Below are 126,555 nucleotides of genomic sequence, written 5' to 3'. Positions count from 1 at the left end.
CCGCCCGTCCCTCCCAGGCCGCCGAGGGCTGCTCTACCCCTGCGTTCTGGCCGCCGAGAGCAGTGGAGCTCCGGGCGGGCAAAGCTCGAGGGGATGAGGGGCGAGCCCAGCCCCACCCGGCCCGCAGTCCGGCCGGGTGCCCTCCCCACCACACCGACCTACACTCACCTCTCAATTCAGCAAGACTGAGGCCGGTGCGCGTGTGCTGCGCCGAGAAAATGCAAGCGGGGCGGGGCGGGGCGCGAGCAGGGCATCCGGGGCGGGACGGTCGGGGGTAGGGGCGGTCCGGGCAGCCAATCCCGGGAATTATCCGGACCTGGGCGGTGCGGGCCTGGCCATGCGGTCTCTGGCTAGACCGGATGCTGCAGGTCTTTCTGTGGCAGGAGGACTAGGCAAACCTACGCAGAGCGTTCTACTCAGATGCTCTAGGAGCCTTGCCGCCTTCCTAGGCCTTGGTACTCGTGAATCTGGTTCTCTCGGCCAAGTGTCTTCCTCTGGACTGCCCTTAGAAGGCTCTGGCCAACCCAGAGATTCCCCTTCCCGTAGCTACGCTTGTTCTGTTTGTGTCCTGCAAAACTAAACTTAGAGGCCAGAGCCACGTCTTCTTGAACAAGCTCACTCCATGGTCCCTCCTAAACCTGGAGGACCAGCCTTTCTTCATGCTCTCTGTTCACTCATTCACAGTGTTTAATAAGTAAATTGGGGTGGGGGGTGGGTGTGATGGGGGAGGGTGTTGGTGGTGAGTGGGGGCGGGGGGGGGGGGCAAAGAGGCGCTATAAACCTTTCCTAGGTGACAGGTATCAAACTTGGCAAACAATCAACTGGATTAAAATTGGAGTATATAAAATGATAACTTACATTACTGTTCTAAGAGTTTATCATTTGTTAAATTTAATTCTCAAAATATTTTTAATCATCGTCACATTATAGGTGGGGAAACCCAGACAAGTCCAGAGCAGCAAACAAGTGGTGGATCTGGGATTTGAATGCATTTTGAAGGCTGCTGCTGCTGCTGCTAAGTCGCTTCACTCGTGTCCAACTCTGTGCGACCCCATAGACAGCAGCCCATCAGGCTCCCCTGTCCCTGGGCTTCTCCAGGCAAGAACACTGGAGTGGGTTGCCATTTCCTTCTCCAATGCATGAAAGTGAAAAGGGAAAGTGAAGTCGCTCAGTCGTGTCCGACTCTTAGCGACCCCATGGACTGCAACCTACCAGGCTCCTCCGTCCATGGGATTTTCCAGGCAAGAGTACTGGAGTGGGATGCCATTGCCTTCTCCAATTTTGAAGGCAGAGCCCCTCAAAACACCACACTACATTGCTTTCCCCAGGTGGGTGGGAAGGAAAACAAGTGGCCTAGGTTTGAATGGCTGACCAAGGTAGGCATCTCCAGTGGAGTTGGGGGTCTGCAGGCACAGAGAACAGCTTGTGATAGAGCCCTGAGATAGAATGGAAAGGGCTTGACCTGTTAATTGGAAGGACTGATGTTGAAGCTGAAACTCCAATATTTTGGCCACCTGATGCTAAGAACTGACTCTTTGAAAAGACCCTGATGTTGGGAAAGATTGAAGGCAGGAGGAGAAGGGGACAACAGAGGATGAGACGGTTGGATGGCATCACTGACTCAATGGACATGAGTTTGGGTAAGCTTCGGGAGTTGGTGATGGACAGGGAGGCCTGGCGTGCTGCAGTTCATGGGGTTGCAAAGAGTTGGACACGACTGAGCGACTGAACTGACCTGTTAAGGGCTCCAAAGTGCAAACAGAACTTAGGGATGTAGGAGTAGAGTGGCCTGAGAAAAGCGTGGGGCCACACCATGCAGGAGCCCCTGGCAGACTTTGTGTTTTATGCTGAGAACAAATGAAAAACTGTTCAAGCCTTTTGTTTTTTATCAATTTTTTTATTGGAGTATAGTCGATTTACAGTGTTAGTTTCTGTTGTATACCAAAGTGAATCAGTTGTACATATATTGACTCTATTTTTAGATTCTTTTCCCATATAGGTCCATAGAGAATATTGAGTGGAGTTCCCTGTGCTATACAGTAGGCTATTGTGTGACTGCATGTGTGCTAAGTCGCTTCAGTCATGTCCATCCCTTTGACCCTGTGGACTGTAGCCCACCAGCCTCCTCTGTCCTTGGAATCCTCCAAGCAAGAATACTGACTTAAGTAGATTGCTGTGCTCTCCTCCAGGGGATCTTCCTGACCCAGGAATTGAACCTATGTCTCTTATGTCTCCTGCATTGGCCAATTGCACTTTCTAAAAATGGCCAATTGCCTGCACTTTCTAAGCAGCCCTCAAGTCCTCTGGACAAAAAAAACTGCTGGGAAAGTGATCTGGGAACAGTTTAACTCTGCTTTCTCCACTCTCCTTGGGATGGAATAGATAGCACATGCTCTTCTTTTATACTGTCTTGCACATAAAAAGATAAATCACAGTATCTTCCTCAGACCTTTTTAAATCTACTTTTCCCCCTTCAATGTTGAAAAGTCATAATAAACCTGAAACCTTCTTAGTCCCTTCATTATATTTGTGTGGTAAAGCTCACAGTTGATGTCAGAAAAGAGACATCCATGTATAAAGAAAGATGTGGAACATGTTAAAAATAAGATGGATTTAACCAGCAACTTGAAAATGACCTGCAATGTATTTCTTTGTAATTTTTTGTGCTTATATTGATATTTATTTGTAATTTTTAAAATAATTTATTGTTGTTCATTCATTTATTCACTGTTTTACATCTCATTTTAGCCCAAGAAGAATGTAGTTTACAAGAATATATTACAATTCTATTTTTAAAACACAGTGAGAAAATTGGATTGCAGGGGAAATAAGATAAAGCTGGGGCTGGTACAGAAAATATAACCCATGAAGCTCTGTTGACTTGCTGGAAAAGGGCCAAAAATTTTACTCTGAGCTGCCTAACAGTCAATTCAAAAACCAGAAAATGGAAACAAATCAGACACTCAAGAGAAGCACAAAGATTCCTGAAGAAAATTTCCTCCATGGGTCTTCATAAAGAGGGCACTGCAACCAACTTCCTCAATATCAAAAACCTAGAAAAATATAATTCACATGTTCAAGATTTTTGACCCCCGGGCAGACAGTTTCCTAGTCAAGGTGATTTCACATGCTTAAACTTACTTAAAATAATTATTTTCTTCCAAGTCCTAATTATCATGTGATAGGAGGGTTATCAGGCCACATGCATCTGAGAACAAAATTGCACCTGATTTTGAAGCAGATAGGCCACATTCTATAACACTGAAATCAGTGATCAAAAACAGGTAGTATGATCCCAAAGAAAGACGTGGTAATTTGGGTTAATTCCCTGATCAAAGATTCATCATCAAATTGTATATGTGTGTGTACAGTAGTAGATTTTTAAGACAACTAAATCTCTAACAACATTATAGAATTAGGAAGTTCTCAACAATAAAATCTTTTTTTAATTAAAAATTATTTATTTATTTTAATTGGAGGCTAAATACGTTACAATATTGTGGTGGTTTTTGCCATACATTGACATGAATCAACCATGGGTGTACATGTGTCCCCCTCATCCTGAACTCCCCTCCCTGCTCCCTCCCCACCCCATCCCTCTAGGTTGTCCCAGAGCACCAGCTTTGAGTGCCCTGCTTCATGCATCAAACTTACACTGGTCATCTATTTTATATTGATAATATACCTGTTTGAATGCTATTCTCTCAAATCGTCCCACTCTTGCCTTCTCCCACAGAGTTTAAAAGTCTGCTCTTTACATCTGTGTCTCTTTTGCTGTCTTGCATATAGGGTCATTGTTACCATCTTTCTATATTCCATATATATGCATTAATATATTGAATTGGTGTTTCTCTTTCTGACTTACTTCACTCTGTATAATAGGTTCCAGTTTCATCCACCTCATTAGAACTGACTCAAATGCATTCTTTATAGCTGAGTAACATTCTGTTGTGTATATGTACCACAAATTCCTTATCCATTTGTCTGCCGATGGACATCTAGGTTGCTTCTATATCCTAGCTATTGTAAACAGTGCTGCAATGAACCTGGGGTACACGTGTCTCTTGCAGTTCTGGTTTCCTCTGTGTGTATGCCCAGCAGTGGGATTGCTGGGTCATATGGCAGTTCTATTTCCAGTTTTTTAAGGAATCTCTACACTCTTCTCCATAGTGGCTGTACTAGTTTGCATTCCCACCAACAGTATAAGAGGGTTCCCTTTTCTCCACACCCTCTCCAGCATTTATCAACAATGAAATCTTAAGTCCAGAACAGCACATCAAAGTACAAATTTATTTTGATGTGAAGTCAATTCATTGTACATCCCCTGAGAACTTAAAGTGACTTTTGAGGAAAGAATTAGACTGGCTTTTCTCTTTTAAAAAAAATAGCCAAAGAACTTTGAGCTCAGTTCCTTTTCAGTGTGTCCATTAATTTTTCTGAGTATATGGAATTATTCTCAATTCTCCCTCTGATCTTTTCCTGTTGAAAAGCTAAAAAGTTAAGAACCTGCCTCTAGCTTGGGGCTAGTGCACTGGGACAACCCAGAGGGATGGTATGGGGAGGGAGGAGGGAGGAGGGTTCAGGATGGGGAGCACATGTATACCTGTGATGGATTCATTTTGATATTTGGCAAAACTAATACAATTATGTAAAGTTTAAAAATAAAATAAAATTTAAAAAAAAAAAAAAAAGCTGAAGGAAAAAAAAAGAAAAAGAAAAAAAAAAAAAAAAAACCTGCCTCTAATATTTGCCCTTCAGTCTCACTCTAACACTGCAGGTACAATTGAAATTTTTGGAATCAAAACAAAATCATCAAGAAGCCCTGAGTTCCTTCATTCTTAAATCTTATCATAAAAATTTCCAAATATAAAAGGGAGAGAATTCAACAAGTCCCTGTATATTTATCTTCCAGGCAACAACTGTCAACCAAAACTATCATTTATTTTGCATACTTCTTCCATTTATCTCCCTTTTTGCTTGAAGTATTTCAAAGAAAACTCCAGATACTATGTTATTTCAGGCCTCAGTATTTCAGTATGAATCTCAAAAGACATAATTGTACCTGAAAACAATACCAACGTGGTTGCTAAGAAAATAAACAATAATTCCAAATTCATATTCAACATCTCCGCTTGTCTAAAAATGTCTGTTTTACAGTTTATTTGAATCGAGATTCAAGCAGGTTTACTTATATTTAGTACGTCTTCAAAGTTTAATCCTCTTTTAGTCTGGCTTCTTTTAGCATAATGTTATTCAAGGTGGAACAAACAAGAGCAGTGCTATGCATTGGTGGACTTTATTCCTTTATGGCTGAGTCATATTCCACTGATTGGACTTACTAAATTTTGTTCACCTGTTTATTAGCTGGTGGACAGGTCAGTTGTGTTGTGGTATGTTCCACATGTTGGCTGATTGCTTCCTTCTGCTGCTATTTAACTTGGGTGTCTTTATCCTGTTTTTCTTAAAACCCTGAGAGAAACTCACATTCTTGGAAACTTGTTTGTCAAACTTTAATGTATGAAAGAACTACCCGACATCCTTGCTAAAGGTGCAGAATTCCAGGCCCATCAGCAGAGAGTCTGATGCAGTCTGGTGAGAAGGCCCAGGAAACTGTATTTTTTAACCCACCAGTTGATTGTTATGCAAGTATTCCCAGAATATGCTTTGAGAAGCTCTACTACTGCTGCTGCTGCTGCTAAGTCACTTCAGTTGTGTCCGATTCTGTGCGACCCCATAGACGGCAGCCCACCAGGCCCCTCCGTCCATGGGATTTTCCAGGCAAGAGTACTGGAGTGGGTTGCCATAGCCTTGTCCAGAAGCACTATTAGGTGTCCCTAAATTTTGATTTTAATAGCACTTGACGTAAAAAAAAAGTCATAACAGCAACTGGGAGATTATTGACTAAGACTTTTAAAAAATAAAGTTGGAAATATTACTACAGAGTTACTAGAAGAGGCTAAGTGAATACCCTGGATGATGTCTTCTGGGTTGGATTTAGATATTTGCAGGAGTGATGGCCAGTAGAAATGAGTTGTGGATGTTAATTAGCCACCCTGGAGTAAGTGAAGTAGCCAAATTTAGTTTTAAACACAGTGGAAGTCAAATAGCCTCTAAGAATTAAATTACTGTATGGATCTTTACATTATTGACCTCAACATTTACAAATGCACTCAGCCTGATTAATTAGAGTACTTCTGATGCAGGAAATTTTAATTCTTAATCTGAAGCCATTTTCTCTTAGGTGACCAAAGCCAAAGTAGGTCGTAAGTATTCTAAGAGAGCTCCCCTTTTCCTCTAGAAATAGGCTATAACCATATACAACTGCATGTGCTTCAACACTTTTTCATGATCTTTTTCACTATGTAAATATTGCATTTTAAACACCCCAAACTCCTGAGTATGAAGAGTGGTTTTCCCTTAATTCAATGACAAGGATTTTCTTTCACTTATTAGATGAGTGATGTTAACAGGGTCTTAATGGTTCTCAAGCAGCCAAAGGAGCAAATGGAGTTCCATTTACTCTGCACATTCCATTATTACAGAAGAGATCAATGTGGGAGAAAAACCACCGTGCTTTTCTGGGCTGTGAGAGAGAGAGATTAAAAAAAAAAAAAAAAGGATATCAGGATATGAAAACTTAGTTTTGGGCATTTATAGGGGAGTTACCAGTAAAAGGGAAAGTTGAATTTGTGACTAATGATAATCTCAATGTCTTGACTCATTACCATGGCTTGTAAGGAATATATACCTACAGCAAAAGTATATTTTAAAAACTTTTTATTATGGACAATTTCAAGCATACCCCCATATAAGGAAAAGCTTCACATACTCAGCACCAATCTTCAGGAATTGGTAACATTTTGCCAATCTCATTTCATCTGCCCACCCACCTTTATTTTTATTCATTTTCAAGGAAATTCCAGACTTTGTCATTTCACTCATTGAAATTGTAGTAAGCATTTCTAGATTGATAAGAAAACATTTTAAAACATAACTATTTGCCATTATCATACTTAATAATTTTTTTTTTAAATCATCTAATACCAGGTCCATGTTCAGACTTCCCCTATTGTCTCAAAACTCTCTATTTACAGTTGGTTTTTTCCCATCAGAATCCAAATAAGATCCACACATAACATTTGGCTGCATCTTTAAGTCTCTCTTATTTAATGATCCTCCTTCTTTACCTGGTCACTGATTTGTTGTAGAATTGGGTAACTTTTTCTATTAAAATGACCCACATTCTGGATTTGTCTTTTTGTTTTCCCTTCTGTCATTTAGTGTGTTTATCTTTGTTTAGCTTGTTTTCTTTATTTAACTTATTTTCTACAAACTAGCTGGATAAGTATCAAGTTGAATTTTGGGGTGAGAAAACTTTCAGCACTTCTGGTGCATCATACCAAAAGGCCCATAATGGCACACTTGCCCCTTTTTACACTTTATTAGTGGGTTGAGGTTGGAGAAGCGAATGCCAACCCATTCCAGTGGTGTCAGGACACCATCCTTAGTCATCACCCTATCACTGACTAGTCTCTTGTTAATCCCAGGTGGCTTAGTGGTAAAGAATCTACCTGCCAATGCAGGAGATGCTGCTGCTGCTAAGTCGCTTCAGTCATGTCCGACTCTGTGCGATCCCGTAGACGGCAGCCCACCAGGCTCCCCCGTCCCTGGGATTCTCCAGGCAAGAACACTGGAGTGGGTTGCCATTTCCGTCTCCAATGCATGAAAGTGAAAAGTGAAACTGAAGTCACTCAGTTGTGTCTGCCTCTGTGTCTGCTCCTCTGTCCCTGGGATTTTCCAGGCAAGAGTACTGGAGTGGAGTGCCATTGCCTTCTCTGGAGATGCAGGAGACGTGGCTTCAATCCCTGGGTTGGAAAGATCCCCTGGAGGAGGAAATGGCAACCCACTCCAGTATTCTTGGTGGGAAATCCCATACCCATAGGGTTGCAAAGAGTCGGATGCGACTGAGCACACAGGCACCCTTTCACTAAATGGCTTTGGCTTCCACTAGTGCTCATTCCTTAAGCTCTTTATTCATAGCTGTAAAATATCAGAATTATTAGAAATTTTAAAAAAATCATTCCTTCTGCTTTTATTAGCTGGACTTCTAGAAAGAACAAGTTTTCTTCAAATACTGCTTGATTACTCCCCAAAACAGGTCACATGGGTAAGGCAGGATAAACCTTTTTTCTCCCCCCCCACCTCAAATTTCAGAATAATATTATACAACCTCAAGAATTACAGGAAGGTTTCATATTTTCATGAATTCAGGATTTTTATATGTTTTACATTCATCAAAAGTAAGTTTCTAAAACTGATGCTGGAAATGGAATAATGAAATACTGGCATCAGTCTTTTGAGCCAGAGTTTCTCAAAGTATGGCCACAGACCATATACATCAGAATCCCCTGGGGCACTGGCTAATTTGTAAATTCCTGGTCCCCCCCCAAGACCTCCTCTCCAAGGAGGAAAACCCCGGAATCTGCATTTCTAACAAGCTTCTCTAAAGATTTCTAAAGCAGCTATGGAATGGGTAGCTTTACGGAACAACCTCATCAGAGCGCGGGGACAAAGCCCCAGGTGGGTACACAGCTGAGCAATTCAAAATAAGGTCACAAGATCAATGACCACTGATCATTCAAGAAAAGAGAAGGTGGATACACTAACCCCTTCAAAAAGGGCCCAACAGGAACTTCCCTGGTGGTCCAATGCCTAAGACTCTGTGCTCCCAATGCAGGGGGCCCAGGTTCGACCCCAGGGAACTAGATCCCACATACCACAGCTAAGGATTCACATGCCAAGGCTAAAAGATCCCACATACTGCAACGAAAGCCCGCACAGCCAAATAAATGAAATATATATATATATTTTTTTTATTAAAAAGGGCCCAACAGACAAGAGTAGTACTGTACAGTGACCTTAGCTCTTTCAAGTTTTCTATCAGATGTCACCGTCTCAATGAGGCCAATCTTCTAACCTCGTAACATGGCAACCTGCCAAATTACTCTGTTCTACTACCTTTTTTTACATAGCAATTATCAACTTATTTATTATGCCCCTTGTCTGACTCCACCTGCTAGAATGCAGGCCATATTAGAGCAGTGAACTTCGTTTTTCCAACTATTTCAAGGGCCTAGAAAAGTGGTTGGCATATACTGCTGCTGCTAAGTCACTCCAGTTGTGTCTGACTCTGTGCGACCCCATAGATGGCAGCCTATCAGGCTTCCCCATCCCTGGGGTGTTCAATAAATGTTTGCAGAGAGTTGAATAAATAAAAGTGGGATGCCTGTGTAATGAAAGAAAATAATAGTTCTACCTTATATTTCAATACTTGGTAGATATTTTGTAAACATAATGTTTATGCATGTGGATCATTTCATATTAGAGGAAGCATTGAACATTTTGGACTGAAAAGCACTAGAATCCTTGCCTGGTCTTTGATGCAAATGGTCCTGGACCCCTTACAGTGCTCTACCTGGATTGAGACAATCTAGGTTCTGACTATACATTGTTCTTAGAACTCTGGAAAACTTCCACAACAATAAATTCTGTACAGCATGGCTCGACATGACATTGAACTAACCTCTCCTGTGGATTTTCTTGGACCAGTGTGTTGTTCACATCCAAAGCCTCAGATCCTGCGTAGCTGCTGTCCAGTAGGCCCCAGAGACTATCACTGCATGATGTGTCGTCGCATCAGGTAACATGGCTCTGCATCCGTTAAGACATGGAGTGTCACTGGTATTTGGAGGATCATGTAGCATCGTTCTCACACGTCCTACTTTCAAATTGCTCATCTCCTCAAGGGGATATACTTTCAACATTTTATTAAAGTCCCCAGGTGCTTGGCATTTTGAGCGAAACATTTATTTAGTTGGTTTTCCATAGAAGTGATGATCCATTTCTGTAATTTCACTTGCCTTTATTTATTGAATTTTAAATATCATTGTTGAATGCACTGACTCATAGGGGATAAAATACAGATGCATAGAAGAAAAGCCAAACTTGCAAATCTTGGCAACTGAATTTTCTGCAGATTGGAGAATGCTAAACTACATCACTCAGCATTTTTTCTGCCCAAGTACTTGAAGGGGGAAAAAAAAAACAAATGAGAATTAGGTAGCTGGGGCATAGCGGAAGTCCTAGCTCTCCCTGAATGAATGCAGACTCATTGTGTGCCAGTGAAGCTCTGTGTTATGCCAGTACCCAGCCCAGAGAAGGGCATGGCAAAGGACAGCACTGGGCGATCCAGAAGTCCCTACAGGGGACTGGAATTATATGCAACTTTTATTGAGATTCTTCAAGTTGCTGCCAATGAATGCCCTGGCATTGAATTCCAGGCAGAAACCTGGCCTTGATGTTATTTGATTAGGGCAGGAGTCAGTTCAAGTGCCTATGAAAGGAAGGCAGCATAAAGGAGTGAAGAGGCCTGGATAGGAGGCTGGTAAATTAGGGAGATATGTCCCCATTGAACAAAGCCACCCCAGTCAACAAGATCTCTGAATGGCTCGAGCTTTTGGTATTTCAAGAGAGGCTTATCATCTAAATTTTTATGTGAACTCTTTAGATTTCAAAGGTTGTCATTAATTCAAATAGCTTCTAAACACTGCACTGGTTAAACTAAACACATCTGTGGGCTATTGTTTGGGGGCTTTTGATTTAAGGGACTGTTGTTGTTCAGTCACTAAGTCATGTCCAACTCTTTGTGATCACATGGACTGCAGCATGCCAGGCTCCCTTGTTCTCCACTGTCTCCCAGAGTCTGCTCAAATTAATCTCCATTGAGTCGATGATGCCATCCAACCATCTCATCCTCTGCTACCCACTTCTCCTTTTGCCTTCAATCTTTCCCAGCATCAGAGTCTTCTTCAGTGTGCTGGTGCTTTGCATCAGGTAACCAAACTATTGGAGCTTCAGCTTCAACGTCAGTCCTTCCAACAAAGACTCAGGGTTGATTTCATTTGGGATTGATTTAAGAGATACAGTACCTTAAGTTAATACCACAGTGATATAGAGGAGAACTTATATTTCCCAGACCAAGATGGTGAAAGTTAGCCTATAGATGGTTTGCTGATGCTACTAGTGAAGTTAAAGTCACTCAGTTGTGTCCGACTCTTTGCAACCTCATGGACTATAGAGTCCATGGAATTCTCCAGGCCAGAATACTGAAGTGGGTAGCCTTTCCCTTCTCCAGGGGATCTTCCCAACCCAGAGATCAAACACAGGTCTCCCGCCTTGCAGGCAGATTCTTTACCAGCTGAGCCACAAGGGAAGCAGAAACTCAAACCATGAACATCGTAGGGATAAATTAGCTATATTTTGGTCAGTAGAGAAAGGCTAGACATTTGCAATTGTGTGCCATTTTTAATCTAGAAGTTCTGGATGAATGTACAAGGATCAGTGTGGAGCTATAACTTGAGGTTCACAATCTACTGATTGTGGGTCAGTAGTGAAATCTTCCTACAAGAAAGTCACCACATTATGGAGCTAGCCCTCAACCCCCCTTGAGTCCTCAAAGGAAGACAGCACAGTATTTGCATGAATTGCTCTATAAAACTCTTAGTCTTGACTTGCTGGTGAAGACAGTAGTGAGAATTTAGACAGACTGCTTTTGTCTTTCTGAAGAGTGATAGCCAGATGGCATGTTCTGTTGGGATTGGATTTCAGTGTTGTTGTCTTCTAATTAGTCAGAGAAAGCATGGCTATATAATTACAACATGTGGACAGAGTGTTCTTTCATGGTTAACTAAGTGCACTTACAAAATTAATCTGAACTCTAAGAAATTGAGTTCAAAGCGAAATTTTAGACTTAAGAAAGTACATTGAATAAAAATTTAGGTACCCTATAAAAGACCAGGGATGTAGGGACTAGAATTCTAGTTCTGGCTCTGTCCGCAACTGATATGGGTCTTAATCATTTAATCTCTCCCGGCTCCAAGGCAGTTGAATTAGATTAACGTAACTGTAATATTCAATTATTCTACAACTCACACTTTACTTTTTAAAAAGCTGGTTATTTTCTGTTACTGCTTATAGGCACTGACTATTCATTCCTCTGTCTTATTTTGAGGAGAGAGTGGATGGATCCTTTTCTTGCTAGATGATTCACATGTACTTGTCACATGTCTATGTTATTGCTTTTATACTAGTTGGGACATGGACCTTACTGAGATGGGCTTACAATGAAACAGGGTGATGTGGATTCAGTACCAAAAATATTTAATAAGCGTTATTAAGTTATATGGAGAAGGAAATGGCAACTCACTCCAGTACTCTTGCCTGGAAAAAACCCAAGGACGGAGGAGCCTGATAGGCTACAGTCCATGGGGTCACAAAGAGTCAGACATGACTGAGCAACTTCACTTTCTTTCACTTTATTAAGTTATATATGGCATACTTACCAAAAGGCGAACGTTAAAAAGCTTGATGTACTAAGCCACTTCAGTCGGGTTCGGCTCTTTGTGACCCCCATGGGCTGTAACCAGCCAGGCTCCTCTGACTATGGGATTCTCCAGGCAAGAATACTGGAGTGGGTTGCCATTTCCTTCTCCATGGGATCTTCCCAACCCAGGGATTGAAACTGCGTCTCCTATGTCTCCTTCACTGCAGGTGGATTCTTTACCACTGAGCCATGTGAAGCAACAGGTGAGTGTAAGTTAGTATGACCCCTTTACAAACCAGTTTAGCATTATCACCCCAAGTTGAAAACATGCCTACCCTATGATCCAGCAACTTATACCTAGATGTATATCCAACAGAAATGTGTGTGCATGTTCACCAAAGGACACATACAAGAACATTCATAGAAGCATTTTTTGGTAATACATTTAAGATGAAAGCCAACCAAATATCCATCAGTGTTGAATTTTTATATAAACCGTGATATCTTCATAATACTGTATAGCAACAAAAGCTAACAAACTACAGATTTTCTGAGCAACATGGCTGAATCTTATAATACTGAGCAAAAGAAGCCACACAAAAAAGAGTTACACACTGCATGGTTTTATTTAGATAAACACAAACAGAAAACCCAGGCAAAAATAAGCTATTGATTTAGAAGTCAGTGTAGGGGTTTGAGGGGGGAGAGGGGTTGGGAGGAGCATGGGCGAGGACTTCAGGAATGCTGATTATGTCCTATTTCTTCACTTGGGTGGTGGTTGTACAGGTGTGCCTGTTTTGTGACAATTCACTTAAGGTTTATGCCTGTATGTATGTTTTAATTAAAAATTAGAAGTTCTGAATGTGTGCTTTAATTTAAAATATTAAAAACATAGAAAAGTCTCATGCTCTGTTCTTAGACATAATATCAACAGCTCTTTTAAAAAGTTGTTATAACCTATAGGAATCATAATAGCTGAAACTTATTATAAGTGACTTCAACTAAATGGCTGAAGAAGTAAGCTATCTTAAATTGTCCTTTTTATTTAAAAATAAAGTTCAAACAGCAACAAATATAGTGTGCTTAAAATGGAAACATCCACAGTATCATTGTTTCAGTTGAATCAGAATTCCATCAAAAACAGCAGAAATCACTTGTAATCATTTGAATCAATTTGTACTCTTGAAACATTTGAATTCACTTACTGAGCTTCCCTCATAGCTCAGTTGGTTAAAAAAAATCTGTCTACAATGCAGGAGACCCAGGTTCAATCCCTGTGTCAGGAAGGTGCCCTGGAGAAGGATATGGCAACACATTCCAGTATTCTTGCCTGGGAAATCCCATGGACAGAGGAGCCTGGCAGGCTACAGTCCATGCAGTCACAAGTCAGACATGACTTAGCGACTAAACCACCACCACCATCTAGCTCATGGAGATCTTGAAAGGCTTATCGAATGGGTACGTAGAGCATCCCAAGCTGTCAGCTCCTCACAGCCTCTCTCGGACCACTGGCGATGGTAGGTGATGACTGGCGTGTGTACAGTACTTTTCAGGGCACACAGCACCACAGCCACCAGTAGGAGGATCTGCTCACGTGGCCTTATTACTATCACCCTTAATTTGGCTGTCTGACCCTATTTTATTTTTTAAAATTTATTTTTAAATTGCTGACCCTTTTTTCTGAGAAGAAATGCAAGAGTAGAACCCTAAACATTCACTGGAGACAAAACTATACAGTGAGAGAGTTCACGTCAATCTTGCTTTCAACGAACCACATGGTTGCCAGTTTTCTGGAAGAGCAGCACCACAAAGGAGACTTAAAAGCGCCTCTGCCTGAGGGAAGTCTCATTCCAGGCATCACTTGTGAATCCCTGCCCTTCCACCAGGTGGCAGCGGTTGTCGGGAGGTTGTTAAAGCTATGCAAGCGATCAGACATGGGCTGGGAGCACCCCTTTGGGTATGATCTGGTGAGGAGGCATACATCTTTCCTCTACTGTAAACAGTGTTTATGGACATGGAAGGAATGCAAGTGCCCCCAAAGAAAGCCTGTTCTAAATCTGATTAGGCTATTGGAACAACGATTCGCTTACACGAGAGTTTATACTTGGAGTTCTTCTAATCTTATCCTTTCAGTCAACCTTTCAACAAATATTGAGCCTTCTAAGAGCCTTACTGTTCTGAGGGCCATGGCAATAAAGAAAGCAGTCAAAACCCCTTGGGGGCAATGGAGCTTCTATTCCTGTCTACTAAGACAGTGGAGGCCATCTCCTGTTAATTTCTTCAATCTAATGGATGGATGACTTCCTCCTTTCCAAAGCTCTTGGGCCCTCAACCTGAACGAGTGCTGTGCTCCGGCACACCTGACTCTTTGCGACCCTATGGACTGCAGCCTGCCAGGCTCCCCTGTCCATTGGGTTCTCCAGGCAAGAATACTGGAAGGGGTTGCCATGCCCTGCTCCAAGGGATGTTTCTGACTCAGGGATCAAACCCGCGTCTCCTGCATTGGCAGGTGGATTCTTCCCCACTGAGCCACCTGGGAAGCCGCTCAACCTGACTCCTATTCTTCTAATAACCGTCACTTGCAGGTTCACTGGCTCCTCACATCTTGATGACAAATGTACTAATACTTGTGGTAAAAGAAAAAAATAAGATGACTAAACCCTTCCATTGATTCCCTTGCCTTCCTTAGGCTGCTGAGATCTCTCATTTTATGATCAAATCTCTTTAGAAGTCTCATTTCTAAATGAAGGAAGCTCATTTGCTTCAACTTCCTCATCATGCACTTACCTTCTAAATCCTGCCTTCCCCATACGCATGATGGCTAAATTCTGTATAATTCAGATCAGAACTTGAAGGAAAGAGAAAACCACCAGGAAAGCAGGATGGTGAGCAAAATGGTTCTGATCAAGGAAGCCAAGTGTTGTAGGTAAAAAATTAATTACCTGTTAATTATCTGAGAGCTTCCTGTGTGCACACAGCATTGTGCCAGGCATTTCAGGTTTCTAAAGAAATGTCAAAAGTGACCTCTGATAAAAGCCTACCAAGAAAGGTGAGACTGAGAAGACTTCCTCTGGAAGCAAGCTTTGAATTGAGTTTTGAGGAGTGAGTGGACTTGAAATGGAAGGCAGAATAATCAGCTGAGGGTGGGGGGAGCTGTGAGGCTGCAGGCACAGAGGCAGAGTGATGTGATTTAAAGGAGGTCCTTGCAAACCAAGCAGAGGCCCACTTCAGGAAGGTAACTTTGAGCTCTTTAATTATCTATTTATCTCTTCTTCCCTTGAAAGCCAAACACGTTTAGTCTGTTTTCTCATATCACTCTTATTAATCTAATACGAATAATCCAATATCCTAACTGTTCCATGCAAACTGCCTTTGATATAATTCAAAGAACTTTTCAGCAGTAGGTTCTGGTGCTTAATTGAATCTGAACAAGTTACTTAAACCCTTTCAGTCTTGGTTTTCTCTTCTCTAAAATGGGAACTTTAACAGTGCTTTCCTCCACAGGATTGTCAGAGGGTTAAATGCATCTTAAAGTTTTGCTCAAGAATTGAACATTGTTATTAATCACCTTTGATATCTAAGCTGTATTTGATACTTTTGACTACCCCCTCCCATCTTGAAGTACTCTGGCATTTGCCACGCTGCATGTTTGTTTCTCGTCTACCACTTTAGAAGCACTGTATTCATTTCCTTTGGCTTCTCCTTCCTCCACCTGATCGGTTGCATGGTGGGGCTCTTCCCAGCTATTCCTTTGTCTACTCTAAGTCAACACTCCTTGGCAAAACTCTTTCTATGCAATTTCATCCATAACCACATGCCTTCTGTTATTTTCTCTATGTTAATTAGACTTACCTCCAGCCCAGACATCTCTTCTGAGCCCCAGATTGGTATCTGACATAATCTTTACAGGTTGTTCCATGGTTATTTCTAACTCAGCTTCTGAAATCAAGTTCATTTCTTCTCAACCACCTATACCTGCACTTTCTCCTTCAGCATTCTCTATCGTAAGAAAAATGACATTCCTTTTCATTCTAGTCAGAAACCTGGGTTTTATCTTTGACTCATCCTTGTCCCTCATCCCAGACAACCTCCAAAAACGTCTGCAGTCTGTCTGCTTCTCCCCTTTCCATTGCTGTTCCTTACCTAAACCCAGGCTCCCAGGAGCTCTGGGACTCTCTCTCCACAGATTTCTAACTGGCCTCCCATAGAGCACTTTTGCTTTCTGTCAACCCGCTTTCCCCACACAGTAGCCAGCTATAGTCATCTCTTCTTTCAGTTAATCAAAATGTATTAGCAAATTGAAATCAAATTATGTTCTAGCCCAGTTTAAAAGTCCTTCAATGGCATTTCAATTGGCACTTCAAAATAAGTCAATTGTTCCAAAGACTTAGGGAATCTTAACCACCCATAAACACATTCATGGCTTTAGAGGTAGTTTTCTCATTGTAGAAATTCACTCCAAAGTTTGCTTATCCTAATTTATATTAACTGCATGCAAAAAGTAGTGAAGACATCCACAGTGATGCCAATGACCACCACACTAGAAACACAGAGCACAGCAGAATGCTGTGACTGCCTCCTCTTATTTTAGGACCATTGGTACCTCACACAGCATCTGGTGCAAAGCATGTTTTTAGTATTTGCTGTATACATGATGTAAAAGGGAAAAGACTGTCATAAAGTTCCTCACAGAATTGAAATATAACCCTCAGAAGCCAGTCTGGTTTTAAACTGAAGTCTACAACTAGGAAAATGTTTTCCCCCTGACAGCCAAATGTTTACTAGTCTTTGCATTTCAAATGAGGTGCAATAACCTATTCAGCAATGAGGGGAAAGGGAGAGAGATGAATGTGCCAGGCACAGTGCCTGAGACCAGATGAGATCTTTTTTAATACAAAAGACAAGGTACCTTCCCTCTAGGAGCTTCCAGGCCACTTGGAAAGAGGCAATTGCCCAAATATTTAATATCTGATTTCTTGGCTGCTCTTTTGGACAAAGCACTGTGTCTTAGGTGTAAAATGGTAAGCAAAAACAGACCTCTCACTTCACATCTAATGTGAGATGAGAAACAGATACTAAACACTCACATGCACAAAAATAATAGCAGCAATCACTTATAATGCACATCAGCCATAGTTTTGTACTCTATATAAACACAATCACACTCTATGAAGGGCCTCTTCTTTTTATGGATCCAGGAATTTTGGCATAGAAAAGTTAAGACATTTGCCCAAGTCCAGAGAGTCTGGATCCAGGACTCCCCTTTTTAACCACCCACTCTACTGTCTCCACGCTGTGTGCTGGATGGCATAAGCAATTCACAAATATAAGGTCCATGAAGGGAAGAGGGATGGCACTGTGAGAACATATGACAAAGGCATCCCATCTTGTCTCAGGTCATCTGGAGGCTGCATAACGGTAACTAAGCCAAGAGGGGAAGCAGGAGGGCAATGACACAAAACTGGTAACAACAGAAGGGCATGAACCATCTGGATGTACTTCATTGGTGGTGGTGGGAAGCAATCTTGGACGGCATCATGGAGAAGAAAGACTGGAAAAATCCACGTAGTAGGAAGAGAACAGAGGAAAAGGGAACATCATGAATTCAGAATGAACCTAATGAATTTTGCGAACAGGGAAACAATGATGTTTTAGAATTGTTTCAGTCATGAGCAGCAGTCACTCAATTTGAACGACCAAAGAAAACAAGGACATTACCAACTTGAGTTGCTGAAAAGGCCTTGGCAGCAGGACAAAAGATGTTGTTTTACATTTCTCAGCTTTATTTTTCTTCACTCAAGCAGTGGAAAGACAGAAGCTCTAGATATTATCGTACCAGCTCAGCAAACTAAAGAAGGGGAGCACTTCTTTCCCCAAAGACCCAGGGCCAACTCTAATTGGCTCAGCGTATATCACATCCTCCTAGCTGAACCAATCACTGTGGCTGGGCCATGTGGTGCTTTCATTGGCCTGGCCTGAATCAGGTTCCTTCATCTGTTTAGTGCTAGCCTATGTCCCAACTTTCCACTTGTGTACTTTGCCCAGATTTTACTCTATATCTTCGAATCAGCTGGCCCCTATGTGTGAAACACTTCTCCTAAAAATTCTCATTAGCTTGTCAACATTTTCATTACTTTGCATCTTATCACCGCCAATGTTTCCCGCTGAAAAAGACTGAGGTTACAATTCTTCAACTAATGCCCTTTCCGATTTAAGGCCTGTGAATACCAACCTCGTACTAGTGTAAAAATATATTTAATTATTCATGAGTCTGACAAGATCTGCTGTGTTCAGTTGATTTGTTGTTTGTAATTCACTGAGTTTCAATCTGAATGTTTGTCTATATTGAACACTTAGGTTTTAGCCTATAGGCTGTTCATGCAAAGGATGCCTTGCTGACATAGCACTCAGCAATCCAACGATGTTCAATTTTCATTGTGTCAATGGCATTTTCAATCCTGTGGACTTTGCCATCCATTATGCTATAATAATGGCAGAAATTCTGAACTCTATTATGGCATAAAATTTCTATATTATTTAAGATTTTGTATTAATGCTTTTATAGTGGAATGTCTGTGAAATTTGAGTCCTAAGGCTTGAGTTCTAGCCTTGAGGTTGCTCCTGAACTTGTTCTATGACTTTCCTCAAGTATAATATTTTAAACCTTTACAGGTGTCAGTTGTGGGCTTCCCAGGTGGCACAGTGGTAAAGAATCTGCCTGCCAATGCAGGAATGCAAAAGACGGGCGTTCAATCCCTGGGTGGGGAAGATCCTTTGGAGGAGGAAATGGCAACCCACTCCAGTATTCTTACCTGGAGAATCCCATGGACAGAGGAGCTTGGAGGGCTACAGTTCATGGGGTAGTGGGATGTGACTGAGCCACTGAGCAGGCACATACACTCAGGTGTCAGTTACCCTAACTGGCCATAGGTTGGGTGTTTTGTTGTCTTGTCTTCAAGGTGCTCAGGCAGATTAGCACACCAGCTTCAGTAGGATGCTTGGTATCCTAAGCTTTTTTTTTTTTTTTAACTGACCTACAAAAGGCGATTATAATAGGATCTATTATCTGATGGTTTTGGTGGTGACCAAGATCCTGAATGTAAAGAGCATCATGACTGACAATGGTAAAAAGTCACAGTGAGCTACCATCATTATCAGGATCTGTTTGGAAAAAAGATGTAGGCAGAATAACTTAAGCAGGAATTGATGTCTGGAAACCCATTAAATATCCTGAGCCAAGATGACCCCCAACGAAACTTTTAGTCTCCGTTGTCTTATTTCCATCCCAGGTCCTAGGGACATTAACAATCAATGGTCTTCAACTATTAAAGAGCATAACACTGAATAGATAATGGAGGACAGGAAGTGAGCTATTTTCCCAGTATGTTCCTCTTGGTGGTTAGATAAATGCTATCTTCAATTTTATTAATTTCTCCTCCAATTCGATTTGTCATTAAATATATGGGTTTAAGAACTGTCAGGCGTTTCCCTCGTAAGACTTCTCTGTTTAAAGCATAAAACTGCAACTTTGTATGAGAACTGTTTTACACCTTCGGAAACGGGCTCCTCCACTTCACAGAACATAACTGCTAAGTGGTGTAGATTCACGGTTTGAGTCAAAAACCACGACTGTGTTTGCAGGAAATGTGTATAAGCCAATACAATGACCCTCCAAACCTAAACAAGCTGGGAGGCCCCGAGAGAAGTAGGTTTTTCTAGAAGACGCGGAAAAGTTTGTTTTTCATTCTTTCCAGAGTCCAACGCTCCTCGGACCATCCCTAGTCCTTGTCCAGAACCGAGACTTCCCCTTTGTACCTGCTACTGTCACCCAGTGCCCGAGCGCGCCTCGGCCCAGGCTCCCGTCCCCCTCGACCCGGCAGGCCAAGGGCTCTCGGCACTCCCGTGTCCTGACCCCATTTACTTCGTGGGTCCCCGCCGGTGCCATCTAGCTGGAAACCCGGGGACAAACGAAAAGTTGGACGTAGTCACCCCTGCCCCTTGCCTCCTCCACTCGCCCGAAAGTGAAAACGCGGGGCTGCTGCGGGCCGCGCGGCCGGAAAGAACAAGTGAAGAGAGAAAGCGGCCCCGAGTCTCCAGCCCGCGCGCTGCACCTTCCGCCGGCCGACACCCAGCGCGGGCTCGGTCCTCGCTTCCCGGGCGGCGCCGCGGGCCGGAGCTGGGCGGAGGAGGCCGCCGGCGCGGACGGGTCCGCCCGGGGGACAGGCTGCAGCTGCGCGAGCCCGGGCCTGGCCGCGCTTTCCAGCCGGTTCGGAGTGAAGCAGGACGCCGAGAAAGAAAAAAGAGAAAAGCCGAGCCAGGGCGGCAGGCGGAGGCGGGAGGAGGAGCCGCGGGGACCCGGGCCGGGTCGGGGCCGGAGCGCTCGGGGCGTGCGGGCTGCACGCGGCGCTCGGGCCGCCCCTCCTCCCGGCGCAGCCGGCCGCGGCCCAGGCTCCCTCGCTCCGCCACTCCCCGCCCCTCCGCTCTCCCGCCCGCCTCCCGCCTTCCCCGCCCTCCCCGCCTCCTCTCCTCCCTCCCGGCCTCCCTTCTCCCAGCCAAACTGAAAGCCGGACCCCAGGCCGCCTCCCCGCCGCCGCCGCCGCCGCGCCCGGCCTCCCCGCGAGCGCTCCACCATGGCCGGTCCTGTTTTCCCCTTGTAAAGATGGCGGTGCGGGATCGCTGTAACCTTTAGACTAATGACTGTCCGAAACATCGCCTCCATCTGTAATATGGTGAGTGGTCGCCGCCGCCGCCTCGAGGGTCGAGCCCCAGGCGCGGGGAGACGAAGAATGGGAAACCCGAGCTGCACGCCCGCCGAGCGGCCGGTGGGGGTGGGGGCGGCGGGGGCAGCGCGGCGCCGCCAGAAGTTCCCGGCCCCCGGGCTGGGCGGGCCGGTCGCGGCCCGGAGAGCTGCCGGGGGAGGGGCCGGGAGCCCCCCGCCCCCTTCTCGGCCCCGGGACCCGGGAGCCCGCCCGCCCGCGCGTCCCTGCGCCGCTGCGCCTCCGCCCTCGGGTTGCGGTGAAGCGTCTTGGGGGGAGGGGGTAGGCCGAACCCGGACGTCCCGGGGGACCAGGTTGGAGGAGAAGCTGGGGTGGCGGGGGACGCCCACCATGTTCTTGCCGAAGATAAAGCCCTGCCGGACTCCCTGACCGCCCTTGTCTCATTTTTGAGTTCACTCTTTTAAACTGTATTTAAGATTCACTTTGCAGAGGCAGTCGGTGTGTCTGGAGAAATCTGAAATGTGATAGAGCTGTAAAAAAGTGCAAAATTGTGGTTAGGGAAGTGAACTTCTACCTGGTTTGGGAAAGAACGGTCATTTGTTGTGGATGCCTCAGTTTCCCCATCTGTGAAAGGGGGACAAGGTCATAAGGCAGTGACATTTAAAGGGCCGCCTGAGGGCATGGAGGAGGTCTCCAGGGTTATCCTGCCTGATTAACTGTAGACCCAAGTGTGGACCGGTGGGTGTGGACGCAGCAAGAGGACACTGCTGGGCTCTGGTGAGGACGGGGCCCATGACATCGTGTCCACTTTAATTTGTATTTCTCCCATTGCTTTGCCTTCTGCAGGAACAACCTCCAGCCCTTGGGTCCCCAGGGTGCCTCCTGCTGGTACCTCCACTTGTCAGAGCCTTGGGGAGCAAGGCTTGCCCCCTGGAGTGAGGCACTGCCTTCCTGTGCAAGATGAGAGGGTGTGTGCTTTGCCTCGCCTGTCCAAAGACCACCCCCCACCCCGCCCCCATTTTGTCTCCCCTCCCTCCAGCTGGATGGAACACATGGTCTTTTAATGCCAGTTTGGGGAAACCTCTCTGAAGCTAATAACACAGGCCGCTAAAGGGAATCTGAGGAGGCTTGATTGAGAAGCCTGAGAGTAAGGTGATCTGGCTGCCCTTCCCCCATCACCGAGCTTTTAAAATCTTCTGTCCCACATTCCCCTGCAAGATTAACACATGGGAAAGGAGCATTAAGGAGCCATGTGTTACTCAGGGATGGAATCAAGACCTACTGGGGCTGGCTTCAGTGTTCAGTGCTCTTGGACGTGGCTACTGCTGTGGTGGGCAGAGCAAAAGCTGGGCCTTCCCGGAGTGACAGCTGCAAAGATACTGGCGCAGGACCAGTTAAACGTGGTGGGTGGCTCCTGGTGGGTTTCCATTTCCTCTCTTCCTTCTCCACGCGGAGACAGGCCCCCTGCTCCCTCCTGTCGAGTGGCATTAATGTTGCTTGGTGCACTGAAAAGGTGATGCCTTTCTTCTTGGTTTCTCTGTCTTCTAAGACCAGCTCCTGAGGGGAACTGTGAAACCAGAGCAACACTCTCTTTCGTGCCTCCTGGGGTGGCTTTGGGCTTACAGGGCAGTGAAGCCGTCCGTGGTGGTGTTCCTGCCCTGCTTGTGTGTGGTGACACCTCTGTATTGGAGCAGGCTGGAAACTTGAGAACTAGCGTGTGCCAAGATGAAGCCAGCCCCCAGCTTTTTTTTCTTTTCTGCCCTCAGTGCAGCTGGGGCTTCTTGGCGCACCTGAGCAGAATGTCACAACCTGTTTCCAACAAAACTCAGCTAGAGAGGCAAGCTTCAGGGCAGACATGAGAAGAGTGGGCTGTGGAGAGTTGACACCTCATGTGAAGTCCTTAAAAAGGCACCGAACTTAGGATCATCACCCAAGTGAGATGAGGAATCAATTCACAACTCGGGAGTTGTACATTCTGATATGGACCCTGTGCCTAGAGTAGGGGATATGAAGAGTTTGGGCTGTAAAGTCAGGCTTCCTGGGTTCAGGGTTCGAACATATACTAGCTTTTTGTCCCGGAACCAGTTGCTCTCTCTCCTACTTTCCTTATGTACAAGAAGGGGATGATAATGGTTCCTACCTCATGGGACTGTTGTATTAAAGGAGTTACTGAGCCTACCATGTAGCAAGTACTTACTGAGTATCAGGTGTTGATGATCAGATTCATCTTTCTCATTATGTCACCTTCAGTTGTTTAAAGTACAATGTCTTTTGGACCTGATGTAAGCAGCTGCTAAGATAAATGTTTATGCAGACCAAGCCCTACAGGGAGACTGGGGTGGGAGTCCTTAACCCCGCCCCCTTATAAAAGGCTGCTGTGGTGCCCTGGTCCCTCCCAGTCTTGCTTCCCACAGAGGAGGCTCGGTGATGAGACTGCTGTGTTTTCACTTGTTCAGACATACAGTTTCATTGGACCTCCCTTTAGATTCTTCACTCAATGATGAATTGTTTCCAGGTAGGTCTTCTGTGGGTCTCTCCTCACCACTTCTTTTCTCTCTGGGGGGCTCTAACTGATCCTTCCCAGTCCCAACTCCATTTGATCCCAAATGGAGTTGTAGTAAGAAGAAGTGACAGTTGCGTCTTTTTTTTTTTTTTTTTTAAGCAGGTCATCTGGCATATTTTAAACAGGCTGATGTGTGTCACAGAAACAGTGATAGAAGATACATCCTTCTAGGTAAGGCTTGTGCAAACCAGGACCTAGTACTGAGTCTGGATTTGTTTCATCCAGCAGACAAGAAAGGACCCAGCAGAGCAGGAAAAACCTTGTTGCAAATCCTTGTGTGATTGAGAAATAAACACCTTCTCTTTCCCCCACACTTCTTGTGCCAGTTTTAGATATAGGGGTCGTGGAAAATACTCCCATCCCTCTACTTGTCTTTTACCCCCGAGGTTTTATTGTCCATTGGCAGTTTAATGTGAGTTCCCGTTTGTTTTAATTTCACTTCGTGTGAATTCCTGCCATAGTGATTCTTGATCAGCTTGCTGAGGGCTTGTCACCTTAGCTACACAGCGTGTCTGGTTCAGAGATAGTAAAGCTTGTTTGGCTGGTATGTTGTAATTTTTTAAATGTATTAGCTGCTACCAAGCATGAGGAAATGTCCCTTGTTGATAGTCTTCTGATTTTGGCCAGGCTAATGGATTTAAGTTCTGTAAGTGAAAGGTTTTTGGGGGGTAGATTTTCTGTTTGAAAAGCCTGAGGAACTTTCTAAAGAGGAAGCATTTGTTAGTAGAAACCAAATGTGCCCTCTAGAAATGTGACTTGTATGGATGCAGATTGGCCTAAATCATCAAATCTTAATTTCATTTGTGAATAGTGCTGTAAAATATTCCATGAAAGAAATGCCGTGTGTCAAATAGATCACATTTTGTTCCTGGAAATGGCCATCTGTTGAGGATCTCTGTGTTAGTGTTGGCACATATTATGTGCAGGTGTGTAACTGAGTGAGGGGAGTCGCTGTCCCCAAGGAACTCAGTGGTTTCTTGTGGGCATAACATTGGTAAAGATGAAACTATCTCAATACAGTGTGGTATCCACACGGATAAAGATTGAGCAAAATCTCAGAAGCAGTACAGTAAACTGATGATCACAGCAGGATGTTTCTTTAATTTGCATTTGATTCAAGTTTGATTCTTTTATTTTCTATGATTGTAGTCAGAAGAGCTTAGAACTGAGGTCTATGCTATTGGGTGTCTCTCCAGCTAAGCTTGAGTCTAATGGTGCCATTGAACAAATTGTTGTGTTTCTTGGGACTGTAGTTTCTTTCTCAACTTGTAGAACTAATGTGTATGTATATTTGGTTGTCAGAAACTTCCTTAGTGAGTAGTAGTTCTTAGACTCTTTCCTTGAGTATTTAACTACTTTGTTTGAAACTGTGTTGAATTTACCAGATATTACCATTTCAGCATCCATTGAACAACCCCAGGATGCTATTGGGCACCACTGTGAGTGCCAGATTTCAATTCTTTTAAATAGAAGTCACCTCGATATGAAGGAAAAATAAAATTACTAGAAATTTGTAATAAAGCTGGAGGACATTTATAGAAATCATTTTATATTGGAAAGTCAGTTACTTATTTGAGGCAGGCATTTTTAGAAGTTGAAAACAGTTTTTAAACATTATTTAAAAATATGTAAAACTCAAAATTTGAGAGAAGAGATGACTGTGTCTCTTCCTCTGTTACTCCTTCCCATTGCAAAGATAATTGGAGACTCTGAGTTAATGAATCAGCTAGGAGAGGTTAAGGTCATGTTGTGAGCATCTACACTGATAATCGTCAGATTTAGAAATTGCAGCCTGAAGTGGGCTGGGTTAATGTTTAAAAAAACATTCTGTTCTTCTGGCCTCTTAGGTCTAACATGAAGGAGTTTGTGTTGGGTCAGGACCTGACAATTAGGTCTACAGATTCTTCTCTGTTTCTCTTGGAATCATATGGGAAAACAAAGCTGAAAGCCAGTATTTTGTTAGAATTAAATCTTCCCTGGTGGCTCAGACGGTAAAGCGTCTGCCTATAATGCGGGAGACCCAGGTTCAATCCCTGGGTCGGGAAGCTCTCCTGGAGAAGGCAATGGCAACCCACTCCAGTATTCTTGCCTGGAAAATCCCATGGATGGAGGAGCCTGGTATGCTATAGTCCATGGGGTCGAAAAGAGTCGGACAGGACTGAGTGACTTCACTTTCACTGAAGACTGTGATACCCGCTTCTGGATATCAGCTTTGTGTGTTCCAGTTCACCCAAACAATAAAACCTAGTTATTTTTCAGTAATGTGGAATTTTGGTGTGTTTGGGTAGCAACTGAAAGTTTTTATTCTCTTAAGCAATTAAGAGAAAACTCCCTAAATTTCTCTAAACAAGAAAGTTCACATGTCTTTTTTCACCCTACACTGGGCCTAGTCTGTCTAGTTAGTTTTAATGAGTTGAAGTTTTATGATGGTATTGAATTCTTTGGTATCATCAGAAAGGTATCTCTCGGTGGTTTTATCTCTGGCCTACCCACGGAGCCAGCCCAAAGCAAACCAACTGGGAGAGTTGTAGAAGTTAACTTTGAGTCTAGTTAACTTTTCTGGCCTAAATATTTTAATGCAGTTTCTTATAATAAACCTTCGTTTGTGGTGAAACCCAATGCTCATTTAAGGGTTTGAAAGGCCTTGCTGATCTTTTCAAAGAAGAGGCCACCCAAAAAATGAACCAGGAAAAAAATGTCTTCAGGCAGATAAATTCTGTGTCAGCACTAAAGGCTGTTTGGAATGTTTCTGTTCTGGGATTGTGGCTTAGAATTTTGGGGGTGTCACAAGTCCTCTATATGGAATTTTGCCACAATTCTGAGAATGATTTTTTGCCATGGATAGTTTGAAGAGGGAGAGAGGAACGCTATTGGTTGTTTTAGCTTTCCATTCACAGGTCCAACTTTCCTTCTCCCCATCAAGTTCTGATTCTGCTTTCAGAACCTTCAAATGCTTTCAGGTAGCTCAGACGTGGGACTGTCTTTCTGCTGCTGCTGCTAAGTCGCTTCAGTCGTGTCCGACTCTGTGCGACCCCAGAGACGGCAGCCCACCAGGCTCCCCTGTCCCTGGGATTCTCCAGGCAACAACACTGGAGTGGGTTGCCATTTCCTTCTCCAGTGCATGAAAGTGAAAAGTGAAAGGGAAGTCGCTCAGTCATGCCCGACTCTTAGCGACCCCACGGACTGCAGCCTACCAGGCTCCTCCATCCCTGGGATTTTCCAGGCAAGAGTACTGGAGTGGGGTGCCATTGCCTTCTCTGAAATTTCAGGCATGCAGAAAAATATGCAAACTAATAGAGTGGCCACTCAGTGTCTACACCCTGTGAAGAAATAAAATATTACAAATATGAGTGAGCATTTCCCCATCCCCTTGCTACCAGACAGTGACCGCTGTTCTGAATTTATCATGTGTTTATCATGTGTTTCTACACCTTTCCTAGATATGTAGGTATTCATACACTACATATTGTATTGCTTCCTCACGTTTTAAACATGCTCTTGTAATACTGAACAACTTCAAAGTTGCTTTTAAGTTATGATTTTGAGGTTTATTGATGCAAGCATGTAATCTAGGTTGTTTTTAACTACTGTATAATATTCCATCACACAGATGGGTTATATTTATTCATTTTTCCGTTAGTTTTAGAATTTTGTCTGTGTGCCATGACCGTTTGGAACTTGTCTCCCTCTGCGTCTGTTCAGTTTTTCTCTGTGGTGTACCTACCTAGAAGGGAAATTGTGGGTCAGAGGAAGTGGGCATCTTGACTCTAATATATGACCTGATTTCTCTTCAAAGCAGTTGTACCAATTTACATTTCATCTGGCAGGTTTGAGAGTTTCAGTTGCTTCATGTGCTTGCAGACACTCAAAATTGTTAAAGTTTTGCCAGTCTGATGGGTGTGAAATGATATCATTGTGATTTAAAATGTGCAATTTCTAATTTTCTAATGAGGCCAAACATCTTTTCATGTGTTTGTTGTGCTTTCTTTTTAATTTTATTTTCAAAAATTGCTGATTGAAATATAGTTGATTTACAGTGTTGTGTTAGTTTCAGTTATACATATGTGTGTACACACACACACATTATTAGGAATTCCCAGATGGCTCAGTGGTAAAGTATCCACTGCCGGTGCATGAGACGCAGGAGATGCAGGTTCAGTCTCTGGGTGGGAAAGATCTCCTGGAGGAGGAAATGGCAATCCACTCCAGTATTTTTGCCAGGAAAATTCCATAGACAGAGGAGCCCGGCAGGCTACAGTCCATGGGGTTACAAAGAGTCAGACAGGACTGAGTAACTGAGCACGCACTCGGCACGCGTGCACACACACACACACATACATACATACATTGTTTTCTATTTTCCATTATAGGTTATTATAAGATATTGAGTATAGTTCCCTGTGCTGTGTGTAGTAGGTTCTTATTGGTGATCTATTTTATATACAATAGTGGGTATATGTTAATCCCAAACTCTTAATTTACCCTCCCCCCAACATGCACACACACTGTGCTGTGGGTTTGTTTGTTTGTTTGTTTTTTTGGCTGCATATGTGGGATCTTAGTTTCTTTACCAGGGTATGAACCCAGACTTCTGATTGTGGAAGTGCCGAGTCCTAACCCCTGGATCTCCAGGGAATTCCCTATACTGGATTGTTTTTAACCCCAGGGGCTCCAGAGAGGTTTTCCAGGGCATGAAAGTCAGACTGTGGTATTGGTTTTGTTTGCACATAGGGAAATAGAAAATGAAGGGGAACATGGGGGAGGCTGAAGGAAAAGTCAAGAAAGATAAGGATGGAATGGAAGATACTCAGATCAAGGAGATGTTAACAAGATGTGGAAAACTTGTAGCAAAAGGACTATAGAGTAGAATGAAGATGGTCCTAAGAGGAGAAATTTGGCATCTCTTAACTCTGCTAACCATTTCTGTTTAATTGAACCTGGCTCTGGTGTCGGGGCCAGCAGCAAGGCTGGATCTGTGGAGCTTTCCTGTTTACCCAGTTGCTTTTTGAAGTTGTTTTATTTAGAAAAGCAGTGTGAAGTTATGTTCTTCCTGAAATACGTTTCTTTGTCCTTCAGGGTTAGATACACTGTGCGGGAAACCAGTTTTCATCAGGATCTGCTCTTGCATATACTTGTGGAATTATGATCTCGAGCATTTAGGAAATGTCCCCTGCACCTTAATTTTCAGAGTATGAAGCAATGTCACCTTATGGTGACGTACCAGACACATATGTTTTTAAAAATTTGAGTAATAGTAACTTAAAAAAATATACTTGAGTGGTTCTTCAGTGTACAGTTGCACCCATGGGTGCATTCTTTTATTAAAAATTCAGCCTCTGGGTTTCTGCCCTCAGAGCTTTTGATTAAGTAGGTCCAAGGCAGGAAACCTGGAATCTGCATTTTAATAAATACTCCCTCTCCTTCTCACTCCCTCTTCCTTGTATCGCTGGTGAACTGAGGATCACAGTTTGAGAAATGTTTCTTTCCTTGGGTAATACTTACCTTTGGCTCCTGAAAAAAAATATATAGCTTGTAGAAACTATCTGCCACGTGAAAGTTTTTTTTGTAATATATATAAAATTATTTAAGGAAGTAATTTAACTTCAGGAGCTATAGATCATTGCCATTCTATAGATGTATTTCCTGATATTAAACAGCTAGAGTTGTATTGCTTCATGTTCTTAGAACAGGGATTCCTTACCCTGACTATATATTACATCCCCTGTGAAGCATTTGAAAGAATTTTAAAGAAATTAAATCACAAAACATTAGCACCCAAAAATGTATGGGGAAAAAATGTAATTTAGTATATATTAGATACCCAAATTCTAACCTTCAGATTTAGCAGACTTTAATTGTATTTGGTTAAGATCTTTTTTCAGATCTACTAAGTACCTTAGAAAAAACCACTAACCACCACTTTCTCTTTCCTCTCCCCTCCTCCTAGAACTAGCCATTTTCCTGAAGATGGTGTGTGTTTGCCATGCATGTCTTTATGCTTCATATTTATGAATCCATATATGGCATGTATAAAATTATGTAGCCTTTTGGAACTATCTTTTTCCCCTCAACAATTATATTCTAGAATATATCAACACATACAGGAGACACAGGAGATGCAGGTTTGATCCCTGGGTTGGAAAAATCCACTGTGGTAGGAAATGGCAACCTACTCCAGTATTCTTGCCTGGAAAATTCCACAGACAGAGGAACCTGGCTTTGAGTCCATGGGGTCTCAAAGAGTTGGACACGACTGAGCACACATACATCTATTTTCTATTTGTTTATGCATCCCGAGGGCTCTTTAACAGTATTCTTTATTTAACCATGGTTTACTTGTTCATTCCCTTATCTAAAGACAGTTGAATGGTTTCCCAGATTTCTGTCTGGAAGCATTGCTGCAGTGAGTGTTCTTGTTCCCGTCTTCTTTGCACACATGCTTCCATTTCTCCAGGATATAGTCCTGGAAATGGAAATGCTGCTCTTAGGATACGCTTGCCTGCAGCTTTCCTAGATACTGTCAACTTATTCTCCAAGGTAGGTGCATGAATTGGAGCTTTTCTGATAAGCAGCATCTAGGGTTTCAGTCTCAGTTTCTGACTGTATAGAGATGTAGGTGGGTCTGGGATGGGGTTTGGGCATCTGTTGTTTTTTTTTTTGCCTTTTTTTTGTTAAGTGCCACCTTTGATTATGGTGAGCACCCAAGGTTGAAAAACCACTATGTTAGACTGGCAACCCATGAGGGCAGGACCTGTGCTTATGTTATTCACCGTGGATTTCCCAGCATTCAGCACAGTGTAGTAGATGCACAAAAAATAACTATTGGATAAATGAATGAAGAGATGCAGCGTGGGAGAATGGAAGGACTGCCTTGCAGTAAAGCAGTGCTCTTCAGATTGTCTTGTCCCCAGAAATTACCTGGGGAGCTTGTTTAAAATGCAGATTCTGATCCAGTATGTCAGGAGTGGGCTGACATTTTGCCTTTCTGGGGCCCTCTCTCGTGACCAGATGCTCTTGGTTTGGGGAGCACACTTAAGACCCTAGGAAGAAAAGGAAAACAAATTTTTTTTTTCCCCATACAACTCTAAAGTGGAGCAGTTTGGGTTTGAAATCCTGCTTGATAAATCTCAGAGCCTGTTTCCCCATCTCTTTACAACACAAAAAGACATGATGAAAAACCCTCCTCACAGCTTTTTTTTTTTTTTTTTTTTTGAGACTCAAAGGCTATCTCGCTTATGGAAGCATTTTGAACCATGATGCCCTCACACATATTACTTTTCATAATTCTCTTTTAGTGAATTGAACATTTTCTTTAGTTTGATCAAAGCACAGAGCTGTTGACATTGCAGGAGCCAGTGGGATCCTTTAACTCTGACCTGCCGTCTACATTTAGTGGGCATGTGGGGAACAATAGGATTGGACAAAGAGGTTGGGCAAGAGCAGAGGCAACATTCACCAGATGGTGCAGTTCTGACTGCGGGTGCTGGGGAAGTGGGGTTCCTTCTCACTGTTTCTGGGGCGACAAGGGCTAGAGAGAGGTCACAGGTCTCTCCCAGTTGGCTCTCCAGTTTGCTGGCCAGGTCAGATACTTAGAGAGGGCACGCTCAAAATAATTACCTGGTATTAACTGGTCTACTATACGTGTAATCAGAACTATTCAGGGTCAAACCTTGATAGAAGGTTTCAAGTTGCTTTGGTAACAGGGGTCCTGCCTCGGGCATCTGAGCGAGGCTGGGTGGTGTGAAGGGCAGATGGAAATGAAATAAATACAAATAAGGCGACATTCAGAAGCCATGTGTGTTGTGTGCTGGAGTATTCCTGAGTTTCTCTTCCTCTAGATAAAAACGGTGGGTTGGATCCACTTCCTTAGACCCATGATTCGTGAATGTCAGTTTGTTTTCCTTCATGGTTTTCATTATATCTGTGAACCACCTGAACTTATTTATTTAGCAGTTGTCCTTAAATCTGTTCAGCTTCTTTTAATTCAGTCTCATTTTGTGCTAAGACATCTGTGAAGTAATGGGTTTGATGAGCTAGTTATATGCTTTTTAAATACATATCAAGTATAATTGCTAAAGTTAAAAAAATGTTCATATTCGTGCCACCTAAGATTATTTCTCCTTCTTTGGGCATTCATGGTCTGTGGTTTGGGAGACATTGGCTCAGAGAAGAAGTTCTTTATGGTGGTTCATGTAACTGGCTCTTGGAGTGACACTGTTAAACTGGTTTGCAGGTTGTGGGCTGGTGAGCTTCCTCCAGAGACAGGTCAGTGTGTGGATGGGATCTGGTTGGTTAGGTGTGAGAGCTCTCCATGCTCCACCCTCTCAAGAGACTCTGCTTCTCATCCACAGGATGTGGGTCACGAGAGCACCTCCCTCCCTGGGGCATTGCGGGGCGTAAGTGGCATCATTTGTGTGTAGTGCTTGGCCCAGAACCTGGCCATTTTATTTTATTGCTGTTTTCTTCTACTGCCCCCTCCTTCCGACTAGCAAAGGAATCCACAGGATGTAGTGTAAAGAGCCCTGAACTTGGGATCCAAGGTCCTGAGTTCCAGTCCTGATCCTGCTACTTTGTAGCTTTGTGATGCTGGGCAGGTGAGTTAGGTCTCTGGGTCTGTAAGATGCTAAGAGCCATTCCTTCTGGTGAGTAGCGCTAAAGAAAGAGATGAGCAGACTTGTAAACTCACTAGGGCTTCCAGTCAGAGGCAGGCCCGGGGAGGGGACGTGCATGGAGCGGACAAAAGGAGGAAGAAGCTGTGATTTCCTACTGAGATGTTGGAAGACACAGGGCTGCTGGTGTGTGGCAAAGCTTTTATAATCATCAGTCAGGATGCTGTGTTTTCCCTTTCCTAGTAACGAGCACGCGTGATGCAGTAAACGATTTTCAGTCATCTGATAAGCCAACAAACATACCCTTTTGTGTTATCTGGTGTACAGAGGCATTCTTAACAAAAACATGAAGTGGCTAAGCTCAGTTTCTTTCTTTTTAAAAGTTTTGAAATAAAGTTTTTGAAAAGGGAGTATGAATTACTGGTAGAAAAAAATTTCAGATTGTACAAAAGGATATACTGTGTTGCAGTTATTTCCACCCTCCGATTCTTGTCTGTGGCATTCATCAGTATTTGCCATTTCTTCCTCTTGTATTCAGTGATGTCTTCTTATGCATATACAAGCAAGTATGTTTTGTTTCTCTCCTAGTTTTTAAAAACACAAATAGTGCTTGTAGCATATACGGAACAGTCTGGACCTGCCCTTTGCTTTTTGTATCTTGGAGTGGGGTCTGTGCCACTGTGTGAAGAGCACCCTCATTCTCTTTTTATGGCTGCAGAGTATTCAGTTGCCTGAACGTATTGAATTCACTTAACCAGCCCCTACGGATGGGCATGGAGGTAGTTTTCCATGCCTTTTTTACAAACAAGGCTGCAGGGAACAACTTTGTGCCTACATCATTTTGTGTATATGGGGGTGTATCTGTCAGCTGACTTCCTTGCTGTGCATCTGTATTTGTAACTTTGATGAGTTTTGCCAAATTGCCCTCTACTATCAATGGGTGCGACTGTTGCTGCCCCAGCCTTGCCAAAGTAGGGTGCTATCCAAAAGCCTTTTGATCTTTGCCAATAGGAGGGAAATGGTGTCTTAGTATATTTTTAGTTTGCATCTCTCATATAAAGAGTGAGCTTGAGCAGCTATTCACACATTTCAGAAAACAAGCTCAATTTCACTCAGCTGTTTTGCTGTTGGCAATTATTTTCCAAGTCTGTAGGGAAGGACCAGTTTTATTTTTATTTTCAATCTGTCACAGACTGATATTTTTGTAAACTACAATAAAAAATTAATTGCAAAATGGAATAAAAACCCCAAAGATACATAAAACACCAACTTTAGAGTTTTTTTTTTTTTGTCGTTTTTGTTGTTGTTACTAAACTCAACAGAAAGGAAATTACTCTGTGCGTTCATTATACATGTTTTCAGTTTCTGAACTTTGCTCCTGGCAGAGGGTTAATAACACTTTGAGTAATGCTGCTGGGAAGACCTCCTTGTTCCCTCTGCTTTCTCCCATTGCAACACTGTCTGGGAATGGGGGAGGAGTCCACAGAATTTTGTATTTTATGTTTCATAATGAGTACATTACAGGGTGTTTCCAGTGCACTTGACTAAAGTATCTCTGAGAGGGCAATACTGATTCAAGGGCAGGAGTCTGTGCTGTCAAGTGGGGGTACTGGGTTTTAAAGACCTTGAGCTTGCGCTAGAGAGAGTGAGGAAAGTACTTGAGGTCACCCTATTAATTAAATTTGCAGAGTTGGCCTCTTTGACCAGGATTCCTGTGCCACCTGATGGTCAAGGAGGTAACTTGGTGCCTTTGCAGAACTTTGGATTTAGAATGAGGTTCTTCCACAATTCTAAAACACGCATGTGTTCATTGCAGCAGTATTTACAACAGCCAGAACATGGAAGCGACCTAGATGTCCATCGACAGATGAATAAGTTGTACATATATACAATGGAATGTTACTCCATAAAAAGGGATGAATTTGAGTTGGTTTTAGTCAGGTGGGTGAATTTAGAGCCTGTTATACAGAGTGAAGTAAGTCAGAAAGAGAAAAACATATATCTTATATTAATGCATATATACGGAATCTAGGAAAACTACTGATGACCCTAATTGCAGGGCAGCGATAGAGATGCAGACAGAGAACAGGCTAGTGGACACAGCTGGGGAAGGAGAGGGTGGATGAACTGAGGGAGTAGCATGGAAACATACCCATTACCATATGTAAAATAGACAGCCAGTGGGAATTTGCTCTATGACAACCTAGAGGGGTGGGATAGGGTGGAGGATGGGAAGGATGTCCAAGAAGGAGGGGACATATGTATACCTATGGCTGATTCGTGTTGATGTATGGCAGAAACCAATACAACATTGTAAAGCAGTTATCCTCCAATTAAAAATAAATAAATTTAAAATAATAATAAAGCGAAAAAAAGAAGGAGGTTCTTGTTTCTAACTCACTGAATTCAGGGACTGGATAAATAGTTTCTCTTTCCCATTCTGCTGGAAGACAGACCCAGTCCCAGTTTTCTTTGTTCTACTTTTGAGTTGAAATTTTGCCTTTGCCTGAGGACTTTGTTGTGCTGTCTCTAGCCACGAGAAGAATTGTTTCACAGGCCGGAGTCTCCCGCTGCTCTTTACTGTCCTTCCTATGACGACTTGGGGTCATTATGTATCCCAGGGTCGTCGTCTTCAGTTACAGGCATTTTTGCTTCTGTGTTATGGTCATTAAGTGAAGTCACACTGAGGTTTTTTTCCAGCATTGTTTCTCCCTCCCCAGAAAGGCATGGAAGTGATATGCTCTCCTGGTGTAGAATGAAAATGCCCATCACTGCCTTCTCCTGAATGCCTTTTTCCTTGGGGGAGTCTGGAGGGAGGTGCAGGAGCACTGTTGAACCGGGAGTTGGCATTGTGATGGTAAATAAGATTGTGGGTTTGCAGCTGACCTCTGCCTCATACTAACACTTGACCTTGGCAATTTACTGAACCTCCGTTAACTTCATTTCCCTTACCTATGAAATGGAGGTGGTGAGTCCGAGTGAGTGCCTTGTCTGGAGGGAGAGTGTCGGTATTGCTCAGTGGGACCAGGTGACGTGTCTGTTCTCTGAGGAGGACGGATGGCATCTGAACTCCTCTGGGTACAGCGCACTGGTGGTTAGGTGATGTGTGAGGGCCAGCAGCCAACGAGGATGCAGTCAGAACCAGTCATGGCCCTCTGCCCAGACCCTCCATCTGCAGCTAAGGAATTACTCAAAGTCTGAATGGGTAGATCATTTTCCCTGCCTTGTGGTCAGAAGCTCAGGCTCTGGAGCCAAGTGGCCTGGGGTTGAGTCCTGGCTCTGCCCTTACTGGCGGAGTGGAATGGGACAATAAGTGGAATGGCTTTGGCTGGTTGACAGTGGAGTTGATGAGTACAGAGGTGTGAAATTTTCTGAACCACAAGCGGCACATACTGCTTATTACCCTTTTACCAAGTTGATTCAGTCAGCAACTTTAGTAAGTGCCTTTTCATGTCAAGTGTTCTGTAGGGTCCAGGTAGACCCATCAGACACAGTCCTGTCCTCAGAGTTTATGGTCCAGTGTAGGACTTGGCAGGGTTGTTGGTAAAGGGCTCGATGGTAAATACTTTAGGCTTTGTGGGCCACGTGTCTCTGTCGCAGCTACTCAACTCTGCTGTTGTATTGTGAAAATAGCTACAATAAGTAAATGAGTGGTCATGGCTGTGTTCCGATAAAACTTTATTTACAAAAACAGTGGGCCACATCTGGCCCAGGGACTGTCATTTGCCAATCTGTGGTCCAGTGGGAAGACAGATGTTAAAGACATCAGCCCCAAATAAATATATTATTACAGATTATGATTAGTTGCATGAAGAGTGACACAGGATTCTGTGAGAGGGAAGGGTCAGAGAAGATAGCTTTGAAGAAGTGATGTTAAAGCCAAATGCTAAGGAGGGGTGGTGGGGGTTGGGGGAGAGGGGACAGCGCTGAGGGGCCAGAGAACTGGCTGCACCAGTTCTGAGCCAAGAGGCACAGAATTGCAGTCTGCATTTATGTCTATATAGAGGCATGACAGAGGCTTTGCCACTTTCTTTGGCTAAGAAAAAAAATGACAAGTTTTTCCCCTGATACATAATTCACACCATTTCTCCCCACTTACCCCTCCCAAATAGTCCCAGTACTGAGAGATAAGCTGTATTAATATATTAACATATTTTATTCTGAATACTTCTGGTGGGTCCTTTCTCTCTGGCTTCCTTTTCTTTTTTAAATTGTCAATATCTGTCCATGTTAGGGAAGTAAGAATGCACGTTATTCCATTATTAGATGTAAAATGGTTTACTCCTTAGAACTCATTTCTACTTTTTGATCTTGTTTTTGCTTTCTCCTATTTTAAACAGTAATATTTTCTTTTACTATTATATTTGGCTGGGTAAAAATTCACAGCCTGAAACTATTTTGGCAAAAAAAAATTACTACCTCTTGATTACATCTCAGGTTTCTCCTGATTTGCAACCTCAGTTTTATATATTCTTTAAATTGGTTGCAGCGTTCTGTGGTGATTTTACAGAGAAGGATACCTGTGTTCCTCATTCTAGAATATTTGGAGTGGTGCCTCAGAGGTAGGGGATTAGATCTCTTAACTGTGACCTCTTCTTTTTCCTCAGGTTTTTATTCTTACGGTTCTGGGGCTCTGAGGGGACCCTATGACCTTGAGAGTCAGTGTGGTATAGTGCTTGGGAGCCTACACTCTGGAGCCAGATGGTGTGAATTAAAACCTAATTCCAGTATTTATTATCTGTGTGAACCTGGACGAAGTTATTTACTCCCTCTGTACCTCAATTTTCTTATCTTTAAAATGGAAACAGTAATGATATCCACCTCATAGAGTTATTGTGAAGATTAAAATGAGTAAAATATACCTTAAGTCCTCAGAGCAGTGACTGGACACAGTATTATTTTTTGTGTTATCTATTAGTATTACTAATTATGATTGGAAGCCAGTGACTGTAATCTGTCCTTAACCATCTTTGAATTCTGGCAGTTGGCACCTGACTCATCCTGAGATCTTGAGTAGCATCACTTTATTTACTTATTTTTATTTCTCATTTGTAATTTTAATTGAAGTATTGCTATTCATTTTTAAGTCCTTCCTTATAAGCACCAAATTTTAATATCTATGTCAATTTTGGTGGCGGGGGAGGGGGGAGAAACTCTATCAAAAACTTCCTTCCAGAAGAAAACATCACTTCATTTTTGCTTCACTTTCTCCTTAAGGCTCTACGAAAGACCTTTTGTCATCAGAAGTCTGGGAATTCTAGTCCTTTTGAGAATTTGTCCTCAAAATACTTTTGTACTTTGAAACACGCTTGTTAGGTAAAATAGCCCTTTTTTGAATGTCTACTTTAAAAGGTCGTTTTAGCAACAACATTCCCCTCTCCTGTCATGTATTTTATTTTATTTATTTATTTATTTTTTAAATACTTTATTGGCTACCAATTCAAGTTTGGGACTTAAGCCACAGTATACAATAACAGTATAGATCACAAGTCCCTTGAAAGTCTATGATCCGATAGATTAGGTTAGTACTTCTAATTCCCAAGGAGTTATGAAATGGTCAAAGAGACCGAAAAGTTTGACCGAGAAAGGAGAGTTCGGTCCACAGGCTTTGCCCATTTCTGGTCGGTTCCCGAAGGAGACATTGGGTGCCTCTTGGCATTGGCAGGTCGGTATAACGCCCCGACAGGTTTCTGACATAAGCCGTATGAGATCACCGTGGAACCGCAGAGCGGGGCTTCTTCCTTGCTTCACGCAGGGCATGCCATTCATTCACACAAGCACATGGTAGAGTTAGTAAAGCACAGCAGAAAATGTGTTCTCTAAGAGAACAAAGAACTAAAGCTCCAAGCATCCTTACCTTGTCCTGAAGGATCCCGGACGAGCCCCCAAGATGAAAGGTTGTTGTTGAATCACGCGAATACACCGGGATTCTTGGCCCCCGGAGGAGAAGAATTCAATCCGGGGCCAGAGACGAGGCTTGATTGCTCAGAGCTTTTGTGTAATAAAGTTTTATTAAAGTATAAAGGAGATAGAGAAAGCTTCTGACATAGGCATCAGAAGGGGGCAGAAAGAGTACCCCCTGTCGTGTATTTTAATTCATGGTTTATAATCAGCGACTTACTCTCTGTGTACTTAGAATTCTTATGTGTTCTTTGGGGCCTTTCTGTACTTTGTACAAACTTGAAAGAGATCCTGCATGCCTTAGGATGCAGAAGAGTAGGCTGCCTTGGGGTGATCTTGAGAAGTAGGTTTATGTTTATGATCTTAGGTGTTGGTTTTTTGGATCTGTATAATGGTCTAGCTGATCTTCAAGGCCCCTTCCTGGTTTCTATTTTCAGTTTAGGCTCCTGCATAATATACAATGTTCTTTTTATTTATTTATTTTTTAAGTTTTATTTGGCTGCTTCTTGTCTTAGTTGTGGCATGTGGGATCTTAGCTGCAGCTTGAGGGATCTAGTTCCCGACCAGGGATGGAACCTGGGCCCCCTGCATTGGGAGTGCAGAATCTTAGCCACTGAACCAACAAGGGAAATCCTTCATGGACTTGGCTAGATCTTGCAGTGCCATTGTTCTGATTACAGCCTCCTGGGCAAGAATCTGTCTTCATCCCCTCTCCCCTGAGGGAAGCCATTCTAACTTGTTTTCCTATAAGCTGCTTTTAAAATTGCTTTAGAAGAATTGCCTTTCTTTATACCTCTCATACGTTTATGATTCATTCTTCCCGAGTTGTTGTTGTTGCTTCTGTGTTTTTGTCGCATCCCTTGGCAGCCACACAAGTGCTTTCAGACATGCTGTGAAGAGCTAGCATTACAGTCTTCTTGTTGGAACTTGTCCCAGCCCAGATTCTATTTTTAATAAACTGCGGTGCATTGTTTTCAAAGGTTACCACGTTTCTTACCGATGTAAATGAAAACTCTGTTTCTTATACCCGCACACCCTGTGACTTACTGCTGTGAATCAGTTTTTCGTTCAATATCTGGTCAGTTATTCTCAGTGCCCCGTTTGCCTTTTGTGTCATTATGCTGGGTGCCACTGATCAAAGTGCAGACTTGGGTTTACAATGCATCTTGCCATTTACTTAGTGCTGATAATGTTCCTTGTTTTGCTTGGTTTCCTCTGACACCCTGAGCCACAGGCAGGCTGAATATGAGCAACCCCACTTCTAACCCAGGAAACAAAGACCAAGAGAGAGGACGTGCCCGAAATCAAAAGGAAATTCATACTGGGGGGAACAATGGCCAAATACAACTGTGAGGTGTGTGCTTTGGGTGTTCGATCACTGGTCTGCAGGATATTAGTTTGCTAACTTTCATTACATTTTTTATGACAAAGATAATATGTGCTTATAGTTAAAAATTGGAACAGTTGAAAAAACAAAAAGCCCCTTGGTGGGCTTCTCATCTGCAAGCCATTCTCCTAGACACTGGTTCAGTGCAGTTCAGTTCAGTTCAGTCGCTCAGTCGTGTCTGACTCTTTGTGACCCCATGAATCACAGCATGCCAGGCCTCCCTGTCCATCACCAACTCCCGGAGTTTACCCAGGTTTATGTCCATTGAGTCTGTAGCCCCCAATCCCTCCCAGCATCAGGGTCTTTTCCAGTGAGTCAACTCTGCATGAGGTGGCCAAAGTATTGGAGTTTCAGCTTCAGCATCAGTCCTTCCAATGAACACCCAGGATTGATCTCCTTTAGGATGGACTGGTTGGATCTCCTTGCAGTCCAAGGGACTCTCAAGAGTCTTCTCCAACACCACAGTTCAAAAGCATCAATTCTTCAGAGCTCAGCTTTCTTTACAGTCCAACTCTCACATCCATACATGACCACTGGAAAAACCATAGCTTTGACTAGACGGACCTTTGTTGGCAAAGTAATGTCTCTGCTTTTGAATATGCTATCTAGGTTGGTCATAACTTTCCTTCCAAGGAGTAAGCGTCTTTTAATTTCATGGCTGCAGTCACCATCTGCAGTGATTTTGGAGCCCCCCAAAATAAAGTCTGACACTGTTTCCACTGTTTCCCCATCTATTTGCCATGAAGTGATGAGATCAGATGCCATGATCTTCCTTTTCTGAATGTTGAGCTTTAAGCCAACTTTTTCACTCTCCTCTTTCACTTTCATCAAGAGGGTCTTTAGTTCTTCTTTGCTTTCTGCCATAAGGGTGGTATCATCTGCACATCTGAGGTTATTGATATTTGTCCTGGCAATCTTGATTCCAGCTTGTGCTTCTTCTAGCTCAGCGTTTCTCATGATGTACTCTGCATATAAGTTAAATAAACAGGGTGACAATATACAGCCTTGATGTACTCCTTTTCCTATTTGGAACCAGTCTGTTGTTGAATGTCCAGTTCTAACTGTTGCTTCCTAACCTGCATATAGGTTTCTCAAGAGGCAGGTCAGGTGGTCTGGTATTCCCATCTTTTGAAGAATTTTCCACAGTTGATTGTGATCCACACAGTCAAAGGCTTTGGCATAGTCAAGAAAGCAGAAATAGATGTTTTTCTGGAACTCTCTTGCTCTTTCCATGATCCAGACACTGGTGACAAGTGTTAATGTTTTCTCAAGTATTCTTTCTGGAATTTCCATTAGAGCACAGATGTTGAAGGCGGGCTCTGGCCGCTCTGTCCCTTTGTGTCCCTCAGGTATGTAGTTGTGCTGTGGACCAAGAGGGCTCAGTGTCTGTCGCTTGGATGGAGGACGTTTCCAGTAATTGTTCTGTACACACGTTGGCTCACTCACATGTTTTTACTTATCGTTGTATCTTGGACAAATTTTCACAGCCATACCTATGGAGTAGCTTTGCTTTTTTTAAGTAGCTATATGGTATTCTGTCTTATTTATTACTGTAATTATTTAACCAGTTAAATTATTTCTTGGAGAAGAAAATGGCTACCTACTCCAGTATTCTTTCTTGAAGAATTCCCTAGACAGAGGAGCCTGGCAGGCTACAGTCGATGGAGTCACAAATAGTCAGACACGACTGAATGACTAACACTAAATTATTTCTTTTTTCTGTTAAAACCGTGCCGGGGAGGACCATTGCATGCTGACTGTTATTTCAGTATCCTTTTTCCATTTCTAATTTTGGTGGCTCATCGCTGCTCAGGAGCACGTTTGCCAAGTTCCCTTGGCAGCTAGGTGTGGCTGCATGGCTGGGAGATGTTCTGGCCATCAAGATCTTGAGAAAAAGTGATGTGTGACTCTCAGGAACTTTTTTGTAAGGGAAGGACATATCTCTCTCCTTCTTGTCTGTTTGCCCCGGCAGAGGTTCGATGATAGGGGACTGGAGTGGCCATGTTGGTTCCTAAGATAGACTCTTGAGGATGACAAAGCAACAAGTTAAAAGGAGCTTGTGTCCCTGGCCCTGCAGAGCTGCCATTTCAGACCTGCACTGCTTCCTTCCTGTGAACACTTACGTGAAAGAGAGAAAGAAACTTCCATCTTGTTTTAAGCCAGGCCTGGTTCATTTGGGGCCTGGATACAGGCTCTGTATCTTTTCTACCTGTGTGAGTATAGATGTGGAACAAATTGCAGGGCTGAAGGACATGCTCATTTAAAGTTTTGATTTACATTGTCTAATTGATCTTTAAGTATCTGTCATCATCATCTCATGAAACATTCCCCATGATGTCTATGTCCTTTTATTGTACAGAGATCTACATTTAACATAGAGAACTCCAAAATCTGTTAAGGTTGCACAAAAATTCATGTTACCAATGGAAAATGCTAGCATGTGAACCAAGAGTTTGGTTCCAAGGGTCAATATTAGTAACATTCTGTATCCATAGGAAGGAATTCCTAGGATGGGCAGGGAGAATGGGGAAGTGGTTGAGGGTACCACTTGTACCCTCACTGAGCCTCACTGAACAATAGATCTGGAGAGTGCACGCATCCATGTGTGCACCCATGTCCAAATGATCATGGATATGGAAGCAGTTCACATACCCTTGACCATTCCCATCCAGGCATCCATCCAACCATTCATCCATCCAGCCACTCATTCATCCATCCATCCATTTACCCACCCAGCAGGACTGGGCCTGCCCTGTGCTAGTCACTTAGTACTGTACTTGCAGGATTAAATAGGTTAAACATAGTCTTTGCTACCATGGGACATATAGTTTAGGGCGATGGCACCCCACTCCAGTACTCTTGCCTGGAAAATCCCATGGACGGAGGAGCCTGGTAGGCTGCAGTCCATGGGGTCTCGAAGAGTCGGAGATGACTGAGCGACTTCACTTTTCACTTTCATGCATTGGAGAAGGAAATGGCAACCCACTCCAGTGTTCTTGCCTGGAGAATCCCAGGGACGGGGGAGCCTGATGGGCTGCTGTCTGTGGGGTCGCACAGAGTCGGACGTGACTGAAACAACTTAGCAGCAGCAGATATTAATAATCATGCAAATAACAATTGGCATAAATACTGTAAGGGAGACAGTATGCTATGAGTGGAGGGTGGAGGTTGTTGGGGAGGGGGGTATGTCAATTTCGTGTTGCTACAGTAAAATAGTACCACAAATTTAGCAGCTTTTTTTTTTTGGCCGTACTGTGTGGCATGTGGGATCTGAATTCCCCAACCAGGGATCCATCCAGTGCCCCCTGAAGTGGAAGCACAGAGTCTTAATGACTGGACCACCAGGGAAGTCCCTTAGCAGCTAAAAATGACAAGGGTTTATTCTCTTGGAGCTCTGGAGGTCAGAAGTCCTAAAATCAAGGTGTTGGCAGGGCTGCACCGCTTCCAGAGGTTCTACAAGAGCACTTTCCATTGTCTAGAGCCTGCTGCATTCCTTGGCTCAGGGTGCATTCCATCTTCAAGGCCAGCAGCATAGCATCTTCACTTCTCTCTCTCTCAACTCTGCACGTGTCATCATGTCTCCTCGCTGACTGTGATACTCTTGCCTCCTCCTCATGAGGACCCTTGATGACACTGGGCCCACTCAGACCATCCGGGATAATACCCCCATCTCAAGCTTCTTAAATCAGTCATGTCTGCAAAGTCCCTTTAGCCACACTGGGTCATTGTTACTGCGAGGGCTTTTCTCTAGTTGCGGCGCATGGGCTTCTCTTTGTGGCGGCTTCTCTTGTTGCGGAGCACAGGCTCTAGGTGCGTGGGCTTCAGCAGTTGTGGCACATGCGTTCAGTAGCTGCGGCTGCCAGGCTCTAGAGCACAGGCTCAGTAGTTGTGGCACATGAGCTTATTGGGTTTTGGGATCTTACCAGACCACGGATTCTTTACCAGTGAGCCACTAGGGAAGCCCCAGATCTGTATTTAAAAAGAACAGTTTTGCTGCCACATTGACAGTGGGGTTAAGGCCAGCAAGGTGGATGTTGAATGCCATTTAGGAGGCTGTTTAAATTCAGGTGAGAAATGGTGGTGGCTTGGTCTCACTGGTGGCTGGAGGTTAAAGAGAAGAGAAAGGACTTGAGAGATTTAAGGAGAGGCAATCAGTCAATACTCAGTGATGAATGAGTGTTGAGCCGGGAGTGGGATGTTGGGCCTGGCCCTGAGGTTTGTAGAAGGAGCTGGAAGGAAGGTAGCATTGTCATGGACTAAGTGGGGAAACACCAGGAAAAGATTGGATTTGGGGGGAAGGAGAAATGAAAGCTAGGGCTTGGGGTAGAATGACTTTGAGGGTCTGTGAGACAAGCAAGTGGAAATGTGTATTCATCATACCTGAATGAGCTCAGAAGTGAGCTTCCAGGGATGAAGGTAAAGAGTTGGAGGTGTTTGGCACATAGCTGCTGATTAAAGCCTGGTTATTATCTGGACCCTCCACAGAGAGGCATGGAGGGAGTGAGGAAGACCTCAGACAGTGGCTGGGGAAAGCTAGCAGCTGTGTGTACCATCCAGAGTTGACCGTGTGTGGAGTGCATCCAGGGTAGCCTCCAGAAGGGGCTATTTTGAGGAGAGATGGCAAGGGGAGAAAACAGAGGCAGGTCTCAATACGTATTATGGAAAACTTCAAACACAGTGTATTGGTTTCTTCTTGCTGCTGTAACAAGTTACCATAATCTTAAGTGGCTTAAACAGTACAAATTTATTATCTTATAGCCTCAAGGTCAGAAGTCTGAGCTGAGTTTCCCTGAGCCAAAATGAAGGCAGTACAGTGCTGTATTCTTCCTGGAGGTTCTAGTGGAACCTGCTTCCTTGTCTTTTAAGCTTCTAGAGGCTGCTTGGTTCTTTGGTTCCTGGCCCCTTCCTCCACCTACAAAGTCAGCAAAGGCATGACTTACACATCATATCACTCTCATTGGTTGTCCTGCTCTCTCTCCCCCTTTTAAGGATGCTTGTGATTACGTTGTGCTCAACTGGATGGTCCAGGACAATCCCCCTATTTTTGGTCAACTGATTTGCAAATCAGTTCTGCAATGTAAATTTCCCTCTTCCACGTAAGGTGATGTCATCACAAGTTTGGAGAGTAATCACAAGTTTTGCCCATGTCATTACAAGAGGACATGGGCATCTTTGGGAGACCATTACCCTGCCCATAATATCTGTAAAGGATAAACGGGATGGTATAATAAGCCCCATGTACCCACGCTCAGCTTCAACAGCAGAGTTTTATCCCCACCCCCCACCTCCCACTTCTCCCCACTGGATTATTTGAAACAACTCTTAGAAATCATCTGATTCATTTGTAAAATGTTTCAGAATAGATAGTTGTTTAAAGTAGTTTAGCTGTGAAGAGAAGGTGAGAGAGGATGGGGACTGGGGAGATGTGGGAAGAAGATGTGTGTATATATTTTCACATGAGAGACATGTAGGCATGTTCCGTTCAGCAGGGCAGGATCTAATAGTGCAGGAGCAATCAACCTTGGACGAGAGCGAGATCTCCATCATTGACGGGGAGGCATGTAGGTTTGAAGGGTTCAGTTCAGTTCAGTTCAGTTGCTCAGTCGTGTCCGACTCTTTGTGACCTCGTGAACCGCAGCACGCCAGGCCTCTCTGTCCATCACCAACTCTCGGAGTCCACCCAAACCCATGGCCATTGAGTTGGTGATGCCATCCAACCATCTCATCCTCTGTCATCCCCTTCTCCTCCTGCCCTCAATCTTTCCCAGAATCAGGGTCTTTTCAAATGAGTCAGCTCTTTGCATCAGGTGGCCAAAGTATTGCAGTTTCAGCTTCAACATCAGTCCTTCCAATGAACACCCAGGACTGATCTTTAGGATGGACTGATTGGATCTCCTTGCAGTCCAAGGGACTCTCAAGAGTCTTCTCCATCACCACAGTTCAAAAGCATCAATTCTTCAGAGCTCAGCTTTCTTTATAGTCCAACTCTCACATCCATACATGACCACTGGAAAAACCATAGCCTTGACTAGACAGACCTCTGTTGACAAAGTAATGTCTCTGCTTTTTAATATGCTGTCTAGGTTGGTCATAACTTTGCTTCCAAGGAGTAAGCGTCTTTTAATTTCATGGCTGCAATCACCACCTGCAGTGATTTTGGAGCCCCCCAAAATAAAATCAGCCACTATTTCCACTGTTCCCCCATCTATTTGCCATGAAGTGATGGGACCGGATGCCATGGTCTTAGTTTTCTGAATGTTGAGCTTTAAGCCAACTTTTTCACTCTCTTCTTCACTTTCTGCCATAAGGGTGGTGTCATCTGTATATCTGAGGTTATTGATATTTCTCCTGGCAATCTTGATTCCAGCTTGTGCTTCCTCCAGCCCAGCGTTTCTCATGGTGTACTGTGCATATAAGTTAAATAATCAGGGTGACAATATACAGCCTTGACGTACTCCTTTTCCTATTTGGAACCAGTCTGTTGTTGAATGTCCAGTTCTAACTGTTGCTTCCTGACCTGCATATAGGTTTCTCAAGAGGCAGGTCAGGTGGTCTGGTATTCCCATCTCTTTCAGAATTTTCCACAGTTTGTTGTGATCCACACAGTCAAAGGCTTTGGCATAGTCAAGAAAGCAGAAATAGATGTTTTTCTGGGAGTCTAATTAAAAAAGCTCCTCTCTGCTCATTTTATTTTGTTATTTTTGCTGTTGAGTGGGAGGCCAGTGAGAGGGGCAAAGGAGTGTAAGAGTTTTGAGGAGCTTGGAGAAGGCTGGAAATAGTCACTGTGGAGTGGAGAATGAGCGTGTTAGGAAAACGCTATTGGAATGTGGGCGTGTTGAGAGCTGCCTGAATTTGGTGAGTTCAGTTGAGTGCAGTCAGCTTGGGGTGTGACTTCTCCCCTCTAATATTGCTCATCTGTCCGGGTTCAGAGAGGGTGGATAGTTTGGTCCCCTCTGGGTTGACTTTTTGCCAAGTAGTGTAAGCAAAGGATGGGTGGGGGTGTGTGTTTATGAGAGCCATTGAAATCATGATCCATGGACTCTAAGCTAGATGAGAAAGGAGAGGAGTGAGGGGTTCCAGCCAGTCTCTGTGTGGCTGTAATGGGATGAGCCGGCAGGCAGAGCCCAGCCTGCCTGGGTTTAGGTGGTGACCAGATCCAGGCTGTGTCTTTGGGAGTGGGTAGCTGGAGTGGAGTGGAATAAAAGGCAGCTGCAAAAGAGGACACCAACACTGAGAGAGCAGGTGTGGGAAGGTGCTGCCACGTGGATCCTGAAACCACCCAGCATGATGGCAGGAGACGGGGTGTCAAGGTAGGTCGCTGGGAGATGGAGGGTTAGGCAAGATGAGGAGAAAGGAAGGGGTTTGTACAGTGCTGGGAGGCATGGGCTGCAGAGGGCAGATTTTTTAAAATTTTGTATTTATTTCCACAGGCTTTCTCTAGTTGCAGTGAGCCGGGGCTACTCTCGAGTTGCGGCGCGTGGGCTTCTCACTGCGGTGGCTTCTCTTGTTACAGAGCATGGGTTCTGGGGCACGCGGGCTTCAGTAGCTGCAGCACGTGGGCTCAGTAGTTGTGGCACATGGGCTCTAGGGTGTACGGACTCCGTAGTTGCAGGCACAGGCTTAGTTGCTCCATGGCACATGGGATCTTCCTAGATCAGAGATTGAACTCATGTCCCCTCTATTGGCAGGCAGATTTTTAACCAGTGGGCCACCAGGGAAGTCTGAGGGTAGCTGTTCTGACAAAAGGGTGACATTGCAGTGATCTGGAAGCCCCCCAGGGTATCAGATCTCCCTCTTGACCCTTCCAGACCTTCTGCGAGAGGATGAGTGGGCCTGACCTGAGGCGTGGCCAGGAAGTGTGGCTCTCAGGTTTCATGAAGACCCTGTTAGCTCCCTTCCCTCTTCCTGAGCTGTGCTGCGGTGCCTCCTCCCCTGCTGCCTCTTGTCCAGGGTATCCTCTCAAGCACCACCACCCCCACCCCCAGTCACTGTAGTCAGCCTGAGTCACAACCAGCACTGCCCCCCCTACCGCCACCAGCTCCCTCTTTGGTGGGAAAGTATTAAGATAGATAGAAAAAAGCAGACTCCACTCAAGAATTCCCAAATAGCAGAAGTCATGGATTGAATAAATGGCTGCCTCATAAAGAAAGATTTAATGAGATCTGTCTCCATGTGCTCTACTTTTATATCTGACATTCCTCCTGGGCACTAAGCCATATATCCTAACGTTGCTTCAGAAATGGCCGTGGGTATATTTAATACACGTTATTTACATCGATTTATGATTGAGATGTAGCTTTATTGGAAAATATTAGTGATTTTTTTCAATACCATGAAATCCTGCTTTAATGAAGTATTTTATGAATTCAGCCTGTATATGGAGTCACATCATTGTGAAGGCAATGAATCACTCCCTGCCCCCCAACCGGACCCCCCACCATTAAAAGATAGTGAAACTGTTGTGCACACAAATGGCCACTGAATGTAAAGTCTCTGGTGGACTTTAGATTGGCGGAACAGTATAATGGACCTAGAAGACAAGTGGAAACAAAGGATATTATGATAAGGGGATGGAATGTACTATTTCTGCTGAGGTTCTGTTTGCTCAGAATTGAGTTGTTCTGCCCCTTTATTGTTTGCTTGTTGACACGTGACCATCTTGACAGGTTCTTAGCCTGCCTTTTGGCCATTTCTTTCTGTGATAGGAGATTCTAATTATACGAATCCAGAATAAGTAGCAGCAGCAGATTTATTTTTTATAAAGCCTAAACAGTCTCTTTTTAAAATGCCTGTCTCCCAGATCTTTGAGAGTCTGTGAGCTGTAGGTCTTCTGTGATAGCCCGAGGATTTGAGGAGCATAGAATAATGTAGAGCTGTGAGTAACCGTGGGGCCTGGTCCTCCCTACCCCCACATTACTCACCTGGTTGGACTGAACTTTGGTCATTTTTCCTAATCCCAGTATCCAGGCCTTGGGGGGAAATGATCATCAGTGAGGTATTGCCAATGACCTCTTGGCCCTTAGCAGGGCTCAGGAGATGATTTTATTCAGTAGGATTGCTCTGCATAGTATTTGGTTAAGAGTATGAAATCCCAAGTCTGACTCCAGGGTTCAAGTCTAAGCTCTGCCACTTATTGACTGTGGTTCTTGGACAGATTCTCAACCATTCGAAGCCTTAAGTTCCTAACTGTTAAATGGGGATTATAATAGTAAGTACTTACCTGATGCTGAAGCTCCAATACGTTGGCCACCTGATGCGAAGAGTTGACTCATTGGATCCTGGGAAGACCTGATGCTGGGAAAGACTGAAGGCAGGAGGAGAAGGGGCGGCTGACGATGAGATGGTTGGATAGCATCACTGACTCAATGGACATGAGTGTGAGCCAACTGCAGGAGAGAGTGAAGGAGCCTTGTATGCTGCAGTCTGTGGGGTTGCAAAGAGTTGGACACGACTGAGAGACTGAACAACAACAATTTACCTGATAGGAATGTTGTGAGAATAAATAGTGCAGTTCCTGGCACACAGTGGGAGTATCCAGTAACTTATTATCCTCGTGTTGGAGTGTTGAAATGAGTATGCATGGCTTACGATTTCATACACTTGGGAACAGTTAGGTTTTAAATTCTATGTTTCCGTTATTTATATGTCCTTGGACATTTCGCTTTCTCAATAAGGCCTTCCCTGACCACCCTATTTAAAGCTGCAACTTATCTATCCTTCACGCCTCCCCACTCCATGCTTTCCCTCCTCCCCCTACTCCCTGGAGTCCCTACCCTCATTTCCAGCTTTGTTTTTCTCCACTGCACTTACGCGTTCTGATGTACTGTCCAGTATACTTGCTTTTTCTTTCAGACTGTCTTTGTCTACTGTTCTGTTGTCAGAGCCTAGAATAGTGCCTGGCATGTGGTGGGTGCACAGTAGATAAATCTTTATCAGAAAAACACCATTGACTTTGACATTGGTGGTATGATTCTATACACCACTGTATAAAAGTATAAAAGCTACTCCAGGTATCTGAGCTTAGAACATTTTATTTGAAAGTTCTGAGTGGTAGTTTGCTCGTTACTTGTCCTAAACCTCCTTTCCTAATGGAAGGTCATTGAAGCCGGGTAGAACAGATTTGAGGGACGATGAAGTTGGGTGAGGAGAGGAATAGGCTGACCTCATTACCTCATCTATGGTTTGCTTCCAACACCTGTTTTCAGCATGACCATCTCCAGACTCTGTGGCCACTCGGGGAAATGCTGGTCTCAATAGCGGGCTCTCTCAAGTATTCTTTTACTTTTTGTCTTTTTTACATGCAACAGAACTTTTGCTGTTTTTCTCTTTCAGGGCACCAATGCCTCTGCTCTGGAAAAAGACATTGGTCCAGAGCAGTTTCCGATCAATGAACACTACTTCGGACTGGTCAACGTAAGTATTTTGAAACGTACTGTTACTCAGGTGTTTTAGCATTCTTGAAGCAATGTCACTGCCATTTTCATCATTACCAAGTTTTAAATAATTGTTCATACTCCTTGGTTACCATAGGTGGCAAATAGCAGAGTAGGGGATGTTTAGTCCAATTTTTGGAAGTATGAGTTCCCCTAGAAGAGGAAATTTAATTAGTGCATTATTAGGTCAGATTCTCATTTTTTCCCCTGTGCTTTAAAGGATTTCCTTTGCACACTAACTTTCAGAGCAATATTATTAGCCTTTGTAGCAAAATCTGCTTTTGTGTGTCCTCCCTTTACCATCTGAATGGGCTTGTCAGATGGTATACATCAGCTCAGCCAGAGTGTTGAAAGGGTTACCGGCTCATCACCAGTGGTTGCTTCATAGCATAATTTGGTATCGGAAGCATGGATGGGAAGTGGGGGGAGACTGGGGTCAGTTTATCTCTAAATCCCTTGGCCTCATTTCACTTGTGCTCAGCAATGGTCCCCTTGTATATAGCCAGACTTGTCAGGCACTGTGTCCTGGATAAGTTCATGATGGCCAGGTAGTAAGGCAATATTACGCACCACCCTCATGAGCTTTCTTCTGCAGCTTTCTTCTCCTTTCTCTCTGGGGTGGAGGATTTAAATAACATCAGCTGTTACCTCACAAGCACCAGGTTTTCTGGAACAACTGCTCTGAGCATGGTCTGTCAGAACTCAGGTGTCATAGGTCATAGTCTCTACTGAGAGTGTCCTGAGCGAATGCCGCTTGTGGAATAATGGAGTGGACATTGTCTCTGAAGTGGTGCAGACTAATCCAAAGTCTGCCTGTGCTGTTCCCTAGCTGTGTGACCTTGGGCAAGTCACTTGCCCTCTCTGAGCTTCCGTTTCCCCCTCTGTGAAATGGATCACGGTGGTTGCTGCTGCTGCTGCTGCTGCTGCTGCTGCTGCTGCTGCTAAGTCGCTTCAGTCGTGTCTGACTCTGTGCGACCCCATAGACGGCAGCTCACCAGGCTCCGCCGTCCCTGGGATTCTCCAGGCAAGAACGCTGCAGTGGGTTGCCATTTCCTTCTCCAGTGCATGAAAGTGAAAAGTGAAAGTGAAGTCCCGCAGCTGTGTCCCCGGCTTATGGTGAAGGATCCATGAGAGCTCCTATTGACGGTCCTGACGTGAGGCTGAGGCACACAGTGACATTCAGTAAACGTTAGTTCCTTTTCTTTCCCAGGAGTTGTTCACTGGTCCAGGGACCAAGTGTTACTAAAGGGTGTCTGGCTAAAGGTGAGGTACTGAATAAAGAAAAGGATGGAAGGAGGAGGCTACAGTACTGAAATATAGGGCACTGTGTTGATGGAATACTGACTTATAATTGTAATACAACTTTTTAGGCATTGTGCAAAGGCCTCTTGCTTAAGCTCTATGAGAATAGTTATTCAAGTTGAGGGTATTCTGCCTTGGCCAGGGAAAAGACAGATGCAGACTGTGGAGGAATAAAGAACTAAAGCCATCTCCTAGCCTGTGGAAGCGTTGTGAGATCTAAACCTATTAATAGTTTTGTACATGTTCACTTCGAATGGTAGTTCATGAAAGTTACAGCTTCTCTTTAAAAAGGGGTTTGTCTCATCATGTAATTGTGTCAAAGTAGATTAAAATGTATAAAAATAGAAAGTGTTCTATCTTAGCATACGAAGAAATGTCACGGTAAGGATGGCCGTGCATCTGCCTCGCTCTTGGGCAGATGACACACAAGCCAACAAACCAGGCTTGAGAAGATGTTCATGTTCTATTTTAATCTTACACAGCATTTTCTAACCTGCTCTTAATCTTCTAATTACCTTAGATGGTTTTCCTCTTTATTTTAGCATGTATAAAAAATTCTAAAATGAACGTCTCAGCTATGTGTTCTCCCATAGAATTGGTTATCCAGCCAGTTGAAAACCAGTGAGACTATGACTTTTTGCCTCGTTCAATCATAACCGTGGCTTTTGAGAAGTGCAGAATGTTACTCTCTGAGTCCTACTATGATGGCAGGAGACCAGGACCTATGTGCTATTGTATTGAGGCAGTGGCTACTTCGGCAGAAACGAGATTGCTTTGGAGAAAGTGAGGTGATTGGTCTGAAGCCTGTGGCAGGAGTGCCAGACCCTTGAAAGAGAGAAACTTAAAAACAAGTTCCTGCTCGGTTAAGGCTGGTTCAGCTGAGCAAGTGGTTCCTAGTAGCTGGATTTCTTTCTGATTGGGGTTTTTATTTTCCCTGTCATAGGAGTTTTGATGTGTTGCAATGTGACGTCTTTTGTGTCGCCAGCTGCTTTTCTGTGTCTCCATATCATGTTGATTTTTTTTTCTTTCTTCACCCTCTCTTTTAAGCACCAGAAAGTCTCATTAGATTTTTAAAAACCAAGGCTGAGTGTTCCTTATCATTTTATAGAGACTTTTATAGCCTAGAGATCTCTCCAGCTTGTGTGTACCAGCATTCATTTCCCTGGTGATCAGATAGTCACTGGTGTTCTGCATGGCTTACTGGTCTACCACGGCATGACATGGGGGACCTGGGCCAGTTCACACAAGGGCGGCCCCTCCCTCTCCTCACTGATCCCGAGAACCCTGATTTAAATCGGCCCTCTGGTCCTTTGGCAGTTCGGAAACACATGCTACTGTAACTCCGTTCTTCAGGCCCTGTACTTCTGCCGGCCGTTCCGGGAGAACGTGCTGGCGTACAAGGCCCAGCAAAAAAAGAAAGAGAACTTGTTGACATGCCTGGCAGACCTTTTCCACAGCATCGCCACGCAGAAGAAGAAGGTCGGCGTGATCCCACCAAAGAAGTTCATTTCGAGGCTGAGAAAAGAAAATGGTGAGTGGCATGGAGACGAATGCGTTTCGGATCTGAGATAAGGAGAATCAACAGGTCTGTGTAACCTCAAAATGAATCCCTCCCCTTTTTTTTAAATGGGAAAATAGTATGGCCAACTACTCAAATATCAGTTTTTAAATAAAAGATATTTCTTCTTTTCCACCCAGTATATAAAGCAAAATTGGATAAAAAGAAATATACTTAAAAATTCTGATTGGAACTTCCCTAGTGGTTCAGTGGTTAAGACTCCACATTTCCTGTGCAGGGGGTGTGGGTTCCATCTCTGGTCAGGGAATTAAGATCCCACATGCCACATGGCCAAAAAAAAAAAAAAGTAATTTATCATTCCAAAATGGAATGATCTTTTTATTTGCTCCACATTCGAGGACTTTTTTCTGGGTAGGATCATTATAAGAGGAAAAATTGCCCAAGGCAGGACACTGACTGGAATAAATAGGTTGATGTAATAATTGAATAAAACAGTACTGTCTTATAAACTTGTCATAAGTGATTAAACTAAATGCACATTATCTAATTAGAGCCTCTCCTGTTTTAAAAATAATACCTCTGATTTTTATATGTCTAAAAGAGCTGAAGGATATCAAATTGATATTTTTCTATAATAAAAATGTCCTGCTGTCACTTGATTTTCTTCTTTTTTTTTTTTCCCTCTTTATCTGTTTTTTTTTGGGGAGATGTGGTGGTAGAAACAAGGTTATTCCAGAAGTTTTGCATGGGTAAATTTTATGACTATAGAAATATTTGATATGGCAACTTGTGTTTAGCCTAGATTTCAGCCGTATTGCAACAGACTTGCACAGTTAATCAGATGTTTGTTTTTTAAAGTCTCATTTAATTTGATTGCTGTCTTTTGAAGTTGTTGTAGTTTATACAGACCAGAATAAAAATAATCTGAGAAGGAAGCAGAACCCTCCCAAGTCTCCCTTGTGAACATGATTAATAATGAAGTTTCACAGCTGCATTCATCTCTTGATTGTTTGTCCTTATGGCAGGGAGCAGCAACGGGCTGCTAGAATCTTCTGTATTTGGTTTCAGAATGCTATTAGATAGATACATTCTCGTATATATCTCTCGTCTCCCTTATGTGTTTCATTTAAGCTGCTTCTAGGCTGGTCCAGAGTTTAATATGATCTTTGGGAAGAGACCCTGTCATTCTGGATAGATTACAAACTGAATAATTGATCATTGGTGGTCATATTATATTAAATATTGATATTTTATCAGGGAGCTTGTCAAGTATTTCCTGTTCTTTTTCTTTTCTTTTTTTGTAGAGCAAATACAAGTGTTTGTAGCTTTATATATATATGATGACTTTACAGAGGGAGATTGGGAAAATTTAGTTCTCAGTGGTAAAAAGTAGAAGTGAACAAAAATTTTTTAAAAAACTTATCCATTGAAGTTGCAAGATAGAGGTGAATATATCCCATACATGTCCATTCTTTCGATATAAAAATTGAAACATGGTTTGTAAAATTAAGCATTTCCTTTGCTTTTCAAGAGCCAGAGACTGAAATAACAACCCTCTCCTTTCCAGATCTCTTTGATAACTACATGCAGCAGGACGCCCACGAATTTTTAAATTATTTGCTAAACACTATTGCGGACATCCTGCAGGAAGAGAAGAAACAGGAGAAACAAAATGGAAAATTAAAAAATGGCAACATGAATGAACCTGCAGAGAATAATAAACCAGAACTCACCTGGGTCCATGAGATTTTTCAGGGAACGCTCACCAATGAAACTCGATGCTTGAACTGTGAAACTGTAAGCATCACGAGGGCTTTCATGTAATTTGCTTGTGCATATTTGTGCATGAGCTATGTTGTGCATGAGTGCAGTGTGGCATTGTAGCACCTAGCAGTTGTCTTCCTTGTATACAGACTGTTCTGTTTATATGTTTGAGCCTCAGGTGCAAACTTTGGAAGCTTGTCTCTATCTTAGATGTCTCAGCCGGTGGAAGTAGAGTGATCAGGGAAAAATCTCAAAAACTTAGATCACTATGCAGCATGGGCTAATTTGAGGGTCTAAAAATTGAACTATTGAATTGGACCTCTGCCAGTTATCTTGAAAATATTTGGGCCACAAGGAAGTCATGTGTGACTTAGAACAGACCATTTCCCCGGCATAAAGGGAATCAGCTGTGCTATGGTGAACTTGAACTCAAAAGACAGACCTAACTTCTGATTCTCCAGCAGTTAGCTGGGTGAATGGGATGAATCTCTGACAGCGCTGTTGCAGGGCCTGGGTGAGTCTGGCACGTGGTAGGCACTTAGTGTTGAATTTGAAGACGTTTTCTAGAGGGTGATTCAGGAGGTCACGTTGGCTTCGTATATTTGAGTTAACTCTATGAGTGGCCTCATGATGTGATAGATAAAAGCCCAACTCTAGGGCCAGGCTGCCAAGTTTGTATGTAGGCTGCCAAGTTTGGAGCTATGGGACCTTATGCAAATTATCCAACCTCTCTGAACTCACTCTCCTCATCTGTAAATTGGAGGTGTTGAGAGTGCTTATCTCCTAGGGTTGCTGGTTGGTGGTTTAGTCGCTAAGTCGTGTCCAACTCTTGTGACCCCATGAACTGTAGCCCATCAGGCTCCTCTGTCCATAGGATTCTCCAGGTATGAATACTAGAGTAGGTTGCCATTTCCTTTTCCAGGGGCTTGTCCCAACCCTGGAATTGAACCAGGGTCTCCTGCACTGCAGGCAGATTGTTTACCAACTGAACTATCAGGGAAGCCCCAGTGTTGCTGGGAGGATTAAACGAGTTAACTCTTGAAAGCACTTAAAAACTATGCTTGGCACATACCAACCAAGTATGCAGTAAAAGTCAGCGTTTATTATTTATTATTATAACTACTAACAATATGGAGAGTATGGGCTCATTTGGGGTCTCAAAGTTTAACACTATGAAAAATTCTCAAGAATTGTGCATTTCTAGGGGAGAGAATGATTTTCATCAGATTCTGCAAGGGGTCTAGGACCCAGAAATGGTTAAGAAATGTGAACTTAAGTGAGAGGTTTTTTGTTTTTTGGCAGTCTTCTATCCTTTTAAACAAGTTTTGAAGCATTCTGATATGTTCATTGTAGAAATAATTAGAAAACATAGCTAAGCAAAAAGAGACTAAAAGTTACCAGTAATCTCCACTAGAGATGATAAATTTGTAACATTTTCTAAAAATTGTGATCTTGTTAGCCCAGAGATAACCACTTAAACATTTTAACATTTTGAAATATATCCTGCCAAAACATTTTCTACACATATTTATCTATCTAGAGATCTCTCCTCCCTCCCTTTCTCCTTCTGTTCCTTTATATTTTATATTCCATTAAAATTCAATGGAATATAGAAGTAGAATGTGTAATAAATCCATATGTATATAACTTGGGGTCAGTGATTGTTAGCACACTGACGCATCTTGATCGTCTTTCCTGTCATATCCCTCTTCACTGAACCGGTCTGTTTTTAAGGAAGTCCCAGGTAACATCATTTCTCATTTCTTCATTACTTTGCTATAAATCTCTGAAAGATAATAAAAGGTAAGAAAAAAAAAAATTTTTTAAACATCAGTACAATACTATTATCACACCTAAAAATGATTCCTTTAGATCATAATTCACTCAGTGTTCAAGTTTCTCCAAGTATGTCTTTTTTTTTTTAAACAGCTAGTTAATTCAAATCAGGATCCAAACATGGTCCATACATAGTCCATATTTTCTTTGGGAGAGTTTGTATACATTTTGAATGTTTTGGTAGAACTCAGAACTTATCTTTGCATCCTTAAAACATATAGTTCAGTTTGCCTTGTTTTTGGAGAAGGCAGTGGCACACCACTCCAGTACTTTTGCCTGGAAAATCCCATAGACAGAGGAGCCTGGTGGGCTGCAGTCCATGGAGTCACCAGAGTCAGACACGACTGAGCGACTTCACTTTCACGTTTCACTTTCATGCATTGGAGAAGGAAATGTCAATCCACTCCAGTGTTCTTGCCTGGAGAATCCCAGGGATGGGGAAGCCTGGTGGGCTGCTGTCTATGGGGTCGCACAGAGTTGGACACAACTGAAGTGACTTAGCAGCAGCAGCAGCAGCAGCCTTGTTTTTGATCTCTATATGAATGAAATCATACAATATGTGTTCTTTTGCATCCTGTTTTTTTTTCCTCACTAACCCTTGTGAGATTTATTTGTATTGTTACATGATGCTTTAGTTCATTCATTCTCATTGTCCTATGTCAGTATTTATACAACTCTATTATTTTTATGATACAAGCTATTTATTTGAGATTTACTTCTTAATATTTGCTCTCTATTAAATTAATTATTGCCTGAAGATATCACAATTCATGAATCCATTTTATTGCTGATGGATATTTAGTTGTTTTCAATTTGGGGCAACTATGAACAATGAACATTCTAACATATAATCTAGTATACATAAATTTAGTTTCTTTAGGATATATGCACAGAAGTAAATTTGTTAGGTCATTAGGTGTGCTTATCATTAAACTCATTTGAAAATATCAAATTCCCACCTGGTATATAAGCATTCTCATTTCTCTACATTCTTATCTATACCCATTCTTAGATATCTTCACTTTGGTAATATAGTGGCTGTATAGACAATTATTCTTTTATTCAATAAACACCTTTTTTTCTTTTTCACATGTACTAAGTAAAGATACAGACACTGAGGATGCAGTGAGACCTTTGCCTTTCTGGAAGTTTGAGCATGAATGATAGACATAACAAATAATGAGTTTTGTAATTATGATTGCAAAATTTTATGAAGGAGAACAGAGTATTCTGTGAGCTTATGATACAAGAACCAGAACAGTGGGTCATCACATCTCTTCATTTAGCCAGATAACCTTCCCCAGATTGTCTAATCCGTTTGGTTATCTTTGAAATGAACACAGTTACTAAATCTATCTTGTGATTCTCTGCATGGATTTTCAGATAGGCTCAGTCACATTGGTAATTTCTTTTTTTGTCTAAGAACAGGTCAGTTGATCCCAAAAAATACAAAGGTTGCACCCCCAGACGACTGATTTGCAGAACCTGTTACTGAGCCTGTTAGTTTGTGGAAGGTTACTGTGGATCAGAAGCCTGTGCCCAAAGATTCCTCCAAAACTTTTGGATCATACCATAGTGTTTGTTTCAGTGGGATTCCAACCATTTATACTTCATTTGCAGAAAACAATGAGACTGTGTCTTTGTGGAGGATGGTGCATTTTGAAAAACCTGGATCTTTTTCCCCCCACCACAATTTTATTTTTTTAATTTATTTTTTAAATGGAGGATAATGCTTTACAGTATTGGTTTCTGCCCTACAACAATGTGAATCAGTCATAATTATATATATCTCCCCTGCTTTTTGAGCCTCCCTTCCCTCTCCCATCCCACCCTTCTACATCATAGAGCGCGAGACTGGGCTTCCTGTGTTATATAGCAATGATTAGATTTGTGGCAAGAGTTGTCCCCCCCACCCCCACCGCCGCTCTGGAGTTACTTGGATAATCACCTCCATTTTCTTAGCGACTGTAACTGGTTGGGAGCCTAGGAGTCACCTAATCCTTTCTCGCCCTGTGCCCAGGTCCCTCCAGTGACGTCCTAGCCAGTTGGTCACCAGCATCTGCTGGATTCTGTCCAGCGATAGGGAACCCAATCTCCCCAGGCGACACCTTCCATTTTTAGAAAGCTCTGATTGTTAGAAAGCCGTCTACTTTCTAAGAAAATACATAGTCTGCAGGCTTTTTCGTTGTTATTGTAGAACGTTGAGAATTCAGTGTAAAAGAAGACCTTAAGTTAAAGTTTTCCTTCACAGGATGAGAAATATAGGGCCCCATTTGAGTACTGTCCTCTGCCCAGGGCAAGCAGCCTTTTCAGAGTGCTTCCAGCAGAATTGCCAAGGCCATTAGTGAGTGCTCACAGTGGGATTAAACTACACTGGATCTGGAGCAGCAAATTGACCCCTGGGGGAGCCTTGCTGTCTGGGCAGCCTCAGCTGGTAGTTCCTCCAATTGTGCAAAAACCTTTTGTGCCAGTCTTCATGCTTTCAGACAACAATGATTTTTGTCTTTTTCTGGGTCTCACCCTTTGTAAATGTTGCCTGGGATTGCAGTGCAAATGTCAAGGGAAAGGTTTATGGAGAACAGCCGGTTTTCATTCTGCAATAGAACTGGGGAGACAATTTTAAGGGGCTCATCCTTTGCTGAATTTTCCAGATGAGCTTGACCAAGGTACTTTAGAATTGAGGCATGGGATTTTCCAGTCTAGCCTCAGCTCTCCCTTGGTTGTCCTCTGCTTGGGTCACAAGATTTGCTGCACCAGTTGGAGCTTAATTTTGTTGTTGTTGTTGTTAATTTTCACTCCCTTCTGTTTAATCCAAGTTTTTGCTTTGCAAATTTGTGGTTTTCATAGCTTCTCAGTGGCTTTAACGCATTTATATCTGTTGTTAGAGCCAAAAGTTTGTCTAAAGAGCTGCTTTATTAAGTACCAGTTGTAGGCTCCTTCTTGCTTTGTTTGCCAAGGTTAAAATTGATTCAGTAGAGCTTCTGAGCCCTGTACAGAGGAGCAGTGGGGGATGGGCACGTGGTCGCTGAGTAATGGTGCTGGGTTCCTGGGATTCAGATGGGCTGTCATTGCCACTTTTCCTGAGCCCACCTTCTTGGCATCACCTCTAAGCCAGTTTTCAGTTCCTGGCTGAACAGCATGGAGCTGCCACCTGGTCACCTTTACTGTTAAGCCTAGCAAAGGCTGCTGGGAATTTAGAAGCACATTTGAATAGGATTTTAATTACTCAGGACTTTTAGCAAAGCTCCTGATTTTTTATGTATGCCCTGTATATTAATTTGTTCTATTAATTTGTAATTAAAAAGAAGAGCAAGTAGGATCTCTTCCACTCTTTTAAAATTAGTTTCTGAGGAAGTCCATGCCCAGAATCAGGAGGGAAGAAAGGAGAATAAGATGTAGCCTGTACCTGCTGAGAGTATTGGAGTCTTAGCGATATATATGTTTCCTTGGAGACAAGCTGTGTTTTCACTTAGACCAGAATGAGATTCTTCTGTGTGGGAAGAAAATGGTTTTATTTTCTGGCAGTTTCCTGGGAAGAGAGAAAAGGGAGGGGGGGGAAATTGCTTGATCACTCACTGCTTTTGACTATGTCAGTCTGAGACAGGGAGAGGGAGAGAGAAAAATCCCCATGAAAGAGTTAGTGCTGTGTTTTGATGTCCCTGGCGTGGCTCACCCACCTGAGCAGTGCTTGCTCACTCTTAATTCTGGAAACAGTTTGCACTGGGAATTGAGAAAGTTACAATAACTTTCTCCAGTCCTTTAATTAGATGTGTACCTTTCTTCCCTCTCCCTAGAATAATTAAGTAGAGGAAAAGATTTGCATCTAAAGGGACAGTGTTTCTTTGTTTTTATCCCCCTTTAAGTACAAGAACTTTAGTAGAACTATCTAAATTATGTGTGAACTTCAGTTGGCTAGAATCCTTTTATTATCTCTCAAAGAAGGGCCATTTGAGTTTTTAAAAAGATTTACTGATGAAAAAAATATACTACCCGTGAATTATGTTTTTAAAAATCAGGAACAAGAATGTATAAACAGTAAATCATCCATAATTCTGCCACCCAGATGCCACTGTTGGCATTTCGATATCTTTTCATTTGTTCAGTCTTTTGTTCAGTTATGTATTCATTTATTTAGTGAATAGTAATATGAATCTATTAAATAATGGAAATTATGTTATGTACTAGAGATATAGCAGTTAAAGCAAACAGAAAAGACAGTCCCTGCTCTTTTATTTACTAACGTACATGTTTAAAGTTATACTTTTTCCTTTTATCACGCAATCAGTGCTGGTTGCGTCTCTCAAATCCTGATGTTTTCTTTGTCACTAGCTCAGAATATTTTCTAATTTCTCTTGTGTCTCTTTTCCTTTTACTCATGTATTGCTTAGAAGTATGTTGTTTAATTTTCGAACACTTGGTGTTTTCCCAGGTTTCTTAATGTTTTCCAATTTCACTTTGTTTTGGTTAAGGAATATATTCTTTATGATTTCAGTCTTTTAAAATTTACTGTAACATGTTTTGGATCCTAACACAGTGTCTGTCTTGGTAAATGTACTTGAAAACAAGGTGTGTCAACCTTAGAACTATTAACCGTTGGGATCCAATGTTTCTTTGTTGTGGGGTACTGCTCTGAGCATGGTTAGCTGCATCCCTAGCTTCTACCTACTGGATGCCAGTAGCATCCCCAAAGATATGACAACAAAGATGTCTGTAGACATGGCCAAATATCCCCTGAAAGGCAAAGTTTCCCTTATTAAGAACCATTGAGTCAAAAATGATTTGTATTTTGTAGTGGTTGGGTATAGTATTCTCTAAGTATCAGTAGGTCATGATGATTGGTAGAGTTATTCAGATTGTCTGTGTTTTTCTTAACTCCCCTGCCCGCCCCCACCCCCCGGGTTTTATGTCATTTGTTGAGAAAGAAATGTTAAAATATCTAACCATAATGTGGGATTGTCTTATTTCTCCCTCTAATCCTGTCAGTTTTTGCTTCATGAATTTTTTTCTACTTTTTAAAAACAACTTTGTTGAGGTGCAGTTTATGTACCATAAAATTTATCCATTCAGTGCAAAAAATATATATATATTTTTTTGGTGATTTGCTGGATTATGCAACTATAACCATAATCCAGTTTTAAAACTTTTCCACCACACCAATAAGATCCTTTGTATTGAGCAGCATCAAGAATGGGAATGTGACATCATCTTGTGGGATTATATCAACTTCTGTCTTCAGATATTTACCTTTTTTGAGCATTTCATATAATTAGAATCATACAAATGTAGTCTTTTGTATCTGATTTCTTTTACTTGCATATCATTTTTGTAGTTCATCTGCGTTATAGTATGTGGTTCATTCTTTTTTTCTTGGTGAAGTGTTCCAGCTTCATATATTTTTGAGACTTTGCTACAAAAAACTAGGGCTTCACTAGTAGCTCAGTTGGTGAAGAACCCGCCTGCAATGCAGGAGACCCCAGTTTGATTCCTGGGTCAGGAAGATCCCCTGGAGAGGAGATAAGCTATACTCACTCCAGAATTCTTAGGCTTCCCTGGTGGCTCAGCTGGTAAAGAATCTGCAGTGTGGGAGACCTGGGTTCAGTCCCTGAGTTGGGGAGATTCCCTGGAGAAGGGAACGGCTACCCACTCCAGTATTCTGGCTTGGAGAATACCAAGGAGTGTATATAGTTCTTGGGATTGCAAAGACTCGGACACGACTGAGCGACTTTCACTTTCACACTTCTATGAAGGACTTCTGTATTTTTTATTATGTTTTTCTAGTAAATTGACCCAATTACTAGGAAATAGTTTTTTTACTTATAATTTTGTCTAAAATCTATTTTCTTATATTAAATAGTCCACTATATATGCATCTTGACTCTTTACATAGTATATCTTTTCCACCCATTTATTTTTAGCTTATCTATTTCTTTATATTTAAGGTATAGCTCTTGTGGACAGTATATAACTGGTCTTGCTTTTCAAAAAAAGTCCAACTTAAAACTTTCACTTGAAAAAAAGTGTTTAATTATTAACATGGTTGGGTTTGATGCTCCGTTATTTTCTGTTTTTCCTCCTGAGCTCTATTCCTCTTTCTCCGATTTTTTTTTCTTTCCCCTTTTTGGATGATTTGTGCATGTATATGTATATGTATTATATTTAATAATTCCATTAACATTTTTCTCTTAGTGTATCTTTGGAGAATATAGTATACTTTTCACAGTCCACTTAAAGTTACTAGGTTGGTGCAAATGTAATTGCAGTTTTGGACCGTGAATTTTAAATCATTATAATTAGGCTCAAACATATCTTTATTAATCAAAATAGGAGCCATTACAATCAACACAGTTTTGCTACTGAGAAATAAGTTTGTTTATTCCTTTAGCATAAAATCCGTGCTTTGGGCTTTGAGGAACTCTTGGAAAGCACTTTCTGCCTCCTGCTGGTTGTGGACGTGTTTTCCCTGCAAACGTTGTGGAGATGCTTGAAGACGCAGTAGTTGATTGGCAAGAAGTCAGGTGAATGTGGCGAGTGAGGCAAACCTTCGTAGCCCAGTTTGTTCAACTTTTAGCATGTTGGTTGTGTGATGTGCAGTCAGGTGTTGTCGTGGAGAAGAATCGGGCCCTTCCTGTTGACCAGTGCTGGCTGCAAGGTGCTGCAGTTGTCGGTGCATCTCACCAATTTGCTGAGCGTACTTCTCACTACAATGGTTCCACTGGGATTCAGAAAGCTATAGTGGATCAGTCAGCAGACTACCAAACAGTGACCATGACCTTTTTTTGGTGCAAGTTTGGCTTTGGGAAGTGCTTTGGAGCTTCTTCACAGTCCAGCCTCTGAGCTGGTCATCGCCAGTTATTATATAAAATCCACTTTTCGTCCAGTGTCACAATCCAATCAAGAAATAGTTCGTTGTAGTTGTGTAGAATAAGGAAAGATGACACTTGAAAACGACAATTTTTTTTGATTTGCAGTCATCTCATGAGGCATTCAGGGCTTCCCTGGTGGCTGAGATGATAAAGAATCAGCTGCAGTGCAGGAGACCCAGGTTCGATTCGTGGGTCAGGAAGATCCCCTGGAGGAGGGCATGGCAACCCACTCCACTATTCTTGCCTGGAGAATCCCATGGACAGAGGAGCCTGGCAGGCTACAGTCCATGGGGTCGCAAAGAGTCAGGTATGACTGAGTGACTAACACATGAAACATTCACTTATCAAGCTTATTCACCTTTCCAATTTGCTTCAAATGCCGAACAACCACAGAATTGATCAACGTTGAGTTCTTTGGCAACTTCTGTAATTATAAGAGGATCAGCTTCAATGATGTCTCTCAGTTTGTCATTGTCAACTTCCAATGGCTGATCACTGCACTGCTTATCTTCAAGGCTCTCGTCTCCTTTGCAAAACTTCTTGAACCCCAACTGCACTGTACGTCCGTTAGCTGCTCCTGGACCAAACGTGTTGATGCTGAAAGTTAATCTCTGCTGCTTTATGACCCATTTTGAACTCAAATAAGAAAATCGCTTGAATTTGCTTTTTGTCTAATGTCATTTCCATAGTCTAAAATAAATATAAAATGAACAGCAAGTAATAAATCATTAGCAAAAAACAAAGTGAGAAATGTGTTTTAAAATGATGTATAACAAAACCACATTTATTTAAAACGTATTCCAGTATCAGATGGCAAATTTCAACATTGCAAAACCACAATTACTTTTGCACCAACCTAATACTAATGTTGCTGCCTGCTGCCCAGTCGCTTCAGTCGTGTCCGACTCTGTGCGACCCCATGGACTGCAGCCCACCAGGCTTATCCGTCCATGGGATTCTCCAGGCAAGAACACTGGAGTGGGTTGCCATTTCCTTCTCCAGTGCATGAAAATGGAAAGTGAAAATGAAGTCACTCAGTCGTGTCTGACTCTTAGCGACCCCATGGACTGCAGCCTACCAGGCTCCTCCATCCATGGGATTTTCCAGGCAACAGTACTGGAGTGGGGTGCCATTGCCTTCTCCCAATACTAATGTTACATTTCACATAAAACATAGTTAACTCATAACTGTGTAGGTGCCTATTCCTTCCACCCCAACCTTCCTTGTCTTTTATGCTGTAATTATATGTATTACATTTACACATATTATAACCCCCACAAGACAAAATCACAATTCCCATTTTCGATGCTTTTCATTTTTTCTTGAGATCTGGATTTCCATCTGGTAACTTTTGGTTTAAAGAATTTCCTTTAACCTTTCTTGTGGTGCAATTCTGTTAATAATGAATTCTGTTCATTTTCTTGTCTTCATTCTTGAAGGAGATATTTATCAGATACAGGAATTCTGTTCTGATAGTTTTTCCTTTAGCACACTAAACAAGTTCAGTGTCTTCTGGCCCTTGAATTTTTGATGAGAGACCAGCTTCCAGTGAAATCATTCTCCGGTAATGTGTCATTTTTTGGAAAAAAAAAAAAAAAAATTGTTTATTGTGGGATCTCTGTTCCCCAACCAGGATTTGAACTGGGGCCACAGTCATGAAAGCCCAGAATTCCAATCATTAGATCACCAGGGAACTCCCTGTAATGTGTCATTTCTCTCTACGTGTTTTTAAGATTTGCTTTTTCACCTTTGGCTTTCAGCAGTTTGACCTTGGCTGGCCTTCTTTGTATTTATCCTGCTTGATTCTTGTTGAATATCTTCAATCTATAAATGTATATCTTTCACTGAATTTAGGGAATATTCAGCCATTATTTGTCAAATAGTTTTTCTGCCCTATTCTCTTTCCTCCCCTTCCGGGACTCCCGTTAGTTTATGATATTTTCTAACAGGTTTATGAGTATTAATTTTTATTTCAATCTTTTTTCTTCCTTTATTCTTCTCATTGGATAATTTCTGTTGTTCTGTCTTCAAATCCACTGATCTCTCTCCAGATCTCTGTTAAGTCCAGTTCAGTTCAGTTGCTCAGTCGTGTCTGACTCTTCGCGACCCCATGAATCGCAGCACGCCAGGCCTCCCTGTCCATCACCAAGTCCCGGAGTTCACTCAGACTCACTTCCATCGAGTCAGTGATGCCATCCAGCCATCTCATCCTCTGTCGTCCCCTTCTCCTCCTGCCCCCAATCCCTCCCAGCATCAGACTCTTTATTAATTTTTTAGTTCTGGAATTTCCATTTGATTCTTTTTTTGTTTGTTTCTATTTCTCTGCAGTCTTATGTTTTGGTTCACGGTGAATATATTATATTTCACTTTATTGAAGATAGTTACAGTAGCTTCTTTAGAATCATTGTTTGTTACTTCCAACATCTGGGGCATCCCAGGATTGGTCTCAGTTATTTCCTTTTACTTAAGAATATCTTCCATTTTCCTGATTCTTCACATATGGTAAGTTTGGATCATATCTAGGACGCTAAGAATGTTAAGTTTGAGAGTCTCTGGGTTCTGCTGTTTTTCTTCGATGAGTTTCTTAAGTTTTAGCAGGTAGTTGTGTTGGTTGGACTCAAACTGCAGACTCTGTTTCTCAGGCAGCAGCTTGACTCTTGGGTCAGCCCTCTTGTCTCCAGCCGTGTTGCTGTGAGTGTACTCGGTGTGAGCGTGGCTCAGGGGTCAGCCAGAGATGTGGGCAGCCAGAGTTGGGAATACCTTCTCAGATTTTTTCCGTTCTCAGTGGACATGGTTTCCCAGGATGGTTTTTCTGCCTCCTAAACCAGAAAGATTGCATTTTCCCCCCATGAATCCCCAGCTAAAGGCTGTGAAACTATGAATTCATCCTTTGCAACTCTTCCTCCTCCCAAATGTGAACCGCCCATCTGCCTGTCTTTGTTTCTTCTCTGTTGGTTTATCTGAGTTTATAGTTTTCTGGAGGAGTGCTGGAAGACAGGATCTTAGTCATTACTGAAGCCAGTCTTTCAAACTTTCATTTTAGTAAGGGGGAAACTGACAATAAATGAATAAAAATAAAAAGTATATACAGACATACCTTGGAGGTATTGCGAGTTTAGTATCAGACCACTGCAATAAAGTGAATATTACAAAGAGGCAAGTCACACAAATTTTTTGGTTTTCCAGTGCATGTGAACGTTATTTTTACACTGTATTGTGGTCTTTTAAGTGTACAATAGCATTGCATTTAAAAAATGTATAATACTTTAATTAAAAAATACTTAAATCTAAAAAATGATAATCATCATTTGAACCTTCAGTAAGCCATAGAAGTAACATCAAAGATCACTGATTACAGATCACCATAAGACATAATAATGAAAAATTTTTTAATGTTGCAAAAATTACCAAAATGTGACACAGAGACATGAAGTGAGCAAATGTTACCGAATAGACTTGCCTGACACATAGTTGCCACAAATCTTCAAATTAGAAAAAACACACTGTCTGCCAGGTGCAATGAAAGGAGGAATGCCTGTCATGTTAAGTAGTTCTGTTGGTTATTTGTTGCTTTGCTACAGACTTCCCCAAAACTCTGAGGCTTAAATCAACTCTGATTTATTTTCACTATAATTCTGCAGCCTTGGGTTGGTGGGGAGTTGCCTGATCCAGCTGGCCTTACCCAGACCTGTGGGTCTGCATCTCAGCTGTCTCACACATGTATCCACAGGCTGGTGGGGGTTGAGCTCTAGTCTGGGCTTCGCCAGGACACCTTAGTGAGAACACTCTCCTCTGTGGGCTCTCATCTTCTTCAGGGGAGCAGTCACGGGGCCAGCCTGGGTTACCTTTCTCATGGTGGTGGCGGAAGTGCAGGAGAGGAGTCCCGTATTTCATGTAATATTATGCCCACAACATAGTAACCCATTCCCTACTATTTGACCATTTTAGACCATTTAAAATATTTTGCCCCTCCTGGATTTGTTGAGTACTGACTTCTTAAAGCACTTTACATGTATTAGTTTATTTCATTCTCATAACAACTTTATGAAATAGCTACTCTTCTCCCACTTTACAGATGAGGGAACTGAGGTACAGAGTGGCTAAAGTCATCCACTGTAAGTAGCAGAGACAGGACATGGAGCTGGGCAACTGCCAGTACCCATTCTTCGGTGTGCTAATAAAAGCATGAAGGATTGTGTCCACATCTCTGAATGTTGGAGTACTGGCTCCTAGGATAGTTGTCACATTTATAGGCGTATTATTTTTGTTTGCTGCTAGGTGACTGGGCATCTTAAAGTTGCTGCTGGGCTAGTTTGTCCCTCCTACTCCAAGATGGTGAAATGCTAGGCTAGCTGGTGAGCTTCGTTAAGTACAGACCCAGAAGTGGTGTGGTGTTAGCTGTGCAGGCTGAGAAATAGTCGGGACTGATGATCAACTCGGCCAGCACAGGAGACATAAGAGATGTGGGTTCAGTCCCTGGGTCGGGAAGATCCTCTGGAGGAAGGCATGGCAACCCACTCCAGTATTCTTGCCTGGAAAATCCCATGGACAGAGGAGCCTGGCAGGTTATAGTCCATGGGATCACAAAGAGTCGGACATGACTGAAGTGACTTAGCAAGCAAAGCAGCCCAAGCCCAAGCTCCAGGTCTGGGTGGTACCCCAGACAGCAATGGGCATTCTGCAGGATGGCACTTGCTGGGCCAGAGGACAGCTGTGTGTGCAGGTAGGGTGACCCTCTGGCCCATAGCACTTTCAGCTCCCTGGCCCCACATACAGTTTGAATGACGAGGCACCAGAGGAAGGGAGTGATTTCAGGGCACTGGCAGGAAGTGCAGACAGCTTAATGGAGGGCAGTCATCTGAGCAATAGGTTTATAAGGCTCTTGTCATTTTTCTGTTTCCATTGTTAACCATTCTGCCAGGCTGAGCTGTAAGGATACCTGTCTGATACTTCTTGCTTTGAAACAGTGGGAGAGATGAAAGGACAGGAAGAGAAATCTGGTTGAGTTATAATTGTGAAAAGCCTGAGTCAAAGCTGGGATATAGGTATGCTTTAGAGTTTTCTAAGAATTTAGAGTTTTCTCTTGCTTGGGATTGTTTTCAAGGTTAACCAGTTGCCAGTGAATATACAAAGTCACACCTGCCTTTAACTGTAGTTACGGGTTTTGGTTCCCTGTAAGTATTCAAAATTACACCTGCTTGTCTGTTATGTATTTTATACCTAATACTTTTTCCTTTTTTTGCTTCAGGTTAGCAGCAAAGATGAAGATTTTCTTGACCTTTCTGTTGATGTGGAGCAGAACACATCTATTACCCACTGTCTAAGGTAACCTCATGAATTCTGACTATGGTCTGAGTTTTTGATGAGGCTAATAAGTCATGGGGGAAAATTTCCTGTATTTCTTCAGGAGATAATCTTCCTTTCTGTTAAACCAATGTAATCCTATTATTTTCTATTTCTTCTTTCCCTAGAGAGATTAGAAATAAGTATATGTTGTCTAGAGAAGAGTCCTGCTGAGGAGTGAGGGGATCAAGTGGAAGTCATTAGTCATTAAGTTTAAAAATAAGGTTTTAATCTTTAATACAGATGTGTGCTTTGGGCCCTCATCTGCCTCTCCACACACACAGACATACCCAATCACAGTCACACAATTAAGTTGAAAAATGCTACGGATGCCTACCATTCCTTTCTTTTTCTAAGCTAATCTAGTCTTTGATTTTAAAAATTATGCACTTTTGAACTGAGAACCGATGACGGCATTGCCTTTTCCTCTATCTCGCAGCATTGTGTAGAGCTCATTCATGGAAGAAGGCTTTCTCCTAATTAGAGTTGAGGGGAGGTAAGGTTCCCTGAGTGTAAGAGTAACATACGCCCAGGGTTCCTGCAGATATTGTGTTTTGACTTGTAGTTGAAAACGTGCTCAGAATTGATTTGTTGTTGTTCAGTTGCTAAGTTGTATCTGATTGTTTGTGACCCCATAGACTGCAGCATGCCTCACTTCCCTGTCCTTCAGCTCTCTCTCATAGTTTGTTCAAATTATGTCCTGAAGTCAGTGATGCTGCATAATCATCTCATCCTCTGTTGCCCCCTTCTCCTGCCCTCAATCTTTGCCAGCATCAGGGTCTTTTCCAATGAGTCGACTCTTTCCATCAGGTGGCCAGAGTATTAGAGCTTCAGCATCAGACCTTCCAATGAATATCCATGGTTGATTTCCTTTAGGATTGACTGGTTTGATCTCCTTGTTGTCCAAAGGACTCTCAAGCATCTTCCCAACACCACAATTGATGCTGAAAGCATCAATTCTTCGGCACTCAGCCTTCTTTATGGTCCAACTCTTACCATATATGGCTACTGGAAAAACCATAGCTTTGACTATACGGACCTTAGTTGGCAAAGTGATGTCTCTGCTATTTTAATACTCTGGAGACACAATTCACTGTCCTGTCCTCACTTCTTTCTCCTCCTTTTAACTTATAATTAGCCCCACTCTTCTATACACCAGAGGTCAAGGGCTAGCGTCAGGTATGTATCTCGTGGCGCTTATAGTCTGGTGGGAATCCACGGACAGGAATTGGTGCTTTGAAGGACATTAAACATGTCTAGAGAGTGGCTGGTAGTGGGGGTGCCCGGGCAGGCCAGGTGGTCTGGGTGGCCCTTCCCATTGCTTAGAATGCCTCATCAGCTCAGGGCACTGTTGGGTTTTTATTTATTTATTTTAAAAAAGTTTATTCTATTTAAGGATAGGTGATTTACAGTGTGGTGTTACTCTCTGCTGTACCTCGGGGTGATTCAGTTATATATGCATTCTTTTTTGGTTTGTCACAGGATATTGAATATAGTTCCCTGTGCTGTATAGTAGGAACTTGTTCATCCATCCTATATTTAATGGTTTGCATCTGCTAACCCCACACTCCCAATCCTCCACCCCCTGCCCACACCCCGCCAGCGACCACAAGGCTGTTATTCTCTATGTCTGTGAGTCTGTTTCATAGATAAGTTCAAGGTCCCACACATAAGTGATACCATATGGTATTTGTCTTTCTCTTCCAAGCCCTGTTGATCTTTATCAGTGGGCATTGTGTGACAGAATTGTTCTATCAGGAGTTCAGGTTACTCAGAACTCTTTAGATTAAAGGGACTTGCTGTGGCCGTCGACTGTTAGAAAGTCATTTTTCATGGTAGAGGCACCAATTCCAACCTGGCAGAACGTCCCAGTTCGTCTGGGTGTCATGTATTGTGTGAGCTGGGGGCTGGTTACTCTCTCATTCCCAGGAGGCTGAGCCTTCCCCTGTCCCCACCAAGTTACCTCAGCACCTCCTGCTGGTCTGGCATTTCATCGTTTGTCTCCAGATGCCTTGGGTCCAGGTGTCCAGGACACATTTATGGTCTCTGTTTGCAAAGCATTTTTCAGGCCAAGATAGCTTTTTTTGTTTCTTCTGATTGGTTCTGTTTTTGGCATGGGCTCTTAATATTCCTGTGAAAAGAAGCCAGTTTTGATTTCCTTAGGGTTTTGTGATCACAAGGAGGCGAAAAAGCTATAAAGTTATGCCAGAGCTGGTCATATGTGAGGGAGCACAAGAAAGGGTATTACCTGCCCATTCTTCTTGGAGAAGAGGAGCTAGGAGGCTGGCTGCTTCCCCTCCCTTCTAAGAAATTCCTGGGCTGTTCAGGAGGGCAGATGGCAGTGGCTATAGCTTTGAGACCAGCTAAGAATTTCAACCATTGGGGAGCCTCGTTACAGACAAATGTAACCCAGAACTAAGTCCCCTCACTTTTTTTTTCTGGAGGAAATACATACATTGGCAGTGCATACCTGATGAAGGCAGACTGGAGACATTTGGAGGCCTTTAAGCCGGGATGGGTACAGAATAGCCTCACAATACATTTTAAACAACATCAAATTCTCATCTGATTGTTCAGGCTGATATTCCTGAAGGGCCTGCCCCTCCCCCTTAGTACATCATCCTGAAAATAGACGTTGGCTGACTTACCTGGACCTGCCTTCATCGGTGCCTAAGAGCTCACCTCCCCAACAGAGAGAAGCCTGCCAGGTGTTGCTGTTCAACCACTGAGAGTTCTGGGGTGGGGGTGGCAGCTTTCCAGCCTCTCCCAGAGGAACAAAGTGCAGGAGAGAGTTCAGGGAATAAATGATGCCAGCTGATCTGTTAACTTTTTCTATTTGAGACAAAAGAGAAGGAATGATTATGATCTTTTTTGGCCCCTTTTATGGCTTAATGTGGTTTGCATTCTTGAGGATTTGTTTTTCAAACTAGAATTATGAGTTGTCTTCTTTAACATCATGCCTGCGTATCTTTTCTGGTGTGATATCCTTACCATTTATTTTGATATTGAGAAAAGTTAAAAATCAAGCTAAAATTGTAGGATTTAAAGCCACCTTCTTCCAGAAGGGCTTTAGGTGATCAATTACAACGTGTTTTCAATGAACTTTTATCCCAGAGAAATGATGATATAAATAGTGGTTAATTTGGGAAACAGGTTTAGAGAAGCCATTAAAGCCATATTGTAGCTGAGGTATACTTCTAATATTTCACATCACAGCACCGTGTCTTAGGCAGGCAGAGTGAGCCATCTGCATCATAGGAGGATACTGAGAAATTTCTTTTTCTTTTGAAAAGTTCAGGGATAGCCTCAGGCAAAAACTTAAAATATGTGTTTATCTTACCCCCTTGTCCTTTTGGGCATTTTTTGTCTTTCACTTCAGGGCCTTAGTCCCTCCCTGTGGCTCCTGCACAGAAATGTACCTCTCTCCTCAAAGGGCTCGATGCTCTGACACCACTCTCCTCTTCCTCTGTCCTCCTCTCATTAAAAATGCCCATTCTCTCAGGGCCAGGGAGGTCAGCGTTTTTTAGTTCTCCCAAAGCTCTATTTTAAAATTACTCTTCCTTTTAAAAAAATGTCTTTTCATTTTGGAAACTTCTCTGTGCCAAGTTTATATGGAACTCTATCACAAATCTATTGCCATATGCTTATCTGTCAGTTTCTCTGTTTTATCTGGCTTGTGTCTTAGTTTTGGCTATTTCTCATATATGGTATTTGCTAATATCTGACACACCTTTCTTGTGGATTTCTTTTTTTCAACTTTCTTTAACACTTGAGTCAGTAGTTCTCAAACTTTGGTGCATATCAGAATCATCTGGAGAAGTTGGTAAAAATGGAGGCCTAGGTGATATTTAACTTCTGTTAGCCTGGGCATCTACTATTCCTTAATTTTCCAGATGGTTTTGATACCGCCAGAGTTTGAGAACTGCTGCCCTAGATCTTTGCTACTCAAATAGGGGTCTGCGAGCTAGTACCGTTGACATTACCTGGGTCATTAGTAGGGCAGAATCTCTGGTCTCCTTCAACAATGAGTGCACGAGTCAGTGCCTGCACTTGGACAAGATTTCCAGGTGATTCCCATAACATGTTCATATTTGCAAAGCGCTGGGGACAGTGGCTCTCAGCCCACGGAGCATATTGGAACCACCTAGGGAGTTTTAAGAACAATGGTGCCTCTGGTTCTTGGAGACATTCTCATGTAACTTGGCTTGGGGCAGAGTGATGGGGGATTGAGATTGTTTTGAAAGCTCCCCTGGTGATTCTGATGAGCAGCCGAGTGAACCACTGCTGTAGACTCTAGAACAAAGCTTCCTAGCTTATATGCCATGGAAGATGGGTTCCAGGTGTGTGCAGATCCCCTCAACTTGCAGGCAGAGCCTGGAGCTGCCGGCAGAGCAGCCGTGTCAGTGTACCCCAGCTCCTTTCTACGTGGCACCATTTTTCGTTGTTGTTGATTGTTTTGTTTTTCTTTTTCTTTTGCCACTATTTTTTAAATGTGCATCATAACATGAAATTATCGAGAGACCTCCTTAGCTTGAGATTTTTTTTTTTTACTTTACCACATTGTGTTGGTTTTGCCATACATTGACATGGATCTGCCATGAGTGTACATGTGTTCCCCATCCTGAACCCCCCTCCCACCTCCCTCCCCATACCATCCCTCTGGGTCATCCCAGTGCACCAGCCCCGAGCAGCCTGTATCATGCATCAAACCTGGACTGGCGATTTGTTTCACATATGATAATTTACATGTTTCAATGCCATTCTCCCATATTATCGCACCCTCGCCCTCTCCCACAGAGTCCAAAAGACTGTTCTATACATCTGTGTCTCTTTTGCTGTCTCGCATACAGGGTTATCATTACCATCTTTCTAAATTCCATGTATATGCATTAGTATACTGTATTGGTGTTTTTCTTTCTGGCTTACTTCACTCTGTATAATAGGCTCCAGTTTCATCCACCTCATTAGAACTGATTCAAATGTATTCTTTTTAATGGCTGAGTAATATTCCATTGTGTATATGTACCACAGCTTTCTTATCCATTCATCTGCTGATGGACATCTAGGTTGCTTCCATGTCCTGGCTATTATAAAGAGTGTTGTGGTGAACACTGGGGTACACGTGTCTCTTTCATTTCTGGTTTCCTTGGTGTGTATGCCCAGCAGTGGGATTGCTGGGTCGTATGGCAGTTCTATTTCCAGTTTTTTAAGAAATCTCCACACTGTTCTCCATAGTGGCTGTACTAGTTTACATTCCCACCAACAGTGTAAGAGGGTTCCCTTTTCTCCACACCCTCTCCAGCATTTATTGCTTGTAGACTTTTGGATAGCAGCCATTCTGACTGGCTTGAAATGGTACCTCATTGTGGTTTTGATTTGCATTTCTCTGATAATGAGTGATGTTGAGCATCTTTTCATGTGTTTGTTAGTCATCTGTATGTCTTCTTTGGAGAAATGTCTATTTAGTTCTTTGGCCCATTTTTTGATTAGGTCGCTTATTTTTCTGGAATTGAGCTGCAGGAGTTGCTTGAATATTTTTGAGATTAATTCTTTGTCCGTTGCTTCGTTTGCTATTATTTTCTCCCATTCTGAAGGCTGTCTTTTCACCTTGCTTATAGTTTCCTTTGTTGTGCAGAAGCTTTTAATTTCAATTAGGTGCCATTTGTTTATTTTTGCTTTTATTTCCAATATTCTTGGAGGTGGGTCATAGAGGATCCTGCTGTGGTTTATGTTGGAGAGTGTTTTGCCTGTTTTCCTCTAGGAGTTTAATAGTTTCTGGTCTTACATTTAGATCTTTAATCCATTTTGAGTTTATTTTTGTGTATGGTGTTAGAAAGTGTTCCAGTTTCATTCGTTTACAAGTGGTTGACCAGTTTTCCCAGCACCACTTGTTAAAGAGATTGTCTTTAATCCCATTGTATATTCTTGCCTCCTTTGTCAAAGATAAGGTGTCCATAGGTACGTGGATTTATCTCTGGGCTTTCTATTTTGTTCCGCTGATCTATATTTCTCTTTGTGCCAGTACCATATTGTCTTGATGACTGTGGCTCTGTAGTAGAGCCTGAAGTCAGGCAGGTTGATTCCTCCAGGTCCATTCTTCTTTCTCAAGATTGCTTTGGCTATTGAAGGTTTTTTGTATTTCCATACAAATTGTGAAGTTATTTGTTCTAGTTCTCTGAAAAATACCGTTGGTAGCTTGATAGGGATTGCATTGAATCTGTAGATTGCTTTGGGTGGTATACTCATTTTCACTATATTGATTCTTCTGATCCATGAACACGGTATATTTCTCCATCTATTTGTGTCCTCTTTGATTTCTTTCCCCAGTGTTTTATAGTTTTCTATATATAGGTCTTTTGTTTCTTTAGGTAGATATATTCCTAAGTATTTTTTTCCTTTTGTTGCAATGGTGAATGGAATTGTTTCCTTAATTTCTTTTTCTGTTTTCTCACTGTTAGTGTATAGGAATGCAAGGGATTTCTGTGTGTTAATTTTATATCCTGCAACTTTACTATATTCATTGATTAGCTCTAGTAATTTTTTGGTGGAGTCTTTAGGGTTTTCTATGTAAAGGATCATGTCATCTGCAAACAGTGAGAGTTTTACTTTTTCTTTTCCAATATGGATTCCTTTTATTTCTTTTTCTGCTCTGATTGCTGTGGTCAAAACTTCCAAAACTATGTTGAATAATAGTGGTGAAACTGGGTACCCTTGTCTTGTTCTTGACTTTAGGGGAAATGCTTTCAGGTTTTCACCATTGAGGATAATGTTTGCTGAGGGTTTGTCATATATAGCTTTATTATGTTGAGGTATGTTCCTTCTATTCCTGCTTTCTGGAGGGTTTTTTATCATAAATGGATGTTGAATTTTGTCAAAGGCTTTCTCTGCATCTATTGAGATAATCATATGGTTTTTATTTTTCAATTTGTTAATGTGATGTATTACATTGATTGATTTGCGGATATTGAAGAATCCTTGCATCCCTGGGATAAAGCCCACTTGGTCATGATGTATGATCTTTTTAATATGTTGTTGGATTCTGTTTGCTAGAATTTTGTTAAGGATTTTTGCATCTATGTTCATCAGTGATATTGACCTGTAGTTTTCTTTTTTTGTGACATCTTTGTCAGGTTTTGGTATTAGGGTGATGGTGGCCTCATAGAATAAGTTTGGAAGTTTACCTTCCTCTGCAATTTTCTGGAAGAGTTTGAATAGGATAGGTGTTATCTTTTCTCTAAATTTTTGGTAGAATTCAACTGTGAAGCCGTCTGGTCCTGGGCTTTTGTTTGTTGGAAGATTTTTGATTACAGTTTCAATTTCCATGCTTGTGATGGGTCTGTTAAGATTTTCTATTTCTTCCTGGTTCAGTTTTGGAAAGTTTTACTTTTCTAAGAATTTGTCCATTTCTTCCAAGTTGTCCATTTTATTTGCATATAGTTGCTAATAATAGTTTCTTATGATCCTTTGTATTTCTGTGTTGTCTGTTGTGATCTCTCCATTTTCACTTCTAATTTTGTTGATTTGATTTTTCTCCCTTTGTTTCTTGATGAGTCTGGCTAATGGTTTGTCAATTTTATTTGTCTTGTCAAAGAACCAGCTTTTGGCTTTGTTGATTTTTGCTATGGTCTCTTTTGTTTCTTTTGTGTTTATTTCTGCCCTAATTTTTAAGATTTCTTTCCTTCTACTAACCCTGGGGTTCTTCATTTCTTCCTTTTCTAGTTGCTTTAGGTGTAGAGTTAGGTTATTTGACTTTTTTCTTGTTTCTTGAGGTAATCCTGTATTGCTATGAACCTCACCCTTAGCACTGACTGCTTTTACAGTGTCCCATAGATTTGGGGTTGTTGTGTTTTCATTTTCATTCATTTCTGTGCATATTTTGATTTCTTTTTTGATTTCTTCTGTGATTTGTTGGTTATTCAGCAGCGTGTTGTTCAGCCTCCATATGTTGGAATTTTTAATAGTTTTTCTCCTGTTACTGAGATCTAATCTTACTGCATTGTGGTCAGAAAAGATGCTTGGAATGATTTCAATTTTTTTGAATTTACCAAGGCTAGATTTATGGCCCAGGATGTGGTCTCTCCTGGGGAAGGTTCCGTGTGCGCTTGAGAAAAAGATGAAATTCATTGTTTGGGGGTGAAATGTCCTATAGGTATCGATTAGGTCTAATTGGTCTATTGTATCATTTAAAGTTTGTGTTTCCTTGTTAATTTTCTATTTAGTTGATATATCCATAGGTGTGAGTGGGGTATTAAAGTCTCCCACTATTATTGTGTTATTGTTAATTTCCCCTTTCATACTTGTTACCATTTATCTTACATATTGTGGTGTTCCTATGTTGGGTGCATATATATTTATAATTGTTATATCTTCTTCTTGGATTGATCCTTTGATCATTATGTAGTGTCCATCTTTGTCTCTTTTCACAGTCTTTGTTTTAAAGTCTATTTTATCTGATATGAGTATTGCTACTCCTGCTTTCTTTTGGTCTCTATTTGCATGGAATATCTTTTCCCAGCCCTTCACTTTCAGTCTGTATGTGTCCCTTGTTTCAAGGTGGGTCTCTTGTAAACAACATATATAGGGGTCTTGTTTTTGTATCCATTCAGCCAGTTTTTGTCTTTTGATTGGGGCATTCAATCCATTTACATTTAAGGTAATTATTGATAAGTTTGATCCCATTGCCATTTATTTTATTGTTTTGGGTTTGAATTTATACACCCTTTTTGTGTTTCCTGTCTAGAGAAGATCCTTTAGCATTTTTTGGAGAGCTGGTTTGGTGGGGCTGAATTCTCTCTGCTTTTGCTTGTCTGTAAAGCTTTTGATTTCTCCTTCATATTTGAATGAGATCCTTGCTGGGTATAGTAATCTGGGCTGTAGGTTATTATCTTTCATCACTTTAAGTATGTCCTGCCATTCCCTTCTGGCCTGAAGAGTTTCTGTTGAAAGATCAGCTGTTATCCTTATGGGAATCCCCATGTGTGTTATTTGTTGTTTTTCCCTTGCTGCTTTTAATATTTGTTCTTTGTGTTTGATCTTTGTTAATTTGATTAATATGTGTCTTGGGGTGTTTCACCTTGAGTTTATCCTGTTTTGGACTCTCTGGGTTTCTTGGACTTGGGTGATTATTTCCTTCCTCATTTTAGGGAGGTTTTCAACTATTACCTCCTCAAGTATTTTTAATGGTCTTTCTTTTTGTCTTCTTCTTCTGGGACTCCTATGATTCGAATGTTGGGGCATTTAACATTGTCCCAGAGGTCTCTGAGGTTGTCCTCATTTCTTTTAATTCTTTTTTCTTTTTTCCTCTCTGTTTCATTTATTTCTACCATTCTATCTTCTACCTCACTTATCCTGTATTTTGCCTCCGTTATTCTACTGTTGGTTCCCTCCAGAGTGTTTTTGATCTCATTTATTACATTATTCATTATATATTGACTCTTTTTAATTTATTCTATGGTTATTATCCCTATGATTATTATGGGGCAAATTGTTGGTTTGAAAGTGAAAGTGGCTCAGTCATGTCCCACTCTTTGCGACCTCATGGACTGTCCATGGAATTCTCTAGGCCAGAATACTGAAGTGGGTAGCCTTTCCCTTCTCCAGGGGATCTTCCCGACCCAGGAATCCAACTGGGGTCTCCTGCATCGCAGGTGGATTCTTTACCAACTGAGCTATCAGGGAAGCCCAAAATATTTCTTTGAGCTGCTTTTTGGGGGGTGAGGCAAGAATACTGGAGTGGGTTGCCATTCCCTTCTCCAGGAGATCTTCCCGACCCAGGGATTGAACCCAGGTCTCCCACATTGTAGGCAGACGCTTTACCGTCTGAGCCACCAGGGAAGTTCTTTCTTGCATCTTTTTGATCCTTGTCTCCAGGCTATTTATCTGTAACTCCAATTTGTTTTCAAGGTTTTGGATCATTTTCACTATCATTATTTGGAATTCTTTATCAGGTAGATTCCCTATCTCTTCCTCTTTTTTTTGGTTTGGTGGGCATTTATCCTGTTCCTTTACCTGCTGGGTACTTCTCTGCCTTTTCATCTTGTTTATATTTCTGTGTTTGTGGTGGCCTTTCTGTATTCTGGCAGTTTGTGGTTCCTCTTTATTGTGGAGGTTCCTCGCTGTGGGTGGGGTTGGACGAGTGGCTTGTCAAGGTTTCCTGGTTAGGGAAGCTTGTGTCAGTGTTCCGGTGGGTGGAACTGGATTTCTTCTCTCTGGAGTGCAATGAAGTATCCAGTAATGAGTTTTGAGATGTCAGTGGGTTTGGTGTGACTTTGGGCAGCCTGTATATTGAAGCTCATGGCTATGTTCCTGTGTTGCTGGAGAATTTGCATGGTATGTCTTGGTCTGGAACTTGTTGGCCCTTGGGTGGTTCTTGGTTTCAGTGCAGGTATGGAAGCGTTTGATGAGCTCCTATTGATTAATGTTCCCTGGATTTAGGAGTTCTCTGGTGTTCTCAGGACTTAAGCCTCCTGCCTCTGGTTTTCAGTCTTATTCTTACAGGAATCTCAAGACTTCTCCATCTATATAGCACCAACGATAAAACATCTAGGTTAATGATGAAAAGTTTCTCCACAGTGAGGGACACCTGGAGAGGTACACTGAGTTACATGGAGAAGAGGGAGGAGGGAGATAGAGGTGACCAGGAGGAGAAGAGGGGGAATCAAAAGGGAAGAGAGTAAGCTAGCCAGTAATCACTTCCCTATGTGCTCTCTACAGTCTGGACCGCTCAGAGATGTTTACGAAGTTACACAGAGAAGAGAAGAGGGAGGAAGGAGACAGAGGTGGCCAGGAGGATAAAAGGGGGAATCAAAAGGAGAGAGACAGATCCAGCCAGTAATCAGTTCCCTAAGTGTTCTCCACAGCCCAGAACACACAAAGAGATTCAGAGTTGGGTAGAGAAGAAAAGGGGGAGGGAGGAAATAGAGGCGACCTGGTGGAGAGAAAAGAGAGTCCAAAGAGGGAGAGAGCAGTCAAGCCAGTAATCTTGTACCCAAGTAAAAATGGGTACTGAAGATTGGGTTCTTAAAGGTACAAAATTTATAACAAATACCAGAAAGCAAAGATTAAAAATCTAGAGTAGAGGTTAGATTCTCAAAAATAGAATATTTTTAAAAAAGTCAAAAAAATTATATATATATATATATATATATATATGAAGTTTGCTTTAAAAATAGGGTCTCTCTTTTTTCTTTTTGCAAGATAATAGTAGGTTATAAAAATGAAAATTAAAGATGTAATAGGGGACTTAAAATTTTTAATTTTTTTAATTTAAAAAATGATTATAATAAAAATATATCTAGGACTTTTCTCTGGAGCTGTTGCGGATAGTGTGGGGTCAGTTCATTTTCAGATAGTTCCTTGGTCCAGCTTGTACTTCTCGAGGTCTATAGGTCCCTTCATATGTAGTCGGTGCTAACTACAGGGTTTTAATCTATTGCACCTGTCACTTCCAAAGTGGTTCCCTGTGTTTATTTTAGCTTCTTCTGTTTGCTGGTCTCTTCAGTGTCTAATTTCCGCCCTGACACAGTGGGGCGGTGGAGGTCACTTTTTTTAGGCTCACTTGTTCAGTTGTGCTGTGGGGAGGTACTGCAAACAAATATCACTGGCGTGTGCTCACAGTGATTCAGCCACACTGGGTTTGCCCCTGCTCATGGCGTGTGTGCTTTCCCAGTCTACACCGCTCAGGCTCTAGGTTGCTCTGCCGGGAACTGTCTGATGCAGGCCCTGGGTTTCATGCAGTCTCCAGGTCTAAGCCGTTCAGGTTCTCGGGTACTCCACAAAGGCGCAGAGTTGGTTGGGCCTGCGTTTCGTGCCCTTCCAGGTCCAAGCAGCTCAGGTGACCAGGTGCTTGATGAGCGCAGTTGCCCCCAGTTGAAGGCTATGACTTATCACCTCCCCCATCCCAGCCACTGGGTTTTCTGGGTGTACACGGGCATGCCTTCTCAGGTGTGCCGTGTGTCTCTTCTGGGGAACTGATCTCTGTCTGCAACTCTCCTGGCAGATGTTGACTATCCAGAATCCCAAGAAGTCTTGGTTAGCAATGACGTCAGCTTGCAGTTTGGTATAGGATGCCTCTCTGGGGCCGGGATTGCCCTCTTCCAGCTCTGGCTGCCCTCACCTGCCTGTCTCCGGTGGGGGATGGGCTGGTCCGCAGCCGGCTAGCTCTGCTCAGTCCTTTGTTCTGTGAGCAGGCCTGGCGGTGTACCTTGAAAGTGAAAGTGAAGTTGCTCAGTTATGTCTGACTCTTTGCGACCCCATGGACTGTAGCCTACCAGGCTCCTCTGTCCATGGGATTTTCCAGGCAATAGTCCTGGAGTGGATTGCCATTTCCTTCTCCAGGGGATCTTCCCAACACAGGGATCAAACCTGGGTCTCCCGCATTGTAGACAGACACTTTACCGTCTGAGCCACCCATAGCTATCCCACAGTCTGGGTTGCTATCTCAAGCTAGTTCCCTCAGATTGCCCTTGGGGCATTCAGGCGAGGTCCTTACCCTAAGCAATGCGGCTTGCACCTCCCTGTCCAGCCCCTGCTTGCTAATGGGCAATTCGAGCGTCTGTCCGGGCTGCTCCTCCGCTGGGAGTTGCTGTTAGGCATGTAATTTATGGATTTTAATTATTTATTTATTTTTCCTCCCGGTTATTTTGCCCTCTGAGATCCCAAGGCTTGCCATAGACCCGCCAGAGAGAGTGTTTCCTGGTGTTTGGAAACCTCTCTTTTTAAAAATTCTCTTCTTGGGAAGGATCTCCGTCCTTACCTCTTTTGTCTTTTTATCTTTTATATTTTGTCCTACCTCCTTTCGAAGACAATGGGCTGTCTTTCTGGGTGCCTGATATCCTCTGCCAGCATTTAGAAATTGTTTTGTGGAATTTGCTCAGTTTCAAATATTCTTTCGATGAATTTGTGAGCGAGAAAGTGGTCTCCCCGTCCTATTCCTCCGCCATCTTAGGACCGCCCCTGAGAATTTTTTTAAATCAATTTTTGAGCTAATGTGTTGAGTGAAAGGTTAAGATTTAAATAAAAAATGTTTTCTCTCAAACATAGACATTACCTTGGTCATGATAGCTATTACAACCTGTAGCTGTCTCAGCTGGAAACATAGTCATTCTCCATTTTTTTCAAGTTTTCTTGTGTACATTTCCATTAGGCTTTATAGTCCTTATGAAGGTATGTGTTTCATATTAGACTTGCTCCCAAAGTATATTTTTAAAAAGTGTTTCTTTGACTCTTTTTCAAGAAATACAGAGTTTTGTGCTTTCCTGGTAACCTCTCCTCTGTGCTTTGATGTAATTTATCCCAAGTGTCTAAAAGACCTTTCTCCTCTCCTCTTTGATTTCCTCATTGAGGAGTTTCCTCAACATTTGTTGCCCTCTTTTGTTCCAACAACTGTACAGCATTATCTGACAGTTCTGCTGTGCCTCAGTTTCCTGCTGGGGCCACTCTGTCTTTATAACTTAGCCGCATTTTCCAGTTCTTGACTCAGAGATGCTCTGAAGGCTTTGTCCTGCCTCTCCTGTGGCAACAAGCTTCCAGTCATCTAGGGCTGGGCAGGATGGTGAATCGGGTCTTTAAGTACCAACTTCTGCTATGTTTTTACCTTTGTGGATCTACAAAAACATTTTTTATTGAGAAATTTGAGTAGAAAGTGTTTAATTTCTTATTTGCTGTACTTGCCTGAGGTCTTCTTTTTTTAATTAACTTTTATTGGAGTGTACCTTACTTACAGTGTTGTTGCCTGACTTACTCTGATTCTTTAGTAGGATAGAGGAGAGGTTTGTCTGTGGTAGACATTCCAAAACTATGACTCTCCACCCTCACCCAGACTCACTGCCCCTTCTTGGTTGCTCTGTTCTACCCCAGTAAATCTTGTGCAGACCAAGAAGAGATTTCACAACAGTTACTTAACATGAAGAGCCGAGCAGTATTCATTCAGCTGAGTTTGAGTCTGTATCAGGTATCAGGCACTTGGAGTCTGAGGGTTGAGTATACTTGCCTTCTAAACTGTGTTTTTGCTTTTTGACCCCCTACAGTCCTTCCTCTAGAGTGCTGCCAGAAATGGTCCAGAAAGCACCATCTGATGCTGTCAAGCCCGCAGAGACAAGTTAGAGAGCCACAGGGTCCACACAGCTTCTAAGAAGTGTGCTCTGTACCTTGTGTTCATGCCTCTCAGCCATGGCCTTCACTCTGTCTGGAATCCTGGACTCTTAATCCCTTGGTTCACTTTCCCTTTTTGAGAATCTGACTTAGATATCACCCCTTGGGGAAACATACTGAATTGCTGCAGTTCAAATTCATTTCTCCATCCTCCGTACTTTGCTGGGGACTTTATACACATGCGTTTCTCTTTATTCATCCAGCACACGTCGTTGAGTGCTGTTGTGTGTCAGGCCCATTCTCAGTGCTGGGACTCTGGCAGTGAGTGAGACAGACACGGTCACTGCCCATACACGTCATCCAGCAAGTAGGAGGATGTTTCAGATAGTGATAAGTGCTCAGAGGAAAACAAGACAGCAACAGAGTAGGGGCTGGATGGGTTTGGAAAGAGTGACTGGGGAAGTCCTTTCCAAAGAGGTGACGTAGAAGCTGAGCTCTGAACAATGAGCAGGGCCAGTGATGGAAGCATCTGGAAAAAGAGCTGTCAGTGCAGAGAAAAATGGCACTAGCAAATGCCCCGAGTAGGGATAGCATGGCACCCTGGAGCTGCAGAGAAGACCAGCCAGTGGGACTGGAGCAGCGTGAAGGAGGTGGGAAGGCAGGAGATAGGTCAGAAGAGCAGACAGTCTGTTGGCATAGCAAGAAATGTGGATTTTAGGGACTTCCTTGGTGGTCCAGTGGCCAAGACTCGGCGCCCCCAATGCAGGGGAGCCAGGTTTGATGCCTGGCCTGGGAACGAGATCCCACATGCTGCAACTTAAGACCCAGCACAGTCAAATAAATTTTTTAAGAAGTTAAAAAAGAAATTTGGATTTTATTCCTGAATTCACCAAGAAACTATCGAAGAGCTTTAGGCAGGGGAGTCAGTAGTATGAAATGATGTATGTTTAATCTGCACCGAACACTAAGTCTTGTAAGTGGCTCATTGCGTGTGTCTCTGGTAACCTGTGTGCTGTGAGGGCAGGCATTCTCTGTGGATCCCCAGCACCCAGTCCAGGGTATGGTCGGTAGCCACTGGGGAATCTAATGAATGAATAATCTATGTATTCTCTTGATAAGCTCTATTTAAGTGGTTGAGTTAGTAACACCACGTAAATAACTTTTTCTGTTTGGTAAAAGCTGGTCGAGCTAGTGCTAGGACACTTCCTATGAATAAGGAAATGTCACGGCCTTTTTCAAGACTCCAGGGTGTTATGATATTCTGGATATTCTATTCAGCCTTTGAGGCAGTACCCCAGGAATGTTAAGTAGAATCTTGATGACCAGAGAAGAATGAAAAGCCATGACATGTTAAAAAATGAAAGCTATCAGTAGTACAGTAAAATCTTATGATGAGGTGAATACAGATATAGCATCCCAATGGCGTTTGTTCTCAAGAGGAGGTAGTTGGGAGTTCTTATCTTCCAGCATGTGGGGAGGAGGGGAGCAGGGGGTTGGTAGTCATCTCCTGATAATTTGAGACTTTCTGAGTTCAATATAAGGGCCATTGAATACGATTTAAATTTTATTATCTTTCGTGCTCTTTGAAAATGTAGACCACCTAAGACAGATTGTTTTTCATTAACCGTGTAGTAATGTCTCCTGGCATTTTGTGTGATGGTTTTTTGGATTTGACTTTCACTGTAATGGTTGGCTTTTACTGTAGTTAGTATTTTTCTATTATAATTTTTATCTCCAGTTTTCGGGTACTGTCTCTTAAAAACCTTGAGTTTCTTTTTTTTTTTTTTCCCTGAATCAGTTGGAAACCCTAATTTAGATCTATCTGTGTCCCATTAAATAAAGCTTACTTGAAAATCTTTCATGGTGAAATCATAACCCAGCCCAGTGAACATGCTCTAATCATCATAGCACTTGCTCCCAAGAAGGATCTTTTCTCATTACTTCTTTCCCCACATTCACTTAAAAATTACCCTACAGGTAATAGAGAGTTTAGGACATGGTAAGCTGAGTACATTTTGGACTTCTGTTGAGTTGAAAATATTTTTCTCTGCAGAGATTTCAGCAACACAGAAACACTGTGTAGTGAACAGAAGTATTATTGTGAAACATGCTGCAGCAAACAGGAGGCCCAGAAAAGGTACGTAAGGGTTTAGCCTAGGGGGTGGCTTCCTTTCCGCAGAAGGGACCAGATCGTGGAGCCTGACAGATCTGATTTTTGAATCCCAGTTCCTAGGGCTCGTAACCAAGTAGCTTTGGAGAAGTCAGTTACCTTCTTCACTTGTAGAATAGAATAAGGATGCCTACCTGGGGAAGTTGCCCATTCATCTGATCATGTGTTCATCTGTTTGTTTGTTCATTCATTTATTCAGTGTGCCAGATACTCATGCTGGGTAAACAAGTGGTGATCAAGTGTGATCACTGTCCTCTTGGGATTAAAGGTGAATTATAAAAATGACTTAGCATAGTACATAACACATAGTGGTCACCCAGTAACACTGTTAGTATTGCCTAATGTTGGAACTTCTTATTTAGAAGATAGAGGCAAGTAATACTAATCATTTAGTAAGGAAGCATGAAACCAATAACATCAGTCTATGGATGGGTAATAAGAAAGTTATCGTATTCAGAGTTGATACAAGACCCAAGGTTGCCCATCTTTTTACCAGCACTGGTCGGTTACAGGTCTTGAACAATGTGAAATAATTGTCCTTCCCTATGTTCTGTCCCCAGAAGCCAAGAAACTTGACATTTTTTACTATCCTGTAAAGCTTTACCATGAGTTAACTTTACCCTGCCCATGGTTTGTGGCATATTCAGGATAACTCACAGATGCCCATTCCTACCATCTAACACCATGAGGGGTCTAGAGCTGAAGTTGAACGAGTTTCTCTGACCAGTCTCCCAGCTCTTCATCCCCAGGCATACACAGCTTTCTTTGGTGCCTCAGAACTGGAGAAAGGTTAGTCATTGTGGTGGCAGATGGGAGTTAACATTTATTAGTGGCTGGGGAGCTTACCTCTGTCCTCATCCGTGTAATCTAAACTAAGTCTGCCTAAGGCCATCCTAGGTCTTCCAGTGGAGCATGAAAGCATATTCTATTCAACCTTGGAAGTTGTATACACTAAAATGCTGTGTTCCTGAAAAATAATAGGGATCCCCATAAATCTTATGTTTCTGCTGATGGTGTGGTTTTGCTTACTTTTATGCACAGGATTTTTTTTTTCCAATAGATTTCTAAATAATATTCTATTAAATGTGTCCTTTACAAACAATAATTCATGGAAAATATGCACAAGTCAAACAGCATTTACAATAATTCAGGGCCTTCAAAGAGGGTGTCCTCGAAGGTAACCAGAAAATCCTCTGTTCTGTCAGAGTTATCTCCATAAACTGTTGTCTTTGCAACTTCTTACCGAAGAATCTTAATGGTCATCTAGTTGAAAAAAAGAGCTTTTCATGTTTGTGTAAGTTGCGGAACTGCTGCATCAAACAAAAAATCCTTTTCTGCAGGATTTCTCAAAGCCTTTGGTATGTGGATGTGCCAGGAGGAACTTAGGAACAGAAGGGAGAGCAGCATCCTGACTTGGCCTCAGAAACCCCGCATCCATTAACATCTCCGGTGCTCTCACGAGCCTATTTTGAGAAATATAGCCCTAAGCCAATCAATCTCTGAATTTATAAGCGAGGAACCTGAGAGCCAGAAAAGGGAAATGACTTGCCCAGGAGCCCAGGGGTAAGGAGGGAGAAAGGGCCTAGCATGCCTGGTTATCTGATGGTAACCAGTTGGCAGTGGTATCTGAGGCATACCTGCCTGTCGGTTCTCAGAACCTATATGTACAGAATCCACCCTCTGCTTGTCCTTTCCCTAGCCTGCTTTTCTCAAAAACTGTCCCCCTCCTCTCCATTATCTCAGAGTTGAGGGATTATCCAAATATCGTTCTCCCTGGGAGGCAGAGGGCAGTGACGTAGAGCAATTGTGCATCATATTTTTATTGGTACGTAAGTTCTGGGGTGTCTCCTTTGACCAAGCATATGATCCCACCCCCCACATCCTAGCCCCGCTGCACTTTTCTCTGCTTACTAGGCTCCAGTTAGCCAAGTCTGTACAAGCGAGCGTCCTTTTACTCTGGCACGTGGATTGGCAGTTTGCTGGTTTGAAGTTTGTTGAACCCCTCCTGCTCTCCATTTGTGCAGGCCGTGGTATAATTGGTCCCACTCACAGGGATTGGGTGCCACTGATTTTCTATTCCGTGGTTTATTTTAGGATGAGAGTCAAAAAGCTGCCCATGATTTTGGCCCTGCACCTCAAGCGGTTCAAGTACATGGAGCAGCTCCATAGGTACACCAAGCTCTCTTACCGAGTGGTCTTCCCACTGGAACTCCGGCTCTTCAACACCTCCAGTGATGCAGTAAACCTGGACCGCATGTACGACCTGGTCGCGGTGGTGGTACACTGCGGCAGGTGAGGGCGGGCAAGGAGCGCGTTGAGGGGGGGCTGTCCTTGGGCCACGTGGACTCTGCCACATCTTTCAGGGGCGGGGCCGGGGATCTCAGACTCAGTGGTGATGGCGCTTCGGGGAATTTCCTCTAAGCTCCAGTTTATCACCTCAAAATGAATCTCTAAACTTAGGTATATAAAGTAAAATAATAAATTTAAAAATAAAGATAAAATTAATGCATAATAATAATTTAAATGTTCTCTCATAAGGGAAATAATAAATCTCCATTGGATACAAAGAATTTGAAATCACATGGAAAAGTAAATGTTTGTGCTGTGATTTTAATTTTTGAAAAACCAGGTTACTCATTTAGTATGATCACAAAAGTGTTTTAAGATACCTAAATAAAGACTGGAAGCAGTGGATGGAATTTAGTACTTCTTTGGCATTTGAATAATTAAAATGTATCCTTATGTGTTCTTTAGGCAGTTTTAAGCCTTTCCCCTGTATTCTATAGTAAGTACATAATCAAAAAAAAAAAAAAGAGTGGAGAGACATCCCCTAGATATGGAGAAGCAAAGTGTTTTTGCTGGAAGTCTTTTGAGGAAATATTTTTTATTGTATAATTTGGTGTAAGTCTTGAAAACTCTACTGAAAATTCACCTGTTGTTATTATTTGCTCAGCTGGGATGGGTTTGTGTCCCCTCCCTGGGATCGATATCGCTGTCACCCTTGTAGGTTTCAGATTGGGGCCTGTCACAGAGCAGGTGTCTTTTCCTCTCCATCCACCTGGATGGAGTGGTAGTAAACAGACCATTACCAAGAGGATGCGTGGTTCCACAGGGAGGGATGGAGTGATTTCCTTTCCTCTACTGGGTGGATGGTATCAGAAACTGTAACATACCTGAAGCAACTCTTGTTTTGTTCCATGCAGAGCCATAGTCACAGATTATTGTCTTACGTTCTCAGAAAGTTGTATTTGTTGGTCAGTTACAAGCCACCTTTCTATTTCCCCCTGAAGAATACTTCTAACTGCTAATTATTTTAAAGAACCTAAGGGTTGGGAAGATCCCCTGGAGGAGGGCATGGCAACCCACTCCAGTATTCTTGCCTGGAGAATTCCATGGACAAAGGCGCCTGGTGGGCTACAGTCCATGGGGTCCCAAAGAGGTGGACACAACTGAGTGACTGAGCATACATACACATACATCTATTTTCTATTTATTTATTCATTCTAAGGGTTCTCTAACAGTTTTCTTTGATTTAACCATGCCCTCCTCCAGGGGATCTTCCCAACCCAGGGATCGAACCCAGGTGTCCCTCATTGCAGACAGATTCTTTACCGTCTGAGCCACCACGGAAGCCCAGGAATTCTGGAGTGGGAAGCCTATCCCTTCTCCAGGGTATCTTTCTGACCCTGGAATTGAACCAGGGTCTCTTGCATTGCAGGTGGATTCTTTACCAGCTGAGCTACCAGGGAATCCCATATATTATGTATATGCTATGTAAATGCTATGTTCCTGGTGGTTTAGTCAATAAGTCATGTCTGACTCTATGTATATACTAGGAAATGGCAACCCACTACAATATTCTTGTCTGGAGAATTCCCATGGACAGAGGAGCCTGGCGGGCTACAGTCTTTGGGGTCACACACAGTCAGACGTGACTGAGCGACTAAGCACACACATGATGTAAGGAACAGGGCGATGACAGAGAGCAGTGGGAGGTGCCCCTTTAGGGAAGTTAAAGTGAAGTCGCTCAGTCATGTCCGACTCTTTGCCACCCCATGGACTGTAGCCTATCAGGCTTCTCCGTCCATGGGATTTTCCAGGCAAGAGTGCTGGAGTGGATTGCCATTTCCTTCTCCAGGGGATCTTTTTGACCCAGGAATCGAACCCGGGTCTCCCGTATTGCAGGCAGACGCTTTACCGTCTGAGCCACCAGGGAAGCCTTCCTAGTAAGGAACAGGGCAATGACAGAGAGCAGTGGGAGGTGCCCCTTTAGGGAAGGTGGTCAGCAAAGGTTTATCTCCTGAGATGACATTTGAGCTGAAGCCCACCCAAGGAATAAAAAGAGGCAAGAATGCAGACATGAGTGAGGACCCTTTCAGGCAGAGCTGCAGCAGTCACAGGGGCCCAAGCTGAGAATGCTGATGTGTGTGAAAACAGAGGCAGCCCATGGGCTGGAGCTCAGAGGGAGAGGGGAGAGTGGCTGGAGAAAGGTGAGAACAGTCCTCTGGGGTATCTTTTATTTAAAGAAAGCAAACTAAAGGGACTTCCCTGGTGGTCCAGGGGTTAAGACCCTGCACTTCAAATGCACAGGATGTGGGTTTGATCCTTGACTGGGGAACTAACATCCCGCATGCTGTGCAGTGTAGCAAAGAAAAAGCAAACTAAGGCAGATTCAACTTTCCAACTTTGATGATGCATTGAGAAAACAAAACTTCAGAGTTAGAGTTAAAAATTCCCTCAGTTGTGCAAATCTGACTTCATAGGAGAAGCTGTTTGGTTGTTCGGTCTACTTTTTTCTGTAGTGTGTAATAATGTACCTTTTTGTTTTCCTACTGGTTATTATACATTTTGGTTTAATATCTTTCTAAAACTCGAATCAGATCACATCACTCCTCAAAGTTCCCAAGTGTCTTCCTGGCTCACTCACAGTTGAAGTCCATAATCTTAACCACAGTGGCCCATTCCTAACCCTCCTCCACTGCAGCTCACTTGGCTCTGGCTGCCTTGCTGTTCCCTGATCACACTATGCCCACCCCCACCCATCCCCTAGGCCTTACACTTGCTCTCCTCCCTTCCTGAAACTTCCATCATGTGGTCTCATGGCTTGTCTCTCCCTCTGTCTCTCTCTCTCACACACACACACTCCTTCCCTTCAGGGAAATTCTTCCTGCTCACATCTCATGTCATCACCGTAGCATCTTCCCTCTGTCGCTCACCAAGCTGTTGCACTGCTATATTCTTCAGCATGTATCACCACTTGAAATATATTTGTATTTTAGTTTATTACCACTCCAACCCTCAACCTCAGGAAAGGCAGGACTTTGTTTCATTCACTGCTTTTTGTTTGTTTGTTTAAGTAGAAGAGAAGAGGCTTTTCTCCCAGTCTTAACATTTATTCATTTATTTGGCTGCACTGCGTGGTCTTAGTTGCACCATGCTGGATGTCCTGCGAACTGAGTTTTGGCACAGGGGATCTAGTTCCCTGACCAGGATTCAAACCCAGGCGCTCTGCACTGGGAGCAGAGTCACGGGACCACCAGGGAAGCCCCATTCACTGCTTTTTTTACCTGACTTCCTGAATGGACCTAGATGGAGCCTAGTGGGTGTACAATAATTATGTGTTAATATTTGTTGGATTTGAGTGTCTGTTTTCCCCAGTGGATTGTGAATCCTTCAAAGACAGAGACTTTATTCATCTTCCCTTGTGCCCAGCACAGTGTCAGCACCCAGGTATCTCTCTGTGAGTTGTGGCCAAAGACATGTGGACGTGGACATGACTTATCCAAAGTTCTCTGTCCCAGTGATAGTTTTTTTTTTTTTTTTCCCCCAAAAAAGTCATTGCATATAAAGAGCTACATAGAGTTTTATAAAGAAGTAAATGTTAACTTAGTAACATTCTTCTGTTTGTTCTTTTCCAGTGGTCCTAATCGTGGGCATTATATTACTATTGTGAAAAGTCATGGCTTCTGGCTTTTGTTTGACGACGACATTGTAGAGGTTGGTATGCAGATGATTATATCCAAGGGAGCTGGGGCGGAGACAGTGTTTTGGGATGTGTGCATGTGGACATTTTCTAAAATAGGCCTGTATTCCCGTCATCTGACTTGAAAACAGCTTACATTTCTCTCAGAAATACATTCCGCTGCTCCCCATCCTCTCTGGAACGGGAGAAGGGGTGAGATCAGGGGCTCATCAATACTGTATTTTTGTTAACTGATTGACCACAGACGTGGGACCTCCTTGCCATCCTAAGTCATGTTTACATGGAAGTCCTCTTTCCTACAGTGACTAAAGCCTACTCTGGGACCAAATAATAAACTTCAAAGTTGTATTAAAATCCTTTTATTATACCAAAATTTTCTGATATTATTATTGAAAATTTTGTTTTCTCTCTGTTCAACCTAGAATTCTTTATATGACACCAGAATATTCCATATATTGATTTTGTTGTAACGGAACACTAGCCGGAGAGACTTCCATACTCAAAGACATGGTCTGTTTCAGCCCACTTAAGGTAGCAGTAAAGGGAATAAACTTTGATGACCTGAATAAATTATGCTTATTCCCAAGAGCTCCCACAGTATACCGTTTGAAAGATAGAAGTCCTGTCTTCTTCAAAGAGTGCAGACCTATGGTTGCTAATAGTCGAAAGGGTGGCATTCTTTCCCAGTGATTTGCAGCGTATGTCTTCATGTTCTCTCGGTCAAGCCTGTGGAGTTACCCACTTGCTGTTGAAAGGTCCCAATTTTATGACGGTGTTTCTTACATTTTCTTGTGCATCCCGTTAGCCTTTCTTCCCTTCTCCCAGTAATCATGTTAAACCACTGTGTTGTTTCACTTCTCTTTTTCTTGCAGAAAATAGATGCCCAAGCTATTGAAGAATTCTATGGCCTGACATCAGATATATCAAAAAATTCAGAATCTGGATATATTTTATTCTATCAGTCAAGAGAATAACTTAAAGGACTGTGGAACTAACTCGAGTGAGGGAAAATGCACTCGGACCTGGTTTCTCTGCAAACGTCCCTCCTCTCCAGTGGGCCACCGATGCACGGCATCACTCCAAGTCTCGGTGGTCTGGCTGCGTGACTCTCTTCCCCCTTCATTTTTCTACAAGCAGCACTACTCGTGGTTTTATGTTAGTCTGAGGTAGAGTTAACTGCAATCAGACTGTAGTAAGGTTTAGATGAATAACATTTGCTAATTTTAGTTTCAGGTACATGCTATGCCGCTGTCTGGCTAAATTAGAATGCCATTTCTTACAAACATCGACAGTCTATTTGGGGTCTTTGCTAATCTTTCTAAATGGCTTCTGGGGTCTCCTTTCAATGCATTCCTTTAACTTGCCCCTGGAAACATTGCTCCCCATTTTTAGCTTCTCTGCCTCTTTTCTGACAGAAGGACAGAAGAATGGGGTAGATGCTTACCTTTTAGAGCTGCAACTATAGCTTTAAGTTTGTTCGAGTGAAAATGTTTTAAAATTGAGTAACCTCGAAACTGAATTCATCTTCTGGGTGGAACAGGGCGAAGAGAAGCTGTTCGAGGATGCCCAGGGCTGTGCCCACCCGGCCGTTACAATTCCAGGGGCTGAGGAGGCGTGGAGCTCAGGGCAGGCGAAGCCAAGAGGAGGAAGCTTTTGTACACAGTGGAAAGTTGCTTTTCTTCTCTTTCTACCAAAACCAAGTTTCAGGAAAATAGCTCTGTGCTCTTTGTTTTTAGTGATGCTCTTCTTCTGTCCTGTGAGTTGTATCTCTCCTTTATCCGGTGCTGCTAAGCCTTCCAGGGTATCTTTCCAACCCCACTGGTGTTCCATGGTCAGAGGCGGTAGGGCTGAGACACCACGGGGACTGCCACCCACCCAGCTCTGCTTGGCCAGGCAGCACCAACACCGTCCTTTCCCAGGAAGAACAAAGACGCTGCACCTGTCCTCCCATCAGCCACACTGTACAACAGTTCATATTTCAGCGTTTCAGGTCCTGGCAAGCCCAGGGCTACCGTGGAACCTTCTCCAGAGGAGATACTGGAGTTAGCTGGGGATGCAGGTGGGTCAGAGGAAGTGTCAGTGGGCAGGTGGTGCGATGAACAAAGTGGCAGCATTTCTTTGGCTCAGGCTCCCAGGATGTTTGACAAGACGGAGTTTTTTGGAAGAACCTCATCTCACCATAGTTTTACTTTTTTTTTTCACTTTTGTTGTATGTATATTTATTAAATCATTTGAGTATCGATGCCTTTTATTAAAAGGTTCGATATGCTGTTTTGCTGTTGAGCAGGTTTTTGGTTTCCTACAAATCTTATGAGGTGTAGATCTCAGCTTCCTGTGGGAAGACCGCTGACTTCCATACACTATAATATACTGTGAACCTGTTATTTTGTTACCTAATACATCAGCGAAGGAACACGCAAACTTTTGGCATAATGTGAACTAAAATTGAAATTGAAAATGTTACTGGCCATTTTGCAACAATTAAGAGCATAGCACTTTATCTAGATGAAAACTGGATTTCTTTATCTTTGAAGTATCTTGAACTGTTTATTGCTCACAACTTCCATAAGCATGCCACCCTTCATCTGTTCATGCTTGAAGTGAAATGTTTTACGTTTCACTGGAGAAGACAAAAACAGGGTGATCTTCATGTTATTGTTTTATACAAGTGATGAAAATATACCTTGCCTTGTTTAGAGGCGAATTCATATTTATAAATATTTTGTCTTTTTTCCCTCCATAAGACTTATGCAGTTATCGCTTACCTGGAAGGTGAGTTTTCATCCTGTTTTTAAGAAGAGATGCTTTTCAATTGAAGGTGACTGATACAGGGAGCTGTTTATACTATACATAATCCATATATTTGCAGGTTGCAAAGTTTCAAAAAACGATGGCTGATTCCTAATATAGTTGGAAGTGATACATGAGAAACACTGTTAAAATTATCTGTGAAGTGACTCTTGAAGCTAATTTATGAGGAAAAAAGTTTCAATTGGAAACCTGTAGAACTAATGTGTTGTTTAGTCGTGAAGTCATGTCTGACTTTGTGACCCCATGGAGTGTAGCCTTGCAGGCTTCTCTGTCCATGGGACTTTTCCAGCAAGAATACTGAAGTGGGTTTCCTTCTCCAGGGGATCCTCCCAACCCAGTGATCCAACCCGAGTCTCCTGCAATGGCAGGCAGGTTCTTTACTGCTCAGCCACCAGGGAAGCCCCTTAGAGAAGTATTATCTGAGTGCTAAGTCATAAATTCAGTACTTTGGGGTTTTTTTGGATGAGCAAAAAGTTTTTCTCAGTGATTTAACTGAAATAATTCCTTTTAGTAGAAAAGGTCAGTTAAAATTCAGTGTTCATGGATAAATGTTTGCATAAATATTGAAGATAATACAAAGACATTAACATGGTCGTGTGGTGCAGGAAAAAGAAAATTGAGATAAAAATACACGTATCCACCAACACACTCCATCAGTTTTTTAAACTTTAGCACTATCTGGGATCATCTTCCCCCTTCTTCTTTAATAAATGAAAGAAACACTAGGCAGCTACATCCTCCCAAGTCATTTCACTTTGTGTGAAGACTAGAGTACATAACACTTCTTTATTTTTCATCCCTCGTTCGTTGTGTGAAGCAGGGATGGTGTGGGATGTGTGAGACCATTCTGAGGTGAACGATAGCACAAAAGCTCAGCAATAGTCCCTCAAATGGCCAGGGTTTTGTGTGTCATTTTTCTGGCAGGAATGGGCAGGCTTGCTGTATTTCTTCTCACTGCTGGGTGTTTTAAAATAAGTTACAGTGTTTGCCACTTTCAGAAGAGAAGGAATGTTTGCTTTATTGGTTACTTCCTTGTTTAACATCTAGCTTATGATACAGTATGCTGAAGTGTCATTTATGTAAAAGTAAATATTGGTAGAATGCCGACGCCCAGTCTTGTTATTCTGATGCATTTTCCATTCCGAAGAAACACGAAGTGAGCTGGTTTGAAGAGAGCCAAGGAGCAAAAACGCAAGAGAGTGGTGCTTTGTCGAGGAAGCCAGTCATACTGGTTTTATAGCTTGGTATATTTTGGATTTCAGATGAAATGGGGAAAAAATGACAGAAATGGTCCCTATGCATTTATTTTCATGGATACCCTTAATTTTCATGGGCATGCCTAACAATGAACTATGTTATAACTGGAGCTTAGGGCTTATTTTAGATATTGGAGTGTAGCTTTATTACAAAGATGGATTTTATCTATAAACATTGCATTTTGATCAACTTTGTACGTTCATGTGTATTAAAATATTGTGCACTAAATGTTTTGCCCCTGTCTGCTATTATATGGTCAAGGCATTTATCAGCACTAGTGTGATTCACTCATGTAAGTGGCACGGGTCAGGGAAAGTTATTTCCTACATTTCTGCCTAATTAAATTTGTTTTTCAGTATTATATTAATATATTTCTGGCTTCCATTTCTATGTAACCAAAATAGTTACTGCATTTGTGTGGCACATTTGACTTTGTTGCAAAAAAATTTTTTTTTTTTTAGTTTTTATTTAAAAAATCTGTACCTTTTTTTTTTTAATGTAACCAATTCAAGCACTTTAAGCAATAATGTCAATCTTGTTAAACTTCAATCAGTTTAATACCCTGCCTCTGAAGTTGTTGACAGAAAAATAAAGAGGAATTCTCTTCCTAGAGAATTATATCTGAGTAGTGTTAACACACATGGATTTAAAATCCTTTTTATAAAATGTGAGTCCTTGGCAAGTCTTATGTCCAGGTAATCAGTCCAAGCCTGATTTTGAGGCATTGTAGAGGATATTCTGGTTATCATAGTAAAGTTGCCACTATTGTTGAAGTTCAGAAAGTTAGGGTTCTGGAGGGTACTCACCATTTTTTTGAGTCAGAAAAAGCAACACAATCCAGAAACCTGGGTCTGGGAAGAGCAAATTGAGAATATCAGTGAAAAACAGAATTAGGGTAGGTATATTAGGTGTAATGAATTGCTTAGCTGAGATTTTGCATAGAAAATGCCCTTTATCGGTTATGAAATAAAAGATCCATTCTCAAAATAAGGCAGTGGCTTCCAGCTCATTGATCTCATGGGCATCTGGTTTCTAGGAAAGAATCGGTGTGGCTTTCCCCTGCCCCCAATACTGGCAGCAGCCACAGGCCTCTGGGTAGGGTCTGAGCTGCACAGACCCCAGCGGGGTGCACACCAGTCCCACCACTGGCCTACCTGGAGGGGGGCAGTGTGGGCCCATTTCTTGTGGTCTCAGCATGTGGCTCCCCAGGGCTGATACTCAAGCTTGCTGTTAAAATGTCTAAGGTTTTTTTCCCCCAACAGTTACTTCAAGGGGTCCCTGTGTGGACAGGAGATTGTCATCTGAATACATTTTCCTGGGCCCAGTGACGGGAATAAAACCGCATAGACCAAGAGCAGAGCAACGTGCCTTGAAGTCTCCCGGGTTCCACCCATCTTAGAGCAGCTCAGGTGAACCTGGCTGAGCTGCGTGGCCTCCTTTTGTCCATCTGCTGAAAAGGTTTACGGGATAAGCCTGTTGCCACCAGCACAATACAGTTTCTGGGGTGTGAGAATTGCCCGTTTCTCTAAATTTCCCTCCTCCTGTTCGCTGAGACTTCAAACCCCTTGAACAGAGGACGAAGACTTCCCTTTCCATGTCTTGTATCCCCATGAAGATTAAAAGGCTTGCTAAATAATTTTTCCTCCTGAGGGAAGATTTTGATCTTGGGGACAGAACTCTTAGACTTGTCTTAGAGATCCTCCAGGCTTCCCAGGTGGCATTAATGGTAAAGAACCCACCTACCCATGCATGAGGCTCAAGAGACGTGAGTTCAATCCTTGGCTCAGAAAGATCTCCTGGAGGAGGAAATGGCAGCCCACTCCAGCGTCCTTGCCTAGAGGATCCTATGAATAGAGGAGCCTGGTGGGCTACAGTCCATAGGGTCGCACAGAGTTGGACTCAACTGAGCAACTAAACACAACACGGAGAGATTGGAGAGATTTTTAATGAAGACATCACTTAGCACCTGGAAGTGCTAGGCATGGGGACAGGAGTTGGGAGGTAAAAAGGTGAAGCAGATAGGATCCCCTTTCTAGTATCCTGCCTCAGAAAAAAAAAGTTTTGTGGAAAAGAAATTTAAATTGTGGAAATAATGTGAGCAGCGGAAGCCATCACAACCTGCTACATTGTGGTCTTCGGCCTGGGTCTTCTGGTGCAAACGGGCACTGCTGCAGCTGGTGCTGTGGGTGAAGCAGCCAGCTCTTTTTTCCCCCTGGGTCGCCTTCCTGGAGTCCCCACTTTCCTCCTCGCCTGAGCTCTGTGTCGCCTTCACCTTCCTTTTAGCTCCTTGTAGCAGGGATGACCCCATTTTTAAAACAACGCATAAATCCATTATGTTACAGTGATGGACTCAGGCATTTTGCTTGTTAATGCTCATGTTAAAAGAGCCAGAATATTGAAGATCTTCACAGGATTTTATGAATAAATTATCTAAAAAAATCTCCTTCTGTGACTACCGAATAATGAGAGCCTAACTTTACTTCACCAAAATCAAACACGCATCAGTTTTCAAGCCATTTTACTGACCTTTCAACCTATGCTCCCGTTTTGGATTCCATTATATTTTAATAGTGCTTTTGAACAAAGCACATTAGGAGCTGACAAACAAATGTTAGATAGCTTCATTCTGGTTCTGAGACACCAAAGTCAGAAATGACATTAGATTTTGTAAAAAGGGCCCCTAATTTTGTGCTTATTATCCATGTGATGGTTCCTAATAAAGTATTTATTAACAACCTTGAGGTTATCGTATAAGCTACATCGATGTGTCTTTCACTTTTTTCCCCTTCCCTCAAGTGAGCATATGGGCTGGATCAAGGAGGTGTGAAATTCCACAGAAACTGCACAGGAAGGTTAAGCGTTTGTGTTGTGGGTGGAAATCTTTTCTAACCTCCTCCTAATAGGGAGCTTGGAGAAGAAAACTGAGATGTAGATTTGACTTGGCAGGAAGGATAGTTGAAACCACTATTTCTATATATTTAACCAAGCCCTCCTTCTATGATCCAACTCAACTGTATTTGTATTTCAGAGTGTCTCTTAGTTGACCTTGCCTGAGAGAACATTCTGTGCTGAGATAAATGAAAATAAACACTAGAAAAATTTGAGAGTGAGCTGTCATATCTTCCACAGAAAGCTAAGTCTCTTCACTGCAGAGCCCATCTTGAGTTAAGAATTGCTTGTTTCCCATGCTGAGGGGTACAAGAATATATTTTGATGGGTTATAAGACTTATGTAAAGGAGAGACTCTTCCTCGCTCCCCACCAACCCCATAGAACAATTTGAAAACTCTTTTTGAAAAGAAATTGTTTGTGCATATTTTCCCACCTCTGTTACCCTAAAGCCCAGACAACAAAAAATAAGTATAAATTAGCCTAAGTATGTTGCCAGTGCCAACTTGGATTTACGAGGCTCCAGCAGAAGAAGGGGTGAAGATTGTAGAATGGAGAGAAACCTTCCTCCTGGACATTCATTGACTGACCCGATCTTTGTGTCAGATTCGAGGAGTCTGGGAAGATTAAGAAGAAGCAGCTCATGGCAGAATCTACCCTCAAATGGAATTGGTACAGAATGTAGAATAAGTTGGCAGGGGGTGAATTTCAGGGGGTAAGAGGAGGGGAAAAGGTTGAGACCCTCCTAATGTTTGTATATATAGAGAGAGACTGCTCTATTGAAACCTCACGAAACAGCAAACCCCCAAACTACAACTGATACACGCAAAAGAAAAAGCAACCCAAATAACACTACAGATGGTCATCAAACCACAAGAGAAGAGAACAAAAGAGAAAGGAACGGATAGAGACCTACAGGGATTTCCAAGGGGTACAGATTCCATCCTTGGCGGGGGAGCTAAGACCCCACATGCCTTGAGGCCAAAAAAACAAAACATGGAACAGAAGCAATATTGTAACAAATTCAATAAAGACTTTAAAAATGGTGTATGTCAAGAAAAAAAAAAATCTTAGAAAAGATCACTAAAAATAAAACCCCAAACAAAAAAATAGGAACATACTGATGATTACCTTCTAACGTGACTGCATAGCTTCTGACCTCAGGTGTCACTGCAATGTCTGTCCAGTCTGTGCGTTTGCCCTGCAGGGTCAAGGGGGAATCCCAGTGAGCCCCACAAGTGCCCCTAGCTGACAGACAACCTACGGGCTTGATGGCCTTTCTGTCGTCCTGACTTTGATCTCTAATAGTAAAACTTCAGACTCGATTCAATAGCAGTTTGAGAAAGCCCAGCTGGACTTGGAATCACAAATCCAGGTTCCAGTGCAGGCTGTCGTCCACTGGTGCTGTCACCGTAGCGTGTGCGAAAGGCAGAGGGTCAGGAAGCAGAAGGTCTGAGTTCACGTCCTGACTGTGGCGTCCTGCTTGGATGATGTTAAGACTTTGTCACCTGTTGATGTTGACTTACCAACCTGAGTCAGATGTTGGTCATAATGTTGCGGTTGGGATGCTAATGAGTGGTGTTTGGCAGAGGGACCCTTCTCTGTAGGTCCTCAAGGGAGATAGAGATGCAATTGCCAAGACAATAGAATGCACATGAGAGCTCAGTTACTTAAATAGGAGGTTGTGGGGTAGTGTAGCTATACTATTTCATTCAATCTAATCCCCACAACATCTTCCAGGCATAAAAGACAAAACTAAAAAGAGCTGAGTGAAAAAAAAAAAAAAAACCCCAGTAGCCAGATAGCCAATGACAATTATGCCTGGGATGTTGTCTAAAAATGGGCTGTGCTGTTTCCTAGACATAAACAATCTCACAGGACACCAACCTCAGACAAGGTCATGGTGTGATCATGATGAAATGAAATAAGACCACTTTGTAAGTTTGCCCAAGTGTGGACAAAAACCAGATCCCTGAAAACCACAAAATACCAAACCTCCCTCCTGGACCAGTTCCCAGTCACTGCTGCTACTGGACCAGTGATGGCGTCAGCACCACTCCCATCTGTCCTGGGTGAGATCTATTAAGATACACAAGCAAAGGACTAGCCCCGCTTCCTGACAGTACCTGGTCCAGAGCTAAACCCTGTTCCTTGAACCCTACCCCAAATCGCCAAACCAAAGCCTTGATCCTGTTTAAGTTCTAACAGCCTCTTACTGAAATCCCCCATGCTTCCCCCACAGTGTGTGGTCTCTCTGAGCTTTAAACACACTTGTGAACCACAGCTGTAGTCCTGGAGGTCTGGCTGGAGAGCATGGAGTCAGGACTTGCTGGACTGAGAGGTCAGCTGCTTCCTGGGGTCAGCCTGTGGCTGCTGACCTCATGGCTGCAAAGGAGAAAGCCAGTTCAAGGTTGTCTTGAGCGTCCTGAGACCTCAATCTGCAGTGACTCCCACCCAGAGGGAATGCAGGTGTAGGGCTGATTGCCAAGGAGGCTTCTTACAAGTAGCTTTGGATGAATCTGGGCCTCATTTTTCCCTAACCTGTAAAAGAAAGAGATAACAGGGCCATGATGTGTAGAAACTGCTAGAAAGCAGAAGAGGTATTTAATATGATTATGAGCAGGATATGGTAACACTGACAATTTATTTATTGCTTACGGATTCCTGGCACCCCCATACCTACGCTTAGACTCCCTCAGGCTCAGCTGTGTCTGTCTCTAGAGCCCTTGAGTTCACTGTCAGAACCCCTGTTTGGGGCAGGGTCTGAAACCAGTAAGATGGGGCCTGAGCTCCACCTGTAGGAAGAGTACAAAATCTACTTCAGGAATTCCAATTTTCTATAGCAGACAAGGTCTCAGTTCTTTCCAGATCTTCTGTATGTGCCAAAGAGCTCTGTATTTAGAAGCATACAGTTGGGTTGGGATAAGAGCAGAGGAGGATGAAGACAGGTAGCAGAAGAGGTGATTGAGGACTTGTGCTGGGTCTAGTGCCCTCTAGTGGTGATGGTCTAAAATAGCTCCTGATTTTTTCTCAAAATTGTTGGACATGTCTTGCTTTTATTTTATATACATTATTTGTCCATGGGTTTTTAATAGAAACAAGCCAACCTAAAATCTGACAACAGTTACCTTGGCTCAAAGCCAAGGGTTAAGTTAAACAGGCCGTCATCTTTCAGCAAGATGGGGCAACACAGGGTCAAAGGAGAGAGGAAAGAAACCTCCTTGAAGACAGAGACTGTCCTGTTCACCTCTGAAGTGTCATGGCTAGAGAAAGATGAAAACAAGAGCATGAAGTCAAGCAGGAGTTAGAGAGAAGAGGACTATTGGTTCCTGGTCCAACTTAGATTGTTAATGTCACAAAGCAGAAAGGGAAGAAAAAATATGGAAGGAAAGAAAAATAATGACATCTTTGAGAAAGTGATGTAAGGGTTTAAATCAAAGATCTAAGAGCTACTGTCTTCTTTTGGGAAGTGACAGGAGAGCTGCCCACAGAAAGCCAGCTAAGGTGACAAGGCATAATTTACTCCTTATAGTCCAACTAGAGTGCAAACATGCTATTTTATTTTTGTTCTTGTTGTTCAGTCGCTCAGTTGTGTCTGACTCTGCCACCCCGTGGGCTGCAGCATGCCAGGCTTCCCTGTCCTTCACCATTTCCCAGAGCTTACTCAAACTCATGTCCATTGAGTCGGTGATGCCATCCATCCATCTCATCCTCTGTCGTCCCCTTCTCCTCCTGCCTTCAATCTTTCCCAGCATGAGGGTCTTTTCTAGTGAGTCAGCTGTTTGCGTCATGGGGCCAAAGTATTGGAGCTTCAGTTTCAGCATCAGTTCTTCTAATGAATATTCAGGATTGATTTCTTTTAGGACTGACTGGTTTGATCTCCTTGCAGTCCAAGGAACTCTCAAGAATCTTCTCCAGATTTTATTTTGCTATGCACATTTTGGCTAAAGTTCTTCACAAGCTATTGATTTTTGTGATAAAGCCTGTGAGGCCTCACAGGGAGCTGATGGTTTGAGATTTTCTGGGAAATTGTTTTGCATTTTGGAGCAGTCTTACATTATTCTTGTAGAGACCTGTATTTGTAATCCTATCTGCTGACCCCAAACTTTAGCGTATGTAATAGAACTTTAATTACATCAGACTCAGTATTTTTCTCTTCTCTGGATATATAGGAAGTGAAGTATTGGATGGAAAGTCTGTAGTGAAATCTAAGAAGAGGAGTGTGAATAGTGAATGTTAGAAGTGTGAGAACATTCAATAAAGAAAAATTGCAAAGCGGAGCGGAAGGGAACAGGGAGAAAGAACGTGTGTTAATCTTCGTAGGCGAGGCTGGTTAGCATGTGACTTCTGTCACAGGAAGAGTTAGATGAAGCTGGCTGAAAGCATCTATTTTAAAATAGATTTCAAGGAAGGCAGATACATTTTAAAACTTTATTATGGGAAATTTTAAACATGTACAAAAGTAGGATACAGAATAGAATGGATTTCTGAACCTCCATGAACCTGGAGCTCAGCTTCACCAGTTAACTATGGCTATTCCTGTTTCAGACAGAACTCTCAGATCATACTGGAAAGTTACCAAACTAACAAACTTTCCACTCTTCAGAATATCTAAACTGGTAGAAGATGACATGCGCGGTGTAGTATGGCTTGCATTAACCCCCGTCTCTAAGGGATTATCTGCCTAGTTGTTTGTTCCTCTGACTTGAAATACTGTGTCATTCCTCTCAGTTGAAATGTCCTCACATAATGCAGGGTTTTGTTAGTTTTTTGGTGATACAGAGGCATTGTGGTTGAAATAAGCTTACTTTGTATAGTGGCTAAATAATGTGAAATATAGTGGAACTTAAGCTGTAGTGTTTGAAGGTGACCACATTTATTTGGAAAATTATAACAAAAATAATGGCACTTTACTATAGAATATGCATGATCTCACATGTATATATGCAAAAGTGAAAAAGCCCATGGCTGTTTCACATGCTTTCTGTTACAGGTTTTCACTTTTCCATCTGCCCCCTACTTCTGGAATTTCCCCAAAGAGATGGGGTTAGTCTCAACATTTGTTTGTCTCTGGCTTTTCCTGTTGGTATTTTTCCTCATGACGTGTCATTAGCTGGTTTCACCGGTTAATGGATTAAACTGAAGAATGCAAGAGAGAGGAAGGACGTTCCTGGATAAGAATGCAAGTTTTCCATAGTCATGTTAAGAACTGGAAGCCCTGAGACCTTAGCAAGACTTGCTTCATTGTTTTCCAAGTCAGAATTACCTAAAATAAGGAGGTGGGGCTGGTAGAAGTTGCCAGGCGTTGAAGCAGGGTCACAGTTCTGTACGGTGGACCCTCGCAGCAGAAGCGGACTACAGGTCCATTTCATCTTCCTGAATCTCTGTCTACCTGATGCCTGCAGAGCTTCAGGGCATTGGGCAGGAAAGAGAAAAGAGTTGGTCTTAGCAGTCAAGGTAGCGCAGGATCCAGAGGGTTTTATACAAGGAACTCACCTTCTCTGTTCCATTGTTCAAATGATCAAAGGCTGAAATTCTCAAACTTTTCATTTAGTAATAGTACCATAATCTTTTTGAAAAATAAAATGTTACGTAAAACCTTACTATTGTAAATACGTACATAGTATTTTATATGTTATTTTATTGATAGAGTTCTTTAATAACTAAGTCATGTCCAACTCCTTTGTGATCCTGTGAACTGTAGCCCACTAGGCTCCTCTGTCCATGGGATTTCCCAGGCAGGAATACTGGAGTGGGTTGCCATTCCCTTCTCCAGGGGATCTTCCCAACGCAGGGATTGAACCCGCATCTCTTGCATTGGCATGCAGATTCTTTATAGATGAGCCACCGGGGAAGTCCTAGTGTATGGTTCTTTTATAAATAAATTTTGAAAGTTAATGAGAACAAAATGGCTACTTGAAGAACATGAAATTTTGGAAGTGGCAATCTGCTACTGGTCTCAGCATTCAGTTTGTATCTGAATTTTGTTTTTGCTCACAGAGGATTAAGACAATCCGAGTTCACACAAATATATAATTGCAAATTCCTCTTTTGTTTCTGTTGTTTTGTAAACAACTGTCTTGTATTATCCAAGATTCTTTACAATAAAGGAAGGTAGTAGAAGAACTTTTGAGGTCTTCATAAAAATAAACTAACCTCCCAATTTATCTCAGTTGGGGTCTTCCAATGAGTTTAAATTTGATTTATAACACCCTTGAGTATATCTGTTGATTATTTAACCAAGTTGTATTTTAAAAGTGAAATCTTAACACATTTGTGGAACCCCCAAAGCAAGGTTCCATGAAACACAGTTTGAAAACCAACAATCTGATGTTAAAAAGGTAAGGCTTCCTTTTATTTCCTTACCCAAACATCTTTAAGCCTTTAATAGGGCACCATCGTGGCTTTTCCCCCTTTTAGAGAAAGCATTGAACTATTTTTTTTTTTATGCTTTATTGAGATACAATTAACAGATAACTTTGTGTATGTTTAAGATATACAATGTAATGATTGACATATGTATGTACTGCAAATAAATACCACAGTAAGGTTAGTTAACACATCCATCACCTCGCATAGTTACAATGTTTTGTTTTGTGGTGAGAGCTGTCTTACAACTTTCAAATAGTGTTGAACTCACTGTAACTCAATTTCACTAAGATTGGCGGGAGTCTTCTCTAAGACTGTTGGTGGGAGGATGGAGAGGAGGGTACAGCAGCCAGCTTGTTCTGCCTAGGTCCCTGCATTCCTGTCTCCCTTCCCTCCCCTCTGCTCCCACATTGGTATAAAGAGGGTATGTTCCAGTTCAAAAGAGAATCATCAAGAACATGGACTTAATAGTCCTTCCATCAAGACTTCCACATTCAGTATCCCATGGCTCACACCGTGCTTTCTACCAAGTTGTCCGTTTGCTGGCTGTACTGGTAAACTAGCCTAGCTGATATAATCCCTGGCATGCTTTTGCAAGTATTAGTTATTTTGACTACATATCTATTGAGCAACTGCTATGTGCCAGATACTAAGCTAAGCTCTTTGTATGAGTTTCCTCCTTGGGTTCTCACCACTTTGAGACAGGGTCTGGTATCACCATTCCCATTTAGAGATGAGAAAACTGAAGCTGGGACTTCCAGAGTACACTGAGAATCTTTCTGGAGCACTTTGTTCTGGTACCACTCGAGCTATCTGGTTCGAATTCCAGGTATAAATAATGAGGTAGTTTAGAACTTTTGTTTATCTGCGGAATAGAAAAGTGAAAATGATTTTCCAGGCAAGAATACTGGAGTGGGTTGCCATTTCCTGCTCCAGAGGATCTTCCTGACCCAGGGATTGAACCTGGGTGTCCTGCATTGTAGGCAAACGCTAGACCTTTCCCTCTAATAACACAGCTGTAGGCTCTAAAATCAAATGAACACAAATCAGGATATGGGCTCTGCTGCTTACCAGCTCTGTATTCTTCGTCAGTCTCAGTTTCCTCGTCTGTCAAACAGATAATGAAAATAACACTCACATCCAATGTCATTGTGAGGATTACATGAGATGAAGTATGTCAGGCATATAACACAATACCTACCCTTGTGTTCAGGGCATTCAGTACATTCAATGTTGGAATGTGTTTGGAAAGTATTTGCTGTTATTTTGTCATTAATTCATTAATAGAACTGCCTGAACAAAATGGTACCCATCAAATCTTCCACTTAAGCACATATTTAAAATAAGAATAAATGATGTTGTCTGGATTAATCCAGACAACATCATTTATTCTTATTTTAAAAGTACATCATGAGAAATGCTGGACTGGAAGATACACAAACTGGAATCAAGATTGCCGGGAGAAATATCAATAACCTCAGATATGCAGATGACACCACCCTTATGGCAGAAAGTGAAGAGGAACCAAAAAGCCTCTTGATGAAAGTGAAAGTGGAGAGTGAAAAAGTTGGCTTAAAGCTCAACATTCAGAAAATGAAGATCATGGCATCCGGTCCCACCACTTCATGGGAAATAGATGGGAAAACAGTGGAAACAGTGTCAGACTTTATTTTTCTGGGCTCCAAAATCACTACAGATGGTGACTGCAGCCATGAAATTAAAAGACGCTTACTCCTTGGAAGGAAAGTTATGACCAACCTAGACAGCATATTCAAAAGCAGAGACATTACTTTGCCAACAAAGGTTCGTCTAGTCAAGGCTATGGTTTTTCCTGTTGTCATGTATGGATGTGAGAGTTGGACTGTGAAGAAGGCTGAGTGCCGAAGAATTGATGCTTTTGAACTGTGGTGTTGGAGAAGACTCTTGCAAGTCCCTTGGACTGCAAGGAGATCCAACTGGTCCATTCTGAAGGACATCTCCCTGGGATTTCTTTGGAAGGAATGATGCTAAAGCTGAAACTCCAGTACTTTGGCCACCTCATGCGAAGAGTTGATTCATTGGAAAAGACTCTGATGCTGGGAGGACAGGAGGAGAAGGGGACGACAGAGGATGAGATGGCTGGATGGCATCACTGACTCGATGGACGTGAGTCTGAGTGAACTGCGGGAGTTGGTGATGGACAGGGAGGCCTGGCGTGCTGCAATTCATGGGGTCGCAAAGAGTCGGACATGACTGAGTGACTGATCTGATCTGATGTATATATATATATATATATATATAATTTAATTTATTTATGTTTGACTGTTCTGAGTCTTTGTTGCTGTGTGCAGGTTTTCTTTAGCTTCGGCAAGTGGGATGTACTCTTTGTTGGGGTGCTTGGCTTTCTCATTGCAGAGCTTCTCATTGTAGTGGCTTCTTTTATTTTGGATCACGGGCTCTAGGGCTCCTGGGCTTCAGCAGTCGGGACCTGCAGGCTCTAGAGCTCGGGCTCGGTAGCTGTGCCCCATAGGCTCAGTTGCTCTGTGACACAGGGGATCTTCCCTAGACCAGGGATTGAACTGGTTTCCCCTGCATTTCAAGGGGCCTCCCAACCACAGGATCACCAGGGAAGCCCTGCCTGGATTAATCTAATGAAAGAAATGAGATGATGCTAAAACCATCTAGCTTAATTCTTTGATCCTTTCAAAGTATCATCTCCTCTGGAAAGACACCAGCTCATATTGGGCCTCTACCATGGCCAGTTCTAAAGTTAACGTTTGATATCTTCTTTTCCCTTTGGGCAGGTGGGAGTCTCAGCATAGGTGGATGTTGTTTGAGGCAAGTCAACAAAAAAGACAGCAGAGAGACCCGAGATCATCAAGCTGTCACCCTTGCATTTTGTGCAAACTTCTGTAAGTATCTCTGGGAGCAGTTTGGTCCCCGGGAGTGGGAAGCTGATGCTGGTGTCTAATGAATCAGTGCTGTCCCCACAGGGGCTGTTTCTGCCCCTGCAGGACAGAGGGGCTTGCCAGCTGCAGGCCTTTGTGGCCGTGGGGCTCAGCGAGGGGCAGTCAGCTTGCTGTGTCCCAGACTCCCAGATACTGTTCACTCCTGGGCCCAGAGGGATAGTGAACGGGGAGCCTGGGGTGAGGGCTTCTTTGTCCCTGTCCATCCGCTGAAGGTTGGCCCAGTAAACCAGCTGCCATTTTTTTATTGTACATTTAAGTTACATATAAATAATTAGAAAATTATAGAAGTGACATACGAATCATGATTATAGTTAAAAATTCAACAAGACCTGGTTAAATAGAGTAAAAATGAAAGTTTCTCCTTTCTCCCAACTCTATTTCTTTCTCCAGAGATAACTACTAATGAAAGTTGTAGAAGACTCTTCTAGACCTTTTCTTGCATTAACACACATATGTGTGCCAGAGATAATATTAACATGTACATATGTATTTAGTTTTGATTTTTAAACATAAATGTGGGACTTCCCTGGTGGTCCAGTGGTTAAGACTCCTTGTTTCCACTGTAGGGGGTGTGGGGGGTTTTATCCCTGGTCACCAACTCCAGTGTTCTTGCCTGGAGAATCCCAGGGACGGGGGAGCCTGGTGGGCTGCCGTCTATGGGGTCGCACAGAGTTGGACATGACTGAAGTGACTTAGCAGCTGCAGGGAACTAAGATCATGCATGCCACGAGGTGAGTCCAAAAAAAGAAAAAGAAAATGTAAATGTTTTAAAATATTATTCTGCAACTTGCTTCCCTCTCCCCCAACTTAATAGCCTTGGAGATCTTTATGTACCTGAGCTACTTCATTTAAAAAAAAAAAAAAAAAGGTACTGCATACAGTTCCATAACATGGACATACCATAACTTATTTAAAAACATTTAGGTCCTTTTTTGCTGTGATAAGCAACCTTGCAATAAGTATCTTTGTACATATATCTTTATGCAAACAGCATTTTTAATTCAAACTTACAACTTTCCCCCTTAGTGCAGGAAGGATTTATACCTGTAGGCTTGGAAGATTTAGCTGTCTAAGTGCAAATGTTGCATTAGTCCAGGGAAGCACTTGGGGAAATTAGAGGGACTCTAAATCTTGGACAGGAATGAACACGGAACTTCAGAACTAGTCTGGTTTATGAATACTTAGAGATTTCTTAGTTTCCTGTTGGTTTAATGTATGTAGACCCTAGAGCCATCATCTAAGGAGTCATCATTATAGCACAGTAGACTTGATGTCTATCCTCATCTGGTGTCTGAAATTCTTTCAAGTGTCTGAGAGCCAAGAGAGAGGCTTGAAAACTGATAGTGTGTGGTTTTCTGTTGTTTCCTTTCCACCAGCATATAGACTTTCCATCTGGTCCACTTGTGAAACTCGCCTTCTTGCTGAAATGTTTTTCCTTGATTGGGGTTGTTTTGTAACTGTTGCTAAAGTCACATGACTTAAATTGTCAATGCCACAAAATGTATTCTTATTCTACTGTTCTTGAGATAAAATTTGTAAATTGAAAAGTTGAAGGGTAGGACTTGGAGAGAGAATTTAAGAAGCTACGGTTGAGCTAAAGTCCTTAATGAGAGTGAGAGTGTCTCCTCCTGCTTTGACGTCAGGGTCTCTTGAATCATCTAGTCTGTCTGTCAGATAATCCCTGCCACAGTGAGTAATAAATCCACTTAGGCTGAGGGTGGCTTCTTGCAAAACACTGAGAGGCGACAGGGTGAAAGGCTAGAATCCAAACCCAGACTAGAATGGATTTGGGTTTCCGGAGCCATTGTTCCCCAACCTGACAACATCAGAACCATCTAGAAGCTTTCAATATAATTTCCTGGGTCTCACCCCACACCTACTGGATCACAGACTCTGGCCTGTGGTGACAGTTCACCCATAAGCATTTGTTACCTAAGTAGAAACAAGTTACTCATATATAGTTTGTAATAATTGCCTTCTCCGATAGCACATATACATTTATGCATATGGTGATTTTAGTGATTATTATAATGTGTTGAAAGGTAATATTTTGCTAATACAGCAGCTAGAAAGGAGCTGACATTTAGCTTGTCACAGTCACAAGTGTAAATGTCATTCCTTCACCTACAAGACATATGACAATCACATAGGCATCTCTCCATGTCTGTTGTCAAAAGCCTAGTCCAGCCTACTTTATGTCTTGTCTGGACCAACCTTCTTTACTGCTTCCTCCAATCCATTCACTCATGGGCTTCCCAGGTGGTGCAGTGGTAAAGAATTCACCTGCCAATACAGGAGACCCAAGAGATGTGGGTTCTCTTCCTGGGTTGGGAAGATTCCCCTGGAGTAGGAAATGGCAAACCACTCCAGTATTCTTGCCTGGAAAATTCCATGGAGAGAGAGGCTGGTGGGCTACAGTCCATGGGGTTGCAAAGAGTCAGATATCCATATGAATGGATAGTCAGATATGACAATCCATTCATGGTGCCTGCCTGCTAGGTTGCTTCAGTTGTGTCCAGCTCTTTGCGACGCTATGGACTGAAGTTTGCCAGGCTCCTCTCCAGACAAGAATACTGGAGTGGGTAGCCATTCCTTTCTCCAGGGGATCTTCCCAACCGAGGGATAGAATGCACGTCACTTGCACCTCTTGCATCAGCAGGAGAGTTCTTTACCAATAATGCCACCCAGAAAGGCCATTCATGGTACAGAAGCCTGAGGGATTACTTTTACCTTTTTATTTTGAAAAATTGCAAACCTACAGAAAAGTTGCAAGAATAGAGTAATAAGCACCTATATACCCTTTCCCTGGATTTACTGATTGCAATATTTTGCCGTATTTGCTTTCTCTCTTTAAATATGTATGTCTTATTATTATTACTATTATTATTCGCATTATTATTTTTGCAGATACACTGGAGAGTACACTGGAGACATCATGGCCCTTCACTTCTGAACATTTCAGCCTGTATCCTCCAAGAACAAGAGCAACCTCTTAACACAGTAACTACAGTACAATGATCAAATTGGGAAATTTGACATTGATTCAATACTATTATTTAATTTATAGTCCATAGTCAAAATTCACAAGTTGCGCCCAAAATATGCTTTATAGCATTCTTTTTTCTTCTAGGATCTGGTCCCCAGCAAATATTTACTTTGTCTTTTGTAACATTAGACTCTTTTGAAGGGTACAGACCTGTCATTTACACAACACTCCTCCATCTGGGTTCATCTGAGGTTTTCTCATGAGTAAATAAATGTGGGTGATTCATTTTGGATAGGTTCTATTTCTGAGCATCACATTCGGGGTCGGAGGTGCCATGGTAAGTCATCAGCCCGTGGTTCTTCTGCGTTATCACCCTCCAGAGGCATCTCATTGACCTAGCCTTTTCACATCATCTCTCCAGCCACACTGGGCTTCCTCTAGTTCCTTCAGCCCGTTAAACCCTCATTGTGGAAAGCTCTTCCTCATTCTTCTCACAGTTGATCATTTCGAACATTCCATAAGCTTGCCCAAGGAAAAGAGAGTGAGGAATTGCCACTGCCTTGAAAAAGAAGTCCCTGTAAGGCGATTTGTGTTCAAAACAGTTTTCCCTCTTTAAGGCTACTTGTCTTTTGCTTTCTTTGCTTCATTCCTTTAATGCTGTATTACTCAAAAAGCAGGATGTTCCATAATGCCCTCGGCACACTCTGAAGTACACCCCCTCTCCCATGTGGTACATTACCTGTTACTTTTGCCATTTAGAATTTAATATTTTTTTTTTATTCAACTATTTCTGGAGGCAGAAAGGCTGTGTTCTGAAATGTTTTAATTGAACCATACTTCAGTACCTCCCCCACACTAATTACAAAGGCCTTAGTATGATGTAGCATTTTGAGCTGACTCAGAGCTAGAACTAGCAAAGATTTACCAGGCATCTTCTGTTGAAAAGATTCTGAATTATATAGAGACTCCTATATTCACTTCTCGATGGACGTGAGTCTCAATGAACTCCGGGAGTTGGTGATGGACAGGGAGGCCTGGCGTGCTGCGATTCATGGGGTCGAAAAGAGTCGGACACGACTGAGCAACTGATCTGATCTGATCTGATATTCACTTCAGAGAAGGCAATGGCACCCCACTCCAGTACTCTTGCCTGGCAAATCCCATGGATGGAGGAGCCTGGTAGGCTGCAGTCCATGGGGTCACTAAGAGTCGGACACGACTAATCGACTTCACTTTCACTTTTCACTTTCATGCATTGGAGAAGGAAATGGCAACCCGCTCCAGTGTTCTTGCCTGGAGAATCCCAGGGATAGGGGAGCCTGGTTGGCTGCCGTCTATGGGGTTGCACAGAGTCGGACACCACTGAAGCGACTTAGCAGCAGCAGCAGCAGCATATTCACTTATTTGTTTAATAAGTAGATATTTACTGAGTGCATACCATGTGCCAGAGGATACACGTGCTGGGGATCCATGGATACATTTCTCCATCCCATGGTTTGGTGGGGGAGAAGGAATAGAATTCCCACCACTTACTGAGTGCCTCCTGCAAGCTGGGCACTGGGCCCAGTGCTCTGTTCAGTTTAGTCACTCAGTCGTATCCGACTCTGCAACCCCATGGACTGCAGCACACCAAGCCTCCCTGTCTATTGCCAACTCCTGGAGCTAACTCAAACTCATGTCCATCAAGTCAGTGATGCTATCCAACCATATCATCCTCTGTTGTCCCCTTCTCCTCTCGCCTTCAATCTTTCCCAGCATCAGTGTCTTTTCCAATGAGTCAGTTCTTCGCGTCAGGTAGCCAAAGTATTTGAGTTTCAGCTTCAGCATCAGTCCTTCTAATGAATATTCAGGACTGATTTCCTTTAGGATGGACTGGTTGGATCTCCTTGAAGTCCAAGGGACTCTCAAGAGTCTTATCCAACACCACAGTTCAAAAGCATCAATTCTTCGGTGCTCAGCTTTCTTTATAGTCCAACTCTCACATCCATACATGGCTACTGGAAAAACTATAGCTTTGACTAGATGGACCTTTGTTGGCAAAGGAATGTCTCTGCTTTTTAATTTGCTGTCTAAATTGGTCATAGCTTTCTTCCAAGGAGCAAGCATCTTTTAATTTCATGGCTGCAGTCACCATCTGCAGTGATTTTGGAGCCCCCTAAATAAAGTCTGTCACTATTTCCATTGTTTCCTCATATTATTTTAAAAATTGATTTATTTTTATTTTTAAAAATATTTATTTCTTTAAGCACATGGGATCTTTTAGTTATGGCACACAAAAACTAACCTTTTTAGTTGTGGCTTGTGGATCTACTTCCCTGACCAGGGATTGAACCTGGGCCCCTGCATTGGGAGCTCAGAGTCCCACTGGACCACCAGGGAAGTCCCCAAATTGGTTTTTTTTTTAATAAAAAGACTCAGCATCAAAAGGTTTACAATGAAATATAGGTGTTCATCACCCCTAAGCCAGACAACCCCTTAGAAGGAAGGAGCCTCACTTGCTCTAGCCATCTCTCCTGGCCACCTCTGTATTTGTAAATAACATGCTTAAATTAAAAAAAAAAATCTGTTTAAGGTAAAATAAAACACAAGGAACACCGCATAAAGCCAATGAATGGTTTAGCGGGATATGGTGAGCATACTGAACTCCTTGTAACCACCACCCAGGGTGAGACAGAACCCGAGGGGTCACCCAGAAGCCCCTCCGTGTGCCTCATGCTTGTCGCCACCACCACTTCCCCAGAAGTAATAGTTCTGCTATCATATTCTTGTGTTTTTAAAAATAGCGTTATTATCTGGTGTGCATTCTCGGACACTATGGCTTGTTTGCTGCTGCTGCTGCTAAGTCATTTCAGTCGTGTCCAACTCTGTGTGACCCCATAGACGGCAGCCCACCAGGCTCCGCCGTCCCTGGGATTCTCCAGGCAAGAACACTGGAGTGGGTTGCCATTTCCTTCTCCAGTGCACGAAAGTGAAAAGTGAAAGTGAAGTCGCTCAGTCGTGTCCGACTCTTCGAGACCCCATGGACTGCAGCCTACCAGGCACCTCCGTCCATGGGGTTTTCCAGGCAAGAGTACTGGAGTGGGGTGCCATGGCTTGTTTAGATTAGACTAATTGACAGGTTCCATCTTTTTTTTTTTTTTTTTTTTTAAATAAAGTCTACAATCTGCATTTTCTTGTTTTTAATCTCAGAGTGTGTCTTTTATGTGACCTTGCCCAGTGGAGTCCTTTATATACTGGTTAGATAGGCAAATAGAGGCTGCTTGCTCTAAGAAACAATTTTACACTTAATATTCTCTGTAGAGAGACATTTGGTACAATTAAATTATCATTTTGGAAAGTAGGAAGATGGAGGATAATTAGAAGTTTGGGAGTTTGGTAGAGCCTGGCAGGATGTGGTACCCAGCATTTTTGCCTTATGCAGAAAAATAAATAAATACGTAATAGTGGTTATTATATAGCTTTGAAATAAAGAAGACTTTAAAAATTTGTGTACTGATTTGAAGTAGGTGCTTTGATGTCTACCTGAGTTCAAATCCTGGTCTCTCTACTTCTTATTGGCTTTGTGACCTTGAGCAAGTACTTAGCTTCTTATTGCTTCAATGTTCTCTTCTGCAAAATAAGGGCAGTAATTGTCATAGCGTTGTGAGGATCACATTAGATCATTTGTGTAGAGTGCTTTGAGCAGTAGTTGGCGAGCATAAAGTAAATGTTCAGTTGTAAGCTGTTATTATTCTTTGCAGTGGGGAATAGACTGGAAATGATCAGCCTAAGTCTGATGCACATGGCTCACATTTTCAATTCATTTGTTTGCTTTTCCTCATGGTACATTTCCAGCTCTCAGTCATGTGACTGGGGATACAATTAATTCATCCACAGCTGTTCTTTAATCTCTGGTTACTTTCTGACTCTTTGGCACATAAATTATCAACCTTTAAACTACACAATTAGTCTTAGCTTGAAAGAATTTGTATAAATCTCCAAGGCCATGCACAATGAAACAAATCCTTTGTTCTGTCTGTTTATATATAAACTGTGAGATGGAACTATGGAAGCCTCCTCTTTCCTCTAAAGGCATTTCAGAAAGAAAAAAAAAAAGACTATGGTAATTAATGTTTAGCAACATAGAGAAAGCTGGTGCATTTCTATCACATTTCACATCCTTGAAACTCAGAAATGTCTCTCTTCAAATCTATTTCCTGCAGTCATATGTCCTAATATACGAGGTTATCTTCTTGTAATTGAAACAGGAGGGAAAGGGGCAGGGTAAAAACTTTAAAAGAATGACATAACCTGAAGACACCACATAAACTGATTAGAACCAAATTGGTCCAAGGTGGTGGACAAGTCAACTTCCACTTGAGACCTTGAGGCTCAGTATATGTTCATCTTAATATATCAGCAAGCTAAATGACAAGCCTGAAGCTCCAATACTTTGGCTGCCTGATGCAAAGAGCTGACTCATTGGAAAACACCCCTATGCTGGGAAAGATTGATAGCAGAAGGAGAAGGGGCTGACAGAGGATGAGATGGCTGGATGGCTTCATCAACACGATGGACATGAGTTTGAGCAAACTCTGGGAGATGGTGATGGACAGGGAAGCCTGGCATGCTGCAGTCCACGGGGTCACAAAGAATTGGACACGACTTGGCCACTGAACAACAACAGCAAAGCTGGGTGACACGCCCAGCGGCACCATGACAGTTCTGAGGTCAACCATCAAAGCTCAGTCTCTGGGCAGTGGCCCAGTTCCCAGAAGTCCTCACTTCTTCCCTGAAACAGCTCCCACTCATTAGCCTATGAAATTACCCAGCCCATAAAAACTAACCATACAATATTTCAAGGCCACTCTCACCATCTTTGAAAGGCCCACATTTTGTCTGTGGAGTGTCTTTTTCTCTAAGCCCATTTCTTACCAAGCACTTTTTCTCTCACTGAATTCTTTCTGTGATGAGACATTAAGAACCCGAGCTTCATTAAGTTCTGAAACCATGTGTGTGATCTCAGTTAAGAAAAATCTGGGTTTTGGCTAGGTCCTGTCCTGTCTGTATGAGTTCAAGTCCCAATCTGGGTTTAGGCTGGGTTCAAGTTCTAGCCGTGTGGGTTTAAGTCCCAATTTGAGGTGCATGGTTTCATAATGGCTTGAAGGGTATCTCCCCAAACTTGTGTTCAAGCCCTAACACTCTGAATGAAACTAATTTGGAAATAGCATCTTAACAGATATACTTAAGTTAGGGATCATGAGATGGGATCATCCTGGAAGTGGGATGGATCCTAAATCCAATGGCTGGTCCTTATGAAAGAAAAAAGAGAAAGTGTTAGTCATGTCTGACTCTTTGTGACCCCATGGATGAGGCTCCTCTGTCCATGGGATTCTCCAGGCAAAAATACTGGAGTGGGTTGCCATTCCCTTGTCCAGGGGATCTTCCCCACCCAGAGATCGAACCTGGATCTCCCGCATTATGAGCAGATTCTTTACCATCTGAGCCACCAACGAATAAGAGACCTTATAAAGGGGAAAGCCAATGATGACTGAGGTTGAGGCTGAAGTGGTCTGTCTGCAAGTCAGGGAAGGCCAAGGATTGCTGCTAATGACTGGAAACTAAAAGGGGGCAGGTGGGGTGGATTCCCTCTCAGAGCCTCCAGAAAGGACCAGCCAACCCTGCTAACAGCTTACTTTCATACTTCTGGCTTCTGTAACTGTTAGCAAACACGTTTCTGTTGTTTTATGCCGCCATGTTTGTGGTCATTTGCTGTGGCAGCCCTAGGAAGCTAATAATATCCTCATGATGATTAAGGACATTCTGAACAATTGTTTTAATCTCAGTAACTGACAAAATTAGAGGGTAGACCTAGACAATCTACTTCTGCCAGTAAAAATAACAGTGCCTCCTCACATGCACCTTTTATTTATCCCAGATTAAACATAGTAGAGTAAAGGGCAAGTTCTGGTTAACTACGGTGTCCCACAGCAGGGTCCTTGATTTTAGGAATCCAAATATTTACACTGCATTGCACACTAACTCTTCATTCTGAGGTGATTCTGAAGGCACTGCTTATCTTCAGGGACCTGGAAGTTAACTGTGATCACCTTCACCCTGACATTGAATGAGTCACCAAGTGCTGTAACCATTTCCTTCTAAATGTCTCTGTAATGTGTGCACTCTTTCTAGGTCCTCTGTCACTCTCCGGGCCCAGCCACCATTGGTTCTCACCCTGACCACCAAGATGCCTCCTAAATGGCCTCTGTGCCCTTCAGCGTGCTGCAAGTAGCCCAGTCTCTCAATACTATGAGTCTGATTGTGTTATCTCCTGCCTAAAATTCTTGCACAGGGCTTCCAGTGTTCTGGACAAAGATCAGACTCTTTGAGAGAAGAGATTCTGTTTTCTTCTCTGTGTCAATGCCTAAAACAGAGCATGGTACACAGTATGTGTTCAGTAAATGTCCTCGTTCATGAAATGAACAACTTAAAGCTACAATGTTCTGCATAATCCAGCTCAGGATCCATCTGTTCCCCAAATGTCCTGGATGTTCGACCTTGGGACAAGTCATTGAAATTGTCAGGCTTCACTGGGGTCCTGTCCTCCCAGCTTCCTGTGCCTTAGTCACACAGACCTCTCAGGTCTTTGCAGATGTTGAGTTTCTTCCTCTCTGAGGGTTTTATAAGGCAGTCCCATCTCCTCCTTATACCTCTTGTCTTAGCATCTGCACACCAAATGCCACTTCTGCAGCAAACCTGCCCAGGTGAGGCGCCATCTCCCTCCTACAGGCTCTTGTGCATGTCCTTCACTTTGCATATGACTCTGTTGGGAATCTCCGCTGGCTCAGTGGTAAAGGATTCACCTGCAATGCAAGAGATGCAGTTTCGATCTCTGGGTTGGGTCGATCCCCTGGAGAAGGAAATGGCAACCCACTCCAGTATTCTTGTCTGGAGAATCCCATGGACAGAGGAGACTGGTGGGCTACATACAGTCCATGGGGTTGCAAAATAATTGGACACAACTTGGCGACTAAACCACCTCCACCGTGATTCTAAACTTTATTTAGTGATTACTGTTGACTACCTCCCTCACCAGGCTTCAGGTTCCATGAGAGGAGGGAGAGACAAGCTCCACCTATTCACCACTGTCTCCCCAGGGCTGGGCACGTGGCCTGCTACATGACAGTGGTCAGTAAGGGTTTGTGGGAGGAGTGAAGCACCCTGGGGTGTCTCAGCATGGTCACTAGGACTGTCCATGCACAGCAGGTTTCTGGCTTTGGGGGATATAGGAGTGTTCATAGCAACATTCCCTGGGACCCAAGATGAGTAGGAGATTCTACATGATGGGAGATTTCCTATGGGTACTGCTGGGGAACACTGATGAGGTTCACTGCAGGAGTCCACTACTGAGGTACATTGCTGGGGTCCTCTGCTAGGGTACATTCCTGGGTACACTCTTGTGGTACTCTGTTGGGGTTTACTGCAGGAATCCACTGCTGGGGTATGGTGGGAGGTGGTTAGGAGGGAGGTGGGTAGAGGTGTGCATGGAGCAGAGTCCCAAGGCTCTGCTCGAAGTTGGTGACCCCACTAGACTGCTTGCCTTATAGCCAGTTGAACTTTGCATAAGCAAGTAAGAAAATTGATGAATGTTAAATTACTAAGTTACTTATTGCAATAGCGAGTGGATTCTAATAGAGAAGATGAGAACCTTTGTCTAGTTCTGTTTTATTTTACTTTTGGGCTGGGACCAGATGGAAATCACACTCTGCAATTTAAGGGTATACCACCGGGTAGAGAATGCTTTGTTCAAGCTGACCACAGATGGAATTCTTGCTCCATATTGTTTTAATTAACAGACAAGCCAATGAGTAATTTGCTGTCCCTTTAACTTCATCTTCTAACAAAATGAAAAACAGGGTTTGAAGAATAGTAATTCTTTGAAATTTGGGGGATACATACTCTGGTATTCATCCTAGTCCTAAATCTCATTATCCCATGGAGAATCCCTGACAGAATTTAGAGGAGCTTGAGCTCTACTTTAAAGACAAAAGTGCAATCATCTTCTTAGAATGGAAAGTTCTCCTGGGGTGCTGTGATTTGTGGAATGTGGTTTAAGTTAAGCTTTCTCAGTAGGGGTCTTTCTTATGAACAAGGCTTATTCTTTTGGCTACGCCCCTTTAGAAGGTCACCATGATCAGCAGCCAAGGGCAGCATATCCATTTTAGAAAACAGGCCCCAACTTGGAATGGAAAGAAAATGCAGAGGAAACCTACCCACTTCATGATAATAGATGCACGTTGGTTTGGGGATGCCAGATGGAAACTGAGAGTCAGGAATCTCAACTATCAAAATTGCCACAGCAACCTCTGAAAAGCCAGAAGGCATTTGTAATAGCATGACATTTAAATGCTGCACCAGCCAGGAGTCCTCTGAATATTGGCAGCATCTTGGTGATGGTTATAGACCGAATATTTGTGCCCCTCCCCCCATTAATATGTTGAAGTCCTAACCTCCAGTGTGATGGTATTAGGAGGTGGAGCCTTTGGAAGGTAATGAGGTTTGAATGAGATCGTGAGGGTGCAGGCCTCATGATTGGATTAGTGCCCTTGTAAGTAGAGAAAGAGAGACTGGAGCTTCCCCTCTCCCTGCCATGAGGGGATACAGAAAGTAGGCAGCCGTCTGCAAGTCAGGAAGAGGGTTCTCACCAGAATCTTGCTGGACTGGCACCCTGATCTCAGACTTCTCAGCCTCCAGAACTGTGAGAAATAAATGTTGTTTAAACCACCAGTCTATGCTGTTTTGTTATAGTACCCTGAGCTAAGACAGTGGTTGACTTTGTACTTCACATTAGAAAGAGCTTCTGCGGTTTAGAGTGTGGAAACTGGGTTCTTTCCCTTGATCTGGGGACCGTTTTGATGAATGTGTTAAAACCCTGTGAGAATCATTTCCTTTCTGGAATCTGAGAGACTTAGGAAATCTCCCTATGAAGCAGTTTGTTATTTTCCTAATTGCAGTCTATCAAATCACATGACCTTCCAAATGTATAGCCATATAGGCTTGGTGTTACTTGACACAAACAATGTATCCTCTTTCCAAGGTCTCAGCAATCCCAGGTTCCAAAGGATAATCAGGAGGGTCTTCCACGAAGACAATCTCTCCCGTTACATCTGCAATTCCTGGACCTGGTGTCCTTCAAGTCACATCAGTGAGGTATCCTTTCCTCCTTGCTCTGTGTTGGTAGCTGCACCAGCCTATCAACCAGGCTTTTTTCTCTGCACACGATTGTAAAGGTAATGCAAATTGATTTAAGTAGAAATAGATGATTGCCTGACATAATTGAAAAATCTATGCATCTACCTCCAGCCTCCAGCACAGTTTGATCCAGGGCTCACAGAATGTCAACAGGATCCAATCTCTCTTCCTACTTTCATTGTATATTCTTTATTTATTTATTTATTTTGTGTGTTTTGTTTTGTTTTACTTATTTTTTTTAAATTTTTTTTATTTTTAAACTTTACAATATTGTATTTGTTTTGCCAAATATTGAAATGAATCCGCCACAGGTATACATGTGTTCCCCATCCTGAACCCTCCTCCCTCCTCCCTCCCCATACCATCCCTCTGGGTCGTCCCAGTGCACCAGCCCCAAGCATCCAGTATCATACATCGCACCTGGACTGGCGACTCATTTCATATATGATATTATACATGTTTCAATGTCATTCTCCCAAATCTTCCCACCCTCTCCCTCTCCCACAGAGTCCATAAGACTGTTCTATACATCAGTGTCTCTTTTTCTGTCTCGTATACAGGGTTATTGTTACCATCTTTCTAAATTCCATATATATGCGTTAGTATACTGTATTGGTGTTTTTCTTTCTGGCTTACTTCATTCTTTATTTTTAACTTAAAACATTCTTATTGTTATTTTATTTTTTGGCTGTGTTGCATGGAATGCAGGATCTTAGTTCCCCATCCAGGGATTTAACCCACACCCCTTGCATTGGAATTGCAGAGTCTTAACCTCTGTACCACTAGGGAAGTTCCTCCTTTCATATCCTTTGTCTCTCCTATTTTATCTCACACTTTTGGTCCTATTTCCTCAATTTTAGCTTTATTCTCAGTGCCTTCCTCATTCAAGATGGTTGTGGCCCTCGATTTTCCAACGTCAAGGTTCAAGTTTGTCAAGTAAGAGCACTGATTTCTATTCTAGTAATTAATCGAAGGTCTCATTGCATTTCCCTGGCTCTGATTAGAACATATGTGGGTACCTAAGACCAATCACTGCTGGAGAGAGTTTGCATGAACTGCATAGCTGACCTCACATGTTTCATACCCTGTACTTTGGGGGCCATGGGGACGGGGGAAGGTGAGGGGTGGTGTACATCTGATCTACATGGTATAAGAATAAGGGAGCATGGGTTTCCCAAAGGAAATGAGAGCAGGGCCTGTTGGTGGAAGTAGGGTGAATGGATACTGGATGACCCGAAATCAACAAATGTCCATTACCAGACCTGCCTAACCCTCTTTTCTGCATTAAAACAGCAAGAGAAGTCAACATCCTAAACAGGCAGAGTAGACCTCAGCTTTCCAAATGCTTTTGCTCTGGGTTAAGTGAGAATTTTTATCTGGAGCATAAATCCAAGTGCTTTAGAGGAACAGTGTTTCAGATAAGCGAAGTGTGTCTGGGAGCGTATGGGTACAGAGTCGTCCTCGAACAAGGGGTAGAAAGCAGAACAGTTCACTAAAGTGGCTGTAATATCAAAATTTATCCTTTGAGCATTGTATTCAGCACTTTAGAATGTTAGGTCCCCGGGTCAGCAATGGATGGAGAGGACATTCAGCTGAACTTTCTCTGTTGGGAACAGAGCTGATATTCTTCAGGTTGTCTACCTTTCCTCAGACCACGCAGGGACTCAGGGAACATTGCTGACCCACTGCTGACCTGCTAACCTGCCATTCTTCTCCTCTGTGCCCACCATCTTCACTCTTTGAGCTTATAAAGAGATCTTGTGTTTCCTAAGATTTAGAAGCCTACATGCACCCCTTGTATTTATTTTTCTTACCAAATTAGAATGAGTGGGTAAGTGTTTTCTAAAATTGGTCTTAATCCCTTTAAATGTAAGCTGTCTTTCATCCCCATGAGAATATAAGCTCCACCAGGAAAGGGTTTTTTCCCTTTCCCTCTTGCCTAGTACCACACGGGCACCCTCCCCATATTGCCCAAACCTCCCAGTGTTTCCTGGGCTTGAGTTTGCTTGGGGACACTTGAGTTTGTTTGAGGAAACTAGGGCTCTCTAGAGTTGACAATCACAGAGAAGGAGACCAGGCACACCTGGCAGGACCCTGGCCTGAAATCTAGTCTGGAGCATCCCTTTGGAGGAAGCGGACAAGGATGGTCCTGCTGTGTACCTGAACCTCTCTTAACAGTGGTTCCAAAGACTGTGGAGTCCCTAGTGATAGGGGCTAGCTTAGAACCTACTTGGCAGATAGCGTCTGGACCTTTTCTGGGGCTCTCACCATGGGACCTTTAAATCCCCCAGGAACAAACTGGGTTAATACGATCTGAGGAAAGGTAGACAACCTGAAGAATAGCAGCTCTGTTTCCAACAGAGAAAGTTCAGCTGAATGTTCTCCAGGTCATACGTGATACTAGATACAGGTCATACCTGATGTTCCTTCTCATGCAATCACAGGTGGCCCAACCCCACCCTGACATCACTGGAAGGACCATCGCCATGAATCATAGTAGGTAACACATACTTACCTCAGTCTACAACCGTTCCCCCATCACCAGTATTTAGTAAAGGGACAACCAAAGGGGAAATCACAAGAGGACATCAGCTGAACAGTGACTACCCTCTTCCCTAGTCCTCCTTCACCACTGGGTTCTGAAAGCACATGCAGATTGGAAGTGAGGCTTTATGTCCCTCTCTGTCCCATGCAGGAAATCAGAGGATGCCTCTCTGGTAAAACCAATCCGCCGAAGAAAAGAGAATTAGTGGTGTTTAGCCTGAGCATGTAAAGAATTAGGCATCTATAGCCTGCTGTCCAACCAGAGAAGCCCCCCAGGCGACAAGCCCCATGCACAGTCTCTGCTATTTCTCACATTGTTCCCAAACTAATTTATGAGGACTGATACAAATAACACAGAGATATGAGATGGTTCAGCAAAGAGGCTGTGTACAAAATGTAAACTCACACTTGTTAAGGGTGGGCTGGCTCACTCTTTCAAAGTCAACTGCAAAAGGGAAATGGACAGTTACCTGCTTTGTAATAGTCATAAGATAAAAGCTCATCAGTTGCTCCTAACTCTTTTCTCTCTTACTACATCCATATCTCCTAGCAATGGTTGCCATGGAGTCTTTGTCCATACACCACTTTGGAGATTCAGCGTCTGTCTTTGGGGGCATCTCAGTGAAATTCCAGAAACCTTTGGTTCTATTTGAACTGAAGACTGCCTGACACACACCCATGCTACACACACGTTTCCAATTTCGTAACTGCTAAGAAAAGTTGTCATGGCTATTGATTTCTAACCCATCAATTCATTAGGTCCTTAAAGAAGATTAAAATGATGATAGAAATTAATTTTTAAAAACAAGAAATTTCATTGTAAGGGTTGATTCCTAGGGTGGGTTTTGTCTTGGATTGCTGGTTTCCCATGCAGGTTGCCTTAAAGGGACTAGGGCATCACCTGCAGTCTCCAGGCATAGTGTTTTGGAAAGTCAGAGTGCCCTCAATGAAGTGTCATGCCATTAAATTCAATTCAGGGTATAGTCTGTGCTCTGCAAATTTACTACATGGAAGCATAAAAAAAATACATACTTTTTCTTCTAAAAGCCTGTTAAGGACTCTGTTCTGATAGTCTCCAAATATCTGAACAGTACAATATAGATACAGTCATCTTCTCTTGCCCCTAAATGGTCAGCAAAGCAGAACTTTATCTCTTTATTCAAAATGGATGCAACAAAGAATCCTGTGTACCACTAAAGTATTTTTAGCTTAGATACTCCATGGTATTTACTTGCAACATATTGAATATCTATGATGTGCCAGGCCCTGTGCTAGGTGTTGTAATACAGCAACAAATAAGATCCTGCCCTCCTCAAGGGGCTGCTGGTCTAATGGGGATAGACACATACACGAAGCTTCACTGTAACACACTGTGATAGGACTCTTACATATGTTTATACAAGGGGCTGTGGAAATACCTAAAGGATCAGTGAATTCCTTCCCACAGGGCTGAGTGTGGGCATGAGGAGGGGGGCGATATTAGAGAGGACTTTGGGGAGCCATGCTTCTCTTTTCACATTTATACAATAAAAGAAAAGGAATAGCCAAAGTAACTGAGTTTGAACGTCTATTGAGCCCTGGAAAGTGGACATAAAGAAAAGTAACAACAGATTCTTGGCTTTGAGAAATGTCTTACTTCTTTTTGGACCGAAGTTTGGTTTCTGTTTGATTTCCTAAAAGTATTCACTAAGAAGATACATACTTCACATGCATTGATGAGTATCCAGACACTTGATTTAAAGACTAATGAGGAGGTGATGTGCACAGTTTAGGAAGGGAAGATGTGGCTTCACAGGCTCAAGGACTGATTGATGGAACAGGCACTGGGCTGCTTCTGTGCAGCTTAGGAAGGGGGAACTGGGGTCACTGGGTGGAAGCAATTATAGGAAGGAAAGCATGAGCCCATTTTGAAGAAGATTCATTTTTCCAAATCTAGAACTTTCTAAGCCGGGAACAAGCTGTCTTGTGGGGTGAAGAGTACCTTGTTCCCACCAAGTAAAGCAAACATGATAAAATGATATTCGGGCATTATAAAGGATTGGGCCAGAATAGTTAAATTCAACAATTGCCTACCATGCACTCAGCATTCTGCCAAGATCTAGGCATTTAATGATGAGTAAATCATGTATATTGCCCTCAGGGAAACAGACAGGTATACAGGAAAGTATATAGAGTGTGATGCATGTCAGTAAAATTAACGTCCTGGAGGGGATCGCTTCTAAATTAAAATCCAAATGGCAAGAATATAGTTGGTCCAGGTGGTGGCAGAGAAAAGGGGGAGTGCTGGGAGAGTTCTTCTAACAGTCTGTGCAAATTTATTGACTCAGTTCAGTTGCTTAGTTGTGTCTGACTTGTTGCAACCCCATGGACTGCAGCACTCCAGGCTTCCCTGTCCATCACCAACTCCCGAGCTTGCTCAAACTCATGTCCATCGAGTCGGTGATGCCATCCAACCATCTTATCCTCTGTCATCCCCTTCTCCTTCTGCCTTCAATCTTTCCCAACATCAGGGTCTTTTCTAATGAAAATTTATTGACGAACATACTAAAAAAGTAAATAAAACTATGCTTCCCATTTTACCTGGAATAAGAAATAAATAAGACCATATTTATTGGGTATCTTTAAAAAATTCTGAGTAGCCTAATCATGTGGGTTTAGTAATTTTGTGTGCTTAGTTGCTTCAGTCAAGTCCAACTCTTTGTGACCCTAAGGACTGTAACCTGCCAGGCTCCTCTGTCCAGGCAAGAACACTGGAGTGGGTTGCCAAGCGCTCCTCCAGGGGATCTTCCTGATCCAGGGATTGAACCTGAGTCTCCTGTGGCTCCTGCATTGCAGGTGGATTCTTTACCACTGAGCCACCAGGAAAACTCTTGCTGATTATCGAGCATATTAAAAAGGAAATTCACAGAGGGTTAGATGTGTCCTTTCACTCTTCCTGACACTCAGTTTTACCACTGTCTAACAGCCAGCACCACCTACGCCCACAAACTTGTGGATATCCCAAACTGTTCAATTCATGCAATTTAAGAAATACTTCTTGAGGGACTTCCTGGTGCTCCTGTGGTTAAGAATCCACCTGCCAGTGCAGGGGATGCAGGTTCGATCCCTCGTCAGGAAACTAAGATCCCACATGCCTTAGGGCACTAAGCCTTCACACAGCAACTACGGAGCCCGCGTGCTGTGGAGCCCCCACACCACCACTAGAGAGTCTGTGCAATGCAAACAAAGATCCTGAATGACGTAACAAAGACCTGACACAGCCAAATAAATATTTTTTAAAATAAAGCCTTGTTTACTAAAAAACAGCAACTACAAATATCCAGTATTTCAGTTTCTATGGGTCAGGAATTTGGGTGTCTCTCAGGATTTCTCATGAGGTTGCATTCAAGCCGGGGCCGCTGAAGGCTTGGTTGCAAGATGGTCTGCTTCTAAGCTCACTCAGGTCATTGACATGCTACGGAATACTCGTTTCCAAGTGAAGTCCCACAGCTGTTGTCAAGTCTCAGAACCTCACTGGATCCTGGCTGGAGCGCCTGAGCACACAGGCATCAGTTCTTTGCTTCATGGGATTCTCTGCAGGGCTGATCACACAAGGCAGCTCGCTTCCCCAGCGTGACAGATGAGAGAGAGAAAAAGAGGAACTGTTGTAAGGAATTGGTTCACACAGTAGTGAAGGTTGGCAAAATCAGAATCTATAGGGTGGGTTGGCAAATTGGAGACCCAGGAAAGAGTTGCAGCTTGAATCCACAGGTCTGCTGGCAGAATTTCCTCTTCTTCAGGGGAGGTCAATCTTTGTTTTATTAAGGTCTTTGACTGATTGAACAGGGCCCACCAACATTATAGAAGGGAATCTGTTTACTCGAACTCTACTGGTTTAAATGTTAATCTCATCTAAAAATACCTTCATAGAAACATCTGGAACAAAGTTTGGCCAAATATCTGAGTAGGGTGCCTTAGCCAAGCTGACACATAAAGTGAACAATCAGCATGCCTATGTGTGAGAGAGGGTGGGAGGGTTAGATCATGGGAGGTGGGGGTGGGGAGAGGAGGTACAGTTTCCCAGTCACTTCCCTCTCCCATCCCGCTTCTTCCCCAATCAAACAGGTCACTCTCTCACATGTACCACGGCTCTGCCCCTACTGGATGGCTGTTTGTTTTGAGGGGCATGGCTTGAACACAGAGGTTGACTGAGGACCCACAGGAGGGGCAAAATGTGGTTTGAGTGGCTTCTGCAGGACAGTGGGGTCAGCGCTTACTAGTCTGTCTTACCCGGGTCCCACATCACTGTGCCGCAGTCACCCAGAGCTACAGCTGGCTGGGGCAGCTCAGGGCCAAGGGCAGCTAGAAGGGAAATTTGACTTCTTACGTACAAACCTTCACTTCCTTCTCTGCCCTCAGCAAAGAGTTGTGTCCATTCCCTTCCATCCACACACCAACACTCACATGTGTTTCTTTTCCATCCCTGTAGGGTCTTCAAACCACTCTAGTATTCTTGCCTGGCAAATCCCATGGATGGAGGAGCCTGGTGGGCTGCAGTCCATGGGGTCACTAGGAGTCCGACACAACTGAGCGACTTCCCTTTCACTTTTTGCTTTCATGCATTGGAGAAGGAAATGGCAACCCACTTCAGTGTTCTTGCCTGGAGAATCCCAGGGACG

The 126,555-nt window shown here is 42.7% G+C and overlaps 1 protein-coding gene and 1 long non-coding RNA gene across 3 annotated transcripts; both read left to right on the top strand.

Moving 5' to 3' along the window:
- Nucleotides 1-9,257: 9,257 nt before the first annotated feature.
- Nucleotides 9,258-19,131, top strand: LOC113894284. Its single transcript, XR_003511529.1, has 3 exons — nt 9,258-9,700; nt 12,610-12,645; nt 17,779-19,131. It is a non-coding gene; the product is annotated as an uncharacterized LOC113894284 (long non-coding RNA).
- Nucleotides 19,132-20,754: 1,623 nt separating this feature from the next.
- On the top strand, nt 20,755-97,666 carry USP46 (ubiquitin specific peptidase 46). Of its 2 annotated transcripts, none has more exons than XM_027544492.1 (9): nt 20,755-21,111; nt 49,892-49,972; nt 52,612-52,825; nt 54,381-54,610; nt 68,525-68,601; nt 84,764-84,847; nt 86,975-87,172; nt 90,799-90,877; nt 91,736-97,666. In XM_027544492.1, the coding sequence occupies exons 1-9, from the start codon at nt 21,076-21,078 to the stop codon at nt 91,835-91,837; spliced, it is 1,101 nt and encodes a 366-aa protein (XP_027400293.1). In that variant the 5' UTR covers nt 20,755-21,075; the 3' UTR covers nt 91,838-97,666. The 2 variants fall into 2 exon arrangements, with proteins under 2 accessions (XP_027400293.1, XP_027400295.1); XM_027544494.1 differs by lacking the exon at nt 20,755-21,111 and adding an exon at nt 23,585-23,614.
- The last annotated feature ends 28,889 nt before the right edge of the window (nt 97,667-126,555 follow it).

This window comes from Bos indicus x Bos taurus, chromosome 6, assembly GCF_003369695.1.
Source record: "Bos indicus x Bos taurus breed Angus x Brahman F1 hybrid chromosome 6, Bos_hybrid_MaternalHap_v2.0, whole genome shotgun sequence".
In the NCBI taxonomy this organism is placed as follows: Eukaryota; Metazoa; Chordata; class Mammalia; order Artiodactyla; family Bovidae; genus Bos; species Bos indicus x Bos taurus.
The sequence above is the reverse complement of the archived record's forward strand: the minus strand, read 5'-3'. Positions and strand labels throughout refer to the sequence as shown.

Bases quoted from the DNA above. Each gene is read 5' to 3' on its own strand.
- USP46 (XM_027544492.1), top strand. From the start codon at position 21,076: ATGACTGTCCGAAACATCGCCTCCATCTGTAATATG. The intron at 52,826-54,380 runs GTGAGTGGCATG...TCTCCTTTCCAG, and splicing joins GAGGCTGAGAAAAGAAAATG to ATCTCTTTGATAACTACATG. The intron at 54,611-68,524 runs GTAAGCATCACG...TTTTTGCTTCAG, and splicing joins GATGCTTGAACTGTGAAACT to GTTAGCAGCAAAGATGAAGA.